The sequence below is a fragment of the Limanda limanda genome, chromosome 21 (assembly GCF_963576545.1).
Source record: "Limanda limanda chromosome 21, fLimLim1.1, whole genome shotgun sequence".
NCBI classification, from domain to species: domain Eukaryota; kingdom Metazoa; phylum Chordata; class Actinopteri; order Pleuronectiformes; family Pleuronectidae; genus Limanda; species Limanda limanda.
The window spans coordinates 7,015,354-7,137,249 of NC_083656.1; the positions used below are offsets into that span (position 1 = coordinate 7,015,354).

At 41.9% G+C, this 121,896-nt stretch overlaps 2 protein-coding genes across 2 annotated transcripts; one reads left to right on the forward strand and one right to left on the reverse strand.

Moving 5' to 3' along the window:
* Positions 1-40,704: 40,704 nt before the first annotated feature.
* gfra1b (gdnf family receptor alpha 1b) lies at positions 40,705-59,575 on the forward strand. The gene is made up of 10 exons (XM_061095248.1): positions 40,705-40,744; positions 41,038-41,346; positions 42,134-42,217; positions 52,411-52,589; positions 52,838-53,010; positions 53,487-53,596; positions 55,904-56,038; positions 56,190-56,383; positions 58,875-58,922; positions 59,423-59,575. Exons 1-10 carry the CDS (start codon positions 40,705-40,707, stop codon positions 59,573-59,575), a joined length of 1,425 nt encoding a protein of 474 aa, XP_060951231.1.
* A 6,874-nt stretch (positions 59,576-66,449) lies between these two features.
* On the reverse strand, positions 66,450-119,916 carry atrnl1b (attractin-like 1b). The gene is made up of 29 exons (XM_061094428.1): positions 118,874-119,916; positions 115,626-115,709; positions 114,943-115,056; positions 114,683-114,811; positions 114,170-114,378; positions 112,980-113,154; positions 112,240-112,327; positions 110,793-111,054; positions 109,998-110,181; positions 109,718-109,872; positions 109,209-109,293; positions 108,860-109,074; positions 108,482-108,600; positions 108,051-108,183; positions 107,274-107,470; positions 106,155-106,368; positions 105,874-106,065; positions 101,097-101,321; positions 99,998-100,135; positions 98,103-98,196; positions 91,832-91,884; positions 90,368-90,462; positions 90,131-90,209; positions 87,747-87,904; positions 84,150-84,211; positions 80,571-80,649; positions 73,481-73,588; positions 68,990-69,104; positions 66,450-68,461 (listed from the first exon to the last, which is right to left on the reverse strand). Exons 1-29 carry the CDS (start codon positions 119,074-119,076, stop codon positions 68,337-68,339), a joined length of 4,089 nt encoding a protein of 1,362 aa, XP_060950411.1. The 5' UTR covers positions 119,077-119,916; the 3' UTR covers positions 66,450-68,336.
* Positions 119,917-121,896: the final 1,980 nt, after the last annotated feature.

Sequence of the window (121,896 nt, forward strand, 5' to 3'; positions counted from 1 at the left end):
TGTCCAGTTCAATCACAGCGGATGAAGCTAAAGAACCAGCGATGTGGATGAGTTCTGTCGGGCACCCGGCAGCCGTGTGCTGGGATCATAAGGCTTTAATGCCATTATCTCGCTACAAAAGGTAACGGCGGCCAAAATGGTTATTTTGCCGCCACATTGCACACACACAAGATGCAGCCACTGAGAGGATCCTCACGAAATCACTCACATTGTGTTACGACAGCAGCCGAGACAATCGGACTGCGAGGAAACGACTCTCTATGTCAAGCTTTGGTGAAATATATTCTGCTTCCGCTACCACGCACAGGAGCAAATACGCTAGTGAGGACTTCACAGCTGCTTAGCTAACAGATGGGCTTACTCCTGCAATGACAAATATCTTTGAGGTCACTCATTGGTATTCCTTGTACTGCTCTCAGCCATGATATGAAGCTCTATGTTTTTTCTGCCTCCAGACCCTGTATCACCGCTTTCACCTCTCAGTGGACCCTGCAGCGGTGTCTGTTCTTTCTCTTAAACTGGAGGTTTTGCAGCAGGTGACTCCTGCGAGAAGTTTGAACAACACAAAAGAAGAATTCCATGTAACTTGAAATAACTTTTGCAGTCACTTTAAAATCCATAGATCTTTAACCATAGACGCTTTGTGTGTCTCCGCTCAGTTTGATGTGATCTACTAGACGTGATAAATATCTGATTATGAGCAGTATTATTATTTTTATTTTTGATAAAACAGTAACTGGGCGTCATTTACACTTGTCACTGAAAGTGTCTCACACCTGAATACAACCCCACATGCAATTCAAATACATTTTCATCCAGATTTTTGCTGCTCAAAAATCTGATTGCAATCTATTTTGATTTTTGTGTGGACTACATGCTAATCATGTGCCCTTTAGTGATTTAATAGCGATAACATCCCTTTCGCTGTATCTTTGCTGGTTGGTCACACATGGCTGACTCAAATTGATCCACTATAAAATCATTGAAATTCGAAATGGGCCTGTGCCACTTTTCCAGTCCCTTTAGTGTAATGTCAGTGTAATTTCAGGCTAAAATGATTTGCTGTTATCGCCAGGGGCCGGCCTGGTGGAGGCTGCATGGTTACTGTATAGCTGTTACTAGTAAGACTTAATGTATGTGCATTCACAATCCTTTCAACATCAGGCCTGACCACCGCTGAAGGAGGTTTCAATCAATCTCAAGTGCCTGTTGGATTCGCTTTCCCCTCGTTTGTTCCAATACAGCTTTGCACTTTACCCAAGACACACGGAGTGACCAAGTGCATATGGGCTCAGAGCTGTTCACCCGACAGTAATGACATTATTGGTGTTGACCAGAAAATTGTCACATGTCACGCTCTTGACAGAAAAACCTGATGGAAAGTGTTAGAGGACGAGAACACGAACCAACGAGAAATACTTTCTATTTTAAAGGCTGCAATGGTATTTTTTTTCCCCCATTCACAAGACTTCCCATTGAAATTCTTTATTCAAAGGTTTCATCGTTACCTTTGGTTAGAGGATTTTTTTCTTTTTTTGCTGAGGCCAAACAAACCGTTCAATGGAGAAAAAAAATTGAGAGTGCTTCAAATCAAAGGTTAGTTTTCAGAGGATCCTGTTTTTTTTAATCTGAAATTTTGTAATATTTCCGAGCCTCTTTTAAACTTTTAAAATTTCTTCTGGTTTGTGTTACACGACAGCGTCTATTTAGCTCTGTGTTAGAATTAGATTGGCAGTTACAAACACGTATATGATGGAATTATTTCTGCAAATAAGGGAAAGTAAATGTAACTAGAAGAGCAATTACTGAAATAAGATCATGTCCGACATCCAACACACAATTCTTTTTTTTTTTTTTTTATTTACGAAAATGTACCAAAACGCCTCTTCTTGCCATTTTAACGAAATATCCGTCCCTTTATTCAGATCTGCTCTAAAAATTCTTTTTTTCACTTAATTTAATGGTGGTAGGGTCCGGAGTTTTTACCTATTTCTGTTCATAGACAAACAAGCTGCAATGAAACATGAGGCTCACTTCACCACCTGAACTCTCATTGCTAAACAGGTATGATCTACTGATAGTGTGATGGTGCTTAGTCCTTTTTACCCATGGGAAGATACTGTAATCACACCATTAGCCCTCTGGTTAACCAAAGCACGACACTATTCCCTTCACCCTCACCACCAGATTAAAAAGCTTAGTTAAATTGATTTATGACACAGTAATATCTGTACCGGCAATCTCAAACAGCCAGTGGCATTGGTCAAAAACCATCGTAGCCATCGCAGACCATCTGGAATCTCGGTAATTTTACCTTCGATGATGTTCAGCTTCAACAACCTGTCGTATTTCCTGCCACAGAGGAAATTAACACTTGTAAATGTCAGAGCATTGGCTACATAATCCTTTTTGATCTGTTAATTAAATAAGGAAATCCCATCGTGTAGTTCAGTTGAGACCTGAGAGTGTAGCAACACTGGTGGAGGTTTTCCTCCCAACAATCATTTTTGTTAGTCAGACAAAAGCAGGGGAGGCGGAGGGATCAGAGACATCTACTCTGCACGGATTGTGAATAATGACACTGACCTGGTGAAACTACGGGAATCGTTTGAATATCTTGCTCTTGAGCTCAAAGCAGAAGTAACGGTGCAAGTCCCCATTATTTCCTGACACTCTACAAGGTAATTTTCGCTATTTTTACAGGAATTCTCAGCGAGATTGTGGACTGGATATTCAAATTAATACATTTCAAAAAGTCCCTAAAGTTACAGATCTTGATAATCTACTGGACAGCTTGAGTTCAGGTTTAAACATTGGTCATATTTCAGTGATGTAATTACATACACTTCTTTTTGTGACGCCAACACAATCTTACCAAGTGATTTGTAGTTCTGTTTAAAGGACATAGTCGAAATTTCTGGCAGTGCTTTGTCATCCCCGTTGAATTCTGCTGCTCCACAGAGCTCGACTGTCAGAACCCCCTCCATGGTAAAACAATAACGTATTTTGTTATATTCCTGCGTGTTTCATTTTTATCTTGAAAACCATGAGATATATATATATTGTGGTTCCAGCCAAAACACATCCATCTCAGTGTAGTTTACATTTCTCCTCTCTCCTGCTTCTCCCTGGCAGACAACAGATCAGTCAGTCAATCAGAAGAGAGGCTTGCATCGCTGAGGCTCGTTTCAGTGCAAATAGAATGCTTTTCTCAAAGAAAACAATATCCTGGAGGAGGTCCACTGAGGCGTTAGAGCATGAAACCGCTCTAACTAAAATAATCACCCACCGCAGACTGGACCTGATTGGTTTCCTGTTAGACCCAAGCACAGGGTTTCATACGATTGACAAGGACATCCGGAGCAATCATCATGCACCTTCTAAATGTGTTGAACTGGTTCAAGCCAAACAGCAGGGAGAAAAGTTTTATGTCCAACCTTGAGTTTGTATGTGTGTATATATGTGCATATTATGAACTGTCTTTTGGCAACGGATGGAGCAATAGTTTTTAAGGAATCATATTTATCGGGCCTACAATTTGAATGTTAAATAATCATCCATGGATTAAATCTCTGGTTACAAATCTCATTTTATCTTAGATTCAAATCTGATGGTTTAGATCAAGATACATGATAAATGAAAAACCTTAGTTTCAACCTTAAATGCATCATTTTAAAAGTTTTCGGGGAATAGACTTCTTTGATTGTAACTCATTTCTACATTGAAAAAAATAATAAAATCGATAAGATAGTTATGATTTAAAGCTGTTCTTTCGTGTAAGCAAAAAACGACCTCATTTTGCTATGCTATGTTATGGGTAAGTCGGCTTTGGATGAGAGCACAAAGGCTGTCAATGAGTTGCCAGCACAACAGTGAGAGTTGCAGTCAGCTGCTGCCCACACGGGTCAGCAAAGTGTGTAGATCCGACTCCAAGGTCAATTACCGACTGAGGCTTTCCACTCTACTGAGGAAACCGATATGTGGAAGTAGCCGCTGCTGTTTGGATGTAGTATTACTAAGAGGTAGCCGGGCAAATGAGATGGGAGGGGGAGAAAATGTATTCTACTTGTTTAGATGGAAGGGACGGTGTTCAGTATGCATAGAAGAGTGTGTTACCCAGTAATATAAGACCGGGGATACTCTGATAAGTTAAGTCATTAGTGAAGGTGTTTGTAGTCCGGCAACAGGCGCTGACAAATCTCTCTCTATACATGTTTTTAATATTAACACACTATGCATATGTTATGCTTTTTATTTGTAGGAGCATCGTGTTCATTGAAATGCCAAATTCACATAAACAGGGGATTTGCATTCACATTAAACACAAGGTCACAGAAATCATCAGAGTGGGTAGAGTACACGTCTATTTACTAACTCTTCAAAATGAAAAACCACAAGTTCCAAGGTTATCAGAAATCCTTTGACTATCAAGAGAAGCAGATGCAGAAGAGAAATTGGCAGATTAATATTTTTTTTGTCCAAGTAAAAGACAAACCACTGTTTCCAGTTTGTGCAGCTGAACTGGAGGAGCTGCAGAGACAAATGCGTTTGGATTGAGTCAAACCTAAATTTGAAGCAGGCAGGATTTGTGGCAATGGAGCTGAAACATCCTTCAGAAGCAGAATCTGTAGATGATTGCCTCGGTGCCAATGAGGAGCTGGATCAAACTACGTGAAATTGTCTTTATCTCGATGTACGAGCACAGAGCAGATACTGACTTGGAACAAGATATAGAATAAAAAGGAGAACAATGATTTGCATTTCTATTCTTTGGCGTGCGATGAGACAACATACATGACAAACACCAGCCAAGTTGCCATGCTTGTGCCAAGTTTACTACAAGAGTAACTATTCTACTCATGAGCCATATGAGCTGTAAACCAGCTGCGGCTATCAGCATCATCATCATTACCATCTGACATCATATAGCTCCCCAAAGAGAAGCAGTTCCAGCCTTTGCTTTAGAGGCTAGTTTGATATGTGTTCAATTATTTAGTGGATTATGTTGGTGCGTAAAGATTAAAATGCCCCTTAAGAGGAAATATTATCCTCCCCTGCTATAAGGCTACAGGATGTAGTCATGTATTTTAAGAATACAGGACCTGACTCACACATGCTTGAATCTGACATTTACAATTTTGATTTAGGACACAGTCATGTGACGTCCTCCATACACTGTATGAACCGTGACGATATGACCCCAGTCTGATGATTTCCTTCAACTTTTGTAATGGAGGAAGAGGAAGGTCACTGATGTGCTTCAAAGCAAATAGAACCTGAAGTGACATATCTGGTGCAAAGAAAGCAATTATACTTCCCACACAACATATTTCTGCATGAGCCTCAAGAGCGTTTGGTGTTATTTGTTGAAAAATTGGTGCATTAAATCAGAATTGAACACTAAAATGTGATTGCGGCCATTATTGTCTGGATTCTCCGGCGAGACAATTTACTTTTAGATGGTGTTTCATCAAGTTTGCTGTATTAGTACGTCTCATTAAGAACATTTAATATAGAAGCAAGCAAGACAAAAAGCAGAGGCACAGATAGAGACATGACATTCTAGGATTGTTTCCAATGGATACAGGCTCTAACTCTGCAGAAATCTGTATTATCACCTATTGACCAGTGTTCATGAGTCTGCGGCAAGTAAAAAAAAGAAAAGAACTGATCCCTCTTCTCAGCAGACATGTTGTGTCCTGGCTGACACAGCATGGCTGCAATCCACCACACAATACACATGCCAGCAAGAGTTAACACATCTCCAAGACAGCATTACAGGGAGAGGACAGGAGCACGGGGTTCAGGCACACCAAGGTGCTGCAGTGTCTCTGATCACATCTGCTCCTCACAAGCACGACCCAGATGGTTGCTCACTTGATGGCTTGTTTTTGTGCCTCCGAGGTGCCGCTTTGTGCACGCTGACCAGAGGCCTCTTTTCTACCTGTTGTGAACGCAGGAAGCAAACAGGAGAACGTGTGCGCCTGCGGAGAGAGTCTGACCCACGCGTACGGAGCAACTTGACAGGAGACAGGAGAAACCGAGGTGGTGAATCCAAGCTAAATCGTAGAATTGAAACGTGAGATGCATCATAACTAGGGTTGCAAAGGGGCGTAAAGTTTCCGGTAAATTTCCGGAAACTTTCCACGGGAATATTAAGCTCAGGAATTTTGATGATATTACTCTGTTCATCCAGCCTATTTCCATTCATTTATCCATCAATTGTAAAATATTTTTACAGACTATTCCAATTGTTTGGCTAACTATTTATATCTCTGGCATTGCATTAGTGTTTTTTTTAAAACTTTTTTCTCACCTTATTCTACAGAACAATGCCACATGCACTATATCATGTGTGGAGACATTTCACCCCATCCAATGTAGAAGGAAAGGCTGTGTACATTTGAAAATACTGTGCAAAGACCTATGTTAAGAATGACACAACGATGCAGAAGCATATAGTCAAGTGCCCAAAGTTTCCTCATGGCTCAATTCAGCCTATGACACAACAAAATGTTTATATTTATGTCTGTATATGACAAGGTAATAAAGGTACCCACAACATTTCCAGTTTATTCCCGTTAATTCCCGTATATTCCTGTTTATTCCCGTTAATTCCCATGGAAAGTTTCCAACTTTGAATATTCCCGGAATTTTGCAACCCTAATCATAACGCGTGTAAAGGCTCATTTACGGTCGACGAGAAGAGATCCAGACATTTCAAACGATGTAACTGTCACTGCCCACATGCTTATGCTTATTGGCTACACTGACTCCCATGGTTCCCAGTGGTGACGTGCACAATAACAGATGAAAGTTACAGACAGAAGGCTCCGTCAGTTTCCATACACATATCTAACGTAGAGTATAAATGAGCCTTGTTGCCTCTCGCACAATTCATTTCATATCACTGGCTACTCGGAGATCCTGTTGGACCGGCAGCATTATTTCTGCAATAGTGAGCACATCAAATTCTGCTTAATATTTCATTGTCATCTTTCCATCATACACCCCCCCCAGCCCAGCCCAGGAGCACAGAGGAGACAGACTGACAGACACTCATCAGCGCAGATACTAATGCTAGGAAAGTCCCACATGCCTTTCTTCAATATCTTTAGCAGGAACATTCTAAGTCTTCTTCACTTCAAGTGCGTTAACTGGGCTTCCTGATAATCTTCAGTGGTTGAAGAAATCCAACATAATGTCAAATAGGATTTAGGAATCGCGGAGAAGCAATAATTCATATGGCTCCTGAGTCCTGAGTGAAATGCAGCTGCAGTGAACACCAGGCTCCTCTCGGCTGCAGCTGCACTCTGCCTCCTCCAGTCACCTCACCTGGCAACGTCTCCACCGCTGGCACATATGGAAAGCTTGAAATAAAGCAAAGCGTGGGAATAAAGCCACAGAACAGATTTGCCCACAATCAGAGGCTTGTGGCCGCGATTCAACGTAAATAATCCACAGGCTCATTTCCATGCATCAGCTTCCACGAGGTCTTTTGCATCTAACATTTATTATTCAACGCGAGCGAGCCAAGGCTGGAATGTGAGGCTGAGCCACACGTGCACATTTCCAGGTGGACGTTTTCCGGATGTGTGCCTTTGCATGGTTTTAATGAACCTGATTATTTTTTTGCCGCACATCACTGGCTTCTGAGAACACGTACACACTTTTGCTCCGGATCCTGCACAGTGCTTTAGGAATGAGGCTCCATATCAGCTCTTTAAGGAATGGTGCTGCTGCTTTAATCAATGGACAGTAATGAGCACGAAGGGGAGCGTGTTAGAGTTACAACCAAATCCATTTGAGACTCTGGAGAATATTTTTTATATGATTGTGCTCTGACTGCTAACTTCATGCTATTCTATTCTATGGTCCTTTACAGTAACTATCTATTACAGGGTCCAGCAGCAGCAGCAGCAGTAACCAGCAGCCATTCTAATGAGAAGAAGTACACTCGGTGCAAAGTGAAACATGGGCATTACATGGCTGCGACCACTTAGGCCACGAAAGGTTAGAGAGACTGGCCGGGGAATTATGCTAATATCATGACTTGGATTAAATGTCACACAATAACAATAACCTTCAGCAAATATCTTGTTACGTTTTGACATGAGGGGGCTCATGGTGCGGAGGGAGGACATCGGCTGTGGCCTTTTAATGTGATCGAGAGTGATTGTGGGTGTATGGGAGCAGGAGCCCCGGAATCACAGGTGCCCCTGTCGTCATCACCCAAATTAATGTCAAGTTGATTTTGCAACAGGGTTAGCTCTGTTCCAAGGCATCACATCACCAGGGTTCTGGGTCTTTCTGTGCAGAGCTGCCCTCCCCGTGCCTAAAGAAGTTTCTTCTGGCTACTTTCGGCATCGTACCACAGTCCAACTACATGCTGGTTAGTAAATTGGCGACTCTGTATTGTCAAAAGTGGATGTGGGCATGATTGTTTGTCACTATGTGTCGACCAGTCAACGTTTTCATGGTGTAGCCCGTCTCTCTCCTAGGGTCGTCTGCGATAGATTCTAAATGGACGGACACGTTTACCCTTGTGGCTCTCTCCCCTTTTACTGCAGACATTAGATTAAGATCAATATCAAGATACATTTATAAATCCCACACACATGCACAGACGCACTCATGCAGATGAGGGAAATTTGTCCTCTGCTTTTAACCCATCTGGTGAACACAGCAGGACACACAGAGCAGTGACTAAAGACAATGTTTGAATTGTTTTTTTCCCAGCAAAACAGGAATGGTAGTCAGCCCTCATCTCTCATTTGGTTCTTTATATTTGCAGCGAAGAGTTAAACGTACATTTGTGACTTTCGGTCCTCCAGGGCTTTTTCAATCAAAACAATAACAAAAGGCCAAGTTTGATGATGTCGTGAAGCAACATGGGAGTCGAGGAAAATCATGTTAACAAACGTATTAAAGTTTTATCAGAATCAGAATCAGATCAGAATCAGAATTCTTTTAATTGCCAAGTATATTTGCACATACAGGAAATTGCCTTGGTGTGGTTGCTGCACTCTACATAAATAACAATCAGACATTAAACAACAAAATATATCTATATATTTATAAATATATATAAAACAATATAAAACAAAACAATATATACAGTGAGAGAGTTATGGGCACGTACAGTGCTAAGGTGCAGAGATTTTCTGGAATAGGCGGTGACCGGGGAGTTCAACCTGTAGAGTCCACACAAATATTCATTAACAAGGAAAACAGCTGTGTGTGTGTGTGTTGTTGTGTGTTGTTCACTTTTATGCAGCGAACATCAAAAAATTATCGTGATCCGTTATGAGTACACAAACACAAACAGTGGAAGGAGAAATAACATAATTTGTACTGTAAATTATAGCAGAGACGGGCAAAGCCACGGGTAAAGCAGATATGACGATTAATGGAAATGTCTCTTATAGTTTCAAGGTTGTTGGAAACATTCTGGATAATTTAAGGACACAAGTCAGCAGAGTACATCAAATAGGTCTTGTTGGTTTGAGACATTTTAATGAAGAGTTGTTACGTATTATATCTTTTGAGAGCACAAGACCGATGTGATCAATCTGCACCTTCACAATCTCAGCCTCCAAATCCTTTCGTCTACCAGCTCTGCTCCGTCTCGGTTAAAACCACACTAACACCAGATATATCTGCGGACTCCTTCCAGCTTTTGACTTATTTATGCGCACACATGTCCAGCTACTGCACCCCCCCGACCACTGGATGTCACTGGTCACTCCAGCAGATGCTCAAAACAGTTTAATAATACAATAATATGGATCGGAGCCAGTGTTTCTCGGCATCAAAGCTCAGCCTGGTTTAGTTATTCTCTCCGATCATGTAGGTCAGGCCTCGTGCAGAAATCATTCCCTCTCATTTCGGGTCCATTTGAAATCAGGGCTAATATAAGAAGAGTGAAGAAGCCACGGTGAAAATAAACGGGAACTTATAATTTGGTTGCTTGCCTTGAACTGTTAATGAGAACAAAGTCAGTTTTACTAAGCAGATAGCCGCAACCCCAAATCTACGAGGACTTTCCTTTGACAACCAGCCTCTTTTACATTATTCATCCCTTCGGAGGGTGTGTGTGCGCCCAATAACCTATTTTAACTCCCCCAGTTTGAGTCCTGGATGTCTCGTTTCTTGTTTTTCCATTCAGTATTCATATCAAAACCCTTCTACCCTCCCAGTGGACGCTGCAGTGCAAGTAAAAAGCCATTCCTGCCTTGTGTCTGACTTTCCTCAAACTGGTGACACCAACTCGGATGCCCAGATGGAGTGGGAGGTCTCTGCTTTCCCTCAACATTATTCCGTTGCAGGTAAAACAATATGCTCACCGTTATGGCGCATGTGTGCCGGATATGCAGCCCAACAAATCACCATATTGTATGTATTTGTACACTTAGGAGAGCAGCTGCATAGTTTCCTTTTCGTACCCGTTTTGTTTTCATTGGGATTTTGAATTACAATCTTCCAAATTTCAGAACTTCTATCAACTTTAATGGAAAATACGCCATCCTCACTTTTCAACACACATTTTTGCCATTCGTATAAAAAAGGAGTAATTCAGTTTCATTCGTATTGCAGCTTTCGGGGATTCATACTTTAAAAATGCATTTCAGCTAAATTCAACTTGATGTTTTTAGTATTTCCTTCTAAAGTTATGCAACAGCTTTGAGCGTAAAATCTTGAGCGAGTTTATATTAACTTGGAATGTATCACGGAAATAAAAGTTTCCTACGCCGTCTCTCTAAAAGTAAGAAAAAGAGAACAGTTGTATAACCTGTTTTCCTTCTCTTCCCAGCGCCGACTCTCTTTCACGTCATCCGGATGCTAAACCCTTCCTGTCAATCTGCAGCTGCCTTTCCACACCTGTCCACCAGCCGTCACTACCCGGCTTCCTGCGTTCCCTCACGTCACCTGACCCTCGCCGTCAGCCTCGGCGTAAAGACAACAGCTCTCTGCCGTTTGTAAAGGACGGCGTACACCGCTGTCACTTTGCTTTACAGCCTTTTTACCCTGAAGTGTCTGCCTCTTCACAGCCTGCCGGCCAAGGCCCTTTTTGTTTGCTTCTTTTCAAGATCTGTGATTCACTGTATTGAAGATAAATAAAAGCAATCTACCTTTTCAAAATAAATAGAGCCAGATTTGGTATTTTGAGGATTTGGCAACACTCAGAACTCAAATTATACCTGCAGACACAACCTACCTGAGAATAAACGCTTTTCACCAAGCGTCTCGCTGCTGCAGGATCCTTTCCTCGGAACTCCTGTGTTATTTCTCGGTCTTTGATAAACATTAGTATTCCTACATGTTGAAAGTCTATTGTGCTCAATTGCTGAGCAAATTGCTCAATCAGCTGAGTGCAGATTGAATCTGCTCGTGACAGTGTGCGGTGTAAATATCCTGCTGGTGCATTTACCGCTGAGTGATAAGTGGGAAACATATCATGTCGACACATAGATGTGGATATATGAGAAATCATGCGGAGGCCAAGTGTTCATGACTGGAAATCCTCAGTAAAAGCTGATTAAACTCGTACAGGCTGAAAAATATTCATGTAAGCATCGTCTTGTCACTGCCACACTGTATTTCCTTTACGTCTATTTTTAGATGCAGTATTGTCCACTAACAAGGTTTTCAGCTGTGCAGCTTCAAACCGTCTGTAAATCTGTCAGCCGTTGTCGTCCCGACAGTGAAACACTCACACTCCACTCCTCTGACTCCCTCCGCTGCTGTGAACACATCGGAAGCACAACCAGAGGCGTTTCATCGGCTGACGCGCGCTCAACGATTTTTTTCGAAGGAGGTTGCATCTCTGGCACAAAACGCCACAGACAATCGTAGACGTGACATTTCTGAGCCGAGCGTCTCACTCCCCCCCCCCCCCCACCCACGCCACCGAAACCCCCCATCAACACCCCAGAAGGCCCCCCTATGGCGCCTTGTTGTCTAACGCTCAGCGGGTGCCGATGCCTCGCAGTTGACAAAAGACGGACCCTTCTCCACTCGTTCGATGGTTATTCCATTTAAAGTGTCAATCCCAGGCTGCACACACTGGTCGGAGTCAGAGAGGGGGATTGTCCCGGGTTTCTTTGAAGCATCACAGGGTGAAATTTACAGAACGGAGGTTGTCAGAGACCAAGAGCAGAAAGGAATACTGATGACAAAATGACTCCACAAGCCCAGATCTTACAGTTTGATCTGAGGACGGAAATGCAAAGGATCAAACATGCTTCTAATTGTGTCGCAGTTGAAAAGAGGTCACGAGAGGTCGTGCTCTACAGTCTTTAAGCAAAACAGTTGAACTCTCTCCCAATAAAAGGTTCAAGCGAATTATTCTTTTAAACACGCGCTTCTACTTTATGTAATTTCACAATAAAATCTTTAAGAGCTCTATAGCTGTGTCCCACATCCATTGGAGGACTAAGCGTGACTAGGGTTGCAAAGGGGCGGAAAGTTTCCGGTAAATTTCCGGAAAGTTTCCGGAAAAAAAAAAATGCAAATTGAATGCTGAGCAATAAAAATATATTATATAATAAATATATTAGCATGCTGATTGAGGATTGTTCCTCTGTTCATCTAGCCCAGAGGACGTTTTTCAGGCCAAGGACCCCCAAACAGGTGGAGAGATGGAGCAGGGACCCCCTACTATATATATTGCATAAAATTGTGTTTTATATTAAACTGGATCTAGTGCCATGTTCAACATAACTACCCTGATATTGTACATTCAATACTAAGCTATTCAAATATTACACGGGTTCATATATTCATGTTTTTAATTTAAACATGTGCAAGGTATAGGGTGGCCATGCCACTGCCATTTATAAACAGGGACTGGTGGAGGGCTGTAGTGATAGTTGACTTTGTGGAACTTTCTCCAATCTCCCTACTGCATCTCTGGAGCTCAGCCACAGTGATCTTTGGGTTCTTCTTTACCTCACTCACCAAGGCTCTTCTCCCACGATTGCTCAGTTTGGCTGGACGGCCAGGTCTAGGAAGAGTTCTGGTCGTCCCAAACTTCTTCCATTTAAAGATTATGGAGGCCACTGTGCTCTTAGGAACCTTGAGTGCTGCAGAAATTATTTTGTAACCTTGGCCAGATCTGTGCCTTGCCACAATTCTGTCTCTGAGCTCTTGGGGCAGTTCCTTCGACCTCATGATTCTCATTTGCTCTGACATGCACTGTGAGCTGTATGGTCTTATATAGACAGGTGTGTGCCTTTCCTAATAGAGTCCAATCAGTTTAATTAAACACAGCTGGACTCCAATGAAGGTGTAGAACCATCTCAAGGAGGATCAGAAGAAATGGACAGAATGTGAGTTAAATATGAGTGTCACAGCAAAAGGTCTGAATACTTATGACCATGTGATATTTCAGTTTTTCTTTTTTAATAAAGTTGCAAAAATTTCTACATTTCTGTTTTTTTCTGTCAAGATGGGGTGCTGAGTGTACATTAATGAGAAATAAAATGAACATTTTTGATTTTTGCAAATTGCTGCAATGAAACAAAGAGTGAAATATTTATAGGGGTCTGAATACTTCCCGTACCCACTGTACATCTTGCATACAACACTGAGCTATTAAAGTAATTCACAGATTCATGTTTTTATTTTAAACATACATGTAGAAGAGACAGTGAATCCTCATCTGTGGATGGCCCACATACTCCCACATTAGTGAGATGTCAGACCCTGATGGGTAGCACACAATTTATCTAATCTTGGATGGATGGAGGTTGTCCGGCAGAGGGTCAAATCAGCCTCACAATATGTTGGATGCATGTTAATGTGTATTGAAAGACAATTAAATTTGTGGAAAAAAAAAAAAAAAAAATTATAAAAAATTAAAAAAATTGTCTAATCAACCAAAGATTTCGCGGACCCCCTGCAGTACCTCCGCGGACCCCCTGTTGAAGACCTCTGATCTAGCCTATTTCCATTCATTTATCCATCAATTTTTAAATATTTTTAGAGACGATTCTAATTGTTTGGCTAACTATTTATATCTGTGGCATTGCATTAGTGTTTTTTTACAAACTTTTTTCTCATCTTATTCTACAGAACAATGCCACATGCACTATCTCATGTGTGGAGACATATCACCCCATCCAATGTAAAAGGAAAGGCTGTGTTCATTTGCAAATTCTGTGCAAAGACCTATGTTAAGAATGACACAACGATGCAGAAGCATATAGTCAAGTGCCCAAAGTTTCCTCAGGTCTCATATCAGCCTATGACACAACAAAATGTTTATATTTATGTCTGTATATGACAAGGTAAATACAGTTAGTATAAATTACCCACAACATTTCAAGTTTATTCCCATTAATTCCTGTTAATTCCCGTATATTCCCGTTAATTCCTGTATATTCCCGTATATTCCCGTTAATTTCCATGGAAAGTTTCCCACTTTGAATTTTCCCGGAATTTTGCAACCCTAAGCATGACCTCCCTAGACCAAGTGGTCCATGAAGGGCAAGAAGAAATAAGATAGTCTAGTTGAGAATTTCTGTTTTACGTCACCAGCTCTTTCTGTTGCAGCTCGGCCACCAGCACATCTCCCGAGCTTTGTCCCCCAGCGAGCACTGGATCCGAGCTCAGGTTTTGCCTCAGCATTGGAATCTTTGTTGCTCGGGAATGGAAGGACACACTTTGAAGGAGCCTTCAACCGCAGCACCTGAAGGACACGGCCCCTGAAGGGAGACACAGCTCACATGTTTGATGCTACCTGTGACAAGCAGGTGCAAGAGTGCATGTCGGTTGGAAATCCAGCAAAAGTGATTCGCTGCTGCCGGGTGAGATACCGGAATAATCCTGAGCAGGAATCGCAACAACAGCTTAAGTTGAGTGACGGCACGATAAAAGCATTTATCAATTCACAGGCCCACAACTTATCTCTCAACGTTTGAGCACCTTTGGTCCACATTACATTATAAGCTCTGAAGCATTAAAAAGTACAGAGGCGGAGGCCCAGGACTGCCTGCTGGGCCGACACCGGTTTGATACCACACAACGAGACACCAGTATTATCTTTTTTTGTTTAACATATCGCCACTAATCTGAATTACCTGCTTTTTTATTGAGGAGCACGTACTGTAGCACAGTGAACTCCCACTGCGAAATGTTATTAACTGCTTTTGTTGAGAAGATTGATGCCGTTGGAGGTAATATCTCTGCTCCTGTTTCTGTTTGCACTTCTCTTTGCTGCACTCGGGATATTTAAACCCTCTCCCTGCTAGTTTTCACTACAGCAGAACGTGTATAGTTTATATTGTGGTGCACGGAGCCACAGCCATTTGCATAAACAGTATACAAGGCTGTAAAGCGATTTTTATTATGTTAGGTCACAACCTTTAGCCATAAATCAATGATTTATATAGAACATTAGTTTAGATGTAGCTTTTTTTTATCACATATGAAACTCCCTATAAAGACAATGTTAAATATAACAAAAACTAAGATTTCTAATTCAGATGTTTTGCAAATTCATGCATTTTTTGGACCAAAAAAAAATGTCATGAGTGAACTATAATCATCTTGAATGCTGGATATCATATTTCGAACCCACCTTCCCTGCACCACCTGGTAATCTCCTCCTGTTCCAGTTGAAGTGCGACGGAGAAACATTCCAATCTCGTTTTTTAATTTTCAGTCTTTTGAAATTAGAAACTCAGTCAGGCAACTCGCATGCGGAGGAGATGACTGCGTGACCTTGTCCGACCCTGTCACTCCCAACTAGGATGCGGCGAACCTCGGCACAGCAGGTTTGTGGGCAGTGACGGCAACATCTCAACACCACCCCCCCAGAGGGATGCGGTGCCTGCAGGTGGATGGTGGTGAGATGTAGCAGGAAGGTAACGCTGACGGCTAAAGTGCACGACATTAAATGATGTGATAGCACAAAATCAAAAAACTTTCAGAGATAAAACACTTATATGACTCGTTATGAAACCGATCAGGAGATGTTTGACGGATCGTCCTCCCTCCTCTCTGCACCGGCCGTCCTGTGGCGTCTGTCTGGGTCAGATTGTCTCTTTCTGTGAGCATCTCTCTCCACCTGCTCCGTCCTCGTCTGTCTACGTCGGCTTCGATCGCCTCCGGTGCCTTTTGTGTCTGAATTGTCTGAAAGGTGGACACAGTTTTCTAAAAGTCTAAAGGCCAAATTCTGGATGTGAGCAACAAAACAATCTTTAAATGACCGTTCTTCATTATTATTTTGAATATACTTTATATTAAAGATTGCTCGTTTCAAAATGCAATTCTGTGTGGAGTTTGCAGGATTTCTTTGGGATTACTGGTTTCCTCCCACACTCAAAAGACATTCCCATTGGGATAAGGTTAATTGGAGACTTTAAAGTTGTGTGAATTGTCTCAATTGGTCAGTGTGATTCGCTGGCGAAGTGTCCAGAGTGAACCCCGCCTCCCGCCCGATGGCTCTCTGCGACCCTGACAGGATTAACGGTATAGAAAATGGAAGGATGTATATTGTGGTCCAGCCACACATTGTAAACTTTTGTGTACTTCACCTTGACAGAGTCACATTAGGTGAACTAATAAACCGCTTTAAAATAAGGAGACGCAGCGGTGCAAAACTTTAACTCTGGGCTCATCTCCTCCACCGAGATATGATTAGAATGCTTGTATCAGATCCCAGGATAAACATTATTTGAATCCTAAGCAGTCGGCTCATTGTTGAGAATGGTATTTGATGTGCACAGGGTGTCGCGGCAGTTGTCAAAAAGTCCAAACATCTTGACAAACAGGCTGCAGTCACAGGGAGGGTGGAGATAAATGGAGAGTCCTATCTTCTGCCTTTGAAGAACTTTTAACTCACAATGCAGTCCTTCATTTTTAATTTGTCTGCATCAGATAAGGAGTTCTTACTTTTCAGTTCATGAGACGCCACGAGCGGGTTGTTTTCGAGAAGTTAATCGTTATAATTCGAGACAATGAGCAGATTCCTGGGTTTTGGTAGTTAAAAAGTGTTGACAGGACACATTCTAATATTGGTTTTCTTTTACAGGTTCTCTGCAGAAAGCAAATCTGTTTAATCCACTTTGATTTTAACAGTCACCATCCGAATCAATAGAAAACCAAACTAGAAGGGCCCTCAGTAGAGTGCGTACCTCTGCCAAAGTCAGAACCACATTTAAATTCACCAGATCCCAATTTGGATTTGGATCTGCACAAAGCTTCACACACTTAGAAACATCAAGCACCTAAACATGCTGCATGTTTTCATCAAGATCCATGAATTATTCTCTGAGAAATCAAATCTGAACACAGATCAGGATCTGCACCGAAATTGAAATGGTTTTCTCCACATTTCTTCACAAACAAACTTATAAAGGCTCTAACTGTAAAGCACAGACGAAGGCCAATGCCCAACAGTCTCATTAAACACCATCAAACTAACCAAATTACATACTCGTCGATATCAAACCCTTGAATATGGCAGATTATTGTCAGCAAGATAACTGTGAAATATATTTTGAGAAATTCATAAAACCGTTGAGTTCTTTTTTACCAAGTTTCAGCGCAGTACTTTGTGTGTTATCCAATAAACAGATAAACATAACCCGGTTGGGGGAGGTAATTACAGAGATGCTGTTTAATAAACTCAGTTTAACAGGATAATCAAAAATTAATAAAGTTTGAGAGAAAGATCTCGGCTCCAGAAACAGTTAAAACTCGCTTGCCCCCACATTTCTGAGGGGGGGGGGGGGGTCTCAGACCAAGGCGATGAACTTAATAAACCGTTGTAACTGGGTTTTAAGACTCCGCAAATAAAACCAGCGTTATGAGGATAATAACTGCGTGAGTGTGAGTGAGTGATGGCCGAAACAACAAAAACAAGACCCGGGGTTGAAAAAAATAAAAAATAATAATCCTCCGAAAAAGAAAAGCAGCACATTTAATTAGATACAGTTTGTCCCAAGGCAATCAATTCCACGTGGCGATTTAGAGTCCTTAATGTCTTTCAATCTCCAGGTTTTTGTTTTGGGTTTTTGCAAAGCCATAATTGCATCACAAATGTAATTAGGAGGAGCAGCATTGTGTTGCATGTGTGTGTGGCGATGGCCCGGGTGGCTTCCTCCGGTTGAGCCAGAGCAAAGTCACCGGAGAATCTAAAATGCCTTTCTGTGCTTCTGCTATTTGTTTGTCCCCAAGTCCGACCAGTGTGAGCTGGGATACAGTCCATTCTCCACCGCCGCCCCCCCCCCCACCGGGTTGGAACATGCATCAAAACAAGGGTTGCAAAATTCCAGGAATATTCAAAGTTGGAAACTTTCCATGGGAATTAACGGGAATTAACGGGAATTAACGGGAATATACAGGAATTAACGGGAATAAACGGGAATTAACGGGAATAAACTGGAAATGTTGCGGGTAATTTATATTAACTGTATTTACCTTGTCATATACAGACATAAATATAAACATTTTGTTTTTTGTCATAGGCTGATTTGAGACCTGAGGAAACTTTGGGCACTTGACTATATGCCTCTGCATTGTTGTGTCATTCTTAACATAGGTCTTTGCACAGTATTTGCAAATGTACACAGCCTTTCCTTCTACATTGGATGGGATGAATTGTTCTGTAGAATAAAATGAGAAAAAAGTTTGTAAAAAAACACTAATGCAACGCCAGAGATATAAATAGTTAGCCAAACAATTGCAATCGTCTGTAAACATATTTTACAATTGATGGATAAATGAATGGAAATAGGCTAGATGAACAGATGAACAATCCTCGATAAGCATAACATATTTTCCCCAGTAATATCATCGAAACTTACCTGACTAGTCCTGCACACTACAGCAGGCATCAATAGTGCTGTAGTGTGCAGGATGCTGGGAGTTATCTGTGCATGTGATGGAAGGATGCACAGTGGAGGGTTGAAATTCAACGTGCAGTGTGTGCTGCATTCCATACATCTACATCAATAGAGTTTTGAATGATGTTTTTATTGCGCAGCATTTAATTTGCGTAGTTTTTTTTTTTTTTCAAAATTCCCAAAATTCCCGAGCTAAACTTCCCATGGAAAGTTTCCGGAAATTTACCGGAAAGTTTCCGCCCCTTTGCAACCCTAATCAAAACGCATGAATTATTAAGAATTGTACGAATGGGTGTTGATAACTTTTAAATCCTTCCACTTATATCCTGTGATACTGTAAGTACTGCACCACTGCTGCAGCAGGAAATCCCTCCGCTGAAGACGTGATGCACGATGACATGTTCAGCCCCATTTTGTCAGCTACTTTTCTTCAGGCATCCCTGTGTGAACATAGGAGATTCTGCGAAGGAGGATCTGCTGCTTCCGAGTCCCGCAGCTTCCCCCCTGGGGGAGAGATATTGCCAAAGCGGATGGAGGGACAATGATCGTTGAAGCATGTGCAAAAACCCCGCTGCACAGAGATTGGAATTAGAATATACGCCGCAGCGAAAGCCAGACGATACGAGGTTAGAATCAAGAGGCCGACGTGGGAGAAATGCTCAACAGGCCACTCAGACTCGGAGGGAGGAAGTGAATAAGGCTCTTACCCCAGATGAACTTGTGTCTGGCTGCCTGACACCAGCCGACGCGTTGATCTGCAGACTCGTCTCATGTGCGATGTGCTGGGCAAACAGAGCTTCTTACATTTTCAATTGCGCCCCGTTTCCTCTCCAGGAAAAACTCTGGCAGAGAACCAGGCCCTCGTGAGACGAACCGCACAAGATGTGTGTTTTTTGCGATGGATGCGTGTCCATTAACCGTGTTTACGGCATCTACTTTTAATGCGGGCAAGCTGTGATGAAAGATAAAATAAAAGTAATAAAGTCGTTCCCTGTTGTTATTTATTTATTTCTCCGCTCATTTGTAATTCATCGGCAGCGCTGTAGTGACTCATGTTCCTACTCGGCTCGGCCCTCTCTCGCCCCTGGGTCAGTAAACACTGGCACATCTCATCATTAAAGTGGAACAAATACAACGTACAGTAAAGTACGGCATCCGTCGCAACCTATAATATCACTTCTCCTCTCATTTTCCAGTCGGCTCTCTGTTTTTTTTGCCCTTATTAAAAATACTGGAAAAATTGATGCAAATGTTACAAAAACAGCAGTTTATTCTGTGGACTGCAGATTGACAGACGCGCCTGTGAAGCCAAATTGCAGCAAAATGAACTGAATGTTCCATCCAAGCTGAACAGGTGTGTGGGAACCATCGAGCTTTGCTTGGCAATGGCCTTTGTTTAATTTAATTAGCATGATTTAAATATAATGCCAAAGCTTTGAAGCAGCTTAATATCCCCTGTTTATGACGGCCAGGATTTTTCTTTTTTTTTTGGTTCCACATTTTTTGGTTGTAGCCTAGTGAGTAAGCGAATATGCAAATAAACACACATTCCACCTTTTGACAATATTGCATTGTGTGTGTGTTGTGTAGTCGAAACAAGTAGCAAGTGTCATCTGCTGAACTGGCAAGATCTCGTATCATTTATCTGCCGTTTGATTTATGTTTCTACGACAACGCTTCGCCGCCCGTTCGTCTCTTTTATCAAAAGCACATCACACTTCCCTCCGGCTGGAGCATCTGCAGGTGCTCAGACCTGCAACAACTTACTCATCTGCAAACCGAGATCACGGTCTGAATGCAGCCGATCCCTCTGCCTGATTCTCAAAATGTCACCCCGCTTTATCCTCTCAGTCGGGCCTGGATGTGTGGATGTGTGGATGTGTGGCTTCCGATGAAGACTAAACAAAAGAGACAGTTTTAATGGAGTCAATCAGTGGTTTACAACTTCCTGTGGGATCACAGAGTGGAGGGAGGTGACATTTGAGGTGCCAGACGTGTTGATTAAAATTTTTATGTCGAGTGAAATTAAAAAGTATTTTCAAAAATAAAAAAAGATTCATCAGGAAACCCACGCAGACATTAGAACATGACATCTACACAGAGGAAGATCCCCGTCGAACTGGGATTCCAACTGGGAACCTAGGTGGGAGGCGATGCCGGTTATATCCAACAAAAATATATATTACGGACAGAGAACAGTAGACATGAAAAATCAAACTGCTCAAAGCAAAACTAAACTAAACAAAGAGTTTAATGTGCAGAAGCCAATTTATTATTAATCATTCTTTTTTATTTCTTGTTTTAGCCAACAGCCAAATTCTAAATTTTTTGCTTTAATGCAGGAAATGTTCTATTCGTTCTGCCAAAGATAACTGGGTGACGAACAAGGGAAAGTGCTGCACATGCTGCTGTGCCGGCCTGGAGGAAAACGTGTGGAGGCTCCGGGATCCCTCTCGTGACTCTGTAGAGTCGCTCGCTGCAACAAGAGTTTGAGACACAACCACCATCTCCTCAATTAGAGAGTGACTCTGGTTGGAGCTTAAGTAACATGTCACCTATATACATTTATATCGCGCTTTATAATCCAAAACATCGGCGGACATCCGGCTTGCTCAGGACGTTACGGCTGTCCCTGTCCTTTCTCCTCTGTCTTCAAACCACAGAAAACCGGAGCAGACGTCCGTCCACGTATGGATGCTCACAGCATTGTGTTAATTAATGGAGACATATGTTTGGAATTGGTGTTTAACGAGCAATTTACACACATTTACATTTTTGAAGGTTCCTGTTATAGATAACAATAGTCAAAATACTTCAAGGGCTGTAACAAAATGGACGATGTTTCAGAGCTCCTAATAAATATCTCAAAGTCGGCTTTCACAGGAGCTCATGAGCCGAGCTCTCCGTGATTGGAACCAGGCTTTCAGCCCGAAACAAGACTTCAATCTGCACAGTGTGAAGCCAGAGGTGCAGCAGCTTGGAGTTACTGCACACAGTACAGTATGGGCCCCAGCTGTCTGGTCCCAGCAGGTAAAGATCCTCGCAGACGCCTGTCCATCATGTTGATGAGCGAACGCGTCTCGAGACGACGCGGCGCCCACGGCGGAAATATGTAGCTGCCATCTGTAAAGCCAACATAGGCGATCGCATATAAGCGGTTTGCGAGGTTTGAGCTAAAAGCAGCACGGTGGTTCTGCTCCGGTCTCACGTGGCTCCTGATCTGCTGCACAGCCTCACGGTTGTTTTTTCTAAAATGTCTCCGCAATTCACATTTTGGAGCAATCAGCGCAGAGAAAATGGCCAAAAGCTTCACAGACATCAGTGAAAAGCACATTAGATGCGAGCCAGTGATTTAGAGCCATGGGTAATAAATGTGTATAAATGTGTCGTAGCACTTCTGCATGTTTTAGCATCTTCACACTGTTAAGACGTCATGTTTATTCTTCACTTGTTAATTCTACTCGTGGGTCTTTTTTCTTGCATCACTGACCAAACAAGTATGTGATGCATGAGGCAGCATTTACTAAAAACAGCCCTTATACAATATAGCCCCACTCTGAAAATAATTATTATGTGACTATGAACTTTCTGTGCAGATCGGGATCAGGCTCCGGATCAAGGACTTTTCTGAGTCTTTCAACATTTTTGTTGATTTCTCCGAAAATAATAGAATAGATCTTGATGACAAAAAATAAACATGATGATTGGTAAAGATTCAGATAAACATTCGGATCTGGTGAATTTACCATGACTAGCAGCTGAAACGATATTAAAACTGATGCAAACTAAAGCAAGTTGTTAAAACTGGCCAATGCAGATACAGGCTGATAACCAACACTTTTCTTTACAACACACTGTGAAAGAGAAATGATAGAAAAATGTGTGTAAAGGTAAAAACATCCATCTCGGGGAAGGGGGGGAGGGGGTTATCTGCATATCTGCTGTGCCTCTTTGACACCTGTACATGCAGATGATGCATGGTGGTGGTGGAGCACAAACACATTACCGGAGATGCCTTCACTGGTTTATAATTACACGGCCGTGCAGTCTCCCTGTGTTTGCAGATAGGCAGCACACAGCACATAATCCACTTATTTGTTTAACGCCGTGAAGACACAGATGTGCATTAAGACAAAAAAGCATTGATTGCTGTATATTGTTATTATTATTATGGTGTGTGTGCACGGGGGATCTTTGAGGAGCCGTCAGCTGGATCCGTGCAGCGGGAGCCTTTAACAGAGGAGATTACAGTTCCCAGAGATGCTACTTGAATGTTGAAAGATGAATGTGTCAAGTCGCCCTGAGCATTTTCACAGTGTAATCAGACATCACAAAATGCATTATATCACTTCAACAGAAGCGGGCCTCAGCTACTGTGTGGTAGTAGCTTGATTGATGAGTGTTGTATTATTTGTGAAAAGTGAGCAGCATCTCTCCTGTCGGTGGCGAGATGGCTCGTGACTGACACCTTGTCACAGTCGGGGGATCTTGATTAAAATCAACCTACAGCGACTGAACTCGGGGGGTTTGTGAGATTCTTGTGGACGTTAGAATCCTCCAAAAAAAAAAAAATAATTCCGCTCTTTGGACCTCTTTAGCCTTATTAAATAATTGTCCCTTAAAAATGTGTTAATAGGCTGGTGGGGGGGTAAAAGGTGATTAAAATGTTGCAGGGTCTAGCAAACAGAGGTAAAAATCTAATTGCGGTGAATCAAGGCTCAGTTGTGCTCCTCCGACGCCTTAGTAATTAAGTTTGTTAAACCACATAAATCAAGCAGGAGCTAAATCCGATCATTATGGAGAGAAAAGTAACAGCAGCTAAGCTAGTGGAGCCAAATGGAGTAACTGCCGACTCTGCAGCTTCGGACTCCGGAGCAATTCACACGATTTGACAAGGTTAAAATACCTTTTATTCAGATGTTTAACTATATCGGATTAAAGATTATTGGTGAAAACGGACAAGGAAGCTTTGGAGGAGACGAGCTTGTTTATAAATACTGTGTCATCGAGATTTTTCCCATCATGGATTGCAGTATGGATTTTGTAAAGTTGGAAACAGTCGGCAACAAAGGCTGCTTTTCTGGTTGTTTACATTAAACTCAGGCAAAATATCCATTTTCTGATATTGTTGAAAGGAATATTAGATTTTCACGCCAAAATAACAACATTGGATCATATCCCCATTTTCCATGCCTGTACCCCCTTATCCAAATATATACAAGTTGGACACAGGCACTGACATAAGTGTTCAATAAAAGATGGTGCTGTGTTAACAGGTGACAGGTCGCAGTATGAGCCAGCTGTATGTATAATGTACACTCAGCCTGGAGGGAGGACCATGTGGACAAGTGTGATAAGACACCGGAATCTGGAATTCATCGCTTCAGACACCTTCCACAATCTGTCTCATCCGTACGATACTGAGATTTGCTTTGTAGCTGCAGCAGCATAATATGCAAATAGTATTCGAGGCGGATGGGGAACGATTTTCCCTTTCAGCTTTATGTGGCGATGCAGATTATCACAGGGCATCAAAGTGTCAGGAAAGGTTGCGAAGGGCTACAGGGAGGTTTTGTGTTTCACCTCCGAACACTGACAAAATGAATACTTAAAAAATATGCACTGGCCAGTACCAACTGGCTGCTGTGGCATTAATGGGGAATTCGGGTATTTTTCCACCTTCTGGGCCCTTTGTTTATACGCTCCTGATCAAAATCTTAAGACCAGTTAAAAAATAGCATGAATTTGCATTTTGCACTGTTGGATCTTAGGAAGGTTCTAAGTAGAGCTTCAAAATGCAAAAAGAAGAAATGGGAACAAGAGACCAAAAGTTGTTAGCAGGCAATTTATTGAAAACAACAATTTAACTCAAATAGGCTGTTCATCAGCTGATCAAAAGTTTAAGACCACAGCCTTTAAAAGCCAAAATCTGTGCAAAAATTTGGATTCCATGTCATTTCCTGTCATGTAATCACACTGTGAAGATCACTTGATGGCAAAGGCAAAAAAGCTCACCGTCTTTGAACGTGGTAGGATTGTTGAACTGCACAAACAAGGCCTCTCACAACGTGCCATCGCTGCTGAGGTTGGATGCAGTAAGAAAGTCATTTTGCATTTCTTAAAAGATCCTCAGGGTTATGGAACAAAAAAATCAAGCGGTAGACCCAAAAAAATCTCACCGGCGCTGAGCCGGAGGATCCGAATGGCTGTCCGTCAAGACACGGGACGATCCTCGTCCCAAATTAAGGCCATTACTGGTGCTGACTGCAGCCCAATAACCATCAGACGGCATCTGCGAAGGAAGGGCTTCAAAAACAAGAAACGTCTTCAAAGGCCACGTCTCCTTCAACGCCACAAAATTGCCCGTTTAGACTTTGCAAGGGAGCACCAAACATGGGACATTCAAAGGTGGAAGAAAGTTTTATTCTCTGACGAGAAAAAATGTAACCTTGATGGTCCTGATGGCTTCCAACGTTACTGGCATGACAAGGAGATGCCACCTGAGATGTTTTCTACGCAGCACAATGGAGGGGGCGCCATCATGATCTGGGATGCTTTTTCCTTCAATGGAACAATGGAGCTCCAGGTTGTGTAGGGGCGTCAAACAGCAGCTGGCTATGTGGAGATGTTGCAGCGGGCATCCCTCATGACTGAGGGCCCTCGTCTGTGTGGTAACGACTGGGTTCTTCAGCAGGACAACGCTCCAATTCACAATGCCCGTCTGACCAAGACTTTTTTCCAGGAGAATAACATCACTCTTTTGGACCATCCTGCGTGTTCCCCTGATCTTAAGCCAATTAAGAACATAGTAGAAATACTTTGTTACTGTACTTAAGTCGATTTTTCCCATATCTGTACTTTAGTATTTATATTTATTAGTATATATTTATTTTCCTGACGACTTTTTACTTTTACTCGCTACATTTGAGCACAAATATCTGTACTTTTTACTTCTTACATTCTCAAAACTGGCTCGTTACTTGAGCAGCGGAGGTTGGCGCCGCACGCCTCTACGCACGGCGCACCTCTCTCTCTCTCTCTCTCTCTCTCTCTCTCTCTCTCTCTCATCTAGGGTTCAAAATTTGTAAAATTATACATTATATACATTATATTCATATTGTTGTTGTAATTTTTCAGTCAGTTGAGATAAATCTTGAGGAGAAACATTTTGGGTTGTTTTGTGTCTGTATAGGCCTACTATAAAAAGCACTTTGCATTTTTAATTTTGGTACTTGTACTTTTACTTTTGATACTTAAGTACATTTCAACACCAGATACTTTTGATACTTAAGTACTTTTAATATGAGCTACTTTAAGACTTTTACTCAAGTCATTTTCTGACGGGTGACTTTTACTTTTACCGAAGTCACTTTCAGGTAAGATATCTGTACTTTTGCTCAAGTATGGCTTTCAAGTACTTTATACACCACTGTGTGTAAACTTGTAAAATCGGCAATAAGAGGCTCAAATTGTTATTCAGCCATTATAGTAATAAGAGTTTGTCCTCTATCCACTCACGCAAATTTCCACCTCCACCTCCATGTTTATAAACCTATGGCCCAGGTTAAAAAATACCGGAGTTCCCCTTTAACAGCAAGGACGAGTTCTACAATTATTTGGGAAACTGACATCTGACAATAACGCTGACATGTTGCACAAGAGAAGCCTGCAGCGTCCGCTTGGTCTCAGGTTCCAAGTTGACAAGACCCCGATGACAACGTCTTATTGATCTTATATATCGAGTCTGTGTTCTCTTCTCTCTTCTATCTGCTTGCATGGGGGTTTTAAGGTCAGACACACCAAAATGTACTCAGTAAGGTGATTAATATCTGCAGTGGAAAAATAAACCCCGGTGCTGCACAGGAAACGCTGCAGGATCTTTAAATCAAACAGTTATACAAGAGCTTCACATCAACTGCTTTGGCTTCTACCATCTGGCTCCGTCCTCACACTTCAACAAGCTGCAACCAATAGATTCAAGCACACGTTTTCACCCTCTGTTATCTCACTCAACTGTTGCAGGGAAATTTATTTATATGCAGAAGATTTAACAGGGTGGTTTTTAAAGATTGAGTAGTTAAGTATTTTGCGTTATGCTGTATTTAAATGCCCTGTGTTTTAATTGCCCCCGTGGGTACAAATACAACTATTGATTGATTGATTGACTTTAAATATAGGTCTGAAATACCGGGTTAAGAAACTGAACTCCAGAAAACCAGCTGCACACCGTTAGAGAACAGCAAAAGAAAGAAAGAATATGTTAGGGAAAGACGTTTATATACCTGCAGCAGCATCTTCAACAACAACACTATGATTATCTCAGTTATTTTCCCATATATATTTCAGGTTATCCTTGAATTCGGTCCCTCCACACAGGGTGAGAGGGCAGTGGCTCGAGCTTCTACAGCCAATAAACCCTGCACGTCCCTGGGTGAAGGCAGTGAAGACGGAGAGGTCAGGCCTTCCAGGAAAGTCACAACGGTGGGAAGTGTGATGTGCTCTGTTGCCTTGATTAATTCAGCACTTGATAGCACGGGCTATCCGCTGCATAGCAAAATGGTGAACACACAGGGAAAGGCTTAGAGACCCACATTAATTCTCTTTTAGTCTTTGTATGGGTGAGAGCCTGTCGCCCACCAGCTGTGTCTCAAATGCATCGATGGTATTTTCGCCCGGAAAAGTGGGAAACTCGAGCAGGATGAAAAGCAAGTTCGTTCACATACGAGTGAATAAAGGAGCTAGAGAATATAATACAGCTTTAAAAAAATTAAGAAATTAGATTAATAATAGATAAACCTAATTTTGAACATTTGCTGTTTGCCAAAATGCTCAAAAAACAGTATGTTCTTGTGTTAACTATACTGGTATTGTTAAGGCTAACCCGCCTGTTTGGAATGGGTTGTTTTCTTGTCCTGTGGTGATAATGGTTGCCGCGGTGACAGAGTGCTGGTGGCCTGTTTATTCAAAGTTTATTGATATAGAAAGGATCACTTGACCAAATCTCATCAAATTCCACATTGTCTTTTCTCAACAATACACATGCCAAGCGTCAAGGCGATAAGACGAAAGGTTGCAAGCCACAGACATTCCTGGGATTTTTAGATAAACAACCAATTGTAACACATACAAACATATCGAGCTTGAGTCCACAAATAAAAGGTTAAAAAATCATTTTGACAATTAAACAAGAGTAAGATTAACGGACCATGCCCTTCGGTAGAACGACAGTTTAGTGACAAGGATGTCGCAGGGCTTTTTTCTGTCTGGTCGTTTGAATTTTACAACGTTTGTGGAAACACAAGCCGTTTGCATGAATTGTTTATGAACCCTGAGCAGTGATAAAGTACGAGGGGAGACTCTGGACCGAGACCAGGGGATGAAAGGGGCCTGTTTGCAAGTTTCCCTCCATGAATGAGCAGCAGAACAGCTGAAGCAGCAACACAAGCTGCACAATCGAGTCCACACTCATTCAGCGAGTCGGACTGGTCACTGAAAAGAAGCAGAGAGGAAAAACAACACTGTCAGTGGCTCCACACCCAGATTCAGGTCCTCAGATCCCCTGTTAAAGGACTTTTTGCTGATTTTTCACTTTGCTCTCCCTAAAGTCAATGGTGACATAATTACGTGCATGCACCATGACCGGGAGCGCGGTCAAACCTGTTTTGTCGTTCCCCTTCGGCTCGTTCGATTCCTGAAGCGGAAGAGAGCCACTGTGGGAGACATCTAATTCAGTCGGTCAGAGCAATTCATCAAAGTGAAACGAAGTCGACCAATCCCGTGGTTCAAAGCTGCATCGGATCAGAAATAGGAAATAAACTTCGACTTAGATTTAAGCTTCATATTTAAATACAGCAGAACCATCTTTATCGAGCTGCAATAGTTTGTTTATAATCTCATGAAGTTTTCCAATACAGAAGGTGATGATGCGGAGGAGTCTCCTCATGTCAATCACTATTTTTTAACGAACCAAACAACAAAATATTGAATAATATTAAAAACTTTGCTCTAACCAACTTTGGGAAGTTTCTTCTGGTTCAATTCAGGGAAGAAAGACACTAACTTTTAGGTCTGGACCAGAGTGTATCCAAGTTAAAGGGTTGGTCACAGGTATGGAAACACAGACAATTAATAACTACATATTACCTAGTGCAGGATATGAGACACATATCCTGCACTAGCTAATAGTGCACCCAAATTCTGTTGTGTGGTTTGTAGTTTTTTTGCAGGCCTTAAAAATGTAAATAACAGAGATAGATGGTAATTTTCGACACCATCAATATCAGGGTCTCCTCCATCCTGGCTCACTATGAAAACATCAGCCAATGACAGCCAAGAGGGGTCAACCACACAAATGGTTGAGGCTGTGCCGGCGATGTATGAAAGATGCATGATAGAGAAACTGCTGCACATAGAAACACTGTATTCATGTATGTATGAGCGGCAAAACTGTGCCGTGAAGCACTCTGAGTTGTCATCAGGCCGAGAACAGGGATATTTACTTTGCGACCACGGGGTCTATAAATAAATTGTCTGTTGAGATTCCCAGTCATCCAGATCCTGGTATGTCCAAGTGCTTTGGATGTTAGCACTTGTAGGTATAAATAAATTCTGTGTGTTTTGATTTGTAGTTTGTTGAGGTTTGTTGACCTTAACCAAAAATGTGTGTGCCGAATAAAAGATGGTTTTATTTGAAAATGAAGATTGGCCACAAAATTGACACATCGACTGCATGAATTTTTTATGTTTTCCTAACTTTTTCTTTTTGAAGCTTCATTTTAGATATTTTTCACCATGTATATTTTCGAAATATTTACTTTGAAAAACATCTAAGACTAAACAAAGCAAGCTAGGTCTCAAAATTTTAGAAGTTGTATTATTGAACAAATAAGTAAAACCTTCAATGCCACAATTTTTTGTATTCTCTAAATGCACCCTATTAAAGAGTCGAATCACCTTGAGAGATGACATAAAGTTATGAAGTGCACATTATAGTGCGATGAGAGAACAGGACAAAGTCGACGCTCCTCTCCTCAGATAACCCCCCCCCCCGGAAACGAGACAGACACCATTAACAGAACAAACACGACTTCCATCTCGGACGTGTGTGTGTGTTAATTAAATGTCTCCTGTCTGGTAGCTTCTCCACATTCGGTGTGAAGGAGAGTTCTCGATCAGGATCTAAGTCTGATTGGTGACATTTTCCTGGTGGACACGCTGACATTTTATGTGCTGGTGAAAGTGATGTGATGATGAAAATGCTTTTTACGGCCTATAATTCATCAGAAAAGCAGGTATTGAGACTAATAAACCACTTGGGTTCGGAGTCACACATGAGCTGTCCTGATAATCTGTCTTTCGTCTAATGCAGCTTCCATCCCCGTCTATGGACACACACACACACACACACACACACACACACACACACACACACACACACACACACATACAGACACACAACCGATGAAGTTTAAATGTAAGGATCCTACTTAAGGAGCCACTTTTGGCTTATGGGCTGCTCTTTATACCTGCTGAAGCTGCACTGCTGAAAACACTGCACACAAGCAAATATCAGGGATTCTGCTGGGCTCAGCTGACGAGATCTCAACATTATGCCCATCAGGGGTCAGAGGTCACTGCCTACAACGCCCGTTAGCAAATGAAATATACCATTAAAGTTCCGTTAGTGGCGGATGGGACAATATCCAAGTGTCTGAATCTTATTGTTGTCAATTACTGACCAATGCATCCAGGAAACTCTTCAGATGAGAAAACCATAAAATCTAAATGGAACTTTTATTCCCTTTGCTGAGGAAGTTGTGTTTTTCTGTGTGTTGTTGGTGTGTTTGTGAGCAAAATTTCACAAAAACTAGAGGAGGGACTTTTACAATTCTTGGTGGATGGATACGATATGTCTCAGGGAAGAAGCCAATAAATTCTGGGGCGGATCCAAGACCTTCTTTTTATTTATTTTTTAACATTGTGAGATGATGCCTTTTTCAACATTGTCATTGATTTCTCAGACAACAATACAAAAAAACGTGTGTTCAGGGGACTGATATTTATGAGTGTGTGCAATTCGTCGCAGATCAAAAAACAAAAAAACACGGATCCAGTGAATCTGAATGTGTTTTTTTTCGGGGACTGTTGGGCCTTCTAGTTTCCCTGCAAAGTGTGATGCAGCAAACCTACAGTACAGTCGAGCAGTATGAGATCGACTGAGCTGTGGAGGTCGGTGCTGAGGTGGGAGGCAAAGCTCCCATCAACTCCACACCAGCTAAATCAATGTGTTTTGTGGACGCAGCTTACAGCAGGAGAGGTTTGTCTCACAGCCAGACCAGTGAAAACCTGCTATTGCCAATACATGTACAGTAGAGCTCTGATGTGCAGGATGTGGACGTGTGTGTGTTTAAACTGGCCGGAACACCATTACAGTTTTGAATATAAAGGAGCTTTATGTATCGTGTTTGGTTGTTATAGCTGTGAGCCCGGGCGCTGATTGTTGCCTCGGACATGCAGTGATTTGTAGTTACTGCTCTGTGGCATTGGGGGGGGGGGGTCCACTTCACTTTCCTGCCTTTAAATGGCATCCAACAGCCTGTGATAGGTTATTATCAGAGCTGCACAAGTAGTCAGCGTCTCTCCCTGCCCCCTGCGAAATACTTGAATAAATGAAATGGTATTTCAGCGGTGTCGTGTGTTGTCGGTGGATAACGATGATGCAAATGTTGGACGATCTGCTGCTTAATAGCAACTCAGTGAGAGGCTTTGGTTGTTTTTTTTTTCACTCAGAGCCTAATGTGCGGAGGGAAAAGTTGGTCCGGGGGAAGATGTGTTTGGAGACAGAGTAGCCGTTTGCCCTTGTGTGTCACATTATGGCGTGTTATCACGTCAAGGATAATTGGAAGCGTGGGAGGGAATACCAAGCGAGGATACTGAGGACGAAACGATGGCGAAGGAAGAACAGTGAGAGCCAGGAACAATATCCAACGCAGTACGGGTGCAGTGTAATCCCAGTGAGAAGTATGACGTGATGCCTCTGTGAACACCACACATTATTCAGCATAATAAATTCATCCTGTCAGTAGAAAGGTGCGTCCATTATCTTTACCGGCTGTCGTAAAGCGTTGCAAAGGGGCTGGAGACATTGAGTCAGAGGCGGTGAACACATCCCTGGACCGGTCGTCATGGGATCATTCCACCAACACACGGAGGAAAACAGAGCTTTACTCCTACGGTGCATAAATCTGGAGTCACCAACCTAAGCTGCATATCAGAGCAAACCAACACAGACACCGGGAAAGCATTCCAACTTCCCACAGGGATGCGAATCAGGAACCTTCTCGCAGTGAGGCGACAGTTCTAACCACTGTTCCACCGCGCCACACATTAGAAAACCAGAGTGACACTCAGTGGACTGCTTTGCCGAGGCCGACAGCAGCCCCGCCCCCTTTATGAAACCACGTTTAAATTGACTAGATCCAGATTCTGATGTAGATCATGGAAGGAGAAAAAACGAATCCTGGATCTGCCCCCTGATCTGGATCCTTTTCACCTATTCTGCATCCTTCTATCCAAGTTTCATTGTAAACTGTCACATGCTTTTTCCCGTAATCCTGTTAGCATCAAACGCAGATTAAAACCAAACCTCTTCGGTGGAGGTAGATAGTGAATCCTTACACATTGTGATGGTTTAACTGACAAAATATCAAGTTAGATTGAGATTAAATCCATCCTCCTCCTCCTCCTTCTTCCTCCGTCTCCTCTGTCACTTTATTCTTTGTTCAATGAAACTGCTGCAGGGAGACGAGTTTGAATTAACAAGACAAATAAGGTCATCAAAGACGCTGTGTTCCTTGTGTCGTGTTATCGAGAGGATGAACTTATAAAGCGCTGACAGGACATTTAATATTTTAAACTACCACTGCTCATTGTGTCTGGGTTTTTTCTCCAGCAAGCTCCCCGTGAATATGATTAAAATATTCACACGTGTTATAAATACAGTCAAACACCCTGCCCGGTCTTTAGGTAGCCACACAGCCCGGTCATACACAGCTTATTATGTAAATGATGGGAACAGGCTATTCAAATATATCGCTATCCCTGTGAAAATTGTATGCAATCCCCAGAAAACACCGTCTTATATAACAACTCTGGCTGCATCCCAAAAGGGAGCAACCGCTAGCTGCTCCTTTTAATTGCTCGACAAGAACGCAGCAAGTTCATAACGAGCCTGAATGTGTCTCGCTACTGGAGGAAGGGAGGGAAAGCTATGCTGGAGGGCCCGGTCCAAACTGTACACTGTGTTTTCAACGTGCAGACTCCGGCAGGCTAACACTGCAGCAGATTGGTGGAGAATTGAATCGATAGCAGAGGTGCAGGAGCCACCTGGTTCTGGCCCGGTTTGAATGAGCAGGCCAGCGTCTGACATCACCGGTTCAAACCTTGTTCGGTGATCATGAAGCTCGGTTGTGCTTTCTCCTGCAGGACCGTGACTCTGCCCACACAGTTGTCTCCGTGCATATGTGCAGAGATTGAAAATACACACATAAATACACAGGGTTATGGTTTGCAGGGGAGGGGGGGAAAGAAAGATCTACCGTTTCACAAAATCCACCGCTCACATCTCCACGGTCACTTTAGTTTAGTGCAGCCGGATGAGATTGTGGCTTGATGGCTAAATTCTCCGGGAGCATCTGAGGCAACGAGACAATGGCAGTGCAACACTATTTTTAAGATGATCCTCACTGTGCTGTTATGAAATGCAGAGTCGTCTTCGCCCCAGAGCCTTTGCTGTGGTGGTGACGGTGTGGCCACACTGCCCCCTGGTGGCTGTGGCCGTGCACAACAGATCCCTCCTGCACCACAGTGTGTGAGCGGATGGCTCCATTTGCAATATGAAAGCAGTAAATAATCAAATGCACTGTTACAACCAGCTGACACCAGAGTAATTGCTAAGGGACCATAAAGCAGTTTGCTGATCGTCCTCGGATCTGAGTGGCAGCTGGATGTGTGCGATTCCATGTGTGTGTGTGTGTGTGTGTGTGTGTGTGTGTGTGTGTGTGTGTGTGTGTGTTTGTGTGTGTGTGTGTTTGTGCATGTCCCCATGGGTTGACTGGTCTTATGGAAATGTGCAGTAAATCACACTTTTCAAATAGAAATAAAACAATCCACAGAGGCATCACATTTGCATTTAATCAATTTCGCACAAATTATTGAAAGGAAGGATTGTTTTTCCTTTGGTTTTATTTCATACTAAAGAAACGCTGATGATGACATTAAGCTGCATGTAAGTTAGAAATAAGTCTATAGTGACCCATAGAATTAATATAAAGATAGACGACATGACAACTCCTAGAAATGAAGCCAAATTATCTTGATCGCTACCTGGTGGCTTTCTGCAGTATAGTTTAAAAAAAAAAAAAACGTATTTATTTATTTGTGTATTGGACCAAACAACGAGTTTACATTGCAAATATGATTCATGTTTCTGATAAGTTTGGTTTTAATTAGTTAATCGATGCCCTAAAACCTTATCATGAAATATCATGATTGACGGCTGAGACCAACTCGTGATTGGTCGTGCTTGTTTTTCGACGTGACCTCACCATGACGGCTCCACCCCATGATCGCTACTGCTCAAACTCTGGCTCCGTATTACATCTCCAGCACAAGATGGCAGCACCCATATCTTGGGATAATCTGGCTTCATTTTCATATAGCGAGAGGAAGTGGAGACGCATCATCCATCTTTATTTACAGTCCATGGATCCACCGTCAGAAACAGATGCATGATGGTGGAATATTCAGTTACCTGCCTCTTAAATTCTACACACTGGTCCTTTAAACTTGAGAGGTTTCTCTCCACTGCTCTTTGTTTAACAGAACCCCCACCGCCCCTTTTGACCACAGAACAGCTTGAAGTGGAGGGATGCAGGTAGAAGCAGGTAGCGAGGGAGTTTATATAACACTTCATTGAAAATGGATGGCCGCTATCGAGGAGATGGACTCGTGCTAAGTGACACAAGCCCGGGACGTGCGTTATAGGAAATCTAAATTTGGATGAAGGTCAGAACAAATGCATTAACCTGAAACCGCTCGCTGCCACGTCAGCTTTACATGTTCACTCGCACGCTGGCAGGTTCCTCTGCCGTCTTTTCCAGGTGACATCATTGAAGTCATGTTTTTCCTTTTAGACGCAGGAGAGTGGGATGAGTGAGGCTTCTTCTTCCGTGTCCTCCATTACCTGGGAGAGAAGTGACAACACAAAAACTTTTTCTTTCTGGGTCACAGAGGAAACCAGACTTGTCGTCTTGTTCTTGTCCGGACGCTGTTGCCCAAAGCCCCAACCTCACTGTTGTTCCCCATTACTTAGTCTAATCAAAGTAACCTTTTCCTCTCGCGTTCAAACCGACCTTGTTCTCGCCTCGGGAAATCGGCAAGGCTTTGGAGTTTTATAATGACCTGCTTGATTTTTCTTTTTCTCTCTGTGTGTATCTCTGATATGTTAATGAATGCAGCAAGGTGCTTACCAAAATCTAATCAGATCACCAGTTCTCCAGAGGGAAACCTGCGGTGGAGGAGTCTCTATGCTGAATTGTTCAAGATCTTGTGATTAGAGGAATGAGTCTAAAGACAGACGGGGGGATTTAATACGTTTTTCTCCAATTCCTATAAAGGTTCAGTTCTTAAAAGGAAGGCTTTGGAAATATGGCGACATTTTGTCAGGTGACACTGGGGAGGAAGGGTAAGTGGGTGCTTTGGGATCACTGCACAGCAAGTGAACCATCACAGAGTCGCAGTGGGTCACAGACGGAACAAAAAGCTTGAACAGAGGAAGAGGATGAAGAGGAAGATGGGTGCAAGGGTGCACATTGTGATGTTAATGTCAAATATGAGGCACAGAGAGGCAGAAGAACCAACAGCAACAAAATGTCCAGGTCCAAAATTAAATCACATATTTTTGCTATTCCCTCTAAAACCTTCAGGCCTAAAAATCTTAATATGCCAAGTTATTGTAATATGCAAGAAAGCTGGGGGCCGAAGGGTTGGTGGGTGAAACATAGTAAATCAAATTTATTTTTTATATTTGCGAAGCCCATATTAACAAATACTCCACTAGCTAGACTGTTCCATTTAACATTAATGGAGGCGTATCAATGGTTAGAGCACTTATACTAAAGAAAAGCAGTAATAACAGTGTTCATGTTTGTAGTGTTATTGCCAGAAATACTACGGGATGGCAAATTGTACATCTAAACAGTCTAGTAAATAATAAAACATATCCATAGTAACCCTTAATAACATCATCATTTAATTCCACATGAATATTTAGTTTGTCTCTTGGTGTTGATGTGATATGAGTCATGACAGGTTTCTTTCTTTATTTCTTTCTTTTTACCAGCAGACTATGATTCAGCAGGTCAAAGCAAAAACTTGTACAGTTTTATTTTTTCCACCAGATGGCGCTGTCGTGTCTTCAGTTCACCACTGCTGACAACAGAATCTCTGCTTCACAAATAGCTGCTGTTCACACCACATAAAAAGCTGGACTCAAACAAATAAAAACTGTATTTGCAGAACACAAACACATGTTTGGTGTGTGCACAGTCTCATCTTGTGAAACACGTGTTTGTTTGCTTTATCCAGGCATCTAAAAAATAACACTCAAATGAAACCATCTGAGACAAGAGCGTCAGGGTTGGGTTGAACAGACACAAGCAGAGATAAAGTGTTTTTTGCTTTCTCAAAGTCAATAAGTTTATCAGTCTATAGGCTACAGACAAGTGTGAAGATGAACAAGACAATTTGAAAAAGGAATGTTTCCTGTTGGGATATTTCTTACAATTTGCAAAATGCAAAGTTTGGAAATTGGTTGAATTATCAGTCGTTTACACACAAATTCAAAACTTGTATCAGTGCAATGGAGAACAGCTGTTGTGACCTTAAATTTAGATTAATTTTAAATGGTGATGGAAAATGTTCACACAAAACTCTCACGCATCCTGAGTCTCCATTGTCCAGCTCTTTGATTTGGCTGAAGTGGGTGAACACATTTTGTCCCTCCATATGCTCAATATGTCGTCAACACACTGCAACTGGACGTTTGGCTTAAATACGACTGTTTGGACCATATTGAGTCAAAACATAGCTCAACAATCCATGCTTCCATTTTGTCCTTGCTCATGCACGTCCATCTCTCACATTTGTTTTGGCAAAAGCTGTGTTTGGGATATTTTCCTGTCCCGGCCGTGGATGTTTGGAACGCAGAGCCGTACAGATGGACAGTGGACGAGTGGATTATGTTTGCAGGAGACGGGTTTATACCGAGGCTTTCCGTACTTCTGTGACATCGCAATTCGCCAATCGGGCGTTTGCCAATCGCCTCAAACTGACAGGAAGAAAAGTAATTGACACCAAAAGGATGAATTTGCTCACATAAGGGGTATCTAAAGTTGTGAAAGGTAAACTTTGAATAAGTCAGTTATCTGCTCCAAAGTGAGAAAGTTCTCAACAGTCTCGACCGGGCCTTTAACCAGAAATGAATCCTTTTAACGTGCACTGAGTTATCGCTTCCTGTCAGCGGCGCAGAGAGCCGGCCTGGGGAAGGAGGAGTAATTGGTTAGTGTTGATCTTGTGATATACACAGAACAATGATATCGATTAGGTGCTAATAAATCTCATCCTGCAAGTGTTCCTGGTGCAGCCGAGGCTCCAACGTTCAAGTGACTGATCGCTGTAACGTCCCGGAGATGGAGAATGCTGAGGGAGAGGTAATAAAGAGCCCCCGGTGTGAATATGAGCAAGGGGGGGCTTCCTGTTGCTGATTCTCTATAGATTTTCCATTTGTTTAAGAAGCACGTATCATATGCAGGAAATACAACATTAGCTGCTGTCAGTGGAAACGTGAGTGATGGCTTCCTCACCTCCGCCGTGGGGCCTTTAATCAACTGGAATCAATCACATCCTTAAAGCTACGATTCCATTTCACGAGCGGGTTATTTACACCTGTAACAGGAAGTAGATATAACCGATGCCGCAAGTTAACTTGTAATGAACAGACATGTAATTATATTTTCTTCGAATGATCCATCATTGATCCTTGGGCTGTTGGAGTCAGAGAAAAAGATAACAATGTCACATTATCGGCACTGACTATGTGCTGGAGGACACAGACCATAGACTGTAGTTGAAGCTCTATAGAAAGATATCGACTCATTGGTCTTATAGCTGAGTGCTTTCGCCAGGGTCACCTACTGATCTGCCATCAATTCATAAGCGAAGGCACATTACCATGAAGGATGCAAACTGCACAAGGAGAAAAAATATATATTTTACAGTATGAAATTCAATGGAAAGCTGCAGACGATCCTCCTCTCAACTTTGCATCCGTTCTTCTCCACAACAAATGGACAAATCGATGGCTTTTACTTACAGGACGGGGACGATGTGACATGAATTACGTCTCATCGGATGAGTTTCTATTATGATTCTAATGTAATCCACTGGGCACTCAGGAATTGATCCATCAGTCGCGCTCCAATCGATTCAATCTGCTGTAAAACTCTCTGTCACTTTGACTCGGTGGGTTATTCATGTACAGTGAAAGATGTTTAAACGAATGTATTTATATTAATAACCATTACAAATCCTGACACACTGCAAAATAAATGACCTGCGGTGAACGTCGACTAGAAACCAAGAGGCTAAATAATTAGTTGAAGTTAATAAGAAGTTTCCTGAGGGTTTAACCACGGCTCCGTGTTCCTGCTTCATCTCTAAACTGACTCTTCCCTCACATGAGTTTTCCATGTTTCTCTGTTTGTTTCTGACATTTTCCTATTCAAATAAAACTGCATTTTTTCACACTCTTCCTCTTTTTTCCCCCTTTCCACATGAATAAATGAGCCCGTGTTTGAACTTGAATTAACTGCTCTGCTATTCTTACTCTTCGGTTGACTTGTATGATCTTGAAACAAAGTGGGTGGTGCCTGAAGGCAGCAGAGGGCCTTGAGGCAAAGTGAGGAGAACAAAGCGGATGATGAATAAGTGAAAAGGTGTGAGAGGACTTTGTTCTGTCGATTTGACGGCTGCCATGACATCTCTTTGTCTTTTTTCTATATTCTCTAAACCTGGTTTCCGCTCCGAGGAGTTTGTTCAGCTGAGGCGTTGTGCCAACAACTCCTCTTTTGAACCATTTAGTTTGTGTAGATATCACAATAATTATGGCTTCTGCTGTGTCACATCAAGTGGCCCAATTGCCTAGATTTTTATAATTTGTTTAGCAGGTACCACATGAAATTCATTGTGAAGCAGCTGCAGTGGTGCCCTTGAGCAAGGCAGCGTACATCTCAGATGTCCTGCAGGCTGAGCAGATGTACGCCTGTGGGTTAAAGGTCAATTGACGTCTGCGGGAGGCTGCAATTGATCCAAATCAAGCCCATGGGGAAAGGATATGCATCGATTATATTCCTATTACAGTAAAAGTGTTCTTCTTATATTTCCATATCTTGTGTATGTGTGTTGCTGCGGTAACACAGGACGATCTATGGGATCAGTACATCTATCAGAAGAGAATCCAAAGATGACCAAACTCCTGAATGCCTCCTTCTCACTTTCCACTCACACTCTGAATCAGTTTTCGTCATTGCAATTAAAAACTTATCAAAAAAAGCTCTGTCAGCAGATTTAACAGTTCATATCTACAGTTTCTGAGGCAATTTCATTCATGCCTTCTCCATTTGACCATGTCGTTTTAATCTCAGGGATTGAATTCAGAATCAGGTTTTATTGGCCAAGTAAGTTTACACAAACAAGGAATTTGACATGGTGAAGTGGCTCTCAATGTGCTTGCACAGAATACACAAACAAAACAATACAAACACAAACAGTACGATGGTCTAGGAAAAAGAAAGAAAAGAAGTGCAGGGATAAATATTAAGCAGTATGATACAGTAGGGGTGAAGTAAATAAATATAATTAAATATAATTATAATAAAATATAATTCAGGGAGTCATTTTACAGTGGTTATTATACAGATCCAGGGTTATTGCACAGTGCCACAGTGGGTTGGCTGTTCCCTTGAAACTTTGAAAACATCCCAAATAACTGTTCAGAAAATGCAATCTAGAATAAGCCATTATAAATGTTGCTATCTCTCACACATAGTTCACGAATGAGCTCCGGAGCAGTTGAGATGTTGTCAGGGATTTAACCTGCTCGCTGATTGCGATCGATTTGTTGTGACCATCCTCGCATTTTGCTGTAAATCGAGACTGATAATTGGTTGATTGGGGGGGGGGGGGGGGTGTCATCGTGCGCACAGTGGTGTGACGTCACGCCCTGAGGAGTCGCATCCCGAGCTTCAGTCTTCTGATGTGGACGCAGACGAGTCCGGACCAGACGCTGCTGATGTTCAGGCTTTTACGCTTGTGGAACGGATTTTTTCTTCCCAGCCTTTTGGAGGATGTACAACAGAAAAACGTGAATTCCTTCATTAAGTTAAACAGATTTTTTTCTTACTTTACAATCTGCGGGTGTAAACTTTGGTCCTGCGTCTCCCTGGGGGGGCTGATGGGAGCAGAGAGAGGAGGGAATGCTCCATCTGCGCGCTCCGGGTGTTTTCCTCCAAAGCTCCTGATCCTGGCTGATTTACGCGCGGTGGTTTCAGCTGCTGGTTTCGGCTGCTGGCTCATTGGGATCGTCCCAGTTGGATCTACAGGATGCAGTTTCACTTCAGCCCTCAGCTCGAGCAACCAACGTGGATCTGTGTGACATATCCTTCTTGACATTTCGAGATTAATCCGCGGATCACCCTGTTCCACCCCACTTTCCAAACCCCCCTGTGGCGCAATGATTTTAACAACTTTCACCATCTTATTGTTCCTCCCGGGTAAGTAACGACTTCATCTGTTGAATTTCTATAATGTTCACGGTGTGATATGTTAAATAGTCATAATAATCCGGTTTAATAAGCGCAGCAAACAGTGGCAGCGCGGAGAAGACTCATCCTCTGTCGTGCGTAAAACTGCTGCGTTTTCTTTGCTCTGGCTGATCATCCAGGGTCCGGAAAGTTTGTATGAACCCAAAAAATGAAGTTCCATCAAGTGAGATATTGATGATTGAGGGATTGGAAGTGTAGCCGCGTGCACTGATCTTTACTAACGCACTTCTTGTGACTCCCAGAGTCGGTGGTCACCTTGAAGGGCGATGGAGGATCAGCCTCCAGGTCCACGCGTCTGGACTGCGTGCGGGCCAGCGAGCAGTGCCTGAAGGAGTCCTCCTGCAGCACCAGGTACCGGACCATGAGGCAGTGTGTGGCGGGCAGGGAGAGCAACTTCACCGCGGTGTCCGGGCTGGAGGCGCAGGGCGAGTGCCGCAGCGCCATCGAGTCCATGAAGCAGAGCCCGCTGAATCACTGCAGGTGCAGGAGAGGCATGAAGAAGGAGAAGAACTGCCTCCGGATCTTCTGGAGCATCTTTCAGAGCCTACAGGGTAATGCAGTGATTCAGAGAAGAGCCAATCACCTCGATGTGACTTGGTCAAATTACTTTCCTTTGTCTATAAAGAATCCATCACAAATATAATGGTCTGCATTTCAAATGTTACAATACTAGAAGACATACATTAGCATTTAAAGTATATTAATTAAAGTATTTATTGTGCAGGCAAAATGTCCCTTTCAGTATTTCATGCTGGGGATTATTTTTACAGATTCATTAATGTGGGTAAAGCATCATTCCAGCTATTTGACTACTTTATAATAATGCATTTTCATCATCTCATGTGATTTGCATGTCTAAAAACTACCAAAGAAATCGTCAGTGGGGTAAAAAGTATAACATTGACATCTGAAGTGCAGAGAAAGCAACTCTCAAAGAAAAGGACCTCAGATTTCTACTCAAATACATTATTTATTACCCTTCACCTCGTTTAACCCTGAACTCACTGAAGTGTAAATATTAGTCACGTTTCACTGAGCAGGTCTGCTTATAAAAAAATCAAGCAGGAACAAATACATGTCCAACACCATCTCCATGGTGCCAGAGATTTATGGCAGCGGCACACGTATCCCGATTCAACCTGATCTCACTCGTTGGAAAATGAACATAAGGTCAAACCCCAGCATGACAACATAAGAGCTCCTGTATTATCTGTGAGTAATTAAAGGGGGGATTAGTCAATTAGCCATTCAGGGTAATTGATTTCATAACGTTGAAGAGGATCAGATAACATCCACCTGCACCACATGTTCACTATCATTCTGTTTCCCTCCGTGCAGGTAACGATTTGCTGGAATATTCTCCGTATGAACCTGTCAACAGCCGCCTGTCAGACATCTTCCGCCTGGCGCCCATCATCGCCGGTGAGAAGCTGTTTCTTTTTCACATTGATGCCATTCCTCGCGTTTGAGTCAAGACACTGTGTGAGAAAAGTTAAGTCACTCCGCACACGGCCATTAATTCCCTGTTACGCTTCAAACCCAAGTCGCCACATCACCGTGCAAAAAAAAAAATCTGTCACTGTTTGACAACCCGCTCTTTTCTGTTGCTGTCTGGCTTCAGGCTGCAGCTTTCAACGCCCTTTATCCATCACAAAAGCTTTCATCTGTCACTGTGACCCACCGTACACAAAGCAGAGTCATTAAGTGTGTTTCACTTTCCAAGCTCTCAGAGCGATTAGAGGTCTGCATGTGTTCCACCCCCCCACTCCTCACAGCACAGTCCCTGGAAGAAGCAGTTACAGTATGAGCTGGTTTTTAATGAATCGGCCTTTTAGAGTGGAGGGGTTGTTGTTTGAGACCTGGGAGACGTCCAGGGCTGAATGCATGGATTTGAAAAAGATATATAAAAGGAAAAGTAATGGAAACAAATGTCCTCAGACGTCAGTGGAGTGCAGGTGAAGTGGGAGCTCACACGTAGACAGACCCATGTTCGATCTGCAGGGATCAGACACACACAGAGGAGCAATTCACCATATGGCTGCATTCAATGGCACTGATAAAAGCTCTGTGTGTGTGTGTGTGTGTCTGCTTGTGTGTGTCTGCTTGTGTGTGTGTGTGTGTCTCTCTCTATCTCTCTCTCTCTCGCTGGCACTCGTCAATGTTTTGGACGTCTGCTGCACTGGCCAGCTACTATTTCAGTGTAGAAAAAAACAACTGTTATTTGATTCTCTCTCTCTCCCTCCATTCCTCCCTTTCTCTCTCCCTCCCTCCCTCCCTCCCTCGCTGTGATTGAATCCACTTAGCGTACCACTGTGGCCCCTGCTCCACGTGCAATGACATAATGGTTGACTGTATTTCGGAGGGTAAAGAAAAGTTATTGCAACCTGATTTCCCCGCCCGCTCTGGAATGCCGCAGAACGTAGCGTCGAGGCGGATCGAGCAACGTGAGACGAAGACGAGTTGCAAGGAAGGATTAGTGAGGCTTTCAGATAATGGCTCTCGAAGTACAATAAGACAGCGATTATTAAAAGGGCCCAGAAGAATAAGACAGAGCGCCCGAAACCTAAAGAAATCCCAGTAAAATCTGATCAGCTGATAAAACGCTCTTCTACCAAAGCCATTGACTCACATTATGTGCACCTCGTGGTTTTAATCATTATAAAAGGTGGCTTTAGTGTAAGACATCACCTACGTTAAGCATACATAGGGTTTAATGTATAGAAGCATGTAAGCAGCCAAAGGCGCTTCTGAAAATAAATAAATCACCTAATGGGTTAGATATAAGAAATCCATTTGCCATAAGTGACCTCATTCCCGTGTGAGACTAAGCCCGGCCTCAGGCAACGGGCTGCGTGGAATAATGCTCATGTGAGCCAGGATAGAATCATCTGGGTCTCCTGTGTTCACTGCTAAGACATGCTGATCACTGCAATGATTAACCAATCCAGGTTATTATACCTACTTATTAGATTTTCTTTACCCCCAAATGACTTCTTGCAAATGATGATCAAACTGAAAAATATCTCGCAACAAGAAATCAAGATGTAAGCGTCTGCAGCTCAGGGAGACTCACAATGACAGTGTTAACCATATAGAGTGGATATAAAGATGGATGATGCAGTAGAATGAAGTTGAAATATCACAGATACGAGACATGTTGTCGTTCATGTGTCCAATCACTGCACAGAGGTGATCATAGAGTGGAGCCCTTGTCCTGCAGATACGTGCTCGGCCAATCGTGAGTCAGTCTCAGGTCAGTCAAGTGACCTTTCACACTGCTTGTTGAAAGAGAAGAATTTATTTCACGTGTACTTGGACCTTTTGGGTTGTTAACATGGAGGAGTTGGGTTTTATTACCTATACTGCAGCTAGTCACTAGGGGGCGATTGAGATGATTTGGCTTCACTTTTAAAGAGCTGTCATGTCGTCCATCTTGAGGTGAATTCTGTCCTTGGGTAGAAAGTGAAATGTTTACCATGTTCACAATCTTGACTTTGCTTTCAGACACTTCTAAGAATCCTGAGTGATGCATGAATGCCTATCAACCCAATACTGAAACCCACGGAGCCCTGACATTAGCGTGACTACTCGGTTTCCCACTCCTCATGCAGGCTCTACTTTGTTTTGAGCTCCACCTTCACAGAGTCACATTTCTTTATTTACGGCTCCAACCAAAGCCTCTCGCTTATGATGTATTTATATCCTCATCAATACCGAACCTGAAGATCGTGACTACCGGAACATGGTCTCTAGCAAGAGCTGATATTCAATTCTGCATCATTTATAGATCAGTGAACCACATGCATCACAATGCTGTTGGGCAGACGAGGGGAAGAATGATGGGAAGACAGAAGCATCTGTACCACACACACACACCTTGTTTATGCCTTTAAAAATTCTTGACTGCAGCACCGGGGGGCAACAAGCAAAACTCCAAATCATCACTAAATCATACTGCTCCACACACAACATGGGATTACTACCGATGTACCTGCAGCCTCATGTTTATATTCTTCACAATCCTGCAGCCAAAGTTGAGGTAGCAGGGTTTGTTGCAGAGTGTATCTGCTTGTACATCACATTCTCAACTCATTATTAGTATAAGCTCCTTTTTTTTCATTTTCAAGACAAGATGTAGTGATTCGCCTTCTCCAGAGAAAGTCTGGCACAACTGGTACGAGGACTGATTCTATTACAAGAGGATGTTTTGGGGGGGGGGCACATACTGTACATAAGAATGAGCAAGAGAGTAAAATCCACTGTTTCCTTCTGTAGGTTCTCATAGCTTTACTCTGAAAAGGACAAAAATCGGTTTATATCTTATTTGAAAGTTAGGAAAACGTGATAAGGTTTATTTTACACAATAAGCAAAGCAGAGATGTGCATTCATGTTTATATCTTGTGTACATTTTTTTACATTTATATATCATTTTTGTGCTCGATATATTTGGCTGTAGTTGGGTTTTCGTTGTATTTACAGTTATTTATAGAGAAGTTTGTTTAAAGATTAAGACCAAATGAAATTAAGGGTTTGATAACGACATATTTGGAATCATTACCAAATCTTCTTTAGATTGTATGACCCTACTATCGGCATCGGGCCCCAAAAAATCTAATCAGTTGAACCCTTATCTGAATTTATGATTTTATCTTTCAGTTCTTGTGTATTACAGCCATTCCTCTACACATTTACTAAATTGGAACATATTTCCTAAAATGTTTTCAGTAACAAACTCAATTTACATGGACACGCTCACCAGGACTCATGCTGGTTCACCACTGAGCCCAGTATCCGGCCCCTCTCCTCCCATAACCATCCTCTCAGCTCATCAGCAGTCTCACAGAGAATCGAGTCCGGGAATGATTCTTTTCCCGTCGCAAAAGATCTCAAGAACAATACAGTGGGTCTCGCCGCCTGAAGCAACAGATTAATCCTCAGCAGTCTTTCTCCTCTCGCCTCGGGCCGGGTCTGTCGGCTGCTCACACACGAGCAGACAAACCGCAGCTGAACATCACAGCGGCTGACGGTCGGAGAAAAACGCTTTAAATCTGCTGAGCCCTTGCACACAAGACTGCTCTCAGTCATATCAGCAGCTCATCTCCAGGCATTTCCTTTCCCACGCGTCGCCTTGGTTTTTGCTCGGCCTCTCTCTAACCGCGGAATAAAGCAATTTATTCCAACCGAGTTAACCAGAGGAAGCTCGGCGGCCGATAATAAGACACAAGCTGAGGGTTAGAAACTCACTTAAATGCTTCGTAATCAAATGTTCGAAAAGTTGGGGATGGAGTGTAGAGGCAGGAAGCGAAAGAGACAAAACTTTGTTGTATTTGGTGGCAAATGTTCTGGGCTTCACAGTTTTTCTTTCACAATATAAAGCATATTTGAAAAGTGATAGACACAGTAAAACTAGCTTTTATACAATAAATATAAAGTAAGTCAACCTTCAACTTGACAGGTGACTTTTAAAGTGTTGAGGGGAGTAGTTTGGGCTTTATAAGACAAAAAAAGCTGAAAGAGGAAGGTGGATTTAGGGTGAATGAATGGCGAATGAAGAAACAATCCATATTCAGATAACAAACAAACAGAGGAGCCTGAACTCAGGTGAGACACATGGCAGCAGGCGGCCATCACAGGAACAGGAAACCAGACAGGAAGTAGAGGAAGGTAACACGGGAAGAAGCTTCAAAGTAAAACAGGAACCGACAAATCCAAAAGTCTAAACACAAGAAGGTTAAAAAGAATAAAACCAAAACCTCATATCAACATTCAAATATGAGAGCAACATCATTGACATATAAACAATACTAACAATACAAACAACAATATAAACATGTAAACAATGTAAATATCGAAAAACAACACCTTCCCAATAATTGAAATGCAAACATTATAAAGAAAAGCACATGTTAATTAGGATTACAATTTAAAGCTTAAGCTGTAACTTATAATGAGAATTCTAAAAATACGTAAAACCTCACCCGAGAAAAGAAAACTCTGAAAATATCAACCTTTGATATTAACACAATCGATTTAACTTTAATTTGAAGAAACTTAATCAAAACTTCAGTTCATATCAACTCCTATGCTGAGAGTAGTTTACCGTGAAAAGACATAATTTAAATGTTTAGCTGTGTGGAGAGAGAGAGAGATACGACTTGAGATGTTGAAGTAAAACACTCCTGTAAAAATGTCATTCTTACTTTGCTGCTGAGTTCTGATGCTTCTGAATTAAGCTACAGCAAAAATTATATTTTGACAATTTGAATCATGGCAAGAATATCATTCAGAAAATACTATTTATCACTTCTGCTCACACACTCACACACACACACACACATTTGTGCTTTGCAGAGTGTGAATTTCTCACAAAGTTGAGTGCAGCCGATGGCTTAGCCACGGTGACAAGTTGAGCGGGGGGGAGCCAAGTGAATACGCAACCATGAGCGATGGTGCAGGCTCCGGCTAATCACAGCTTTGAGATGGGAAAATGAAACGCTGCGTGCTGCAGGTGACACGCAGGATAATGTTCCTCGGTCAGGAATTAAATGATTTGTTGTGACCCCGAACACACACAGGCTGCACCCCCCCACACAAACAAACGTACGCACACAAGCAAATCATCACTCAGGCTGCGATGTGACACGTGCATTAGTGCTAAATGGAAAGCTTCATACATGCAAATCATCTAACACATATAAATGATCATACATTAACAGTGACATTTACAAATCCATTTAAGGTTTTCTCACCCAAACTACAGGAGGGTTAATATACGTGTTCATTAATGTATAAAATTCTTTTTGATTTGCATAAAAATGTAAATGTACATCGATTCAAATCAAGTATTCTAAGAATAATTTATGTCAAATATACAAAATTCTTAGTGGTGAGTATTTTCATTTAGATAAACGTATAGATTAACATATGCTGGTTATATATTTAATAACTCTTTTAAAGGAAAGAACATCCATTAGTGATATTAAATGACAATTGATATTAAATGACAATGGCGGATGGTGAGAAAGCAGATTTACATGTCAGGACAGTTTTATATTTAATTTGGAATCAAGTTTTTTGAAGAACTAGGAAGACAAAGTGCCCCCCCGACTCCTGCACGGCCTCAACAGGTGCATCCACAGGGATTTGCACTTGAATTTCCTCATCTCTCTCCTGTGTCCTGCAGGCACAGGAGCTCCATATGTTATATTACTTTACCTCACTCGCAACCACAGAGTCACATCTGCCAGCAGAGATGTTATTGCATGATGTCCCACCCCCCACCTGAAACGTTTAAAGGGAGTTGGTTGCTTTCAAATTGTGAAAATTCAAACTTTCTCTCGTCACAATCGCTAAATATTCTAATCTCCTGTCGCTGCTGCCTCAACCACACGAGTCCCACGGTTCTGCAGCAGCGTCCTCACACAGAGTCGTGTGTAAAACTTCAGCAATGCTTTTTAAGTCAATGCAGGACGAATGGCTGTCTGGAGGATTAAATGGAGGACAGGAATAACCGGAGCAGTTGGAGCTAAGTGAGATTTTGCTAATTACACGGGTGCACTTAATAAATGGGTCTCGGGGTCTGGTCATAAATTCGGAGACACTGGCATGGATTTAGTGACGTTGGCAGGACGCCTAATAGACGAAGGAAACGGCTCTGACCACTGCTGTTTTCTTTCTTTCATAAGGGGACGACAAAGAGGGCAGGCACTAAGTGGAGGGATTAAATAAACCAGTGATACATGGCGAAGGACTTTTATTTTGGACAGCTATGTCGACTGTTAATGGAGACTGGCTAAGGGTTTTAAGTTTCCGGGCGATGGAGAATATGAAGTGGAATCAGGTCTAAAGGGAGATGAGGGGGCTGAAAAACACAATATGTGAAATGTAGATAATAGAGGCCTCCACACTTCAGGCTGGACTTGAGCCTCAGGATCTGTTCGGAGCATTGCTGAGTAATGCATCGTGTGCGTAGAGTCGGTGGCTTGTTTGTACTCGGACAACATGATTAATTACTACGAAAATTTAGCAATGACTCCAAATATGTCGTTATCAAATGACACAAAAAAGCCTTTTAGTTTTGATATTTTAAACTTTAAACAGAAACTTCCCTATAAATAACTGTAAATAAAACAAGAACACAATTGGGACCAAATATATCAAACTTGAAAGTAATATATAAAATCATTTTGAATGCACATCTCTGCATTGTTTATTGTGTCAGATAAAAGCTTTCACATTGGTGCATATCGGCAAATAGAAAGTCAGATACCAATATGCACCTCAAAAGCTCATATTTTTGCTTTTTTATTTACTTGTTACCTCTACTTCTCCATTCAGCAGCCGCCTGAGGTTTAGTTAGTGGATCACACCGGAGCACTTCATATTCGTGTAATCAGCTTCTCCTATAGTCGTGGAACACAGTCTAAGTAGAAAAGAGTGGCCTGAGCGATTTCTCGGCAGAACCTTGTTATTCAGAACTGCTGCAGTGGAACTAAACCCTCGGGAGACAAGAGACTTTAGGACCGACTCTGCCGCCTCTGACCTCACTGGCCCTGTGCTAAACGGTGGCTTCAGTCCAGGATGTTTTATTGCTCTTATTTATTCCACATCCCGCGCAAAAAGAGGATTAATTCGTCTGACTACATTTCTCAAAGAAGCGAGGGGGGATGTAGAATCGGATGCACGCGGCTCTGTGGATGTTCCTGAGACACGAGAACCTCTGCATCCGTTTTTCTAACATGTTTCCTCAGCTTCATTCTCCCCAGGCATAAAAGCACTTCTGCAGAATTGTTGGCTTTTGTGACGGACAGTACTTCAATCTCTTTTACGGGCTGAAATGTCAATTTATTCATTAGTCAACTGAAAAACGATCAACTGATGAACTTTGATCAATCATCAACAATCGTTTCCAAGAAGAACAGCAAAGAAAATACAATCACATGTCTTTCTTTCTTTAAAAAATACAAGACCAACGGATTCTTCTCCAGTACAGATACATCCATGTGTACGAATACTTTCACAAAGTTACTCATTAATCTAATAAAACTTTAAATCCACCACTAACACCCAAACCCCAACCCTCCAACCCTCTCTTCAGGGTTTTACAAAACCTGCAGACTTGTGCTTCTCACTTTCACCAGAGAGCAGCCCCCAGGACACGGTAATTGACCTCTTCTCCGGGATCTTTAGTATCAACCTGGTAGAGGTCAAAGGGTCGGATTCCTAGACCGGCTCGTTACTGGGTCTGCACCAGTGACAGCGCGGTGGGCTCGCTCGGGGGGGTGCAACCCTAGACGTCTGAGGGAGATTTGTTTTCCTTAAGCTCCACTGGCCCTTTTAACAGGAAATGCTGTCAGGTTACAAATCACCTTTTTGTAGCTGGTGGGCTTTGTCTGTAAATCAAATGAGACGCTTGGCGGTATTTAGTTGAAACTTTAGGACTTTAAGAGGATTATGGAAACAAACAGATCATGCAACACAAAATTATACAAATTGCACACAAGCACAGACGATATACAAAATGGACGACATGGCAGCTTTTCAAAAGTGAAGCCTGGTTTGCAGTAAAGGTCATTAATCAGGCTTCCTCCATGTTAGTGGATGGGACATGGACCGAAGTTTAAAACTCCAAACACACATAAATTATATTTTTCCTCAAAGACAGTTTCTTATCACACCGATGTTTGTCCAAATGTAAGTGTTTTTCCGTTAAGTCAGGTGTTTCCTTTACTGCCCCGACTCAAATGCACACAATGGCGGCGTTTGTATCTGGGATAGTTCGGCTTCGGAAGTGGAAACGTGTCGTCCACCTTGATAAACAGTGCACTTCACAGGCGATTATTAACAATAACCTTCAACACGGCCCTGTTTATGTAACTGGTGATGTATAATTCACTTAATGGCTCTGATTCACATTTCTGATCAGTCGCAGTTTTCCGACATGATGCTCTTCACTCGCTCTTGGGGCGTGTTGGTTGAAATTTGCTACGTCACCAACCTCCCGGTGAATAAGAAGATATGAAACATGGTTTGTGCCGAAGCGATTCCCGAGAAGGAGAAAGCAGGACCACACAATTAGCTGATTAAAATTTAAAAGTGCCCTTGAAAAGGTTTTTTCCTGCCAAGGGGGTGCTGGTGATGTCACACTCTGACCTACAGCTCCAACCTTCTAACTCTCATCTGGACAACCACACACAAACAAAGCCACGTTTCAACCCAGATCCTCAGAGTATGAGTGTGTTAATACAGCCAAGTTTAGCATTCTGAGGTAAATCTGTCACACCTATGGCCCACAAAGCCACAAACGGCCACTGCAGGATCACAGCCCACATCTCCAGGCACTTGTCAGATGTAAGTAATGGCTTCTGTAATATGTGATTAACCCAAGGTTCAGGAATGTATTCAGATTTAATCAGGGCTCATTCTGTGGTGCATGAAAGAGAGCAGTGAACTTCAATTCCACCTCAAAAGGCAGAATTACAGAATTCATTCTTCCATGCCGAGGCCGAGGATACAGTTTGTTTTGCCGTGCGGGGAGTCAGTGGAGCGGGAAGGACTTTAACTACAACAAATGAGAAAATGAGATGTGAGCGTCATTACCAGGGCTGCAGAGCACTTCTGCTCCGATTGGAAGGAAACAGGGATGGAAGTAAAGATGGGTGGCTTGGTCGAGGGAAGCGAAATGCAGCGACTCGGCAGGTGTCTGTGTTGGATTTTCAAGAAAGTAGATTTCTGCGTCTTCTGTGAGATACAAGAACAGCAGCAGACGCACAAATACCAAGAACATACATCCATGTGAGTCATGTCGTTTTTGGAAATACACTTTTGTCTATATTGAAGAGGATCAGGAACAGCTAATGAAGTCTGAGAGAAGAATCTTCTATGAGAATTTAAATGTGAAACAAAGCAACTGCAACAATAAATTAGTGCAATAATTTAAGATATTTCTCTGTAAAATTGTATTTCTGTATCCACACAATTTGTATGATAATTCAAAAAGGCTCCAGCCTCTCACATTGTTTATTTTTCGCTGTTTCAGTCAAAGTAAATGATGAAAACATTTTCGATAACATTCTGAGAATTTGGTTTTAAATAACTAAAAAGATCTCAAGGACCATTTTCAAGTGGGATTTCTGGGATGAATATTCACTTCCCATCATTTTGGATTATTTAATGTCAATATTGACACAACAAGGAGGCTGAAGTCCTCAGGTTGTGTCTTCACCACCTGAGTCTGTTGATGAAATGTCCCAAAATATCTCAAAAAGAATATTGACTCAATATTTTTCAGAGATATAAAGAAGCTTCCCTAGTAATGTTGATAAAAATAGAGATGTCTAATTTCTCAGGAGGTGACAGTTTTTTAAATGGATGCAAAATAATGGGTAGAAAAAGTCAGTGACACATCCGGAGGTGAAGAAATCGTGTTACACGCTGGAAATGATCCTGATAATGAGGATGACTGTGTAAAATCCCCTTGAATATAAATGCAGGACAATATTTCTCTCCTTATTCCTCTTGTTTTCTTTCTGTGTTCGAACGACAAGCAAGACACTCCTGCATCCTAACACCTGCACAAGAAAAAATTGTGCCTTCTCTCCTCTCTCTCTCTTAGCCGAGCCCGCTTCCGCGAAGGAGAACAACTGCCTGAACGCTGCCAAAGCCTGTAACCTGAACGACACGTGTAAGAAATACCGCTCGGCGTACATCAACCCCTGCACCAGCCGGGTGTCGGCCTCCGAGGCGTGCAACAAGCGCAAGTGCCACAAAGCCCTGCGGCAGTTCTTTGACAAGGTAATGAAGCAGCGAGATACTTGTAGCTTCTTTTTTCTGAGTTTGATATTGTGGTTTAGACGCCAACACAAGTCGTAAAAATGCTGTGTGTTTAAAGTGTATTTTCACATTTAGTTGCACAACAGGATCTTGATAAACAGGAGCTGCTATCGGAAGGGGGAAATGCTCAGGATGGAGTCTACCCTCCAGGGAGTAACAGCACCAGAGTCAACATCTAATCTCTCTTCTCTCTGTTTCCCAAAATGAAGGTTCCAGCTAAATACAGCTACGGGATGCTGTACTGCTCCTGTCCAGCAGGGGACCAGACGGCCTGCGCGGAACGAAGACGACAAACCATCGTGCCCGTCTGCTCCTACGAGGACAAAGACAAACCAAACTGTCTGTCTCTGCAGAACTCCTGCAAGACCAACTACATCTGCAGGTAATGAACAATGCACACATGTACATATTAAGGACTATTTCTGTGTGGCGTTGGCGTGTTCTCCACATGGTTAATGGGTTTTCTCCAGGCTCCTCCCACAGTGCAAAATCATGCAGATTGGAGTGAATGGAATATAATAACTTTTCCTCCTCTTGTCTACTTCATTGCAAATAGATTATAACTTCACATCACCTGCAGAGATTCTCTTCTAAGACATGACAAGTACAAACTGAAAACTGAGAGTTTAATTCAAGATCAGTCACTATGACCTCGGTCTTTCATTCAGTGAAGGAGCTGCTACTCTTTTCTTTCCTTCACAATTTATACTTTAACAGAGTTGAACAGGAAACACTGATTTGTTTTCACGCGTCTTTAAATCGTTGAACCGTCGCTTATAAATGTGACAAAGTCCCGAAATCCAATATCAGCATCAGGGGTATTTGCATTTCTATCTACGTTTTTTTGTTTTTTTCCAGGTCAAGGCTGGCAGACTTCATCAGTAACTGTCAGCCAGAAGCTCGCTCCATCTCCGGCTGTCTGAGGGAGAACTACGCTGATTGTCTGCTGTCGTATTCCGGACTCATCGGTGAGTGATTCCCTCGGAAGGTTTCACAAATGGCCTGAGAATTAGACGCGCTGCTAACAGGTGCTTTTTCTGATTTGCTTCGGTGACAATCAGAGAACTCGAGGGAACAAGGACGGAGCAGAATCAGTTTTTCAAATCATGAACACGAATTTTTTCCAATCAAAACTTGTTTGTATTGTTTTTGTTATCTTCAGTTTTTCTTATGTCTGACTGCGTGAAGCTTTCGTCTGTTTAATTAAAAGTGATGTATATGGATTCTATTTGATTATGTTTTTCCAAATCCAATAGAGCTGTTGCAAATCACCCTAACCATAACAACAGTAAATAAGGTTTGATTTAACTTTCGTCAACTTGTAATGAAAAGGTAGGAAGGTAGTGCTCACAGCTGATTGGACGGATGCACTATGAATCTTTTTAACTGGACAGAAGGGCTAAATTGCTGTGTTGTGATTTGTTTTCGTGTTTTGCACTTGAAGGCCTCCGTAGGTTCTTCCTCTAAAGCTGCACAGAATACAAAACATGTTCCTTTGAGGCACAAAGATGATTTACCTGAGTGTGGTCACCAGGGCCGGATCCCAGTCCAGGGGGGCACAGGGCCCAGCTGAAATGGGTTGCCCCCTGAAGTGCCCCCTGTCCTGTCAGTAGTCTTAAAATAAATAGACACTTGCTAACTCTTTACTATGATAAATGTTATTAAGAATTTTTATTTTCTAATCTTTCTTGAAAAAAACAATGTGCTTGAATAAGAATTTTTTTGTAAATCGTGGCCCCTTTATGGCCTCTGGTTTAGAAAATTCCTACATCCGGCACTGCTGGTCACCACAGAACCACGGCCTTCATATTTCATACAGTTCGATTTGCTTGGATCAATTATGTCTTTTCTTTTTGTTAAGAAGCGTTGAAAACATGACAGAAATCTCATCATAAATCTGAAATCACACACAAACTGCTCATACTCTGTTATTTTTATTAGAGATTAAACTGTGGCTCTGCTGATTTGTCGGCGTGTAATCCAACCCACACCCGTCCCTCACAGATGTTCACGTATCAGGCCCCAAGTAACTTTATCTTGATGTGCTCTCCACGGCAGAGGTTTGGCACCGGATCGCCGAGGCAGCCGGACACACGAGATCACAGTCAATAACCTGCAGATCTGTGGGGAGCACACGGCGTCACAGTTCAATCCCCGGGCGCCATGTACGATCCGTTCACTTCCCTTTGATCAGCCCGGCCTCCACCAGCAGGTTTCATTATGTGCAGGAGGAAAAATGGCGTCCCACTGAGTTTTCATAATGAGATCTGAACACAGGGCAACAGTGACCAATCGCCAACGCAACAGGCAGACATTTGAATCTGCAGGACTTCACACACAGGTTACAGCCTCTAATGCCCCCCCCCTGGTGTCGCTACCACAAAGAAACCTGTCTGGACTCACACAGCGATGAAGAGGAGGCAGCGCTTTCATTCCGTTACATCAGGATCATCTTTTATTAGATTTAACTTTATTGTCAATGCACAGTACAAGTACTTATACAACGAAATGCAGTTTAGCATCTTACCCAAAGTGCAAAAAAGGCAGTAAAAGTAGTATGTATATTTAAAGTGGAATATGTAAATATATAAGATATGTACAGTTAGAAATATATATGGAATAGTACAGTATTAAGAGGTATTGTATGATAATCTTCTACATGTTTTGGAACAGACAGGAACACTGGCATTGCTAAATCATTTTGGAAATAATGTATAAATCAATAATAATAATAACCATGTAGGGTTAAAAAACTATATCTGTAAGTATAAGACTATAATTCTCTCCAATAGCATGATAAAATAGCATTATCAAAATATTTTTGCTGTTTATCAAATATTTGCCATTTTCTGCTTATAAAGAGTTTGAAACCTCAACCTTCACTCAGACGCGTAAATCAGTGTTTAAACTTTAAATAAATAGTCGTGAGACATTTATCCTGATAATTGTCGATATTATTTTTAGCTGTATTGATGAGCTCCATCACCACGATGCAGTAGGTCGCTGCGTCAAAGTCAAAGCAGAGGGTAGAGTCAATGGGCTCCTTATTAAAAAGGGAAGCATTGATAGAGTGATAGTTATGCATGATAACACGGCTCCTTAATGAGGCACCTTGCAATCCACTGCAAGTTCTATAGACTTTGTAAATGGGGTTTAAAAGGCTCCTGATCAGATTTCAAAGTGTGCACAGCCTTGAACGTGTGCGGCCGAATCAAGACGAGTCCTGGAGCTTCGAGCTCTGACTTACGGAGGCTTTCTTCTCTTTTGTGCCTTAGGTACGGTGATGACGCCCAATTACGTGCGATCTCTTGGATTCAGCCTCTCGCCGTGGTGCGACTGCAGCAGCAGCGGGAACGGAAAACCGGACTGTGATAAATTCTCAGAGGTTTTCACCAAGAACAGATGCCTGCGTGAGTCCCCACGTTTAGAAGTTCTGTAAAGAAACAGATTTCCATCCCAGCTTTGCACCGCTGAGTTTAAATGCCTCCATGCAAGGAAAAGTTTCATGTATCAATAGTATCACAATTTCATTTAATCCTATTCCATGTGTATTTCTTGCAGGTAACGCCATCCAGGCTTTTGGCAACGGTACAGATGTCGGAGTTTGGCAACCCCAGCCCCCCATCCAGCCCACGGCAGCAGATCCCAGCATCAGCCGGAGAAACAAGGAGCGAGGAGGCGGAGCTCCGGACGCAGACCGGACCAAACCGCATCTCGACAGAGACTCGTTATATCATATCTGCGGAACCTTACAGGTGAATCTTTACAAAATACAGTTTATCTATTTAGTGGAAATGTCATCGAAATGTCATCGATTAAATATGTAAATGTGAGAGAAGGTATGAAAACAGATTTCTCCACATTTAAAAAAAATGCATACATATATTTTAAAGTTATTTTTGCACCATTGAGACTTTAGCAGCCTCCAGGAAACACTACAACCAATTCATATCTAGAAATCAGCAACATTTTTCATGCCAACTCTCACTGTTATAAATACAGAGTATATTATACCTGCACTGCTCTTAGTGCTGCTGCTGGGGAGGGGGGGGGAGTATTTGTTTGCAGTTAGTGGCTGTGCCTCATGCCCACAGTTAAAAAAAACTCTTAATAAATAAATAATAAATAAAAATAGGATAGAGAAATAAAGAAATTACTAATTATATTGAACATATGAAGCTTTTTAAATTTTTTCTAGTGTGTTATATAATTTTTTATGTAAAGTAGTAGTAGTAAAGTCGAAAGTCAACGATAGAGCTGATACGTCTGCATCATTGTGACGTCACAATCCCCCACGTTTGCATACTGCACAACTCGCAGCCGGTCCGACACGCCCCCTAACCACGCCTGGTAAAGTGAGAGCGGAGGCTGCATGTGCTGGATGTGGTTGACCAATCACAACCGAGTAGATCAGTTAACCAATCAGAGCAGGCTGGGCTTTAACAGGAGGGGAGCCTTAAAGAGACAGGAGCTACAAGTGGTTCCAGACAAAGGACGACAAGAGGAGCTGCAGTGATGTGATTTCTGATCATCAGAGCATGTAAACATTTTCAAGTAATAACCCAAATTAAAATGTGGACCCTGAATGTGAGCAGAATAATTACTTTCCAACAAACATCTTTAGAAACCTCCCAAAAACTTCTGAGAGAAAGAGCCTGCATCCAAGTTGAGATCCGTCTGAGTGTCACACGTCAGGCTCTGTCACCTTGATGGAACACGGATGGTTTATGATGGCGTGCACAGTCTACCCCCCCCCCCCCCTATAAAAAAAGTCAGGCTTTCCAAATCTGTCGTGTCAAAGCTAATTGGTTGCCACAGAAACATCAGATAAGGTCCACTGAGGTAATGTGTGTGTGTGTGTGAAGGAGAGAGAGAGAGAGAGAGAAGAGAGAGAGAGAGAGAGAGAGAGAGAGAAAGAGAGAGAGAGAGAGAGAGAGAGAGAGAGGGAGAGAGAGAATAATTCATGTAAATTATACTATATATATATTATATATATATAATCATCATGTAAATAATGGCTGTTAGCATGAAGCACATCCTTTGAATGAACCTCCTGCATCTGGATGCAACGTACAATCACTGATTCAAAGTAGTTGCATAATAACTTAGTCCCTCTGACAGAATCTCAATAAAATAGACATTTAACATATAAAAATGGACGTAGACTCCGAAAAGTGAAGCCAATGAATAAGTGCCGGAAACCTGTATTCTCTTCAATGACCAGTAGGGGGCGACTCTACAAGAACTGGAACAAGTCCAAGAAGAAGGCTTTCACCAAATTCAGCTTATTATCGTTTCTTACAGCTCTTCAATAATTTGTTAACCTATAAATATTCCCACCATTAACTTTAAACAATGACATACAAATGTTTATTAGATTTGAAATTAAGTCAATATTTAACATCGTAAAATGAAACGTGTTGTTGGAATGTGCTGCGGCTGCTTTGTTGCTTTCTGGCCTCAGCAACAACACTTCAGACCTCTGCTGTTCCTCCTCGGGTAAATACCGCTGGGCTATATTTTTTAAATGAGATCATATCACCAACTTTAAGCGAGCCGATCTATCATATTGGATTTTAATAGTGATAATATGATTTATCGCGGCTAAAAACCTCCTGCAGGAGGAAAGACCTCCTATAGAGCAATTAATCATTCTTCTCCACAATCCTGCCTCGTGGAATCCTCTCTACTTAAAACCAATGTGTGCCGTGTTTATTATTGTTCCCCAAACCACTATAGAGTCACTTTATCATTTTCTGTGGTCCATCTCTGTATCTGCGAGTGTGTATCTGCGAGTGTGTGTCTGCGAGTGTGTGTCTGCGAGTGTGGAAATGCATGTGTGTGTGTTTACGCGCGGTTGAGAGGGTTCGGAGCCAGAGAAAAGTTTCAATGCATTAAATCGTCGTAACCTTGAGGCTACACAATCACCGGGATCTCACCGAGACAAACTTTTACACAAACACAAATTCACTTTAGGGAGAATGTTTACTACACAATCGTGGCTGTGGAAGTTTAACTTGACGTAATAAGGATTTGTGCTTGACCTTGAGTGTGCTCTTGCTTCAACCTCGGTTCAGTCTGCACTGCACTCCATGATTGCAGCATGAAAGACGCAGCCACCTCTTTGTGTGTTTTGTGTGTTTTTCTTTGCTCAATCATGAGCCAGTGAGTGATCTTGAAAGACAATCACACAGAATGAAAGTTAACGTTTCTCTCCTCTTTTGTTTCTTGTTGTTTTCCCTCCAGGCCCAGAAGCTGGTGTCTAATCAAACGATGGATACTGAGCAGTGTGTGGTGAGACTTGTTCTATTGTTGTGAGCTTCCTGTACGAGATCTAATAAAAGCTTTACTGAGGAGAGTGATACTAATATTTGAGAAAGAAACGTCAGTACAGACACCAAGGGAAGTTCTATACATGATCAGACATATATCTTTACACAGATGCTTTAAATCTGGATATTAAAACATCTAAATATGAACTAAGCTCAATAGTTTTATACTCTGATTAGTCACAACAGTATTTATTGACTATGTTTGTTTCCACTGCACTTTATGTTGTCATTGCATCACATTTAAATCTCTTAAGTCTGACAGAAATTAAGTTATTATCAACTGAATATTGACAATATTTCTACTTCTATGACCTTCATATAGAAATGCTTATTGATTTCCATTGATTGAGCCGAATTTCCGATTTATGCAGGATCCCACAGAAAAGGAAATAAATGATCCATTTCAAAAACATCTTTGTTATTCTTCTATTGGGTGTAACGTTCTTTCCTTTCCATCCTCAGAACCATCAACTGGACGAGTCCAGCGACTCCAACGCCGTCGCCAGAAGTTCCCCGGCTGAGCTCGGCTGCCTTCACACCTCCAGTCTGCTCCTGGCTCTGGTCTTTGCTTTCACACCTACAGTGCTACCGCAGGAAGGCTTCTACCTTTTGTAGGAAGTGAGGCTCGACCCGGCGCTCTCATCTCAAGACGTGACTCCACTCATGAACTTTCATTTGCCAGAGAGCGAAAAACCTACGTGTTTCTTTTGTTTGTCCTGAAGTGGAAAAGAGCAAGAGCACTGGAATCCGGAGTGGATTATACCTGAGGAGCTGATCTGTTGAAACTGAACCTGCTGAAGCTGCTGCTGCTGCTGCTGAGATATCAGCTCATTTGACTTCACCGCCTCGTGGGAGCAATTTGGTGACTTAAAAAAAAATCAGATTTAATTTTGATCCACTTCTTTGAAATGAAATGTGAGTTTGACTGCCAACGTGTTAAACGGCGTTTTGAGGATAACGCGGACAAGTCTCCTGAGCGTCTGCTTCAAGAGTCGAACTCCAAAAGGAAAACCAAGTGTTGATCTGTACGTGTTAACGCGTCACTAAGGACGACTGATCAGTGACACTGTGTGGAACCAGGTGAACATTTGAACTCATCACACTCTGACGGGATCAGTCCTCCACATGTCGAGCGTAGAGTCGTTTTGTAGATTGATTTGATTGATTTGATTGTCACGGTGGTTTGTGGTTTTATCACATCGCCTCTGAAAAACCCATTTTGTACATACAATAAGTGAAAAGTGAACTCGGGCCACAGTTTGCTGCTGTTAGGTTGTAACACATCGTCTGTAACGTTAGTTTTCAGTGACCGAGGCGTCTCAGCTTCTTCTCTTGTAGCCACGATTTATAAAATGTGACAGGATATGATTCTTTACTCGTGTGGCTACGGATACGACTTTATTGTGTAATTCTATTTTAATGGCAAACAGCATAATGTTATCTTAAAGGGTGTTTCTCTCCGGGGACACCAGAACTCCCTGTAACAGCAGCGAGAACGTTTAGAATTAATGGCTAAAAAGAGTCAAATGTGTTTTTGGAATCATTTGACTTCTTCTATTATGTTTTATTTTAGATTTTCCACCTAATTATATCCTGTTAAAGAGCGAGAGGACGGAGCTCTGAGGGATCAGCGACGAGTCGGGCGACGCCAAAAGACAAAAGCCAGTTCACGTTAATTGCCGACAATTACTGCGGATGCAAATGGAGGGAAAAGATGAAAACACTCATATGGTTATCATCAACTTAATGATACTGTAATTATCAAAGAGATTCAACGAATGTAACTGTAATGAACACGGACGACTTGTTTTGAAACATCCTCACATTTGAAGAAACGTGTAGAATGTGTGTGTGGTTGAATCCCTGTTGACGTCCGCAGCTAAAACCTGAGACGATGATGATTTAAAAATAACTGTTTGTCTGATTTGAAGTCAGATCACAGGCAGTGGAAAAACGTCTCATAGGAGGACGTCTTTATGTACAGGTAGAGGTCAAATTTGGTTTTATCTGTTCAGTGTTTTGCGGAAAAAAAGGTGAAATAAAAATAATGAAGAGTGACTCGTGCTGGTTTCTACAATCAACAGTGAATGAAACAGTCTGTTTTTTGGGCTCATTTCTTTTCCTCCGGGCTGCTGCTCTCCTGTAGAGATTCTACGACGGCACCTGGCAGACACACACACACACACACACACACACACACAGACACATTGTCAGTCAGATCACATCAGTCCCAGAGCGGAGTGACACAGGCGGACAAGGACACAGCCTATGGAGGACAGACTGTTTTGGCACCGTGATGGAGCACTTGACCTAGACGCAGAGCCGAAGATTTATTAGAAGTGTCACAGAAGATCCCCCCCCCCAAAAAAAACGGGACAAAATATTCTCTGCATGTTATCCGTGAGAGGGAAATGACGACTGATAGGAGGGAAGTGCAGTGGATGGAAAAAATCCTTAGAGCGATAGAGAGGATGGTTAATTTAGAAAATGTGGACTCGCTTTACATTTTTGGGAAATATTCACTTTATCATGCGCCATTCGATGAGTTGATGCGTTGGACGTCTCGTCTGAATCGCAATGAATCCTGGGATACATTGAGCCGGAAAGGATCAACCGGTTGGCCCCTTCGTTTCTCGGGAATGAAAGGATGCATTGTGGGTTCCACAGATATGTCACGGCCATGTTCTCCTGACGTAAAAGAACAATATCAAATCCTGAAAACAATTACTCATAAATCCTCTATTTTAGTCCCACTTGAGTAACATTTGCTAAAAATTACAGTCCCCCTGGAGCTGCATTAAGAAATAAGTCCACTTTATCTTTAAAAAATTAAGTATTTGTTTATCGCCTATTTTAACATCGTCAGTGGGAACAAATGGTTTTGAAGCTGAAAACCACAGACGTGACTGAGAGGTCAAACAATCTAATGCATTCTCTTTATCTCAAGATCATAAAAATAATATTTAACCGACCTCTTTTCTGTTTTAGGCTTATTGTTTGTTCCGTGTCCTTGTGTTTGTTTGTTTGAGTCAAAGTCAAAACCTCTCGTTGGTATCTGATCGAGCTGCTGGTCCGTTCACACAGATGTGCTCGACGTTATAATCGAACAGTTTAAGAGGCGACTTTAAGAGCAGTTGACTGAGGCTGCGAGGCGAGACTAGTCGTCATTAAACCTCCGATAAATATCATTGCTCCGCAGGTTTACTGTCCCTCTGCTGTAAAGCCCCAAGGACCAGGAGATAGCGTACCGAGAGTCTCCACCTCCCACCAACAATACAAACCACGAGTCCACATGTTCACAGATTCAAGAGAATCCTGATAAAACAGAGCAATCACAGCGGCTCCGTCTAATTACTGCCACTTTGACCTCTCTAGCTCCGTTGTTTCAGCACCTCTTTGGATTTCTCCTTTTCCATTAACCAGGAGAGCAGCAGCAATTTCACTTTATTACTTTTCTCTGTATTTCGGTTGCGTTTGTTGTGTCCAAATGTCAGTAAACACTCGGTGACATCGGTTTCTTTGAGACGCCGGCCCCTCACTTCATCTCCACAGCGGTGAAGGGCCGACCGATAAGAGATAATGATTCAGGGCCTTGATTGCAAAAAAACTCCATAAGCTGTAAACACAGAAGGTGCTGAGAACTTTTTAAATCCCTGGACGGATTAAGAACAACAGAGAGTAGTTGACCTTTCGGTGGAGAGACTCTTAAATGGTCAGAAAAGCATCTAGACTGTGAGGCTGCAGCTATCGGAGGACTCCACAGTAACTGAACACACAGTACGGCAGAGGAATCTGAAGCAAAGAAATGAAGTCAGACTTGTAAACGAATAGTTGCTACTTCACATCATTATTAGGGCCCGAGCACTGACATCAAAGGTGTCAGGTGAGACCCTATTGAAATTGTAAGGATTATTATTATTATTATTCAGGCAAATGAATTGGCTTTTTGAGGGCTTTACCATGCTCAACTTCTTACCAAAATTTGCAGAAAGTTAGAAAGTGGTGAAAATTTACGTATTCTGAAGGAATTTTCAATGGGCGTCGCAAAATGGCTCAACGGTGCCCCCCCGAAACCCCCAGAACGTGTTCACATTGACCGGTCTTCACAAAAATCAATATACAGGTGTATCATGAACAGGCAAATAAAAAAGTCTTTAGGTGCAATTGGACAAACACAACAGGAAGCCTGCTATTTTGCATTTAGTTATTATTATAATTATTTCTTATTATTATTATTATTATTTTTCTATATCTTCCATATGCAAAATATAATCTAGTAGCAAAGTAAAACTGTTATCGACTGTTTGTTGGCAAAAACTAGTTTCCTTAATTGTCCTCATTCATAAACGCACCGAACTTAAGGTTTCAGCTTGAGATGCTTAGAAATGTCGATTAAAATCTTCTGATTAAGTTAATGACCCACTGTTCCATGACTCACCTGCTCCACCTGTGATGAAAAAGAGGTTTCGACATGTTTCACAAATGAAGCCACCGCTGAGCAACTTTGATTCTTGACTAATAATAAGCAGAAAGCCGTGTTCAGCACCATGGAGAGCTACTTCTCCACAAAGGGCGACCGGGGATGAAAGTGAGTTGGACTACAGCTGTTCTCATAGTGACGACTCCGTCACAAGAGAGAAATTACTGACGACCACTTATGTTCAAAGTCTCTGTTCTTGTTCTCGGTCTAATCACTAATTGAAGACTTTTGCACTAACAAAGAAAACTCAGAGTTCTACAGATACATGTTATAACTGCAGCCACTTAATCCACAGAACAGGAGCTGAATGATATGAATTAACTGCCGGTACTGCTATTTTTGTATCATAAATATCATAGGAGTATATTGATTAAGGTTTTGCTCAGCATGTACAGGTGCAAGTGTGAGAAATTGTGGAAGATGATGAATTAACGTCACAATAGCAGAGGTAAATCTGTCATGAAGCCCAAACTACACAGGGATATTTAAGTGTTTGAGCTTTTTGGTGAACGACACACACAACACAACACAACACAACAACCAGGCCACAACACTCCTGACACTCACTCACTCTCTGTGAATCAAGACACCATGAAGAGCTTTCACCAAACAGTCAAAGAAGAAATGAGCTCTGTCACAAAAAGAAAAAATCCGAGTACCGGCAAGTTTTTCATATGGCGGTTAGAACATAAAAATCATTTTATAACCAGCAGATGCCGACACATCTGTAAAATCATCCGGAGCAGCATCGTGAGACGTCCCCGGGCAAACAAACACAAAGTTATTCATGTGACGACATTAACAACTGGTGATAGAAGTGACCGGGCCTGCAAGATATTCACTCAGTCCAAAACACATGTTCAATACCGGCTCATTACACAATACAGATATTAACACATGAGCTATTAGGCCACCATAGTTTATTTTTATGTGGTTTACATTATTAAAGAATGGCTACAAATATGTGTCATGATAAAAATGACAAATTTAGACTCTGCTGCAGCTCAGTTTACTGCCTAATGAACTCTTCTGTGTGAGCCGGGGGCGAAAATGTGGGAAAAATACTTAGATTCAACACACAGAAGCTGTAATAAGTGTTAATTTCTAGAGGATCTTCAGGGCGCTATTAAGCTATAAAGTCTAATTGAATTCTGCAGAAGCCCAAAAATTAAAGAAACTACTAAACTAGGAACAAATCATCTAACTTATCAAACTGAGAGAACACAAGAAGCCAGGTCCCTGAGAACTGTGAATTTCTGTGTAAAGTTATTTCTGCAGCTTAATATTCAGTTTTGACACTGAAGCAAAATGTGTAAGATTTGAAAGTTTTCGACTTTGTGAGCGGAGGAGTTTCTACTTTCATGAGGACCTTTGCTGACACAGGAAAGCAACAACTGTCCCAATTGTTTTCGGGGGGACTTGTGTCTTTTGTTATTGTATTTCCCTGGATATCAAAATCCATAAACCATCCGTTTTCTGAACAAAGGTCGAAAATGCAGAAGAGGACTGAAGAACACACTTCGGAGCAAAAAGTCATGTTGATCCTTCACAATGTTAAGTTCATCAGTCTAGATATTAAACACACACTGGCTCATTTCCTCTATGTTAAGTCCATTGACTATAGAATATCTCCTGTTTAAGGTCAGTTTGATTGACAGCGGAGAAAAAATCAAATCCAATAGTGTGATACTGGCTGCTTTGGCAGATACGTCTTCTGATCCCTTGTAATTATTATGACCGAAAGTGACACATTAGCCTCCATCTCCGTGTGTTTCGGAGACAAAGAGGAATTAAGATCTATGCTCGTCTATTACGAACCATCAACCTGATTAAGTCTGAGACTCTTTCTAATATCAGACTTGCTGTATCATTTGTGTGACGCAGATTTATTTACGTAGAACCTCCTGCTTTTTTAATTAATTTCCTGCTGACAAATTACGCTAAAAAGGACAAGGTCAAGTTCCCCTCCCACCCCGACTTTATCAGATTAATTTGAAGGAAACTGAATTAGCTTGTGCGTTTAACAAGGAGGGAAAACCCATCTGACGTTGATGCACTGAAGAAGAAAAACAATTTTTAAATAAACATATAATAACTTTCATAATTCACACCATGCATCTCTCTGGGTTCTCTGTTGCAGATGCATCACAACGTGGAAATAATTAGCTAATAGTAAAAAATACTACACAAACACAAAATCTATATTTTTCATATTGTGTAACTAAAAAATGTACATGTTTTGCTCACACACAGATTCAGTTCTTCATTCCCTTCTTAATGCAACTAGTGATTTTACTTGCACAATGTTCCATCTACTCATTATGGGAATGTTCAGGCTCACGTGGCAAAAAGTGACGTACCAATTTTAAAAGCATCTCACAGCCTCTCTTCTCAGCAGCAGCAGGTCTGACTGACTGCAACGGTTCAACGCCACCCGTCACCCCCCCCCCGTTTGACGTCTTCCCACAGGACAGGTGGAGATTGACTTTTAACAAACTGTGGTCAGGAGCACAGATTGAATCACCTGCTGCAGCTGGAGAGTTTAAAACATCACGTTGTATCTTCAGTGTGACACATCCGGTCTGAAAGGGTCGTGTGGATTATTTAGAAATTATCTTTATTTTTTTAAAAACCCATTATACATGTGACCTTCACACTTAGTGACGCCAAATGGTTTCAGGTTTGCTCCTGTCACCATCAGGGCTGGACACGGCGCAGCTTTAGGGCACGAGTGGCTTTTCTCCCACAGAGCGCCGGCAGCTGATGAATATAATGTTGTGTATAAGTGAGGATTATGTAGAGGAGCACTTTGGCAGCCTGCATCCCTTCTCTTTGCATCCTCATTCAAATGCACGGTGACACACAAACACACAGTTCAACAGTGGGCACCGATTACAAACCGGGTGGTTGAGCTTCAGAGGAAGTAGCAGACACACGGGAGCAGAGGACAGAATTCAAACCCTGTCCCATGAATACTTGATTTGTGTGAGAAGACCGCGAGAGAACAAATGATTTTCAGGTCTGTTCTTTTTATTTTTATTTTCTGGCATCCTGTCCATATTTAAAATACACTGAAGAATTACTGATATGCAGTTTCTCATCTTTTTTTTTTAATTCACGGTACAGTGAGACCCGGATTCCTGTGTAATGACACTGTTATAGGATTACAAAAACAAACAAAAAAACACGAAAGGAAAACACATTAGCTGGCGTACACTTTTCGTGAAATGCATCAAAAACAATCACAACAAAAAGCGAGACAATGCCCATCGAGTCTCCGAAGACGTTTCATAAACAAATAACAGTCAACGTTAAAAACATCTGGTTAAAGTCAAGAATAAAATCAAGTTAAATGCGCTATTACACAGGAATCTGTTAAATATCAAAACAAAACAAAATATCAACAGAAATATCGATTTTTTTTTTGTTTCCACAAGTGTAGCAAAAGACTTACAGTTTATCATGGATATAATAGCAACAGGGGGGGGGGCAAGGCCCAAAATAAATGATCATCTGTCATTTAAAACCTGACAAACACATGAAACCTCAAGTGACAAAGACTCTGTAACGTTTGTTCCAACAAGACACTGTACAGCTCGGGATGGAGGTCGGGCGAGAAAATGGTCGACAGCTTTGAAAATTCTGCAGATCAACAAGCCCCCCCCCGCCCCCCCTCCTCCAGAGGAGTTCATGGAAAGCCAAGGCATTAGAAAAGGTAGCACATCTCCTCGTACTCAAAAGGTGGAAATAAAGTCGTAGCTTCAAAAATCAAAATTAGAAAAACAGACGAGTAAACAGCCAGAGGAGCGTGAAGTCCCGGCTCTTCAGAGGTCAAGCAGACGTCCCCCCTCCCCCCCCCAAACGGCCTCAGGACCACCACATCAATCCAAAGGCGAGTCCGGAAAAAAGCCTCACGTCCGAGTTGCACAGCAAATGACACAATTACAAAACTACAGCAAAGAATGTACCAGAACGTCAGTGTTATCCTGGGTTATGAAATTTGTTCTTCTTCTCCGTCACCTCCAACTTTCCTTTGCGTCTCCCATGACCTTACTTTGACCTTTTGTCCCCTGCTGATTGCAGCCTCGTGTCTCCGCAGCATTTGTACACGTCCTCCGCAGGAAATACAGACTTTCGCTTCAGCTGGCTGGATGATCCGTGTGCACGGGGAAAATGCTTAAAGAGAGATCGCTGACGGGAGCTGGCAACGTGGTGAGACAGAATACTCCTGGTTGTCAAAACACTGTCGTGCGGTTTTAGAAAAAAGAGTCGTGTCCTAGCGCATAGGTTTTCCTCACAGAAAGGCAGAATGGATTCAGTCAATACAGCAGAAAACTGAGTTAAGAGTCAGGCTCGTCATGGAAACTAAATGCTTTAGCACCGTAGATACCACTTGTTGGCAAGCAAGACAAAAAGAATAGAAGACAAAAAAGCCTCATAGGCAGATCTGGATCTGGAAATCTACCATTTTCAACCCTCTGATTATATTTCCAACCCAGTATGAGGGAAATTAGTTTGACTTTTAAACTTTTTCCCTCGTGCAGAGCAGACGGACCCCTCTCGATGAATCTATCTGCGATGGTGGCGATCCGGTGGGTTCCCTCTCAGGGCCGAGACGAGGGGAGGAGTCAGAGCCCAGCGGCCGGAGGAGGCCCCCACACCGGTTGGAGAAGGATTTATGAGGCTGAAATATGCAGAGTGGAGCGAAAAGAAAGGAGACGAGTGTTGCGCTCGCGGGACATTGAACTTCAGTGGTAGCAGCTGGATGAAATCTTCTACATGTGGCCATCGCTTGTCTCTGGGAAAGGTTTCCAAGCGGCGGGACCTTTGAGGATTTGGTGCGACGTGACCTCCGGTGGCGTAAGAAAGGGAGCCGCTGGGTTGAGGAGTTGAGTCTCAAACGCAGGTGCCTTGGTGTGCGGGAGGAAGAGCTTTTCTGTTCTTTAGAGCCTGGCACTTGTCCTTAAAGTCTGAGGGTTTCTGCTGGGAAATGTCTATGAGCGCACTGGCAACGATGATTCCTGGAGAGGAGGAGAAGAAAACAAGAAACGTATTAACATTGTGAAACACGTATTGTTTTGTTTGTTAGGAAAACACAAATGGATATTGTAGGTACATCTGTCACCATTTGGATACAGAGAATCTATAACTGTTTAAATCTCAGCTTTAAATGGGATAACAAAAAAACATTTGTCAGTTTCACAACACCAGATGATTGAAATTCAAGTCACTCAAATCAGAATCCAGACATTGCAGGTGAATTAACTTGATTTGCTTTCAGTAATTGTGCGATTATGTGACGTCGGAATAATCGGAAAAATGTGTGCAGGCTGGAAAAAGAGTCAAGAAGTCGGAAAGTTTTGAACAGTAGCTTCTATTCTGAACTCTTACTTCAAACCACATGATGGTACACCGAAGTCGGCACGATAACTTAGAACTCGGGAAAATAGGACCTTTCGAAGACTTCAAATTTATACTAAGGAATTAAACATTTCAGCCTTAACAAGAGAAACAGATGACAGTGATCACAGTGTTTGTCTTCACTGTACCTGACTGTCCCGGTGGAGGTAAGTCCGACAGCCCGAACGGGAGACGCATGAGGACGGTCAACACGGCGGCTTTCCCTCCTGAACACGGCTCCATGGCAACAGGTTTAGGGAGACCCTGAAGAGACAGAGAGAGAGAAAATCACAATTCGTTACCACTTCTGTTCGGAAGAAAGTCAAGAGGAGAAAAGAAAAATCGGTTTATTCAGATTTATGTTGGCTCGATATTTGTGAGAATCCAGGACCTGTTGGTTATCGTACCTCTGCTTTACCCTCCAAGCATAAATCAACATGATGTCAAACAGTCTGACTTGAAAAGCTTAGAGATGTTGAATTTCCTTTTTGTTTTTTGGTTGGATCAATCAGAACAATGGTCACTAGTATTCGCTTCTAAAGACCCGGTGGCGCCTTCACTCCCGAGACAAATGATTTGATTGGTCACACAACAAAAACACTTGAGCGCGTCCCCTGTCAGACAAGCCCACGTGTGGAGGCAACGACCCGCCACCGGAGTTAATGGCCACAACCGCTCGTCTCAAGCGTGAACAACATGTCATCCTGGTAATGAATGCCAAGGGTGGCACAGCACGGATTGGATGAGGGGAGAGAAATTGGGGAATAATAACATGTCTGAATAGAACCGACTCCTTTGTGTCTGCCTGAATCTAGAATGGAGATGAAAGAGGCAGTGAAATGGGAGAGAACAGGGACACAGCAGCACGTTCATTAAAACACGGGACATTTGTATTAATATGTTCAACTGGAAATTCTGCTCATATTCCGGTTGATCGTTTCTAATTTGTGTTATTACTTGATAATGTATAAACGCGCTAATGTTTAGGAAACTTTCCTCAAACTGTCGACTGCTGCAGCTCCTCTGTTCAGCCCCTGTCTGGATTAAGCTCCTGTCTCTTTAAAAGTAAGTGGAATCTTGTTTTTTATATATATAGTCATATGGTACATTAGAGTGTACATGTTGCTGTATTGCATGCGTCGTTACTCAAAAACAATTATACCTCATGATCAGAAAACAATATTCACATGCATATGCCCAGAGTCAGTCATCATGCAGAGACATTAGCACTGCAGCCGACACACTGAACCCAAGCTAATTAAATTGACATTCATTTCATGACCATTCAAGTGATTCTACTAATGAATGTGAGCTTCTTTCATGCAAAGGAGCTGATTAAACCTTTGCTGAATTTGGACTAAGGCAGATTTCACTGTAAATTACATGTATATGATTCATTGGGTAAAAATCATTATAGCTGTTTCAAACAAACTGGATAAAACTGGTTCTTAAAACAGAAGCTGCAATACTTCACTGTGGAATGTTAGGTCACCATGAATGGTATAGAGTTGTCTTAAACAAAGATGGAGGACATAATTAGACATTTGATGATATAAAAACAGGGTGAGACGTCATGAGTGACAACTGAGATCGACTTTGTTAATGCGGCTCTGACCGACTTTTGTCCTCCGACTTCTCCTGTAGCGCCACCTGCAGACCAAGAATCGCACTGATCCGTTCAGTTCTCTGTGTTTGCTGTAAAATAATGTTGACTAGATGCAGTGACTTTCAGTTCCATGACCAGATGACATGACCTTGTTACGTTGTCTGCTCGGCTTTTTCTTGAAGTGCACAGAACTATGAAACTCCTGTCACATCAATGCTGCAGTTGTGTTTTTTCCCCCCCTCACAACATAAACAACACCTTTGTGTGTGTGTGAAAGGAGGCAGTAAAAGTGTGTTGAAGCAACTTCTTTCTTCACACTCGCTGGGATGACAGCAGTCATACAACACAGAGGAAAACAAAAAACATGAGCTTATTTGAATCCACTTCCACATGCGTACAGTGGCTTTTTCTCTCCATTTCATATCTGGCAAAGAATCCTTCCACGTCCTGCATTAATCAAACAGACTGTGTGATGGTCATTCATAACCTTCCAAGCAAATAAATATGCATACACACCCCCATAGGAACAAACCAACACATACACACACACACAACATATCTGCTTTCGCTTCCCCCCCCGCTGACAGGTGTCATCCATCATACTCGCTGTCTGTTAGTGGTTCCATATGTTGAATGCCAGCCTTGGCGAATAGAGACAGCTGTGACATCAGTGCAGTGTTGGCGCCCGAGCGTCTCTCTGCCCAAAAAACTGCTGTCATCTTGGTCAGTAAAAGCAATATCCATCACTCGGGGGGGCTTCAACCAGAACAAAAATGGAGGAAATTGGCTCAAAAGCTGTGGTAATTTGTTTTTCTCAGACCAGCAGGAGGGTCTGCGAAGATTTGGTGACAGAGAAGCTTCTAAGTAATTCAGTGAGATCAGCGCGGACAGTACAGCCACCGAGGAAGGTCTTCAATGTTTTCATGTGTTGGGACGAGTGTGAGCGGTAATTCTGGTGCTACTCCTTCTTTACGTCAGATTTTCGAACTGACACACACACACTACATGCAGCTGTTGTGCCTGCTGATATCTTTGTGAGCGAAGGAGTGGGTCTAACCCGAAAGTATAAACAGAGCTAATAGGAAACCAGTGATGCCAGCGTGGCGCCAGTGTCCTCTTTGACATCGACAAACACTTCCAACAGCTAAGTGGTGCCAGATGCCGACCAATTAACCTTTATAAAGGAGAATTAAGGCTCGTATCATATGGCTCACCTTCGCCTGGCCCCAGGGAATGTGATGTAGCATGTGATGGAGCTGCATGTTGTCCAACATATGGATCTACACATTTCAAACCATGTGGATTTTCAGAATATATTGAAAAAAAGCTATGACAGGACGTGCAAATGTGTGTATTTTTGGCAAATTATTGACAGAGCAACATATAAATATAAGCTGCTTGGTGAATTATATCTCTGCTGCCTTTTAGCGTGAAACCAGTCATCATAGAAATTTGTTTAGAAATACATTCAGGCTACAATGAGGCAGGAAAGCTGCTTGTTTATACTGAATGATCAATGTACCTCATGTTGTGAGACAGTAGCAGCTACTGAAAAGCATTCTGCATACAAATAGGTGTGAAATTAATGTTGGACACAGGCGTGTAAATGGCTTCCAAAAACAACAACGCTCTCAGGTATTTGCTGCGGCAACACTTACACTGAACTTCCTTTAAAAGCTGCACAGACATCTAAGAGAAACTAAAGCACTCAACGGTTCACTCTGCATCTTGCAAGGGTCGAGAAACAGGAGGCTGGAAATTTGTCTTTCTCCGGTTATCGTTTCCAAAACAGCTTGGGACAGTTTTTCACTGCAGGACTCTCAAGCGGTGCAACGTGTATCTACCTTGATGCACCTTTTTGTGCCCGGAAGGAATCAAACCATATAACATGTGGACACGTGTCCCACTGCCATGAACAATTTACTCGATTAGATAAAGCAGCGGTTTCCGGCGCCACTCAGATTCCGATTATACATCACCGCTTTAATAGGTCTGTGAAGTGCACTCAGGGATCTAAGAAGCATTGTTTTTCTCCCTGTACATTGCCCTTTGAAAATACCATAATGCACGTCGAGTCCCACTCAGCGCTACGCTTATAGCTAATGTAGTGCCTCCTTGTTGGTTGCCACAGTGATAATATTTCTCTTAGCAGCAGGTGACACAGAGCAGGCTGAGGAATCACTTCTGAGGATGGAGCTCTCCACATTGCTTTGAACTAAGCTTTTATACCCGGGTGGCATTGAGCCCCAGACTGTGCTTATTGCCGGGCGTCTTCCTAACACTGTTTATATGGGAGGCAGCAACAGGAAGTTACAAAAGTGCAGGAGTATGTGAGAATGCAAGGTTTGAGAAATCAATTAAAAGTTAAACTCCCAGTAAGTAACAAAAAAGGGTAAATTATGTAAAAATATACATGTAGGACATAAAACAGCAATAAAAACAACGATCCACAAGTGATCATCTTTTCTTTGCTGTAAGATTGAAACAATCATAAATATCTATCAATATATCGATCCAAAATCTGTTTAAAAATCATGATTTCATGCAATATTTCACATGAAAGCTTATTTTCTCCACATAGCTTGAAAATTATCAGCAAGTCTGCAGCTGTGATTTGCAGAGGACAATTCATATAAACAGGAGAGGACATGGGAAGAATGGACCGTGAGACATTTCTCCTGATGTGCGCAGTGGATAAAGGGCTGACATATTGTGAGTAGTGAGCATGAGCTCAGCACAATGAGGTCTAATTATGGAGCACTACAAAACTATATCACGTTCTGTGAGCGAGTATCCGATGCCAGAGTGAAGTCGACATGAGGAGGGTTACGTGGACAAATGTATCGGTGCTATGGCGGTCAGATTTGGGAACAGGACATTATAACATTAATAAAATGTTTACGTATAAGCATGGAGAGATGATGTTTGAGATATAGTCACTGCATTTATTGTATTGGCATGAACTTGATCATCTGTGTGTGTGTGTGTGTGTGTCTGTGTGTGTGTGTGTGTTTATTGCACGTGCAGGACTCACATCAACCACCGGCTGCAGCACTTCTGTTTGTTCTGCTCTGGCATCCAGCGCCACAGCGACTGAGGCAAACGGACGACTGGCCATCTGCTGACGCTCCCTCATCAGTTGCTGGAATATCAAACACAGATGACAAATGCGTCCGATTAAATGACAGATAACTATGGAAAGGAAAGTGGGAAATGTGCTCTAATGCAATATATACACATCTAAATATAGTAAACATCATTGATCTTTGTAATATACAACCTGAAATGAAAAACATAAAGTGAGTCAGTCTATCAATTAAAGATTGACATTGCCTAAAAACCCAAATAGATTTACTAATAGTACATATTATCAGTATACATATGTGTTAAACATTTAATCCAATTTATCTCCTAAAAAACAAGTAAATGTATTAACATGTATGTAGCCATGAATGCATCAGTAATCAATATTCTAACAATTACTCATGATGTGCAGTATATGTCTATAAAGAAATAATGAAACATTCTATTAAACAAGGGGTTTAAGAGTGAGAAAGATTGGATGATTGAAAAACTGTGTTCAGCACAAATGCGCCCAGGGCTATTACAGCATGAAGCTCAAAATCAATAACAGATATTGTTGAGAAAACATTGAAAGCACACACACACACACACACACACACACAAACGTCCATGCCCTGAGGAGTTGGGCGTATTTGCAGCCCCACATTGAGCCCCAACATTATTTGAGGGTTTCCAGTTAAGATTATAGATTTGACTGGAATCAAATTAAACAAATTAAACTCACCACCACTAAAAACACAGGTGATTTATTGTCATTTCCATATAGATCCCGGGTTTATTATCACAGAGAAAACGGCCTCATGGAGATCGCGCACATGAACGCTGCGGCGAGGTCACTGCCCGGGAGCGACACCATCTTTGCAGAAAACCGCTTCCCACGTATTCGCCACCGATCAATATTGTAAAACAACTTGTGCCACACTTTCATCAGCACCGCGCCGTGTGATCAATATCTGAACACGCCGCCATTTTAGCGACAAGGACATCCCTGATTGGTATTGGATTTGTGATGAGCTTAAGTGTGCTGCATTAAGATCTAATTGTACTTGAGATTACTAAGCGCATCAAGCCGTTGTGATGATGGGCCTCGATGGGCCCGTCTCCGGCCCCTCCTCCCCACATCTCTGAAGTGGCATAAACATGATCCCGCAAACATAAAAACTATTCCATGCTTAGACTTACCAAGGGACGTATGTAACAATAATAAGAAAATAATCTTTAAATATTCTTAGCATTTTACAGGTTCTGTGTGAGCGGATTCTGAAGCATTTCCAGCTCTGAGACTCATTGATGGGGAGTGAATTCAGAGGAAAGTTCATTTTATGAAGGCGTCACTCTTTTTGAATCGTTCCCTGAGGGAGAAAGAAAAAACGCCAGCCAATGGAGAAATTGAGATTGATCTCACTGGATTGATTTTTTTCTTTTCACAGCTCCGATTTTTAAACTTTAAATCTGAAGGCCAGTATCAGATTGTTGTACATCTCTACTATTAAACATCAAAACCAGCAACACCAGACCTATGGATTTAAGCTGCTGGGCCACCATAGGTCAAAATGAAGAATTCTGCCCTTTTCGAAAAGATAAAAGCAGAATGGAGGGCCTGGCGGGGTTGCTTTAAAAAAAAATAAAATAAAAGAGCTCAAGGGTTATACAGTTTCCAGCACAAAAGCTTAAAATCCAACAACATACATCCTTAATGTCAGACTGCAGTAAAATGATTTATCATGTTGCAGAATTCATTTACAGCAACAAAGCATAAGGAGGGAGCATGAAGCACACCTGGTGAATTCTAGTAGTTTGCTGCGTGTCCTCCACATGCATCTTAAATGTTCTGGGAATACACTCATCAAAAGAGCCGGTATAATACCAGAGAGATTCTAGAAATGAATACTAAGTTAACGACAAAAGGCAAGAGTGAAAACCAATTAACGTTTCCACAATGACGGACTGATTTTGTGGAGAATACAAGCTGGAGCCTTTCACGGTTGTGATAAGGCCGGGCATGCCGTGTATTGCTTTGCAACTTGATTAATTTGGCAAGTGAGCGCGTGAATTATCTGTTCTTTTGAATACGGCATTTTGTTCCCTTCATTGGATTCTATAAAAAGGAAGGTGTCGTCCTGCCTCTGAGGCATACTCCACACCTGAGCCGGTCACTTTGTCCTTTTCAAAGATCACTGCCTGCACCTCAAGGCGTGGTTCTTCAGAATAGAAAAATAAATCTAAATGTAAGAAAAAGAAAAAGAAAATTGTGTCCGAAAGGTGAAAAATTACAAGTAGCAGGTATTAAATGTTGATGACGTCGGAATGGTCGAGTGGTTTTGTGTCAGCTGAAACACCCTGAGCCCGCCAAAAGATTTGACTCATACATATTATTAATATGAGTAAATTCTAAAGTGAAATATTCATTAAAGTTACCTTGTCGGATTTCCATAACTCTGCTCTACTCATTAGCGAGACAGCTTTCAAGGGTAAACTACAACCTGATATGGACCCCTAATCACAGCGGCGCTCTTTTATCTGTAGCTTTGGTGGAAACTATTAAGAGTCCAAACTTTGAAATGAACAAGGGACAATCAAGGTGACCAGGGGCTTAAGAGAAGGATAATCTTATTACAGCGATCAATGACGGCTGATTGGGCTTTTAGAAGGAACGAGCGGGATGTGAGACTACGCCAAGTCTGGAGAGGGACATGTGAGAAATACGTGGTGAGTGGTGCTTTCCTTTTTCTTTTTTAAATCGTTGAAAACATTTGAACAAAGTAGAAATTCAAGCTGACCTAAAAGAGAAGTTCAGAAGCCGAGTTATTCCAATGGAAACAATGTGAGCATGTAAAATTGACAAGGTAGAAGCTTGGTATAGAAACATGATATATTTGCAAAAAAATGGTTGAGTTCAAATAACGGATTTCGTAAACTTGCGAATCCTGAGGAGATATTAGCTGTATTTTTAGAAAAAAAAAGTGTATTGGATTACATATAAATCATTGACTACTCATTTTAACCAATGGGTGTGTTACTCATGAGGATGCATCCTCTGAGAGCCATGAGCCTGTAATTGTGACAGATCTAGTGGGTGTTGAATTATGTTCTATGTTCAATGCTCGATGTGATAGAGGATCACCAAAGTCAGTTCGATTCACCCTCTGGGGACCATGAATGTCAGAATAAAAGGTAATCATCGCAGCGATTTCAGTGTGGACCAAAGTGATATTTTCCCCCATAGAGCCATTAACTTTCCATTATGGTCAACACAGAAGAGCATTTAGATCCATCACTATTTCATCCTTCTCTCACACAGCCGGCAGGTTTAAGTCATCAGTTCCGAACTGGCGACCGCTGTTAACCAGCGTCATTCCCAGTACAACCTCCGTGGGCTAACGATAGCTTTTAATAACCAGATAAAGGGTGAGGGTTCGTGCTTATTGCAAAAACCGTTGCTCAATAACACTCTCGAGTGCTTTCAGAGTGCCGGTAAAACGTCAGCACTCAACACAATGGTCAGTGTGTACGAGGTGCGCCTCTGGGCCTGTATGTACGAGCGTGTGAGAGAGATAAAAAAAGAGAAAATTAGATACACCCACGTGTTTGTGTGTAAAACATCTCCGTGTAGCCGTCATGTGAAATGTCAGCGCCCCCTCCCTCCCGCTACCCCCACAGGTATTTCAGAGAGGTCAGACCTCCACTTCCTCCGTGGCATTTACAGCCGCTTTCATCGCTGTGGCCGCCACTCGGGATCCAAGTATCGTCACCTGTTCTTTGCTAAAATGAGTCAAACACAGCAGCCGCACCTTTGGAACCCTGTCCTTTCAACCACCAACCAATAAGGAAAGCTCTTATCCGATTAGTGCATTGGTGTGGTGAAAGATAAGCTTCCTACGATCAAATCAATACCAGAAATTACACAGAATTATATACGATGACAGCTTGGCCACGTGTGCATACTAATGTCAAATGTGTTACAGCACGTTAAATTATCTGGAGAGACCAGCTTATATAAACTCATTGTTTTTTAAACAAAGACAACCCAAAAGTGATAACACAGATTTCACACCAATAAAAGCCAATACATTTTTTTTTTTTTAACTACATCAGTATATGGAACTTGGCTTGATCAGTGTTTCATTAAGACTCATTCATTCGATGCCCTTACGTCACATGGGAGCTTGTGAGCATGAGATGGCCCCCGGCCCAAATCCATCCATCTCTTATTTGGACAAGTCTCATAAGTACATTGACAAGCTCTTCTAAATTATGTTCAGTGACGAGCCAATCAAATCACTGATGAGAAAATAACCAAATCAGTTCATCTAGTGTCGCACAAGTGAGCAATCACAAATGTCAATAATATCTCCAAAACTCTTGTGAAGCTAAATAAAGAAATAGATTCTTGTGCCAGATGTTTCTACAAAGTTACAATACTAACAGAATAAAATCTATATGGTGCAGAAAGTTAAAAAATATCTTTCCATCAGTTACATTGTGAGCATATTCTTTATGTTAGATTATATCAAACTTGATTTATATAGCTTTCTCTTTCACTGACTGAATATCAAACCTTTTGAAGCTCAGCAATGTTCAATATGAAATTATTATAGAAACTATTATAGCCTTCTCCTAAATGGATTAATAAATATGTATTATTTTATAACTAATATTTGTAATGGGTGCAAACAGGCCTACGTCAACATAATGAATATCTAATTGTGAACATTGTTGTAGTTATTTGTAGTTGTTCAACCTTGTAGCTAATAACTCTGTTATTACTAAAACCAACCACATATTGTGTTTAACAAGGTGAAATCCTCTCTCCAACACTGTTTGCAATAAATGATCTGTATATAGTCTGGTGTGTATGAAGGTAAATCTTTTATTTCACTGTGATTTTGCTTGTACTTCAAAGCCTAAATATACCCTATATACAGCCATTCACTTTGATCAAAGGAGCAGTAGTAACGAAACAACCTAATGATTTGTTTATAAATAAACGAGTAGATTGTTACTATTTCAGAAATGACCAAAACAGATAATTCTCCAGAAAAACAACTTGCAAAGCAGGGGAGCCTACAATAGTGCAGAAAAACACCCTGGAGGCTGGTGAGAGCTTTCAGGAAAAGGTTACAAACACACAGCTTCTCTTTATGATGTCCTATCTTAAGTAGGGCACCTGGAAATGCCACAGGAAATAAAATGAAACAAAATATTAAAAAAATGCATCTATTGTATGAGAATATTAAGCTAAATGATGAAGAGGGTGGGTAGAGATCTGTGATAAACAGAGTTCAATATTAAAATAAATAAATGTTGATAATTTATTATCACTTAAGCTGAATACAAATTAAAATATAATAATACAAGCATTTTAGCTTCTGGACCCTTTTGTATATATTAAGTATTGATTGAGTGAATAATTCATAGAGGAATTGACCTGAAAACAAAGCTTTCACATCTTCTAAAATAAAGGGAGTATTTTTTCCTTCACCTGAAAATAAGAGATGGGGGTTTTCATTTGACTATTTATTTATTTCCGTGAGAAGGACAGAGACAAACAGACGACAGGAAAGCCAAGAGCGGACACCAAAAAAAGTGAGCAGAATTTTAATGACAGGAGGCCATCTGTCTGCATTAATTTTTATTGACTTTAATTCTTTAGATAGGCGCCAGTCGAAGTCGCGGTAGCCATCATTCTTGTTTATTTTCATATATCAATTAGAGGATATAAAAATTCCCATCCAATGATTATCAATGTCATCCCCAAAGGGAGAATAAATTCTGGAGCACTTTATGGGTACACTGCAGGTCACAAGGCTGGATGTGCACCGAATGAAAACCTCCCGCTCTGATGTGTCATGCAGAATGGAGGATTCACCGTGCGGAGGAGGAGAATGACGGGCAGCTCCCACAGAACCCAGCGACCAACCTGAGCAGTCTGGGCTGAGGGCGGTCGTGGGGATTTGCATTCGTTTTCTCCCCTCCTCAATTTCCTGCACGGCCTCTTTCTCACCCCCTTCTTTAATTTCTACTGCCAATCATCTCATCATTCACTCCTTTTCATCCTAGTCTTTTCTCAGGCCCATCTTTCAAACCATCACTGAATACTAATGTTTCCCTCTACCCCACCCCCCCTCTCCTAAGTCATTCACGGTATCTCTCCTTGCCTCCGTCTACCCATCTCCTCCGAGTCCACTTAATTAAATCCCACAATTCATCTGTAATATCATCTTTACTTTCAACAATATTCACTCCTGCATTTGCTGATTGAATAAATCATCAAGTTCCAACTCTTCATACGTCTTACGTGTGTTTTCCATTAGCAGATACAAACCCTCTCTCAAATCATCTAAGAAATAACGATGTTCACATTGGAGGGATCAGCTGACCGACCTGCTAGTTATTAGCTGATGTTTTCCAACAACCTGATCCTGATGATGGTTTTAAAGTTTAAACTCAAAGACTGAATAAGCAGAAATTGAGCTTTTCTGTAAAACACTGCTCTCATCAACACTAGCTTTTCCCCCGAACTAATCAAAGGTCAGACACCAGTTGATCTCTTTAGAACTTTGTCTCCAATCTGTTTGGATGGCGACTCAAGTGTTTGCTTTGAGGCCCTAGTTGCAAACTGGCTAACATCTTTGGCTGTCAATAAAAAAACATTGGTCCTGGTGCACAATTACAGTTTATAGATAACCACGATTAGAACAGACAACCTTGCTTCCTGCTTACCTCCTTACCACTGACCATCAAATAAAAAGCTACATCTAAAAATAAACCATCTTTTTATGTAAGCAAAGACTGATGATTGAGCGCTTTAGCTGCAAAATATAGGACCAAATTGAACACAACCTAACACAAAATGCACTGGACCATGCTCAATCAATTCATAAGTGTAATCTTTTATATGAAATGTTCAAAAGATAATGGATTAGGGATGAAAAGTGCTCATGTTTTCTGATAGACACTTTCTCCAAAGGGGTAATTGGAGGTGAAATAATCCTTGCACAGCATCTCACGTGTGAGCAGCAGATATTGGAGGGACTTACTTCTCTCCGTCGTGACGCCCAGCAGGTCTGTTTGATCTTCCACACGACCGCTGCCACCAGGAGGAGCGACAGAAAGCAACTGGAAGGAAAGATGGGAGACAAAATTAGATTATAAACTCTCCTGTAGGAAAAAGAGAACACGTTTGACAAAATGAAAGCAGTTGGATTGTTACACATGGGTCTGGTGTTGAGAAGCCATTTCATTAGAATCAATGTTTTCATTTTTGTGTATTTCCCCCCTTCTTGAATATATAAAAATAACTAAAAGTATTCAAAGATTCCTACTAACTTTAAAGATACGACAAAACAGGGGAGATGACATGAAGCGTTTCCACATTCCTTTCTCAGAAGACAGAATATTTTTGGCCGATTACCTCAATTAATAACCCAGAAGTACAATCATTAGTCAAAGGAAATCCAGCAAAGCCCGAGCGCTGCTGGGATAGAAAACTATGACTGATCGAGAGCTTCCACTTCATTATCCCGGTGACAGATGAGACTGTGAAGAGTTTGATGTGCTACAGAGGCTTTCTGTACTTTTTTTAAGAGCTTGTCAGAGCAACATGTGGAACTTGAACAAGTGATTTAAAAGGTAGCTATTTTATACGACATTTAATTAATTCCTGATCGGGAAAGCTAATGACATTCGTAGTATATTAAGCCAGTTTGATTTTAAGGTATTATGAGCAAAGAAAAATATCAAGGGGAAAAAAATGAAAGGTCAAATAGAGGCGACAGTTAACAAAATCAGCAAAAACCTTCAACAAAGAAAAAACCTTCAACAAAATTTTGTAGACCAAGAATAAAAGAGCATCTTTTATCATTTCCTTTTAATTAATCATTCCTCGCTGTGTCACAGGGGAGGATGACTCTGTTCCTTGTGCTCAGGAACAATCCTACAAGGATGTGAAACACACACTGTAACCTGACCAGTGAGCCCTTGTCTTCTGGGACGTGCCACACTCTAAAAGGGGGAGAATGCTCCAAGATCGACATTTCACCAGAGACGTGTGACTAGCTCTGATTTCATGGCCCCACTTGTTTGATATTTTAAACCGGAGTAGCCTTTCAGCTTTCGCCTGCCGCACCTGATTGATCCATTCACCGGGATCTTTGGAGAAGGCGATAAGGCCCGAGAGGAACGTGATAACACTCGTGAACGTATGATTGAAGCAAAGAGGTGACAAGTTCTAAAGAACCTTAAAAGGAGACGTGGGGATAAAAGCATCGTCATCGGAAGCAGAATTTCATTCTTTTAGGGATGGGTGGGGGGATGAAGGTGGGCACAGAAGTGAAAAATCCCCAGACTGATGTTTGGAGCTTAAATCTCCTTTGCTGCTGCTTCTTTTCCAGCTGTGAATATTTACACATTCATTCATCTTCTCGCTCCCAAGGGTGTTGAAGGACAAAAATAAACATTTACAAACAGAAGCTCAGGTTCTCTACAAGTTAATACAAATATGAGCTTCGTTAGCTCGAGGACAAGTTGGTGGAAATTATCACCGAGGGAAAACAATCAATAACATCTATAAGTGCTTTCCACAGACTGCTCAGAATAAAGCAACGTTCCAAAAGAAGCTCTGTAAAAATCTAACTGAAGCTGCTGCATAAGATAAAGAAGACATGTTAAATATTGATTGTAAGATTCATAAAAAGAAATGTGCTGCACATGGTTTCAAAACAGGAATCATAATCTAACTACATTACAACTTCAAGCAGCACGTGCAAGTTGTGAAGCGATGTGGGAAAAGAGGAAAAATATTTGGTGTCTGAAAACGTGTTAAAAAAAAAAAAAAGGTGAAGCAATGTTTGAATAACCAGACAAAAGAAAACGAGCTTGTTCTCAGTCGTGGCGTCATTTCTTCTCCCTCTATCTCTCGCACAAGAAGGTCTCGAAATCCTGTGGGGTGATTTGACATTTTGTCATCAGGCTGATTATGTTTCCTGCAGGTTCGTCCCTCCTCAAACCTCCGACACGCACCGACACACACACGTTGACACACAACTGCTTGTGAATGCATCAGGGCCCTTTTTTCCTGAGTTTATGGGTCAGTGAGAACCGGACGACAAGGACAACAGACAAAGACTCCGGAAAATTTGTATAACCTGCACGACAATGGGGAAAAAACAAAAGAAGCCGAAAGATACAGTGAATGCTAATGAAGCACATAAATGGAAAAGGCTAAAGAGAGAGCTGGGATTCATGTCCCTTGAATTTAGAAAGTATCAGAATTCAATCAATTGAAATTAAATCAATTCTCAGAAGGACAAACAACTAGAAGTCGTATCCAGAGGAAAAACTTTTGGTGTCTCTCAATCAAATATGTCGCCCTGTGTCTGCGGTGTGACCTCACAAAAACTGGTTCCCACATTTTAGCAAAAAATAACCTCTGTCTCTCTCCCCTTCCCTTGCAAGAATTCCTGATTTGGGCTGTTCAACGGTAATTTGATCAGATGCAGGCAGACGATAACCGAGTGTGTGACAGCTTTGCAGGGAAAGTTATTGTGGACTGGGCAATGATGGGCAGGTGCCTCGGGCAAAGACTGTCTTCAATTCCTTCCCCTGACACCTACGCAGATAGTGTGAGTCCATCAGCTACTCCGGGCAGCACACCTTGAAATGAGATGAACCCACACAGATACACAGGTACACAAAGCACCCTGGCTTATGTCAGGTTGTGTATGAAAAAACTATTGTCTCTCAAACTGACATCGGCTTAATGATTTAAAACAAGTCACGGAGGAGAAGTAAAAAAAAAAGTGATTTGTTCTTGTGTCTCGTTTCCAAATCTAAGAACAACCAGCTTCATAGTGTGATATTCAGGCAAATAAAAGCAAATTCTTCACTATTTTATGGCTTGTTGCAAGAGTAGCATTGTGGATTATGGAACTGTAGAAATTATCATGATGCCAAATTGTTAATTTTTCACCTACTGCGTCTCTTTATGATTATTTCTTTTGAATGGGAGGGTAAAGGGACAGTTAAAACATGGAGAATAAGCCAATTTAACACCAGCACTCTGATATGATTAAAACATGCTTATACACCAGAATTGCAGGCATTGTGAGGCTGATCCTTTCAGAGGGTCTGGCTTCAATTAATCCATTCAAGTGTGCCAACATCTAACTTAAAGCATACATCTTTCAATTATACGTGCATCCTCTAAATTTACTCTGACCCTGCTGTGCTTTTCAGACAGCTTAATTGACTCATTTTAAACGTTTGAATGAGAGAAAGATTTCCATCGCTGCTCAGAGGATGAAAAATCATCAAGAGCCGTCATACTCTCGCTCGCCCACGCCATCTCTTTGGATGCTACTTGTAGAGCAATATGCACCTATTTTTAATGGTTACTGGCAGTTCATTCACAGCTTGAAAAAAAAAGGGGAAATCACTACCTTGAAGAGACAAGAAGCATTTACATGGACTCTGGTTAGAAGAACTGGTCCAGCAGGCTCAAGTAACTCAATAAGCCCCGAGAGACAAGCGGAGAATGAAGAGGGAGGGGGATCAAATTCTGGATTGTGGCCTCTTGACTGTGTGTATTTCTCAGTTGTGTAAATGTTTAATGCACTTACCTGAAAAACGTCACAAAGAACTGGACCAGGTCCATGATACTGTTGTGTTGGGAGAAGGCGATCTATTAGAGCGAAAGGAGACAAAAACTTATTATTAAAAGACGAAATGTTGACCTTTTTAGATTGGTCCCATCCACTAATGTGGAGGAGGAGGGGTTAATGAACTTCTGTGAACTCCTTGGATATTTGTGCCTCATGTAATAACTGAGCTCTCCCAGTTGACCAGGGACATTACGATGGGGTTAACGTGATAAGGTGTGGACAGGTCAGGTCTGCTGGAAGAGCCAAGTGCACTTAATGAAAGGTCACCAGCAAGATTATCAGGAGGATCTTCCATTAGAGCTTCTGCCGGTGTAAAAAAAAAAATGCAGTGAAATGGTAGAAAGTCGTCTGTTTGCAAACTATACAACATTTAAAGTGAATTGATTTTCAATAAGTTTGAAAATGATCTGGATAGCTTTAGTGAGAATTAAAGGTTGACACAGTTAATATCATTCTAATCCAAAGAAAGATGAATAAGCAGTAATTGATTCCTGTAGATTTTAATTAAGTTCTTGTTTATAGCTCCAGTTAAAAAGATTAAAAAAAACAGTAACGACAGAGAGAAAATCCCAATCCGATATAATTGCAGGACAGATTAAACTATCCACTACCACTGGGCTTCAAATTAGCTTATCTGCAAAAAAAACGTATGGCGTAAATCTGGTGCACGTCTGTGAAGTGGCTGGGAAATATATTTTACTTTCATTAAATGAGCTATTACACACACTCCTGGCAGCTAAATCATATCTGATGGGCCTCATCATAGTGACACGTCATTATCTACTGTGGGTGCTTAGAAGGCATTAAGCCCCGAGAGCATTCAGACGCACAAACACAACGTCATCCGCTGCAGTGTTCAGTCTCCTCTGATTGATACCACAAAGGGTAGCCGGGTGCAAACTGTGCTTTCTGAAGTGAGGATTCTTTTCATCGTGTTTGGGGCGTTGGACGATGATTAGGCACAACTTTTTAAAAGAGGAAAGATTCAGCCGATGTCGCGCTGAAACAACGGCAGAGGTCATGATTTATTTATGCAATAAGACTTTCCTCTTATGAATACATTCATCATATTTAAGTGATAAGCCAGAGTTGAATATGTTGTCCTCTAGGGGTCTCTCAGTCAAAACAGTAACCCATGGAATAGCGCCGGGATTGTTAAGAGCTGTTATCTTCTGCAACACTGCTGATGAAAATCACGCGACTCGGGAGAAAATCAGGTTGAAGGATGAGGTAACGTATTAAAGTTTTATTCATATTACGCAGCGAACGGCAAATGAATAATCCTGCATTACAGGTGACCAGTCCAAACAGTGGGAGAAAATCAAAAACTGACGAGCACGGAAACTTCCTGTTCTGGGGTTTGAACATTGTTGAAAACACTTTGGATAATCCAAGTACACAAGTCAACAAAATATAATACATAGTTCTAGAATGAAGAATGAACATTTCTTCAAATTATATATTTAAGGTTATGCAGCAGGATTGAGTCTTCACTGGACTTATCCGTGTTTGCAACCTTCACAAACCCATGTTAGACTTTTTGTAAAGATTTGGAATCACTGATCTGAGAAGAAATGCTCGCTGACATGGCTAACGTGACTCAAAAAGGACACTTCACATATATTTCACTCCTTTTTAACATGTGGGAACAATTTCTATTTAGCGCCGGCACTTCTGCTTTTCACATAAGATGAGGTCAAAGCAATATATCTGGGGTTAATTTGATTTCTATTCATCGATCTCATAGGTTGAGAACGTTCTTCTATTACATGTGGACTTTTATCACATGGAGCAGTCTCTTGGATAACAATTATCCTGATAGGTGATGATGTCACAGCTATCCATTTTAAACCCTCGGACATTTAATATAAAAAGGTTCACAGGTGCGGCCTTGAATTCTGCCCTTATCTCATCTGTGTCTACGCTCTCTCCCCTGCATCATAAAGACAAACATGTGGAGACCTGATCCCGTTACAGGAGCTGTTTGCTCTAACAGCTCAGGCTGCTCCATAATAAATAACAGACTGCTGGCCAGGTAATCTAATAGAAAACTATTACCAGGCCACCTCCATAGATGGACTGACCCCACAGACACTATCAGCCCAGCACGGTCCGAGCATCTACCATGTGAGAGGAAGGGACGGAACAAATGTGAAAATCAATATGTGGGAGCGGGCTAATTAGCAAAAAGGCTATTTTGTGATGTTATTAGAAATTATAACTGCATCTATCAAATTTCTCAATAAAAGCTTTTTGCTTTTTGCTGAGACCTGGAGTTTTAGAAAGGTTGCAGGCACCACAGGCTGATGGATCGTTTTTATTGTCTTTAAAAGAGAACTTGAACTGGCAAAATAAATATAAATATAACTTGTTTTAAGAAATAAAAGTGTTTGTAGAGCTGCAACTAACAATTCAAATTACTTTCATGAATTATTAAACATGATGTATAAAACTTGGTGTAACTGTCCCCATTTAATATACCTTATATTACTAGACAGTGACAGGAGTTAAATGTATCCAGATGTTAAATAATCTATCAAAGTGCCAAACACATCCTATGTTTGAGAAATTAATTATTATTTAACCTTTGGAATTAAAATAAACTTAAGTGATGTTTACTTAAATTGCGGCCAGTTATCGCCGTTAATCAACCTGTCTGCATACGGGAAGAAGAGATGAGTACAGACTAAATTTCCTTTGTCAAAGTCACAGCTCTGACGAGCAGCAGCCTGCTCTCCTCCCATTACCTCCGTGATTTTGTTTTGAAGTCTCTGCACGTTGCTCTGAGTCTGTCATTTTGTTGCAGTCACTGAAATTAGCGCTGTGTGTCCTAAAGCCCCATTTGTTTTTATTGCCTTACCAAGGGTTTTCCTGACAACAGATTAATTGTTTTCCTGCAAATCTAAAACAGCATATGGCATTTATTTCTCACAGTGTTATAATTCCCCCCCCTCCCCCATACACCACATCAAAACCTTGATTTCCTCCTTTCAGCGGGACCAGAAAAGGTTAAACGGTGCTTTGCTTCCGCCTGCTAAAAAACAGCTGTGCACCTCTCCGTGCTAACCATCGGTCATTAAACCTGTAATTAGAATAAAGTGCACTTGAAATCACCCTGAGCAACAACAGAGCTCTGCATCTGCAAAGATGGCTGCTCCCGCTCTCTTTATGTGTAGAACTGGGACCCATTGTTACAGCCACCAAGGAGTTCAGGTTTCCATCGCCGTTTATCTGTCTGTTAGCAGGTTTACACAAAAACTACTGAACGGATTTTATTGAAACTTGATGGAGGGGTGGGTTTGTGGGTCAGGAAAGAACCCTTTAACTTTTGTAGCAGATTTGATTGAAGGGGCGAATCCGGGAATGTGTCTGACCTCAATATATGTAAATGCAATATGGAGATAAAGAATATCACTCTAGTTTATAAAATGGGATCTGTTTTGAAGACTGTATATGTAGTGAGAAGTCTGTGATACCACACGAGACAGAAACAACTTGATCCCTGCGTTATTGGCCGCATAAGAGTCGGTTGAGGGTCAGAGGCTCAGTCCTTACCTGGATCTTGATGGGCCATGAGAAGTTACTGACATAGACATAGAAGGTGATGTTTGGGTTGCTTCTGAAGGTGAACTTCTCACAGGAGAAACTGTCTCTGTATTCCTTGATGTTGGTTTTGGACACGATGGGCACCTCTTCTCCAGAAATGGTTCCGGCTGTTGAGGCAAAAGAGGCCACATGTTCAGCACACTGCTCAGTGATCTCACCTACTGCACATTCTGAGCAGAAATCACACCGGATCGGCTGCAACGTATTATTATGAATCCATTAGTGGGTTGATCAAGCCAGTTGACACAACAGGGAAGCTCTCATCTCAATTATTATGAAGTCTGAAGTGCATTAAACATATTTTTCAGTTGACCTAAAACGGTGGAGCTTTATTAAATAATTACACACGAAATCCATGTTCTACTGTTAATTAGACACGGATGTGAAAAGCACAGCTTGAGACAGGAACTGAAACGCTGCCGTCTGGGGGTCACGACTGAGTCACACTGGCACTTATTCATCACTTGAATACATATCACACACTGCATTAGTTTATTTGACACCAAGAATTTAGCATTCGGGACAGAAGGCAGATGGCTCTAAGAGCAAAAGCTGCAAAGATGAGCTGTTTACCACAAGTCCGTTTCCATGAGTGCAGTTAAAAGATGATAGTTAAAATGTGTAACTTCTGGGATATTAGATAACAAGATTTCAAGAGAATAAAATATATTTTCACTGAATTAAATACTACACGGTCAAATTCAGGAGCCAACTTGAAGACTGTCTTGTTAAAATACAATTCCTAACAACCATATTGAGATAAATCTATAAAATTTTCCGAGCAAACTCCTTAAATAAAGTTTATTTTCCTCGATGTTTCAAGTAATTTCTCATTCTTCCTCGTGTCAGTGAGTCCTCAACATTGACATTCCAACCCACAACTCGGAAACAAAAGAAGTGAAAATGACAGCTTGAGTGTGGCTATGTGAGCGTGTTTATCTTAATTGAAATCACCCTGTACCCCCCCCACCCCCCCCAACCACCCAAAGGCGCCGCACGCTCTCGTCAATTGTGAAGAGGCTCCTGTTCCTTCTGAGACACAATATCTTTTAAAGGAGACCCGGCTTCAAATATTAATGACGGTGCGCCGCAAAGGTTGAGGTGACGGAGAGGCGCAGAAGAGTTTAGAGTGTTTTAGTGGTTGGACAATGTCTGTGTGTGGTTGGGGGGGGACGGAGCAAGTGGCAGATGACTTGAGAGAGAAGGGAGGGAACGTGATAAACAGTGGCACTGGACCACTGCAGTGTCCTTGGGTGTCTGGTCTCAGCGGACCTATAATATCCACTCAACAGTGACACAGGACTCACTAGCAAGAGAGGCTGCGTTATAGGTCCTGCTTTACCTACTGACTTAATGACGACTTTAATTAACAAAAAACAAAGAAGGAGCTAAAGCAAATTTTGCCTGAATGGCTTTTATCAGTATTTCAATGAGTATTGTGGAAGAAGGTGATTAGATTCACAATAATTTAGCATAAAGACGACAATAAATATGGACAGTTTATCTAATCAGTCTAATGTCTGACTGGTCTGTGCAAATAAACCAGTGCTGATGAAAATGACTTCCTAAATATGCTTGGGCTAAATTACTAGCATTTGATTTTATGTGGAAATGGAAAATTATGCCTTGGGGTTGTGGGTGTGAATCCCTGCTCGGTGACCTTTCAATGCTAAAAAACATATTCTGGGTAATTTGGTGCAATTGTCCCAAAAATGACTTCAGTCTTGAGACACCTTAAATTTGACATCTTATGATTTCAATCCCAACTAGGGCTACGTTGTAGCACTGACGGGCCCGAGCACACGCAGTTGGAAGCCTGTTGCGGTTAGTGGAGGAACGCTTCACTTCCTGCGTCTGTCAAGCACCGTTGACAGATGCTCACTTATCACGCATTACGGTCCACCCGATCAAGTTAGACCCCATCGTGAAAACTTTATCTAAATTGAATTTAGTTTGAAAACGAGGCTTACCTTCTTTTGGGAGTAGGTGGTGCTATCCATATCACTATATTAGACTAATAGATCTGTTCAGGTCAAAAACACTCTTTTCTCTCTTCAGATCGTATAAATCTTTCATCTTTGCATCTAAGATATCAAAGGATTCTAACATCACTGACACTGTGACATTAAAGCCAACTGACAACAAAGAATGTTTGCTTAATGAATCCTTTGAAATGTTCTTTTATATATACAGCTCATTAGATTTGTTGCCGTGAACATGTTTAACACTTAACTTGCTTTACTGTGACTGGAATCAATAAATGAAATATGTCAGAAGGAGAAAAACAGAGCAAGACATTTCTACAATAAAATTGTAAAATTAGGTGAAAGTACCTGTTGATCCCACTGACCAGGTGATATTGAGGTTGAAGTTGTTGGATGCGTTAATGGACATGTCCAAGTTCTTGTTTGCCTGTCGATGAAGAACATAAAAAAAACCTCAGACTTTAAATGCTGCAGCAGATTTAACAGAGAGCTGCACTCGCGTCACGTCTTCAAACAAGAGCAGCAATTTATGTTGTTGCTGCTTCTGTTTCCGGACAAAGAACTTTGATTTGTGAAAATTGTTACCTGCTCAGGTGAGGCCATGAAGTTAATGGCGGTGTAGTGATTGTCATCTTCTTGGATGAGACTGAAGGTGAACTGGTAGTCGATCAGGAGATTGTCTATTTAGATAAATCAGACAGGAAAAGATGTTGTATCTCACACAAGAAGGAGAAGCAACTTTCTGAGGGCGTGTACACAAGCCGAGCTGCCGGCATTAGCTTACACTTCTAGAGCCCGAAGTGATGAGATACAAATACAAATGTGTGATCAGGAGAAACTTCACAGTCTGTCAAGTGATATGAAAATGTCTGTAATCAAATCCAGTGACTGCGGTCGGGGGGGAACAATTTTCTCATCAAGCAGACGACAAGTACGAATACCTGAACATGACAATTACCTACAAGATTAATTAGGTAGTTCATTGATAATTAATGGTAGATTGTCACAATGACATTCATAATTTCCCACAATGTAAATGAAGAATCTATGAACAATTAATATTTAGATACAAAATATATATAACATCTTTAATGTATTCTGTGTTATTTGTTCAAAGCTCAAAGAGTTACATTGAGAGGGCGGATACTTCACACAGTGAGGAAATTTGATAATGTCACAATGGCGGCTGCATGTTAATCCGTGGTCAGCGGCCTTTCGGATGGTGTGAGGGGCGTCGTGTTTACAGTCCTGGGTGACAGAGCTCAAGAAGAAGTCCCAGTGGCGCACAGAGGTTAAAACAAGCTTCAGGGTTTTGGTTTGCCCGTCTTCCGCTCGTCGAGCCTGGTGTCAGGCTGTGGCATTTCAAAAAAAAAGGGGACAAAACCTTGGCAGGGGCTGTGTTGTCAGTAGCAGAGTGTTGAAACGCAGATAACGAATCACCTCGTACCGCAGCACCGTGAAGGACACGGCATCATCATGCAAAATCAACACACACAGCACAAACACCGGCACGTACAGTATACACAGGAATACAGGAGCAGATGTGCGACCAGCTCGACACCGGGGGCAGACTTAATGTATCTTCCTCTTTTCATTATGCAGCTTTTTTTAAATTGCTTGCATTGATAGATTTTTTCCTGTCACTCGACAAGTGAAACTGCCAATTAGTCAAGTTCCTAAATGAATGAATGAGTAGGCGGATGATTCGAGTGAGTGAGAAGACAAGTGGAGAGTTTTTACTCCTCCGTCTCCTTGATTACTTCAATCACTCACTCCTTCTGATGCACTTGACATTTTCAAGACAAGTCATTCTGTCGCCGAACAAGCACCCCTGGTGCCAAAGTGCTAAGACGCTCCATCTGCCCTGAGCGGAAGAGTGGAAGTAGTGGAGAAGCGGCGAGAGGCAGAAAGAAAAGCGGCGAGAGAATAGCCAAGAATAATCAAGGAGGGGTGAGTGTGAGGATGAGTGTGTGTGTGTGTGTGTGTGTGCATGTGTTAGTGTATGAGCCGTCTTTCCAGCAAGTAGCTGTCCAGTAGAGAATTACTCACAGTAACAGGTTCCTCTGAGTGGATTGCCAAGGTAACGGTTTTCTGAGTCACATCTGCAGTGAGGAAAAACAGAGAGGAGAGAACAAGATGAAGACGAGTGCTAACAGATTGAGAGGAAGAACGCCTCTTATCGGGGAGCGGTGGACGCCGAGTGCCAGCGCATTAGCTCTCGCTGTTGGCTCCTCGTCAAGTCTCGTACTTCTGACAAAGAAGAAATAATCTGATAGTTTCTGAGTTAATTGGATTTTTGGGGGGGAAGAGAAAAGTTCTGTTTATCAGAGCAACACAGTGACGCAATCACCTGTTCACCGAGCAACAACTCAAAGTATTGGACTAAGTTAATCCGTTGTAGGAAAATGTAGTCTATGGTTTTAAATTCAGGTGATAAATCCAATTTAAGAAGAAACACCAAACAAAATGAGTTATTTTAAAAGGGGGCTGGATTTGATAAATTGTTGGGTCAGGAGTTACAGCGGGTCGTTCACTAAACAGGAGGACGGTGGTTCGATCCCTGGCTCCTCCAGTCAGCATTCCTAAGTAGCAAGCTGAATCCCAAATTGCCCCTGAGGGCTGCGGGCGAGTGTAATAGTAAAAGCGCTGTGTACAGGAGTGCTGTGGGAATGTGTCTTGCACTGCAAAGCTCTTGGAGTGGTCGATACGAAAGCTCCAATACTGTAAATACAATATGATGTTGCTTTATCTTTTTCAAAATGTTACTAATTTCTTTTAATATACAAGATGCTTCCTTAGACATTTTACAAAGGAGCAAACATGGTGTGAAAACTGGAGGATAACAAGGTTGCATTTGCCTATTGTTCATTATGGTTAGATGATAAACTAGATTTAAAGCCTTTGGGAAATGTATAATGAGAGTTGTACATGTTTACAAATGTTATCATTCAAACACACTCATGTGAATACACATATACATTTGTGGATTATTTTACACATTTAAAAAAGGTATGATTAGCAGACATGGACTGAGGTAAAGTTCCATAACTCTCCTTACATACATACAAATAATATTGCTAAAATAAAGGCCCGATACTTGAATATCACCACAGTCTTCACAAATGGAAAATATAAAAATAGTTTCAGATTTCTATTTCATAACTTGGATTAAAGAAAATTCCTGTGATAAGTGTTTCTTGCGCGATATACTCAAACCAATGCAGTTTAACAGTACAAAGAGTTTTCCTACATGAGTGTTACTGTGTTATTGCAGCCAAAAATACTCTGCATTTTAAATTCAGTTGTGACAAAGAAAACAATTTGTCAACATGAACTGTTGTTGTTGTTGTTGAGGGTTAGTGTGTGAGTGTGTCCTTCCAAAGCATTGTTATGTGGAGGAACATAAGGCACCGGACAGCAGCGTCTCCATCTCCTTCTCAACGTTTCTCTCAATGCATTTTAACTGTTTACAATCTGATCTGAACTCGTTTATCTTCACTCTGCTGTCGTTCACCCAATAACCAGGCTGAGTAATATCACACGCGTGCACTGGAACTCCATAAATAAGGTGGAGAAACATTACGATATCTATTATCGCGCCGATTTTCTTTCACAGTTTCCAATTAGACTTGCGAGAAGGAGAATATCAGAGAATGTCACTGAGGAGGAGGTGGCCGTTAGTGATGTTACAGTGCTGGAGTGGGGCGGGCGGGTGGGGGGGGGGTGAGACTGGATTCTAAAATTGGATTCATGAGACAGACGCCATCACCAGTGAAAGTTCTACACAAAAAAACATCAGGCAGATGAGGGGGGAAGGAACACATCTGACTATAAATATCAAAATTCGGAAAACTGTAACTTGACCTTAGATAGTCAATGAAATGTTTGACATATGTCTTGTCGTTTTTAGACATTTTAATGTAGAATTGTTAGATATTATATATTTAAAGCTTGTATAACATTTTGTTGGAGCTGCTCACCCCTCCCAGAGGCTCGTGCATTAATATTATCAACTAATCTAATCATGGTGGATTTTATTGCTGCACGATATATCTAACCAGAGATTCCTGAAGGACAAGCATCAGCAAGCCGGCTGATCTAATGGATGCAGGACGCCGAGCTGCGGAAGAGCCAGATCCCTGTTAAGGTTAAACACGAGGGGCCGGTCTCTTTTACCACGGTACAAAGGACGGAGGAGTAATGGCGCCAACGGCTTTTTGAACCTTACAGAACATCACTCCTGGGGCGTTTGAGCTTCATGGCATTTACAGACGGCAAAAAAAAAAACACACACGTACCCACACGCTCATCATGAAGTGTATGATGCAGCTCCTCTACCCTTTATCTTAATTTAATCTACACCTACATGCATGTGTGCACACATCTGAACTCTAGGCAATAGCCCTGCGCTGTATCTTAATTTGATCTACACTCAACCTGAACCTTTGTCTGTGCTAGTGCACTCTCGGAGATTTAACAGGCAGAATGCACAAACAGACACACGTGAGCGGGAGGAATTCACTATGAACCTACAGAGTCCTTCACACATACGGGGACCGGAGCGAACGCACGCTTGCCGAGCTTAACCCCCGTTACCTCCAGCACGAGAAGAATCCTGAATAATGTACGTATCCAAACGAGCACTATAAAAAGAAACCTTCCCCTCGCCGCTCGTTTGACTCATCGCTGTGACGCAGCGTGGACCTCATCAATTGTTTTTCAAAAACAATTCCATTCTGCACCGATGCACCCTTCACTTCATTACTGCGGCTATTATTCGGTGGTCCTAATGGCATCGGTGGCTGTGGTGCATGCGCGTGTGAAAGCCACGTGTGTGTGTGTGTGTGTGTGTGTGTGTGTGTGTGTGTGTGTGTGTGTGTGTGTGTGTGTGTGTGTGTGTGTGTGTGTGTGTACTTTTTTTGTGTACACTGCTGAGGAGGCAGAGTACCCTTGTGCAGAGGTCTTTGTTTAAGGGTTATTGCCGGGGATGGTGCGAGTGAGTGGCTGACAGAGGTTGTGGGAGACACTGATTACATGTAATGAGATACCAGAAATTACATTACAAGTCGCAAATGACAAACACACCTACTAAAATTTTAGTCAGTGTCCGCACATTCACTAATTGGATCTCACTTTACTATAAATGTGAAAATGCATCTTGATTTTGTGATGAAAGACTTAACTAAAATATTGGTTGTTGATAATGACAACACTAACCTAATGAGAGTCTGTAAATGAGACTGAATTAACAACATATTCTGGTGGTTTATGTTGCTGGCAAAATTCGAAGCTGATAATCAGTAATGGTTTTCAGGAACTATCCTGTATCTGGCTCTGGAGCTCTATGGTCACATCCTCCTTCTAAATGGCTGATGATGATTGGCCTGCTGGTGCCTGGCCTGCTCAGATACCTCACTCTGATTTTGTAGGGTGGAAAATGAGTCGTTTGAATCAACTGTTAGCCACCTGCTATCCGGGTGTTTCGCCCTGCGTGGCACTGTGCTGCTTTCCATCTGGCGGCCGAAATGAATGTGACGTTATGTCGTCTGAGTCAAGTGTCGTTTATTTATCGTCAAAGTCAACAGAAAGCTCGGAGGGCGTTGAAGAGGTCTCATTCCGAACACTTCCCTCCCTCTTCATCATATTCGTCTGTTCTCTCACCCAGTGAGTGTTGTGCATATTTTTCAAGATGCTATCAAGGCTGTGATGTCGGCTCCCTTGTATTTTTCCCAAGTGATGAACTCGGTAAACTTAAAGTGTCACATGGAGGTGAAGCACCGTTCTAACACTGTGCTCGTCACGGCTGAGCACACCTAGAAAGTTTTTGTTTAATCCAGTTAAACAACTGCGCTGAACACAGAAAATGATTATGATACCTTAACCAGGGCTGGATAAAGACAGCTTATATTTATCTGTAGTATTTAACCATTCTTCATCCTCCTTGTCTAGTCTTGTATTTTAATGTCATACTTGTGTAGTTACAGCAATGTTCTTCTGCACACCAGCTAATGTAAACACATGGTTTACATACATTGCATGAAGCCTCTCACATGTTAATCCCACATGTGACAATGTGTAAACTTTTTGTATATTGTCTCTGTGTAGTTCCCATGGGAGCAGGCTGTCGAAGTAAATACAGATAGGGTTGCAAAATTCCGGGAATATTCAAAGTTGGAAACTTTCCATGGGAATTAACGGGAATTAACGGGAATATACGGGAATATACGGGAATTAACGGGAATAAACGGGAATTAACAGGAATCAACTGGAAATTTTGTGGATAATTTATACTAACTGTATTTACCTTGTCATATACAGACATAAATATAAACATTTAGTTTTGTCATAGGCTGATTTGAGCCCTGAGGAAACTTTGGGCACTTGACTATATGCTTCTGCATCGTTGTGTCACTCTTAACATAGGTCTTTGCACAGTATTTGCAAATGTACACAGCCTTTCCTTTTACATTGGATGGGGTGAAATGTCTCCACACATGATATAGTGCATGTGGCATTGTTCTGTAGGATAAGATGAGAAAAAAGTTTGTAAAAAAAACACTAATGCAATGCCAGAGATATAGTTAGCCAAACAATTGGAATCGTCTGTAAACATATTTTACAATTGATGGATAAATGAATGGAAATAGGCTAGATGAACAGATGAACAATCCTCAATCAGCATGCTCATATATTTTCCCCAGTAATATCATTGAAACTTACCTGACTATAGTCCTGCACACTACAGCAGGCCTCAATAGCCCTGCTGTAGAGTGAAGGATGCTGGGAGTTATCTGTGCATGTGATGGAAGAATGCACAGTGGAGGGTTGAAACTCAACGTGCAGTGTGTGCTTCATTCCATACATCTTTAAAATAGAGTCTTGAATGATGTTTTTATTGCTCAGCGTTTAATTTGCGTTTTTTTTTTTTTTTTCCAAAATTCCCAAAATTCCCGAGCTTAACTTCCCATAGAAAGTTTCCGGAAATTTACCGGAAACTTTCCGCCCCTTTGCAACCATAAATACAGACCTCATGTGTCTCATCAGCTCTACAATTTAAACATTGAAGGTAAAACATGCTGTTATTCGTCACAGTTACTAGAAACTTCACTGCATTGCCTCGTGTCTGGGATAGATTTGCTTTAATTCGTTGATTTGCAGATGTGCTTTGGCTGTTTGGTTTTATGTGGGAACCTCGGAGCTCACGTTGTATGAATCCCATTATATCATTAAAATAGAACGGTTCGTGAAAGTCAGTTTGTACCTCTTGTGTATGCTTCTCTCTGGCTTAACCATGTCAGCACTTCACTTCAAAAGAAATGAATTGCAATAATATGCCTAGACATAATTTAACAGACAATCTGATCCATTTTTAAATCTGTCTGTGGCATTTTAAATCCGAATGGTGCATAAAAGAAGCTGTTTTCGACTCCATAAAGACTCCATCATGAAAACAGGCGGCTACTAGAATAACAGAACCAAAAGTCTAGTGTTTTCAGCTCAAACCAAAATATCATGAACAGCACATAACACCTTCCCTTATATATATGTATGTCTTTCTTGTCAAAACGGGCCTCCCTTCAAATCGCCCCGAGCGTTTCATCAGGGCTCCATCACAAGTGATTACAGACCGGGTGACAGGCGGCCCAGAGACTGGCTTCTGATCGACGTTACTTCAACTCGGTGAATTTCAGTCATAACATTGAAGGTGCAGCTCTCATTTGACCTCTGGGTTGCAGATGAGAACTTTTGGGAACAAAACGACAGACTTTAAATGCTTCCAGTTCTGTTATGAAACAGACGATCGGCTTATTGGGGGATGGATGGAATGTGTGTCACGTAACCGGCACCTTTTTGTTATTTTCGAGCATTTTTACACCTAACTCGTTTGGTCCAGACTCTCAGACATTTGCAGCGTGAAAACACTTTTTGGAATCGCTCAGACTTTTGTACCAATTGCAGGACATTGAGACGGCATTAAATAACAGAAGAAGAAAAAGGAGTGGATGCAGCTTGCAGGATCGCTTAGCGTTCACCTCTGTCGATACGATATTTGAATGAGGAGGAAGTTAATTTAGCACATTGGAACTAGTGTCGAGTGGTGATTCCAAAATGATATTATAGAAGCAATGAAATCTACTAAATTAAGGGTAACTACCTTTCAAACTCACAACACACTGACCTCAGATGTGCGCCCGTCTAAAAACCAAAACCAAGCACAGGTAGACACAGCCCACGTAGGTGATGATCACAGGACATATGCCCTTGTGTATGTCATACAAAATGTGTGTGTGTGGGTGTGTGTGTGGGTGTGTGTACTCACAGCTGGCACTGGTCTCCTTTGATTCCCTTGGTGGTGCAGAAGCACTTGCCAGTTAACACCTGGCACACGCTTGCATGACCATTACACTTGCAGGCTGGAAGGGGCAGAGAAACACAGATGGAAAATAAGATGGGGACAGAAATGGAGCATGTCAGAGAGAGAATAAAGGCAAAGAGGCATCACTGGTTAGATAACACGTAGCTGAAAATGTGGATAAAGTCAAACATATATATATATGTGTTTGCTTGTCCTTGTGTGTGTCCTGAGGGAACAAATAAAAACAACCTCTCCCACAGTTATTGCTATAACAGTTTCCCATTGTTTGCCGTGTTCGTGCTAAGCTAGGCTAGCAACGTTTCATCTGCTGCACTGAGCACACCGACATGAAATTGCTATTGATCTGGGTGAGATGGTAAACAAGTGCATTTTCTCGAAAGGGTGAGTGAACTTCAGAGATCTGAAACACGATGGAGAAAAATGGACTCCAAAAAAATTTGACCTTTTGCTTTCAATTCGCTGCCAGTTTCTTTTAACTTTCTCACAGACTGAGATGTAAGGATTCTCTTTGAGTATGTTTCACACCAAATATGGTGTTTTGTAAAATGCCTCAATTAAGACGGATTACGCCTTTAGATAAAAATGTGAATGAATTTGCATATGTTCTAATGTAACAAAATGATTTGGGGTCATTTCGTCCTCGGGCTCCGAAACAAGGGGAAGAATATTCCCATCACAGAGGATCACCTGTGTCGTTTCATTTTACAGGTTATGGTTATAGTCTATACATTAACAGATGGTACCTGAGACCACAAAGCTCCCAGATGTGTGTGTGTGTGTGTGTGTGTGTGTGTGTGTGTGTGTGTGTGTGTGTGTGTGTGTGTGTGTGTGTGTGTGTCCCATCTCTGACAATGAACAGCCTACATGTAATTTCTCAGGAATGCTATTCATGAATGGGACAAGTGTCTTCTTGACAACGCTGTGTTAGCAATCTTCAGTCAATCTGCAATTGATTTCATAGAGAGATTTTATTTTTTATTTATTGATTAATACAGATTTAATGTCCATTTAAACTCATTCCTTAATAGGAATTAAGATTTGGGATGGATGCTAGATGTCGTCACTCGAGCAAATTTAGACGCAGATAATAAATCTCATTATTACCTCCAATGAAACCTGAAAACCACATAATGGAAATTAGCATAACAATCAAGTAATCATTTTATCTGTCAAAAAGCTCTGTGCGACACGTCTGCTTGAGAGTTTTCATATCCCTTAATCCAAAAAAGCATACAGGGTGTGTGCATGTGTCTTTTCTGTCCACAGGGCTCTGAGTCCAATGAATGAAAACCCACAGTAACACGAGAGGTGAGTGTTCGACCTTCAGCTTCACCTGCAGTTCCCACAGTGCACCACATCCACTCTGTACCCACAGGGAGTGTTTGTCCAGACAACACAGATTATCTTCACATTTCTATTATATATATCTATATTCACTAGCAGAACCAAAAATGAATCTGAATAGACAAGAAATCTATATAAAAACACATGGTGCATTATTTCCATTCCACAAGTCAGACAATTTGTCACTAATTCTAATTAACACACAACAGTGCCCTCTATGGTTGTGTTGCTGTAATACTGAAAGTTTATCAAACCACATACTAGTTAGAAAGCAGTAAGTGGATGATTTTATTCTTAATTGTGGTTCAGGGGCCAAAAAAAGAAAAAAGAAAAGATAATTTCAGATGTATTTGTTTAAACTTGAAGTTGATTATAACAAAAGTACAGTTGAGAGGGAAAAGGTGAAATAATCTGTTGACTGCTGACACCAAAACAGAGACAAGTAAGTCGTGTGTGTGCAGAATGTGTAATTTGTGCGGCGATGCGACACTCACCCTGGCATTTGCCGCCATTGGTGGGGTCCCCATGGTAACCAGGCATGCAGGACTGGCAGTGAGGACCGGTGGTGAGGTTACGGCACTGTTCACACACGCTGCTGTTCACACAGGTGCTGTGGCCGTTGCACTGGCAGGCTGAGGATGGAAAAACATATCAGAGCGGGTTTCACAGCGGAGGGTGTGCAGAGAGCAACACAAGGTGGAACAAACAGGGATTTGTATTATTAATGAACTGGGACAAGACGAGGAGATTCTGCCAGCACACTGTCACAGTCTTTATCCGTCTGCGGGTCACATGGGCGACTGTTTCACGGTTGTGTCACACGATCGTACAAACAGTGTTGTTGTTTTTGCTTTTAGTGGCTTGTGTCTTCTATGTCACGTTGTATTTAATAATTATTTATAATCTGAACTGCCTTTAAAGAAGTGTACATTTGATGAAAAATAATATTTAAAAATAAAATGCTTGTTTATGGTACATTATGTGGCACTTCATAAATTACTACAATTAACCAGACATTATTTTTCCACCTCCGACATTTGCATGACAATAACTGTAATTCAGTTCTGTGAAGCTCGGCATGAAAACAACAACATATATCTTAGGAGGGAAAATGTCTTTCTGAGGAAAAAGGGAGTAATGTTTATTTCATAAAATAAAATAAAAAAATCAATATCACGGAGGCGCATGGAGACGTAAACCAATATGTGGCACAATATCACCAAGATCCTTTAAATACGACTTCTACATTGTATGAATATTAACAAAATGAAATAAATCTCCAGATTTTTTACACATTAAATGATAAAAACTAAGCAACAGACCACTCCTCACATTCTCAAATTACAAACAGCGGTGGCGTATTTTATCATTTAACATGTCGTGGTTGCAGAGACAGATGAGAGCATTTATACTAGAATAAGGTTTCATGAAGTCAGCAGGGAGGGATTAGTTTCACGGGGAAACTGTAACAGGAATCCTTGATAAGATAATCTTTTTAAACTGAAGATGTGACAGTCGATATTTCCCTTATAGACACACTTAGGACACGTGATGGGTCATTTCAGTAAGAGGGACAGGAAAAGGAGGCCTTACCAGGGCAGTGAATGAAGGCCCACTCGTAGCCTTTGTCTTTGGGGCAAATGCCCGGCTCCAGAATCATGTCGTGGGACTGGCCTTGTTTGGCTGTTCTCTTCATGGGCCCCCGGTATGAGCCCTCCATGCACAGACCCTTCCCGGTGCTGCTGGGATCTCCGCACCAGCCGCACTCGGGCTGTTCCAAGCACTGGGAACACGTCTGCAGGCCCGAACAGTTCTGAGCTGGAGGAGAGAAGAAACTTGTGTTAGATTTCTATACAGCAAGTTTTGTGTTTCGTTGCAGTTCTTGTTGCCTCTGTTCCAAAATGATTTAACCTCCCCAGAGTCAAAGTATTTTATCAGCCACATTTATCCATTTTGTTTTCTTCATTGCAGCATTTATTTTCCAGTCACCTTGAGACTTCCAGCTCCTGTAAAAATTCGGCAGCCGCAAATCCTATGTTGCAGAAAGCAAAATCCCGCAGGATGTCGCTCTCAGGATTATTTTGTAGGATTTCGGCCCATTCGACGCTCACTCTCAGTCATTTCTTATCCTCTACAGGAGCCGCAGATTAAGGCGCTTCGATGCTCTTTGTACTGTGACACAAAATGGTTATCTAGTGAGCTGTCAGGACAACAGATTTGAGAGCCGATAAGAGGATAAGAAACAGGTCTCCAGCCTTACACGGATGATGGAGGGCCCCAGAATGAGACAGAAAACATGTCGGAGCACCCGGAGCCTGTGAAATGTTTGTGATTTAAGAACAAAGTTCAATGAAAGGTTTAAATGTGACATGTGAAGTGGCACCTTGCTCCGAAACTCATGAAACCCACGCGAGCGAGGGAGCGATGCTGTTTTCGCCGGCTGGGGGATGAAACTTGTGGGGCCAGCAAATTGCTTGACAAGTTTCAGTGTTGCCTGCCAGACAGACACTTTAGTGGAGAAAATGTCACCACTCTTTTAAGGAGACAAACGTTGAGTGCTTTTACCTCGGTTTATGTCAGACAAATCTCCAGCTATTCCGCTAATGGATGCGAAGCCATGACAACGCAGGAGCAATCAGCGCAAAGTAAGGCCATTTAAGTTTGTTTTGACGACAGGCCGAAAGTGGCACATTTCTCGGGGAACATACCATTCTGAGAAAATAAGTAGCTGGATGGGGACTTGTCTCGCCACAACACAAAAGCAAGTCGAGATCCGTAATCTACCACACAAAACAGAGCGCAGATCTTTAACGTTGGATTCTGACAGATTAATCGGTAAGCGTGCAGCATGCACCACAAAATCTGTTGCTATAACATTAATTGGATGGTGGTCGCGATGGCGGCCGACCAGCTGAGGACGTCTCGTTTCATCCAGCTTAAACAGTTTTCACCAGCCAGACGGGAAAAAAAACCTCTGACAAGTCTGAATGTATTTACGGGGGAAACTTCCAAGGCCATTTTCACACGTAAATGGATTTAAATTCAAATCTGTCTGCAGCTGCAAATTACATCTAAATGTGACTTTTGAGGTTAAACTCTACAATGTCAGATTTTATAGGATCTGTTTATTGAACTTCCTGTTGCATTTGCTTTACGCCTCCTGTCTGGAGGACGCTTCACTGCTTGCAAAGTTGTTTTTAGCTGGATTGTATTGCACCAAGACGACAAAGATCATTGAGCAAAAGGACAATGTCCCCACTTTGACATATGGTTTTGCATTTCCGAGAGCAATGTGACCAAATATCATTTTTGCACTTGACACATTAATGCACCTGTAAGTCAACCCTGAGACTGTAGTATGCAGAGTGACATGCAAAGAATTTAACGCCTACAAATGCAGCTGTGATGCTTTTATTTCATGGTCACTTCTGTCAAAATGTTCACGTTTTTTTCTCAATCTTAGTTTTTAGAGACAAAGATTTTTGATCCATGATGGAATACGATAGTTTAGGATTAGTTTGCAGTAAATGATAATAAGAATCACTGCAATAAAATCTACTAATAAACCAATGCCAAGGGGTTGACCCAGTTTTGACAGCTCTCTCCAGGCTCAAGATGCACCCTTCCATCACTTGATCTTCTAATTCTTCTTCTCAATTTCTCAATTAATTATTAGAAAGATTATCTTATCTTTCTTATTAAGAATAAGACATTGTCAGATAATTGTGAAATATGGGCAGTACAAATCCCTTTAGTGTGTTTACTTTGATTTATAGACAGTTTAAAAAAAGCCAGAGATAAAGTCCTATTAGACTGGAATAGATTTCTGTTTTAGATTGAAATTTGTCATCAGCACATCCAGAAGAAAAACAACAGAAGAGAACCAGCCAGCATTCACAAACAAACGCGTGGAGAGGGTCACATTGCACATTGAAAACAGTTCCTGTCAACGTCTGTGGCTTCAATCCCATTAGTCACATTGCACAGTTAAGAATAGTGACGCCTTTAGAGATGAAGGACTTCTTGAATGCATTTCGAGTTGCCAAAGCGATTCTAGAGCGCCTCCTGGAGTCCGAGGGCTGAAACTGTCTGAAAGCACGCTCCTGCGCCTTCTTCGTGAAAGAGTTAATCAATTAACAGAAACATTTCAGCAACAGTGGAGTTGGTTTAGGGAGCCAGAGAGGGCCAGTTCTAATATAACAGATTAAATCAAGGAGCGAGGGAAAAACGCTTCGAGGAAAAAGGGAAAGTCAACTTGACCTTGAATGTTTTGAATTCTGTCTGAAGCAGATGCAGCTTCGGGGAATTCACCTTTCTTGACCCGTGCGGATGAAATCGAATGGACAGTGTGTTCCCGGCACAAATGCTCACGTGTCTGGTGTGGTTTTTAAATGTAGTAAGACGTGGCTATAGAGAAGCTTTTGATTATTAGATGAAAGCCGTAAATGAAATGTGATTTCAAACAAGAAATCAACAAGGTTCCTCTCCTGCCACCTCAGATCTGCAAAACTAGATGATTCTCTACTGAGAGTCTCAAATATGACACAATCTGTTCCGTCAAAGTGCCCCTAGAGGCAGCAATACTAAAGACTATTTCATCCTGGCTCTGTGGTTTTAAGTGCGTTTATGCAGCACACTCAGCCACGTGCTCGCGAGGAGGAAGGGACTAAGTGGGTGATTGAAACTTTGTTCTGTCTGACTTTGCCCCTTCACATTCACTCTCGAACTGAGGGAGAAGAAAATACGGCGAGAATTTAATAGGACAACTTTTCTCCGTCCTTCATGCCAAAAAAGGGACAAATTCCACAAGACAAATATCCACACGGCACAGAAAAACCCTCGGTGTTACCCAGGCAGCGGCAGACACGAGGAATTTCAGACTTTACCCTTGGGCTCCCTAAATTTGTTACTCACTAAACTGATCAGAGATGCTTTTACGATCTGACACGACTGCCGGTATAATTCATACATCACGCAGCAACAACAGCATCGACCTGAGCAACTAAACCGACCTCCAGATAAAAGGGGCCTCTCTGATCAACTTACCAATGTGCAGTGGAAATATTGTTTCACCTCTGCGCGTGCCCATGTTCACTTCTGGATCATCGAGAGAATAATAATGGAGGCGGTGCTTTGTTGCAGGGTGTTGATCTGTATCGTGCCGCAGTGACATTTTGTTATTGCTGCTTGTTCTCTATTCATTGTTTTGTCCTTTGTGTGTTTCTTTGTCTATGGAGCGAAGTAACTTGTAATCTGTGTGTTATGAGGAATGACTAGTTATTCAAACAAATGTGCTGGATGAGTTGGCAACAAACTGTTCAATAATCTCAAGCCCTTTAGTGTTAATATCCATTGTAATTACAGAATTCATTCTTTCTGCAGCAGAAAGCCACGTCCTCCTTCCGCCTCATCACGCTGTCTGCTCCTGATGACGTTATCACGTTTCATTACGTGTGGTGCAAATGATAATGCGAGGTGGCGGGAGGGGAGCAGAGGAAAACTGGCATTTCTTAAAAAGTATTGAGAAACCCTGTCTTCACGTTTCAATATTTAGAAATCTTTCAGATGAAAAGGTTTAATGTGTTTATTCAGCTTTTGTACTTTTTAATTTCTAAAAGAATCTCACTTCTTTTGGCATCGATTAGGATTTATTGTGTTGTGATATGAAGCCTTCGAAGATACGACAAGACTGAATTTTCCGGTGGCAGAAAAGGTCAAATGCAAATATAGGAATGTCACATTTTAAGTAGCAGAGATGCATTTGTGTCTTCCTGACCTCTAGGAAGGATCCTGACCACCAGGATGAGAGCCACAGATAATTCAAATCATTCTGAATCTATAGCTGTGAACTGACTGAAGTCATTCATGCGATACCACATATTAACATGTCAATTACATAACATACAGGACATTCAATTAAAACCATTAATATTGACATTACTGTATGTGCAGTGCAGGCACCAATTATACTCTCCCTTTCAGTTTTCCTGGAGCCACCCCCTGAATCAGTGCCCTGATGCATGACTCTTTTTAAACTGCTTAACTCCACCTAATGGAACAAAGTCCATCTGCAGCAGGGTCAGCGGGGAAATCTAACAGTTGGGGCGACTATATGCGAGAGTAATTGGCCATTACAAACCCAAAACAGCCTCCAAAGCCAATCATGGGAAACTAATACCGTTTTCCCGCAAACACAAACAGCTTCCACCTTAAGCCGGTTTTTCCTCCCATAACCTTCCCTCTCTCAGTGATGAATATTGACTGCGAACAGAAGCCAATATGGGAAAGCTTAGTGCCGGCCACTTTAATGCCAGACTATAGACTTCAAAAGGAAGCCGGGTCTAGATTAAGTTCAGTAAAAGAGACTTACCCAAACAATCTCCAGTCTGCCACTCCAGACACTGGCCATAGGGAAACGAGATGACGTAGGCAGTGGAGTCCACACAGCGCTTGGCACTGCCGCACCACATGCACTCCATGGCCTGGCTGGTGCAGTTGCCACAGTTGGTGTGCAGCGAACACGGCTTCTTGCAGGATGGACGGGTACTCTGATTGGGGTTTCCTGTACAGGGAATACACAAGGATGATGAATGTATTTTACCAATCAAGTTGTAAGTCCTCTGTGATGTTAACGTAGTCTGGGCATCTCACCAGCTGCTTTTTCACAAATGAGGCCTCGGGCTGTGGCGGTGCATGGATTGGCTCTCAGGCCTGAGACCAGCGGCTCCTCCAGGTAGGCACAGAAACCAGAGTCGCTGGGTTCCCCGGGCAGCCAGCGCAGGCTGCTGTTGGTGAACGGGGACATGTCCTCCCAGCCCCAGTACGACACGTTGATTTTCCTCAGGCCGACCCAGGGGGACAGTCGCTGTGGAGACACGACAAAAGGTTAAACAAACAAAAAGGCCCAGAGAAAGAGACTGGGGATTTAAATGCAAGATAAAACATTTAACTGCGTCTCCCTTTCTGCTCCATCCTGTCACTTAATGATTTCATAGTAATTGCATTTACAAGTGGAATCCAAAGATGGTATTAAAAGTTCACAGATATTATTACTTATAATGGGAAATGTCATGTCAAGTTTCTGTATAGAACAAACAAACAAATCCTTCTGATAAGAGCAGATTTATCAGAAGAGTCAAAATTATATTTTACAGTCTTATTATCCTACTGGGCAGACTGGACCTCCCAGGGGGAAGCACATCATAATATGGCTCCTTAAAAAATGGGTTATCTAAAATTAGTTTCATCACTGATTTTCATTAATAGGTTGTTATAATTGTGCTTGAATCTAGATTAGAAAACAGAAACATGTAATGGAATCTGGATGCTTTATTAAAAGTAAAGAATACAAGCAAATCCAGTCCCGGCAGTGAGGGACTTAGACGGTTCTCATGATTGTTCCTACAGACAGTGAGTCATCTGACCCTCTTTTGTACATAAGCAGAGAGAAGAAACTGTGACTAACAAAATGTTTGTGTAACGTAAAACATTTCATAACAAAAGAAAAACAGAGTGAGTGTGCGCTTGTCACAGTCTGACTCATTAGGTGCAGCATCTCAGAGACAAGTTTATGTAAAGTCTGGCATTGCTTCTACTTGTAATTCTGTAAAAGTCAAAAGCAAACCGTGCAGTTTGTTTTTGTCAGCCGAAAACTGCACAAGGTAAATGCAGGGTCAGGAGTAAAATCCCCTCAGAATTCATAACGCAGATTTACTGACAGACGCAACCAGCAGATAACCTTGTCCTGTTCTCTTTGCTTATTTTTTTTACCATTTCTTCCAGATCGAGCTTCTTGAGCTTCTTGAGCTCCTCGAGTACGAAGTCCACTTGTTTGGAGGTGGTGAGCGATGCGATGTTGCCGTTCAGGTTCTTGCAGTAGTGCTGGGCGTTGTCGTAACTCTCGCGGCTGGAGTTGATCCTGAGGCAGGCCTCGCCCACCTGGCTCCAACCCTCACTGCACTGTTGGGCTGGAAGAAAGAGGAAAGGTGATGTCAAAACACACGGAGATATGTTAAATGTTATTAAGAACATAGGCCTACTCTCCTATTAGACCATTAAATCAAAACATTAGTTAATTATGTCCTTATGTGGACTGTAGACGGAGGATTAGTCGGAAGACAATGTCACGATTCGATTTGATTGAAAGATAGATAATCGATGTTAGTCAGATCGCCCAATCCTACTTCATAAACCACAGTCATAAATATGATAAATTAAAAGGATTATTTCAGATTCAGTCCATTTGAGATGAGGGAGCAGAGGATGCGCGATGTATGAAAGCTCCTTTTTTTAAAAAACATTTCTTTTACCAAGAGTTTTCAGTCACATAACATTTTTAAGTTGGTCATATAAGTCATTCCTAGCAATAAAATCAATGAATGTGTTTGAATATTCGCTTCAGGTCTGAAGGTCAGTGTTGTTGTGCCTTACAGTTAATGCAACAACATCAGAGACTGACCCTTTTTCTTGTATACGAGCGAGAACTGAATCCAAAGCATTCGATAAGACAGTGTGTGTAGAAAGCCTGTGACTCTTTTTTTGTTTTACCAGGCAAAGCGTGACACTCTGGCTGGTTCTGGTCCCACTGACAGTTGAGATTCAGCGAGCAGCTCTTGCAGTTGGCGAGCTTGCTGCACACCTGCTCGTTCCGCACCGGACACTCGGTGAAGTTCTTCACGTTCTACAACAACAGACGAGAGAATAGAGGAGACAGGAGGACGATTAACAGAAGCTTTACATTTGTGTTCTCATTTATTTGTCAATGTACATAATAAAAAAACATGGTCCTATTTGTCCTGTGGTGCAAGATGTTGTGAGGACAGTATGAAGTAATGAGATCAATATTTTAAAAATATCTAATATCCTCAGCTCACAAAATCCATTGGAAAATTGTAAATGTGTGCATGTGTCTGGGTGAGTGTTTCCAGAGCTAAACACAAGAGCAGAAGTGCTCTGCCGCCTCCTGCTGGATCACTCACAGATGTGCAATTGCTGATGGCAGAGATACACTTTTTGTCGTCACACCACTGGCACCCGTTGGTGTTGGCTGTACAGCTGGCACAGTCCGAGAACCGGTAGCACCGCTCGTCCACTGTGACTAGAAAGAGACAGAGAGACAGAGAAAAGAGTGTTTGAGTTTGTATCTGGTCGAATGGTTCTAAGCCCTCGAAATATAACTTATATTTGTATAATCCCAGTTTGAAAGTAACCAGTAACACCAGTGTCCTCATAGGAGTGAGGAAAAGCAGATGGGCTGGGAAATTATAATCATGCATTTAAAGTCGACCATCCGTCATACTTCACAAAGGGATTATAAGGAAATTATTTGCTCTGATATGTGTTGTTGTCTTCCTCACCAGCTTTAGGGGGGCAGAATTGGGAAGGTGTGATGCTCCCATTGGCCATGCTGGGCTCCCAGGGGAGACAGTGGCCTCTGCTCCAGATGCAGCGGACCCCTGGCCCGGCGTTCACGCACCCTTCCTCTGCCAAAAAGGCCTGGCAGCTCGGGGGTCGGTAGACGAGCACGTCGTTGAGCAGCACTCCGGAAAAGCCCCCAAACAGATACATGGACCTAGAGAGGAAAAACACACGGAAAGAGAAGCTGAATAAAACTGTACAACACACAGGTCAGGATGAAAGTTCATTTTCAGATCTGCTGTAGTGGTCAGTTTCGGTCTCAGAGGAGATTCCATTAGAGAGACTCACCCATTGCTGACCACAGCAGAGTGACCGAAGCGGTTGACGTCTCTGTGCAGGTCTGGTTTAGGCAGGAGCCTCCACTCGTCACAGGCTGAGCACAACAAGAAAACAGGAAAACATACAGTGAGTATCTGTTTTGCCTTTGTGTTTACATGTTATTCACAACATTTTCCACAATTATAATCACTGGTTCTACTGAGACTAAAGTGGATAATTATGAAGACACAGAGGAAGGTGATGATGAAACCCTAACCCTAACCCTAACCCTAACCCGCAATGTGTTTTTTTAATTATAGCCTTAAAACATGAACAATAACATACACATAATAAGTATGAAAGCAGTTCAAGCTAACTGATCACATTTAAAAATGAACTGCTTGCAGTAATTTAATGTCTAAGAGAGTAAATCTAATTAAGTCAAAATTTGATGAAGTGACAAGAGAGCATTTTAAAGTACAATAATAAAGACACTCAAAGAGGCACTGGGGAACGTTGTCAAGAATAATGAGTCCTACCGATGTCGTAGGAAAGGAAGTCAGCGGAGAAACACTTGGCCCCGTTGCTTAGGGAGGTGTCGTTGTGTGTGTTGCCACCGAAGAAGAGCAGCGTGCCGCTGAGGAGCGCAGCCGAGTGCAGGTATCGTGGAAAACCGCTCTCTCTCAGGATGAACCTGGAACATAAAGCACGACAACAGTGTCAAGGACGAGCTGACGAGGACACGGCACGCAGTGGTATATACACAGACCGGAGTACAGCATGAACTAAGACAGCAGAACACTCTATGTGTTGATTTACCATGTCCTAGTGTTAACATCGTAGCGGTAGAGGTCGTCAACAAGGCCGTATTTGTTGGCAGGCAGGGCCTTGTAGCCTCCGTGAACGTACACGCTGCCACTGGAGCTGTCAAACGTGCTGCTGTGACCGTAACCACCTTGTGGAACGGCCCCTTTGGTCTCAGGTACCAACCACGCGTTGGATCCTGACAAGAAGGTGTATAAAGGGAGCTGTTAATACAGATTTCATTAAAAATATAAAGCATTTTTTATTACAAGAATGAGAACTGGATTCAAATGATAAAAACATTGTCATGTTTATAAGAAGAGAGCTAGGCTCACCATGCTAATATCTAGGTTTAGATTTCCTTTAACTGTTACATCTCATCGACAACAGAATGAACAACAGAGGGCTTTTCTTGTTTCTAGTTTACAGAAATTCAATTAAATTTGTTGTTTTTGTCATTGTTTTCACAGATTTTCAATTAAAATAAAGACTCTGATCCAATCTGAAAATTATGTTTGGTCACCACTCATTTGCCACTTGGAGGCAGAAGTCTACTATCATATAGATAGATATCAATATATAAAGAGGCAGACTCTATATCGCATCAACAAACAATCATTTGAAGTGTATGCAGATTTGAAATTAATTCAAAATGTACTTTTTCTATTTTACTCATACTTCAATCAATAATGAAAGCCAACAAGCTGTGTTTGAGTTCGAGCTCCAAGTGTTCCCCATTTTCTAAAACGGTAACAGATGTCATGCTGTGCTGGAGAAACATGCCGAGAGCCGACAGAAGCTGTGACTCACTCAGGTTGTACTCCTGAATGTTGCTGATGTAGCTGTAGATGGGGGAGTAGCCAAAGATGACCAGCATGATGACATCACCGCCCTCCAGCAGGACGCAGTGGGCCGAGTGGCCCTCCACGGCGTAGATCTGAGCCTGGGCCAGCGGGCCGACCACGGGGTTCCTCCGCTGCCACGTTCGACTCGGCACGTTGAACGACCACAACTCGTCCGTCACGTTCCCCCAGCCGGCCTCGAGCTTCCCACCGAACATGAAGATGTCATCCTGAAAAAAAGAAAAGTGGTTTCAGCATGTTTTTGTTGGACTAATATTTTCATGTTGCCTTTTATTATAGATAGATAGATAGATAGATAGATAGATAGATAGATAGATAGATAGATAGATAGATAGATAGATAGATAGATAGATAGATAGATAGATAGATAGATAGATAGATAGATAGATAGATAGATAGATAGATAGATAGATAGATAGATAGATAGATAGATAGATAGATAGATAGATAGATAGATAGATAGATAGATAGATAGATAGATAGATAGATAGATAGATAGATAGATAGATAGATAGATAGATAGATAGATAGATAGATAGATAGATAGATAGATAGATAGATAGATAGATAGATAGATAGATAGATAGATAGATAGATAGATAGATAGATAGATAGATAGATAGATAGATAGATAGATAGATAGATAGATAGATAGATAGATAGATAGATAGATAGATAGATAGATAGATAGATAGATAGATAGATAGATAGATAGATAGATAGATAGATTACTTTATTCATCCCCGAAGGGAAATTTAATTGTCATAGCAGCCGGTATATTTGAATACAATAGAATAAAATAAAAAAAATATTGAGGTAGAAAGAATAAAAACAGAAACACAAGATAAATAGGTAGATAAGGTGCAGTGACAAGATGGTGGTAAAAGTACTGATGATATGATGGTAATGTTATTGTTAGACAGTATATAAAAATAGTACAGTATATATAGTATATAATATAACATAACATAATATAAATTTATATATGATAGTAATAATTATACCAATATAATAGCAGTATATAGTAATAATGGCAGCAACAGTATATATAATAATAATAGTAAAAATGTTATTGTCTTTCATGGTTTTTCTTTTCTATTATCTGTGCTTTTACTACGGTCATTTCACCTGCTATGCTATTGTTGTGAAATATTACTGAACTTGATCTGATTTGATTTGTTTGCTCGCCTCTTTAATTGAATCATTTTTGGTATTTGGAAGATGACATGACATGTTTTTCAAGCAACAGTTGTGGTTTCCTTTTGTTTCAGGGATCTTTTATTTCTCTTTCACCCCCATCTGATTCTCCTTCCCTCCAAACCACCAGTTGCGTTTTTTCCTGAATTCCATCTGAACCGAGACAATCTGAGGCCCGTCTGTGTTTGGGTGTTTACCTGGAAGGCAGCGATGGAGTGGCCGTATCTTGGCACGGGGCTGCTATTGATGGGTACTGTGTTCCAGATGCCGCTCTCCAGGTTGTAGCTGCAAAGCGAAGCAACAGATCATTACACACTGTGAGAATTTGTAAAGAAAACAAGACACATTAACTTGTCCCTCTGTGACTTCGTATGTCTTATTCCCTTACAATCAACATTTCCTTTATGCTAAACATACCAATTTAGTCGTCCAGTCACAAATTGTGAAATTGTTAACACAGGGAACCGAGTCATGTCATCACATATTGATGATCTACGGCAGATGCAGTATTCTCTCTAGGGTAAAAGCACCTGGTGGTGAGCAAACACCGAGCAGATGGGAAACTCTTGTCCGAGCAACAAAGAGGAGAAATATCAATTAACTCTGAGCCTCTACATGAATGAGGACAGAAGTCAGTTCGGCTTTATTGCTGCAGAACCGCCCTGCTACACTTAATACTAGGACCTCGATTCAGCTCAAGTGAATGTACACATTCACAAAGCGAAACCACACAAAGAAAAAGAGTTCGGCCTGATAATGAGTTGAGTATTTTTCTCAAGGGACGTGCGAAACAGCACTTCCTCATGACAGTCACTGTTTCCACACAAATGAGAAGGAAAAAGGGGGGGAAGGGGATTTATACTTTGACACTGCTGGTTTTACTGGTGTAAATATAGTCTGACCTCATGACATGTTGATATACTAAGCTGTGACTTACTTGAGAATCATCTGGAAGGAGCTGTAGTTGAAGGTGTATCCGCCCACCACCCACATCACCTTCTCCTGCACCACGGCCTTATGGGACGCTCTGGCCAGTGACGTGCCGAAGGGTTTGACGCTCGGTAGAACCCAGAAGGACTCGGTGGAAGGAACAGTCAGAGAGCAGTCTGGACCTGCGAGACAGAAAGAGATATTATGGCTGAGGGCACACATTAACTTAAATACATCTTACTACAAGAATTTAGCCTGATATCTCAAAAATAAACATTTGTTTTTATGACAGTGCAGCTAATATTTAATGTTAGATGCCTTTAACGCTGGAATCTGACACATATTTTCATACCTACTCACTAACTTTGAAGAGCAAGCATGCCATACTCAAACAGGAACAAAAGCATGACCACTCCTTACATGAGCACGACAGACAGGGAGGTGTGAATGTGTTTAACTGTGTGAATGAGGACCGGGCTGAAAGCCACGCGTGTCTCCGCTTATGATTCTGTCAAGTGTCATCAAGTAGAAGCATCGGTCCCCTCCAGCCAAAGGCGTGTAATAACGCACTGCCAGGGTTGCTTATCGGCACGTACGCGACCGGCATTATGACACAACACAACGCTGCAGTTCACACTAGTCCGCTAACACACTCTTCATGACGTCTCACTCGATATTCGCCACAGTGCATATGGGATGAGCGACAGTTTTACAGCCTGTGATTGCAAAGGTGCAACTCTCATGGTTCGGAAGGTAGGAAACTCGGCTCTCAGTCTGCCAAAAAGAAAGGTTATTATCTATTGAGCAAAAGTTGAGTTTGTTTTGGTTTCATTTAGAATAGTTAAAAGCTGAAACCACAATATAACTTTTAAAGCATATTAATTGGATCATTTCAAGTTTTATAATACGTTTTTTATATTCGAATGAGCTGGATTTAGATGCAATCAAATCCCAGCCAAATTTACAAGATAGGTTCCAGGTTACAAAAACAAAAACTGGTTTCAAAACTGGAATATCTTGGTCACTTATGTGTTGAAATCATGCAAACGGCTACAGGCCAGTTGACTATACTGAGCATCATTTGCTTTATAGTCTCTTTACATTACAATGCACATAATCTCTAAACATGAGAAATACGGTTTAATCGCTGCAGTGTTTCTACTGGAGCTGCGAAGTTCGGACAAAGCCAACTCTTACCTTGCCAGCTGTCATTGCACACGCACAGCTTCTCCCCGGTGAGGTCGCAGTAGCCGTGGTCCGGGCTGCCGCAGTTGTTCCTGCAGTAGGGGATGTCACAGGCCTCGCCTTTCCAGTACTTGTCACATTCACAGTACACTCTGCTGGCGACCGAGTTCCCGGGGGTGCACTTCCCATGGCCGGAGCAGTTATTGGGACAGGAGTTGATCCTGGACAGAAGGACATTGTCATTCACCCAACACAGTGTTTACTCTTTCGGCCACACAGTGACCTTTACTTGTGGAATGAGGAAGATTAATGATCATCGTCTGGCTCTTGGCAAAGGTGAGGGGGGGATGAAAAAAAAAGGGTTAGGGACTAATAATAGATGACTTATTGACCAGGGTTTGATCGTTGCTGTAGCTCTGAAGAAACTGCAGAAACCTTTTGTTCCATCAAGAACATTAACAACGTAAGGTTTTATTGTATGTTTTGCCCCTAGTTTAAGTTCAAATGCAGAAGCTGGATACTTACGAGTAAAATATTTCAAATCCTGTCAGGTTATAGGCAGCATCACTGAAAAAGTGTAGTAGTGCGTAGCCTGAAGTCGTCTCGACCTCAGGAACCGTCTCGTTTCCTCGCATCTCTGGAACGATGAGACCACTGTGGACAAAAGCAGGACATCAAACCACTTTGTTACAACTCTGATAAATCTGAATGACAGATTAGTATGTCACATGCTGATATTCTGGGCCTAGCTCGGATAAAATTCAAATCACATTGGAGTTTCTCACCTGAAAACAGCAACCTGAGGAGCGTATATCGAGTCGCCATCATAGACGTACATATGGTCCCAACTACATTCTGTGGCAAAGTGGTTAAATCTTAACCGAAGAACGGCATTTGGACTGTGGGAGGAAAAGAAAAAGACGATAACAATGAGAACAGGTTCAGGTTTCATGGAGACATCTACAGGATGCAAACAACCAGGTGGAAGATGGAAAACAGTACTGAAGTGATTTTGTCACACACTTGCTACAACTGAAAAAAACGAATAAATTGCCTTATTTATATTCAAAAACAAACTCAAGTATCATTAATAGATCGTCCTAAAATGTAAAGTTGTGGTTCTGACATTGCATTGATCACAATGAAAGGGAATTAGCATTTGAGAAGATGAAAAAAAGGACAAAACAAAACCAGATTACATTGAAGTATACAAGCACATTGTAAATTAGATAATTTAATGCACTGATGAACTCAGGCTCCTTCTATTTATATCCATTATTTCCACGTTTCCTAACAGCTCTGTCCTTAAACCCCGGCTTCACTTCAAATCGTGTAAAAAACATAATTCCATCAAACGAGACGCTGATCAGCTTGATTTAATTACATCAATCTCTTTAGGGAGAACAATGAAATGTGGCTGCGCTTGCTCGGCTTTAGTAGAACACACTGAATTTTCAATAGTACTTACTAGCCCTCAATGAGCCAGGTGCACTTTGTTTTGTACTTGTAGTTGATTGGACCATCGGTGAGGTATCCCGAGGGCTCCGTTAACCTGGGGGGAGGGGGCGGAAATCACAAAATTCAGAACAGACAACACAGTAACACATGAACCTCACATTACCTCAAATTGTAATTAATGGAACCCAAGCGCAAGTTAAATAAAACATCCGATGAAACTATGTAGGTTAGAAGCTGTGAACACAAGGTGAACCTGCAGATTAAAGATGTTTACAGAGAAGAAGGAAGTGTTCCACGTTGCAACTGGAAAAACTCCCATCACCTCATCGGCTGCCTTCTGCTTTCTGTTTGAGAGACCGTGCTCTTAAAGAATGATCTATCCAGCTATTATGTAAGTGTCCGGGAGGAATTTCCATCCCTATTCCGACTCCAACTGGTGAACAGGTGGGATGCAGCCTCAACACGTCAGCAATCGATGGCTGCATCCACACAAATACATGGAATCAATCGACAGTAACGAGACAGATTTCTTTAAAAGGTTTCCTCGTCACAGTGATGCATTCTCTAGTAGGCTACAGATGGCTCTTTAATTAATCTCATTTGGATGTTAAAGTCAAGACTAATAATCTGTGAATCTGCACAATGAGAGGATCTGTCTGCTGAAAACATTACTGTCTTTTACGACACCACAAGAAACTCGGCATTCTTCTTTTGCCTGCCTTTGGAAAAATCCAAATAAACAAACTGGGATCTAATGGGTGGTCTGAGTGACGCCAGGAACTGAGGGATATTCCCTTTTATGTCCATGTCAATTGATTTAGATGAATAACGTGATGTAACATTACTTTAAAAAGACTAAAGATGTGCTGTAATCTCATGAAGATACAGTTTTCCTCTTTGTTTACTAATCAGACTCCAAAAGTCTGCATTATATTATCTATCTATCTCAATCTTGACATGTACGTCACATAATATATAGTTTTCTATGTTTACTACTCACATAGGAAAATCATCCACTACATTACGCTCGATGTGTATCTGATTGTTAGTCTTCCTGCTTTGTCTAGTTACAGTGACTACAGTTAGCTTTGTGTTTTGCTGACTAACCGAGTGTGAACAATTAGCAGAATGAGGCCAGCAAAGAGTTTCAGAAGAATGATGAATTTTTCATGCTGCACTTTGGACTTTTGCAGGGAAATACTATCCTGTGATGCTCACACTGGAGACACAGAATTCCTGATTGTCCCTTTAGGACAGGAGTTCACGATTGTTATGGAGGTAGGTTGACATCTCGTGTGTGGTGCCGGGCAGCAATGTGTTATTACCTCCACCAAGGAGGTTGTGTTTTCATCTGCGTTTGTTTGTCTGTTATTTTGAGGCATTACACAAAAACTAGAGATCTGATTTCCATGAAGTTTGGTGAAAGGATGTGTGTGAGGAAGGGAAGCAGCCAGCAAATTCGGAAGTGTTCACTCATTTCTCTGAGAACAGTTCATCTCTCCTAATGGGAAAAGAATCTGGCACATTTGAGGGACTGATATCTATGAGTATGCGAAATTTGATGCGGCTAGATTGAATTTAAGGGAACTGCTGAGCCGCGGCAGTGGTGTCTGATCTACTGAGAGCTGTTCCATTTGAGTTTGCATTAACACGGGTTTAGTCTGTGTTCCACTGACTGCGGAAAGACTCGGAGTCACAGTCTCACATTTCAGTCAGTTGTCTTGAGGTGAGGGGAGGTTATTTCCTGACGACACGGCTGATGACAACCTATACAAAACCTTAATTACCGTGATCATAGCACTTCTAAACCACAAAGTGCCCCTCAGGTGAACTGAAAGGCCATGAGATGTTGTTAAGAGTCACAATGCAGATGATGATGAATATGATTATTATTTGTTTCCCAGTTTGAACCGTTATTCTTTGGTTGGTTACGTCCCACAGTTTACTCGCCTTTTCCTTTTTAGTTCTACCAATTACTCGCCTTTCCTTTTTAGTTCTACCAATTTTCTTTCGGCTTTTAGTTTGTTGTTGCATTTTTTCCCAGAGTCTCCCACATCATTCCTCTTGTGCTGACCAACAGGCATATTGTCCAAATTTAGGAACAACACCCAGGAACTATTCCCACATAAGCTTCAGGGTAAAACATTAACTGACTGCAGATGTTTCCCCCGGTGCCAGCGTGAGCTCCGTTCTCCCTCACAACAGGAATTAATTTGCTGAGGGATTTCATTTGCCATCGTTCTGAATGTCGATATGAAAGAACATTGGTAGAGTCGTGGTCGTCTGCACCACGCTGACATGAGCAGATTGGATTGTGGAAGATAACAGCTCTCGTTAATTTGCTCACCCGCTGAAATTTGGTTAATCACTTTCTCTGTTTGTGTGGGAGAGAATGTCACGTGAAAAATCGACCGTAAATTCAGGAGGAATCAAGCATCAGGTGTCGGGTGAATCCTCACAAAACTCTAAGACCACTTTCAGACTTTTGGACCCCACCACCATATATCTCCAGGGAATATAGATAAACTGCTAACAACTAATTTAGGGAGGCTACAGGCAGTTTCCAAATGATAAGTCTATAATAGTCAAGTCACAATTTTCAATCCTGATAAAAGATTCATTATTTCAGTCACTAAACCAAGTACAAATGCTTGTCCCAGCTTTTTTGAGTTATGATACTAAACTGAATCAGTTGTGGACTTTTTTTGGAAAAGTTATGTAAAGTTTTGAGAAACTTTGATGCCATTTTTTTCCACCCATTCTATTTAAAGTTAACATTAAGCCTGAGTTATTGTTTTTTGTTCCCAGTCCCTAAAAGTTGTGTCATGTTCCCAAGTTTGTTTAGGCAAAATGAAGTCAAACAAACTGCAATAAAAGACAGACGATTATTTACCAACGAACCAGATCTTTCACAATCATCACTGCGATGGACTGTGTGTGATATTGAAATAGATCATCATGTGACATCTGGTTCTTCTTTCTTGGCTTTGTCCCCCTTGTGTTTTTGTTTATGATCCTCATAATCTACAAAGTTTTTACCTCAAACAAAACTGTCTGGAGAGGCTTCAAACGTAAAGTTAAGCTTGGTTCAACTGTCAGATTGTTTTCTGTGCATATTTAAAATTGATAACTGGAACCTTTGGGTGCACACAGGTCTTTCTGATGGGTGCCAATGATCTGCAGCAGCTCCTGGAATCAAACTTCTGCAACCTCTCCTGACCAGAGGATCTGCAGGTTTTGGGGTACACGTCCACTTACTTGAACCTGCCCTGGCAGTGCTGACACTGGTCCCCGACCCATCCTCGCTCACACACGCAGGATCCGTTCACGCAGACCCCGGAGAGACAGCTCTTGTCGCAGGGTTTCGCCGGGGAGGCGTGCGTGGACAACACGAAGTAGAACAACACGTACAGAGCCAGGTATCTGTGGACTCGAGTCTCACACGTCCCCCCAGGATCCATGTTTACACCCCCCGAGTCCCAAGACCTGGCACGGGCCTTTAGGGGTCTGATCTCGGCTACTCGGGCTGGATCACTACCACAACAAAGAGGTCCTGCATGTTCTTGGAGGGGTCTGCATGCTCCCGGTTTAAAGACCCTTTGTACAGCTTGTCTGGAGAAGAAGGCTAACACAAGGCAACGTTATAGCTCAGTGTCTGTGTAGAAGACAAGTGGCAGGAATCCCCCCCCTCCTCCTTCACCCTGGCTCTTGGTGGACGAAGCCAGCGAACAGCATCAATCAGAGCTAACCCAGGAGCTAGCTGTCTGGAGCCCGGGATGCTAGCTTCTGGAGCCCGGGACGTTAGCTTCTGGAGCCCGGGATGTTAGCTTCTGGAGCCCGGGACGTTAGCTTCTGGAGCCCGGGATGTTAGCTTCTCCGCTGGATCACCACCGTTCTCCTCCTCCGACGAACGCAGCCATTTTAACCCGTCGACAGTCCCTCACTCGGTCGCAGGGGATGCTCCCGGTGACACCCGCCTCATGCCGGTCCCCTTCCCCGGGGGAAACAAAGGGGTCGAGGGGTAGGAAGCCGTGAGCCCAGCGCGGAGGCTGCGGCAGCCACCATGGATGAGGGGGGGACGAGGGAGCTGCTGGGACAGCGGCGTTGAACAACCCGCTCCGGGCTGTTGTTTATCGACCCCCCGGGCGGTTTAACGAGCCCCGAGATCCGGTGTTCGTGGGCGGACGTGTGCGGGGAAGGGTCCCGGTGTCTCCGGTAAGAAAGTAAAAGGTAGAAAACCCCCCCACGGTGGATCTGAAGCGTGACAGGGACAGGCAGCGGCTCCACACGGATCCTCAGGTCCGAGGAAACTAAACAGTGGGGCCGCGCATGCGCACTGGAGCACAGGGCTCCGGTTAAAGGCGCAGCGCACACGTCCAATGCGGCATTTAATTCGATTTAATCTGATTTAATCTGATTTAATTCAATTTTATTAACCGTTCCGTTATCTCGACTGCAGAGAGGGTCCAGACCTTTAAAAATAGTGTGTGTGTGTGTGTGTACGATTCAGGTGAAAGGGATCTATTGGCAGAATTTAAATATAGAATAATCCCAGTAATGTTTTCCCTAAGTGTGTCAATATCTAAATTGTAGAAATTGTTGTTCTCTAACGTAAAAACGTTATAGTTACATGGGGTCCGCTCTCCGGAGGCTGGCATGTTTTTTACAGCAGCCCAAACTGGACAAACTGGGATTGGCTCCAGCTCCATCAACGCCAGAGTGGTATAAGTGGTATGGATATGAGGATATAATAATGTTTTTTTATTTACATTTATATATATTATTGATATTTTGTATAATGATCATTATTATGATATACATACACATATTTTTTCCAGTCGGCACCTTTTCTTTATAATATAATATAATACATGCCCAGGTTAACTGTTGCTAGATGGATGGATGGATGGATGGATAATAAAATATATCTTTTTCCTTTTTCATAAATCTTCAACAATTTCTGAAATCAGTAATCTGAAAAATGATAAGCAACGACAACAAAAAATATTTGAAACATGTACACACACACACAAACACACACACATTTCTCTAAATCTCCTCGTATTGCACCTCTGCCGTGTTTCTGTTGTACATGGGCTCTGTTGATTCAAACTCTGAGGGTCCTCTGTGTGCAGTCACGGATCAAAAGCATGCAGGTGTTCAACACTACACCACGTTTGAAGTGATATTCATACATCTTGTACTTTTGGCCCCTCGATGGTGCATAATTGAACTGACGAGGAGGGAGGTAAAAAGCTGTGGATGTCAGTGGGGCTCTATGATTAATTCAGCAGGGCTCAGTTTGGAGGAGATGATTTTAGATGTACAATTGCCCTGCCTGAACTCAACCATTGCAAAGAGGCTGAACTTTTGCATCTGCGTTTCAAGTACAAGTGCTGCCGGGTCAAGGATGTTCTTATCGTACATCAGGTCATGGCCCATCTCAGAGAAATTTTAATAACCAGCACTAATGGTTGGGAAAAAGTCAATGACAAGATCTAAGGGTTACAGACGCCTTTTAATAAAGTCTCATTTATCTTTTTATGAGGAGGCTCAATCGTAATTGACCTCTGACACCAGACGGAGTACGTCTCTGAGAGAGCACTCCTCATCGGGGTTTGAGATGAGGAGTGGGATAAAGTGTTGGTTTTGATGATGTATGCAACTGTGTGATATAGCTGGGAGAAATCCATTTGTGTCTGTCATGCAGGAGGTGATGATGCATCCACCATGCACTGTGGGATTCTATGAAAGATGGAGCCTGGCATCTTCAGCTGGACTGATTTGATCTCAAGTTCTGAGACAATTGTCGTGGTTTGAAACTGTTGAAATCAACCCTGACAAGTGAAGGTGTGAATGTAACGTCAATGTGCTTTGTGTCATATTTTTAAACATGAGCTGTACCACATTTCACCACTACACCTGCAGGTGGCAGTATTGCACAGCAACATTAAGGCTGAGGTGCACAAATGAGAGACCGAAGGCGACAGACAGAATTTCAGTCTCATGGTATTTAACCAGTTTCTGTTGTGACTGTAGAGGTTTCATCCTCAGTATTAATATGAAAATATGATCTCAGGGAGTTTGTTGTTTTAGGCACAATGAACCAAAAACTTATTACAATTGTCAGCTTACAAATAATAACAGAGTTGGGCCATTGACTGTAAATAAAGATGAACAACATGACGACTCCAAAATACGAAGCCAAAGCATCTCGATTGCCCCCTGGTGGCGGGCTGCAGTATAGCTCATAATCCCTGCTTCCTCCATGTTGTTGGATG

Bases quoted from the DNA above. Each gene is read 5' to 3' on its own strand.
- atrnl1b (XM_061094428.1), bottom strand. From the start codon at position 119,076: ATGGATCCTGGGGGGACGTGTGAGACTCGAGTCCACAGATACCTGGCT. The intron at 90,463-91,831 runs GTGAGTAATTCT...TTATCTAAATAG, and splicing joins ACTCAGAGGAACCTGTTACT to ACAATCTCCTGATCGACTAC. The intron at 68,462-68,989 runs GTACAGTGAAGA...CCTCCTCTCCAG, and splicing joins ACCTCCACCGGGACAGTCAG to GAATCATCGTTGCCAGTGCG.
- gfra1b (XM_061095248.1), top strand. From the start codon at position 40,705: ATGATTTTAACAACTTTCACCATCTTATTGTTCCTCCCGG. The intron at 40,745-41,037 runs GTAAGTAACGAC...TGTGACTCCCAG, and splicing joins CATCTTATTGTTCCTCCCGG to AGTCGGTGGTCACCTTGAAG. The intron at 53,011-53,486 runs GTAATGAACAAT...GTTTTTTTCCAG, and splicing joins AAGACCAACTACATCTGCAG to GTCAAGGCTGGCAGACTTCA.